Source organism: Rattus norvegicus, chromosome 8, assembly GCF_021556685.1.
Source record: "Rattus norvegicus strain SHRSP/BbbUtx chromosome 8, alternate assembly SHRSP_T2T, whole genome shotgun sequence".
NCBI classification, from domain to species: domain Eukaryota; kingdom Metazoa; phylum Chordata; class Mammalia; order Rodentia; family Muridae; genus Rattus; species Rattus norvegicus.
Window position 1 is genome coordinate 51,774,280 of NC_141541.1, and position 142,642 is coordinate 51,916,921.

Below are 142,642 nucleotides of genomic sequence, written 5' to 3' on the forward strand. Positions count from 1 at the left end.
CATGTTGGTGACAGTGATGGCGTCTGGGGTCCTTGCCAGGCAGGGGGGAAAGGCCTCATGAGGAGGGTGGGTGCAGCTATCAGACGACAGTAAAGGTTATTTGCTCCTCATGCCTCTGCTCCTATTGCTGACCTCTCAAGAGCATGACACCACCACCACCACCAATAGCTTTTATCCTTGTGTGTGGCTCTGTGTGTCTGTGTATCCCACCTAACACTGCGTAGGAGGTAGGGTGATACAGACTGGCTGCAGGTGAATGAGGCAGAGGGAGTCATAAGGGACACAGGCAGTTTCCTCTTTAGCCCGGAGAGCCTAAAGCTTTCAGCCATTCCTCAACCACCCTTCCAGTGGACAGCATCTGTGAGATGAATCCGTCGGGAGAAGGATCAAGTCCCTAAGCCCTGAGCTCTCCACCAACCACAAAGTGATAGCCTGCTCCCTAAGAAGCCGGATAAGGCTGTCGAGGGATCAAGATGTCCCCAAGTTGGGCACTCAGCTGCTATTAAGTGGCCTTAACTGTCTCCCCAGGGTCAAGAGTGCCACTGAGCACTCTTGAACGGGATTGAATGGGACAAGGGAAGGGCTGACCAGCTGATCTCCTGGCTGGAGGGAGAAGGCCCTAAGTGCCATTTAATGCAGTGTGACACCAGGGCCCTGTGGCAGCACAATATTCCATGTCATGGAAATCAAGTCTGACATCTCCCTGCTGCCCCAGCATGTATCTTCCCAACCCTGTCTACCCCAGAACCCCAGGGGTCAGGGTCAAACAAGGGAGGTCCCCAAAGCCCCACCCTTGTCACCACGGGCTATGTAGTAGGAACTAGCCGCACTATGGTGGCTTTGGTGGGCAGAAGGGCAGCCCTGGAGGGGCAAGAAGGAGACAGATTCATGGGGAAACCAGAAACAGATAAAGAAAGACAGTTGGGTGTCTACAGAAAACCCTACAAGTAAGGAGATCAGAGTTTAGCTGGGCATGATAGCTCATGCTTATTGTACCAGCACTTCTGGAAGGCTAAGGCAGGAGGATTGCCATGAGTTTGAAGCCAGCCTGGTCTACAGATCGAGACCTTTTGAGAGGAGGGTAGGTATGCTGGGTCAGTCCCTTGGAGTAAGTCACTTTATCTCTCTAAAAGTCAATTTCTACATCTATAAAAATCAGGAGAGGGTGTTACTATTGCTGTCAATACAGGGTTTGTTTAGTTTTTCGTGGCTGGTTTTTGTTTTGTGTTTTTCAGGAAAGAGGGTATTTGTTGGGAAGAAAACCCAAACAAAGGCCAGGTTCTGGGAGGATGCAGCCAGATCTTACATTAACGATCTCTTTAGTTCTGCCCAGGACCCTGTGCTGGAGGTACGGAACCATCTTCTATGTGTCAGGTGCAGAAACAAAGACTCCTAGTTCAGCTACTTTTATAACTCATGCAGCCCTGTGGGAGCCGAGCTCTGAATACTCGCTAGTCCTGAACACCCTTGAGGGTCCTCACAGAGCCCTGCATCTGCCTCACACATTACAGGCCAAAATACTGTGAGGATTGTAAAGCAGGAAGAGGAGGGGTCTTCAGGAATGGATATCAGCTAGGTGTTTGCAGGACTCGATGATGACCACATCCTGACATTGACAGTCAGTACCCCCTGAGCACCTGCTGTATACACTTCCTGAACACTTGCTGTATACATGGCCAGGGGTGCTGACACTGGAAGAAGGGCACATCAGGACACTCAAGGTGAAGACAGAATTGCACCTTTGCACCATTGTGGTGCACCAAACTCAGGGACCATTTTAGAGGTGAGGAAGTTGAGCTACCAAAAGGATTCTAGAGCAGAGGAGGCAAAGTTTTTCTGTGATGCCTTAAGCCTCACAGTCCATGTCTGTGTCTGTGGTATGTTACTAGTCTGTAGTACTTTTTCAAGGATTTTATTTTAAACATTTTTGTTTATTCCAAGGGTAGGAGGCATATGCCATGGAGTTCATGTGTAGAGAGAGGATGACTTGCAAGAGCTGGTTCTCTCCTTCTGCCATGTGGGTCCTGGGGATCAACCTAAGTCAAAGGGGGGCAGGGGCAGCACGTACCTTCATGCTGGTCCTCTTTCTTTCTTTTCTTTTTCCACTACAGCTCTTTAAAAGTATAGACACTCACAATGAATGCATGTATCAAAACATCACGTTGTACCCCTGTATATGTGCAATTATTACCTGTCAATTAAGAGCTCCTTTTAAATGAAGCTGGGTAGATAACTCAATAAAGAGCTCAATTTGAGTACTTTAAATGTAAAAAAGCCACACAAGAAAGGCAGGTGTAGCTATGTGTTTATAATCCCAGTACTAGGAGAGTCATGGACAGACAGACCCCTGAGCCTTGCTGGACAGACACTCTGGTCTACTTGGTGAGTCCCTTAATAAGATGTGACAGCTAGGGTTGTCCTCTGGCCTCCACATGGATGTACATGCATGTACACATGTGCCAACACAGAGAGAGAGACAGAGACAGAGACAGAGACAGAGAGACAGAGAGAGAGAATTTAAGTATTCTCAGTTTGAGGGCTATCTAAGGTAGGCTGGCAACAGGTGGAATTTGGTCCACAGCTAGTTTGTCGGCCTCTGTTCTGGTGAGTCAAGCAGTCGATTGCTTTCTGAGCTGAGGTTCAGCCAGCTAGCCGATCAAGACTCCATACCTGCTCTGTTTTGAGCCTGTGTTGAGACCTGAATGTACTTATTATATAGATCATGTCCTAGGGATGGGGTTGCCTACAGCACTGGGAAAGACTGACAGGTAAGAACACACTGCCAGCTCAGTGCATGCTGGGAAGTGATTCAGGACAGGGCAATAAGAGGCAGAAAGGGTTTTTGTTTGTTTGTTTGTTTGTTTGTTTGTTTTGGTTGGTTGGTTGGTTGGTTGTTTTTGTGATATATATTACTATATAAGCTATATCACAAGAATACCCAGGATGTACAACTTACCACTGTTGAGTGCACATCTCTACAAGACTCGATGTCTGAGGTTGTGCCGTCATCACCATCCATTTCCAAAATCATGTTCATGTTGCAAACCGAAAACCTGTACCTGGTGAATACTGACTCCCATTTCCCTTCCCCCTAGCCGCATCTCTACGATTTTTACCTCCTGAAGTATTTCACATGAGTGGAATCGTACAGAGTCTATCCTTCCGTGCTTGGCTTGTTAGCAAAGCCTCCTGAGGCATCTCCCATTGTAGCCAATGCCGTATTCCCAATCCTTGACGGGTATGGCAGCTCATATCTTAGGAGGTTGAGACTGGAGGATTGCCATAACTACCAGGCCAGCTTGGGCTTCAGAGTATCCTGTCTCAGATAGATGATAGATAGATAGATAGATAGATAGATAGATAGATAGATAGATAGATAGATAGATAGATAGATAAGCAGGCAGATGGGTGAGTGGACAGGCAGACAGATAGATGAGAGATGATGAGTAGATGAATAGATAGATAGACAGACGGACGGATGGATAGATGGGGAGAGATCAATGGATGAATGGATAAAGAGAGAGAGATGGAGAGATAGATACTTTTTAAAGCATGAGTAGTATTCTTTTGGTTGTACCCACATTTCACATTTCACATTTCACATGTCTATTGATTTCATAGTTGTCAAGTGAAATATGGATTACTTCCATGCTTCAGCTACTGTTTCCACTAAGGACATGAGTGTACAGTAGATTTTGATGACTCCGTTTTCTGTTTTTAAAAATATATACCCAGAAGTGGAATTACAAGATCATGAGATGGTTCTATGTTTAACTTTTTGAGGCACCCTCATAGTGCTTTCCAGCTGCACCACTTCCCATCCCCACTACCAGCTGCGTGAGGGCTTCATTAACACTTACTGTGGCCTGACTTTTTGCTAGGAAGTTATCCTCGGGGATGTGAGATGGGCCAGCTTGCAGTTTTTCAGCAGGGAGCAGGGCCAGGTTCACAGGGAATGAATGAGCTGTCCCAAGATGGGAAGGCAGGGTCCTCTGGACTGTAGCATCATCTCTTGCCAGAGGCCTGTGAGGGTTCCCACCAGGGCAGGCTGCCACATCAGAGGGGCTCCAGGTCCCCAGCAGATCCAACCCACTCAAAGCTGAAAGTTCACGACAGTCTGTTTCTGAAGGGGGTCACACTGTGTGTGTACACTTACTCACTCCACCCCCCGAGTCCACTGAGAAATCAGAAACCACTCCAGGCTTCTCAAACAGATGCATTTAATTGATAGGCTCAGTTCTGTCTTATGACAGAAGAGGTAGGGGGCCACATTAGCCCCATAGGAAGTTGTTCGCTTCATGGGACTGGAGCTGGGGAATGTTCTAAGAGCTCAACACAGAGACCACCAGACAGGACATGGAGCCACTGCAGTCAATCAGAGGGAACTGAGCTATGAGAGGAGGGGCTTGCTCACAAACGCCAAGGAGGCTGTTGCTGTAGAAATACAGCTCCACAGAGACACAGAGAGATCTTGGCTTCTCCCTCCACCCACCTTCTTCCAGTGGCTTTAATTGGCTGAACTCATCCAGAAGCCAGAAGGTAAGAGGGTCTGGGGAATGTAGCTTCCTTGGGGCATACAAACCAGAGCTGGGGAGAGCAGAATATGATCAGGAAGTAAATGATGGGCACGTTCATCCATCCTCGAATTTACTGAGCATCGACAAGCAGAGGGATTTAAACGCAGAAGAATGCTGGGTCCTGCCCTCGAAGCTCTTAGGATCCAGCAGACTAGGACTACATCTTGCTTCATTCACTCACAGCTGGCCAGAGGCTTCTATTCACCCACCCTGAAGCAGGAACCCAGTAGAGCTATGGAGTAGGGGTGGGACAGGGGCTGGAAGTTTGCAGGGTACCAAGAGGCTGGGTCTGAGTTCCCCCTAGGCTGGGGATTGGGGAAGGGCAAGTGGCTCAGCTACTGAGCCTTCTCCTCAGGTAAAAGCTCAGCTCCAAATGAAATGACTCTAAAAGGGAAAGAAACCCCTTAAATCCCACTGTTTGTCTTTGGAACCTGGGAAGTGCTGGTGCAATGAACATGAAACGCGCAGGCTGCTCAGAAGTTGCCTTTGAAACCTTGCAGGCCGGCTTTGTCAGGGAGCAGCCCTCCTTTTCAAAGCCTCCTGGCTCCGAGCTCCCCTCTCCTCCCTCATCCCTAACAGGCACTAGCTAATTAGCTGGAGATGTTAAATGTTTCCTGGCTCTATAAGAGAGAAGTTCATGGTTTTCTAGGGACCTGATAGCAGGGCCACTACTACCAGTGTACCCCAAGAATGCCTCCCCTCTTCACTGTGCTCAGAGTAAGTCCCTCTCTGTGCCTAGCTGTATCCCAGCGTACCTTCTCACTGGCTGTAATGAAACGCACTTCTGTTTCCTCAGATTTTGTCTTCTCCTGAACGAGCCTCTTCCCAGAAGCCCCCCCAGATCTATGAGTGATGATGAGCCACACTCCAGGTCTTCGCTCCATCTGGGCTCTCGCATGCATCTGTCCTTGAATGACCAGGCCTGGCAGTATCCCTCATCTTAACTGAAGCAAAATGTCTCCAAACACAACACCGCCAAATACTCTTACCGACTCGGGGGAGCAGAGAGGTGTATGACACCCCCCCCCCAGCCTCACCTCTCGGTATCACAGGTGGCCAACCTCACATTGCAGCTTGTCTATGATGCCGCAGACAGCCTTGAGCAGGCATGCCTTGCTCTGTAGGCTTCAGGTGTCGTCTGTAAAGAGAAGCGGGAGAACTTCACCAACCAAGATCATTGTCTCTCAAACGGGCCTACCCTCACCACTCTGATTCAATAGGTCTGAAGGGGCCTGAAATCTGCATTCCGGCCCCACCTCACTATGTAGTCCTGGCTGGCCTTGAACTTGTGGCAACCCTTCTGCCTGTCTCCCAGGTGCTGGGATCACAGCTTTACATCTTTATGCTATCATGGTGAGAGTTGGTAGATGGGTTTGAGCTGTTTTATCGGAAGAAAGCTGTGTTTACAGGAAGTTCAAGCAGGAGCACGTAGCTAAGCAGCTTGGAGAGACTGGGCAGGGCCCACCTTGCCATAAACGGCATAGTTTTTGTGTGTTTGCTTACCTTCATGTCTAAGCAAGACTTAATCGCCATCGAGTGTCCATGCTGGGAAAATGTTGGAAGCCTATCAACTAAGAGAGGTCAGGGCAGTCCCTTATTGGTGACATTCCAGAATCCTGTGGCCCCTGCACACCCTTCCCAGGCTCCTTCGGCTTGCCTGCACTCACAACCAACGGGTGCGAGAGGCAAGGACAGGTGTTAAATTGTAGGGGAGAGGACACAGGGAAGACAGAAGAAACTGGGGACCTCCAGATCATTGTCACCTTGGGACATATTTCAACAAGGATGCACCATGAAATAGTGTAGATTGTAAACACACACACACACACACAGAGAGAGAGAGAGAGAGAGAGAAAGAGAGAGAGAGAGAGAGAAAGAACACGAGCCTGGACTAGGCAGTTCCTGCAAAACATGACAAGGTTAAGTGCCCTGTCAACATGCAAGCGAGTAAAGATGTAAACACGTGTGATGACTGTGTGTGTGCAAGAAAGTCACTGAGAGAGTTTTGGTTAGAATGACCAAGGCACAGACAAATTTAAATGAAAGAAGGCTCCTCAAAGCTGAGTCCATGGAGCACACCTTTAATCCCAGCACTCAGGAGGCAGAAGCAGGCAGATTTCTGTGAGTTAGAGACCAGTTGGTTTATATGGTAAATTACATGACAGCCAGGGCTACATAGTGAGACCCTGAGAAGTGAGCTAAGAGAAGAAGAGGGGGAAGAGAAGGCGTTGGAGGAGGAGGAATTACAATGGAAGGTAGAAGAGGAGGAGGGAGAGGAAAAGAGGAGAAAGAGGAGAAGGAAAAAGAGGAAGAGGAGGAAGAGGAAAGGAGGAGAAAGACAAAAAGAGGAGAAGGAAGAGGAAAGAGAAGGAAAAGGAAGATGGGAAAGGAGGAGGAGGAAGAGGAGGAAGAAGATAAGGAAGAGGAAGAGGAAGAGAAAATGAAGGAGGAAAAGGGGAAGGAGAAGAAGAAGAAGAAGGAGAAGGAGGAGGAGAAGGAGAAGGAGAAGGAGAAGGAGAAGGAGAAGAAGAAGAAATTGTCCTCCCATCTGTCAAAGTTTCATAGCTCAGGACCCTCAGTTCTAAGCCCCAAACTCAAGGGCCCAGAGGATCTCATAAGAAGGCAGAGATTCCTCCACTACTAGAACTAGGATTTCCTGCTGCTTGGGTCAGGATCTGCCTCAGCTCTACACAGATGTCAAAGGCGCTCCCACACACCACAGTGACATCAGCTGAAATGAATGGAGCATCATGGCAAAGAGACAAAAATTTCACAGAAAAGAATCCAAAGCAGACAAATCCTTTCCAGCCGTGCCGTCCCCACCCACGTCGCCATACCCTGTCCAGCTGCTCCTAGGGATGCCACTTCCAGGAAGGAACCTGTCCTACTTGCAGCCAGGCTTGAGAGTGACCCAAGAGTTATAGGGATTTCAAGGTCAACACCAGGCCTGACAAGCCTCCTCAGCAGTTTGAGCCCACTGGGAACTCTGGAGACAGTAGGAGTTGATAGAGAGAGAAACAACAGAAAACACGCCCAGGTCCTTAAGATGAATAAGGTTCTCCAGAACCAAGAGTTCTATGTGGACTGAACAAAAAGACCAGCACACAGCAGCTGAGGAGTGTGTGTGTGTGTGTGTGTGTGTGTGTGTGTGTGTGTGTGTGCGCGCGCGCGCGCATGCACTTATCAAATTGTATGAAAGTATTTGTGCAAACCCAAGAAAGGCTAGTGGAGAATTCCACAAGCCAAGGAAAACACACACAAACTAGGCATGCACATACACGTATATGTGTTCATGCATGTGTACATACACACACATGGCCACACAGATACACACATATGCACTCATGCACGCATGCACATAAACATACACAGGCTGCGTGTAGTGGTACCAGGAACAGGAAAGGCAAGGTGAAAGCCAAGAGTTGAACCGCCGTCAGAGTGAGCCAAGAACAGACTTGTTTGTGTCTGTGACAGCAGGCTGTGACAGAAGAGGACAGAGCATGCCTGTGCATGTGGACCTCTCGAATGTGTGCCTGAGGAACCTGTGGCTGCTCCTGCAGTCAACAGCCTACAGTGTACTTTCACACTTTTGAGGGGTCAGGCATTTCCAGCCAGAGTCCCCTTCCCTGGGGTCTTAGCTCATAGCCCCTGCCAGTTACTACTCAGGACTTATCCTACCTTCAAACCCAGGATGCTCCTTGCCGCTCTACTTCTGCCTTCCTAGGAGGCTAATATGACATTCCCCCAATTCTGGGACAAGCCTCTCTGTTCTGGGGACAACTATGGCATCCCAGCCACTACAACACCAAATGACTGTTCTGCTCCCACCCACTTCATAAGACTGAATTCAAATAATGGCCCTAATAAACAAGGACACTGAGTCACAGCCTTGACATCAGAGTTTGCCTCTAAAACTTTGTGACCTGGTGCAAGCTTTGTCCCAAGCTCCTCCCTCCTCTTCTTCTCCCTCCTCTTCCTCTTCCCCCTCCTCCTCTCCCTTCCTGCTCTTTTTCCTCCCCCTCCTTCTTTTTAAAAGAAGAATAGAACTCTTGTAGGGGATTAAATTATACAATGAGATAAAGAATGTGAAGCCCCTGGCGTTGCACCAGCTACAAAGCAAACACTTCCTTTTCGGCCTCTAACTCACTCTCCCAGGAGTAAATTGGTTAAAACTCCCAGGGGCTTCCCAAGTCACACCACCTGCCTGAAATTGGAGGTGCCCTTAGAAGTCATGCGTTCTAGGCCCCACCTCGCCAAGTTGTAAGTGAAGACTCTCTTGTTCCTGGAGAGGCCTGTGTATTGACACTGGAGCAGAGATCAGCATAGAGATTGCTGCCTCACATTGGCGAGCAGTCTGAGCATTCGGCCTTCAGCCAGAGAAGGGTCAGAGCGGGGAGCTTCCAAGGCTGGCTCCCTTTAGCTTGGAGATGACACTGAACTCTGGAGGTGGGAGTGAGGGGACAAAGATCAGGGGAAAAAAGAACTCTGGCATAGAGCCCTGGCCCTCTCAGGAGCCAGTCAGCTCTGCTCTGGCCCAAGTCACATCCCCTCCATTTCCTGTCCCTACCTCGCTCCCCACCTCAGCTGTGACCCACAGGACCCACACCACAGGACCCACACAGTGCTAAGGATAGCAGGTCTGTGCTGGGACTTGTCCTTCCCTTGAGCAAGAGTCCCTTGAGAAAGAGAAAAGGAATGCAGGGAGGGCAGCAGAGGTCATGTTTCTTCTTGTGTCTGTCACACCCCAAATGGGAGGTTTCTGAGAGAGGAATAGGTCCATGAGCCAGGAGTGATAAGGCTGGCCCTCACTCCACACTGGCCTAGAACTCACCATGTAGCCCAGGCTGGTATCAAACATGCAGCAATCCTCCTGCCTCAGCCTCCCAAGTCCAGGGATTACCGGCATAAACTGTCACACACCGTAGTGTATTATGAAGTTTAATTGGACAGAGACCTATGAAGTGCACAGAATAACAGATGGTGCGTAACAAAAGTGAGGTAAGTACTAACCATGTTCATTATTTATTCAGCTATCAAATGAAAACAGCGTTGGGTTCATCTGCCAGGTGCACAGCCTTAGGAAGAATGTTGGAGAAGAAACCCAGGGCCTCCAGCACACCAAGGAAACACTCTACCACTGACCTCCATCCCAACTCAGTCTTTCAATGATCATGTGAAAACTGCGTATTTAACACATCACCATGCGGAAAAAGAACAGAGCTCGCCGAGGGCCTTTAACAGGAAACCAAATGAGCCTGCAAGGTCAGACCAGGCTCTCTGGAAGGGACGGGCCTCACATGGCTCCACTGAGCATGCACATCTCTGTGCTCATCAGCATCCGCAGGCACACAAGGTGGTCAAAAGCCAGCTATGCCCTGCTGGTCTAGCCAAGGCACATGCAATCGATGGACTGTGACCTTCTCCCCTCAGCTGCTACTACTTCACTTTGGAGTCGCAGGGCAGCAGAGTTGGTGGGTTTCAGGGAGAGGGGGGAGATGTGAGGCAGAACCAAGCTTCCTGCTCCCAGCCTTCCCATTGCCCAGTTGTACGCAGGTCCTCATCCCGTGGACTTCCTGCACCAGCTGACCTCCTTGGGGGTCATAGCTGTTTACTGCCCACTGTCCCAGGCCAATGCCCCCACCAGGAGGGGGAAAAAAGCTCAGTGTGTTCTGCAAGGTGTTACTCTTTCTCCTTCCAGTTACTGTCTCCGCTTAGTCAATGAAAGAAATGGGCTCACAGCAGTGAGATCACTTCACCAAGGTCACAGCTGAGACAAGAAACCTCTAGGTATGCATCAACCCTGCAATCTTCTTCCTTTTCAAAAAATGCTTAAAATCTATTCTTTGACAATTTTGTACATGTCCATAATGTACTTTGATCATAGACTTTCTCGTATCTCCTCCTCTCGACTTTACCACCTTAAGCCAATATAATATGATTTTTTTCTTTTCTTTCTCAATTATAATTTGTGTGCTCGCGCATGTATCACAGCTGGTGTGTGACTATCAGAAGACAACTTTGGGGAGTCCGTTCTCTGCCTCCACTGTGGGTCCCAAGGGTTGAACTCAGGCTGTCAGGCTTGCAGGGCAAACAACCTTTACCCACTGAGCCATCTCCCCGGCCTGGTACCGTGGCCTTTTAAATAGTATGAGTAATGATTATTATTACAGCTAATACTTACATAGCACTTCCCTCTCTACATGTTGTACATTCTTAAATTATTTCATCTCCATCATAACCCGTGCCACCTACCCAAGGTCAACAGTCTTCCTGCTCAAAATCAGACTGGAAGGACTGGGAGGGAGCTTTAGCAACCCTAGACCTCAGGAGGAGGAGAGAGAAGTCTAGGAGTGGGTGGGGCAATGATACCCAAGGCCCATCCTACCCTGCCATAATCTGCCTCCACCAGGTATCTCCAAGAGTCCAGGGTTCTTGCTTTCTCTTGGACTTGGCCCCTTCACTTCCCCTCCAGTTCCCTCAGGTTCATGATGGCTGAGGTACTGCCTTTCTCAGCTCTGTCATCCACCAGATGATAGCTTGGTCAGAATGTCGGGCCTCTTTTCTGGTTGAGCTGACGATCTGCTCAGAGGCCTCTGAAAGATGGTGGCAAACACTGAAGCTCCCTCTTACCAGTCTACTTGGGTTTATCTCCTCAGAAGGTAACCTCAACCCTGAACCCAGAACCCAGCACAGAGATAGCATGGCGCCCTCTGCACAGAAAAGGTAGCCAATACCCAGTTCAATTTTATCCCCCTGGCTCTGCCCAATTTCCATCAATCCTGGCCCTTCAAGGGACGTTTTCAGAGCCAGCCCTCTTCCCCTCATTACATAGACCCAGCTCTGTTCCCCTCAACAGGGAACAGAGAGGGCCTAATGAAAGGCTAGAGCTTAAGAGGACATGGGTGAGTTCTGTAGAGGACTTGGGAACCTGCAGGATTAACTTGGGTTTTGTTTTTTAGCCTCTGGCACTATCTTGCCATAGGTGCACAAAGGCAAAGGGTCTGCACCCCTCCTTTTTTCCTGGGAAAATAAAACTAGACAACTGGTCTGTCTCGGAGTCGTCCCCACAGGGAAGCAAAAAGAGCTCTCTAGCTGGCGTGGGGATAAGCACACAGGGAGGCAGAAGCAGAGATAAGCGGACTGAGCCACAGCCTCGAGGTGATTGACATAGGCTCCCACCTTCCTCCAGGTCCCCAGGCTCAACCTTCAGAGGTCTGTGTGAAGGACAGAGCCAGTGTGGAGAGAAAGAAGCCTGTAGCAAGAGGCTAAGAAGAAGCTCTGTGGAATGAACGCTGACATTAGAGATTCCTCAAGAGAGGCAGTAAGTGGGAACTCTGGCTCCTGCTGAGAGGATATGCACCCCCCCGTCTCACACAGAGCATCTGAACGTGGCCTTGTGCTGAGCTGGCATGTTTCTGCCTCCCAGTTGGACCACAAAATGGGACGGAGCATCCGTAAAGCTCCAGAGTTGCCTCTGTGGCCCTAAGCTCCTCCATGGACTGCCGCTTCCCCCCTTTAATTGGCCATAATTTCTATGATTTGCAGGTCCCAAGCTTGCCCAAGACCCGCTCTCTGTCATGATGGATGGCCAGAAACAGTAAACCATCCTAAACTATCCCCATTAGCCCAGAGCTGACCCAGCCTAGCCACTTGGAGCTGATAGAGCAGGGTCCCCTGGGAAACGAGACACCCAGATCTTGCCTCTCTTGATCAGAGCCTAACCTAGACCCTGGAGCCAGAAACAGGTGCCACACTTTGGCTTTTACCCAAGAGAATCTTGTATCAGACTTCTAACCCCGGGCAGGAGTGTGAGATAGGAACCGGGGGTTGCTGTAAGCTCCTGCGTTTGCGCCATGTATTACAGCATCGGTAGGAAACACAGGCTGAGCGCTTTGGGGTTGCCTGGCGCACAGCAAGAGCTCAACAGACATCATCTGGTTGTCACTTCCATTGTCTTGATGGTCGGACCGGATGGAAGCTGCTCGGTGGCTTCCTGGGTGAACTGCGCAGAACCCACATCGCAATCTTCTGGGGACCGGAGACGGAACGTAACACTGCCAGTGGGAGTTACAGTAGGGAGAGCCTCGAAGGGAAATGTCACTTGGCACATGGCACTTGGTGAATATAAGAGAGATGAGCGGCATCCCTGCCGTCCCTTTCATTAAAAGAAGAGGAGTAGTGGGCACCCGGGAGAGAGGGGTGGGCCCAACTAGTGCAGACATAAAGACGTTCCTATCCTTGCCTCTGCAGAGGTGACAGCTGGGAGCTTAATTGTACCCCATCCCGCTCCTTACAATGACACTGCCAGGGAGACAGGGTGGCTGAGGAAGGCTTGGCCCTTGGCATCAAACCTCACACCCACTGTGCAGTGTGCAAAAGAACAAGACGTGCCTCAGGAAGGACTTGGAGTTAGGCAAAAGGAGGACTTCCCTGGTGTCCGGACAATGTAGGACTTACTCTGAAGACTTGAACTAAAGGGGAAGGAGATGAGATGGCCTCCTGAACCTCGATCTGGCCAATCCATTATGGGTTACTCCTCCCACAGAATACATCTCCTCAGTTACTTCTCTCACCAGTGAGAGGGAGGCTTTCCCAGTACCTCAGGCCTGTCCTGCCTTCCCTGCAGAAGCATTCGATCCCAGCTTTCTTTCCCCTCAGTGACCTCACAACCTCCCAGGAAAGGGAAGAGGTGCAGACATCTGCCCGCTGTGGATCTTCTAGTTGGTAGCCTTTCATAGACTGAGCCCAGTGTAGATACCAGAATGTAGCGCTCGCTAGATGTCCCTGGGACAGGGACATGTCTCATCAGATCATAGCACACTGTGATAAGAGCTAGCTGCTGGTAAGGTCCATGGCTGTTTATTTACCACAGGATCCCCAGAGGGACTGAATTTTTTGTTTTGTTTTATTTTGTTTTGTTTGGGATAGAGTCTCACTGTGTGGCTCTGACTGTCCTGGAACTCACTATGTAGACCGAACTAGCCTTGAACTCACAGAGATCCACCTGCCTCTGCCTCCCAGGTACTGGATTTGAAGGCATTCGTCACTGTGCCCAGCTGGGACTGAATTTGAAATAGTCTAGAAGATATATTTCTGGGCATGTCTGTGAGAGTGTTTCCAGAGAGGTTAACTGAGGAGACAAGACTTACCCAGAAAGGATGTGGACAGCACCATCCCATAAGCTGGGTCCTGTACTGAATTTAAAAAGAAAATGGGAAAAGCTAAGCATTCATCTCTCTCTGCTTCCTGACTGGGGATGCAACATGACCAAGCTCCTGAGCTCCTGCTGTCACAGCTGCAATGACAGGGAATCAGAATATACCTCAAGCTCACAGTAGAATACAGCAGCAGCATCCACACAGTGCTGGGTTTGCAGGTGTGCAAAATACAAGGGTTACAAGATGGTGACTGATTTGTGCCAAGGTTCCAGAAAGCTGCTAAGACCATGCACTGTATAGCAGGGTTGATTTCCAGGCAAGGAAGGCCCAACGGGCAACGGCATGAGGCTACAGAGGTGGACCTAAGGTTGCAGTGAGAATCCCAGGTCTGGAGGAATTCCAAGGGTAGGCCATCTGCTGAAGGAAGGTATAGGAACTGAGTGGAACCAAGCTGAGAAAGTAGCTATGTGCAATACACAAAACAGAATTAGAGAGTCGGGGCTCTACATGGGGAGGCCAGACAATGTCACCATAACCCGGGAAGCTGTGTATCTGTAGGCTTTGGTGTTTGCACTGCTGGGTTGCAGCTTTACTTTGGTCCAGTCTCTCCTTGGTATACTTCTGAGTCTCTTTTTTTTTTTTTTTTTTTTTTTGAAACGGGAATGTTGATTCTGTGTCACTGTGTATTGGAAGTATATTAACTTTTTTATTTTATTTTATTTTACAGGAGCTCACAGTTAAGAGATTGCCTTGAATCTCAGAGGATGCTTTGAACAATTTATTATGAGATTCCCATGAAGCTTTGAGGACCAGGGGTGGAATGTTATGATTTTTAAAATGATATATTTGAGCATCAAGTTGACAAGGGGTGGGTTTGCAATGGTTAATCTTCATTGTCAACTTGACTAGGCTTGAAATCACCTAGGAAACATCTGGGAGTATCTGTACTCCCGGGGCACTTCCAGAGAGGTTTTACTGAGAGTAGAGGACCCACCCTGAATGTAGACAGCAGCATCCAATCAATGTACTGGGTCCCAGACTGAATAAAGAAAGGTAAAGAGAGGAAGTCAGGTGAGCACCAACATTCAATCTCTCTGTCTGCTGACTGTGGACTCAATACGACCAAGTCCTGCCAACACGCCCCTTCCACCATGGTGGGCTGCACCCTTAAAGCGTGAGCCCAAACAAACATGTTCTTCCTTAAATTGCTTTTGTATGGTATGTTTCTATAGGAAGGAGAACAGGAATTAATACAGGCCCCAAATCCAGGGGCTAGAGGAGATGCCCATTGAAGAGGAACCCCAGGAACCCCAGAACTCCTCTAGCAGAGAGCTGGGGGTGGGGGGGGCACTCTTGCTAGAGCAGATCCCTGTGAGAACAGAACAGGAGTGAGCTAGGTTGTGGACTGGGAAACCCCTGCTCCATGAGGCACAGGGCTCCATCAAAAGGCCCCTGCACGAGTCACTGGCAGCCTGAGTGGCTTGGCTGTCCCAAGTTTCCTTACCTCTGAAGCGAAGCTTCAAGCTAACATAGTCCCACTGCCCTTGCTCTGACTCTTGCCCACCCCATTCCCCACATCTCACTTGATAAGCCCTCCCTAGGGGGCTCCAGTTCCACCAGCAGGAGGCCAAGCTGAGAGAGGATTCTGCAAGGTCACTGCTTGCCCATAGAGCCCATCTCCATGAATTAGAAAAGGGATTCCTTCTGCCAAGTGTTTGCAGGCCCACTTAGGCACATGGATTGATGAGCTCCCAGACTAGATTCCGCTCCTGTCTACTCCTTGTCCAGGTGTCTTTGCACACTATACAGCCTGCCTATCTGTACACAGTGATCCCGTCAGATAGACTTCAGGGAGTACACCCACTGAAAGAACCTGTTTAGCCCTTTAGGTTGCAAATGAGGAAGTGAAGATCCAAAGAGAGATCCAGGGTCATGTGGCTGTCTGGTGACAAAACCAAGGCTGAGAAAAAAAATGTATACATCTTGACTATAATTTCATTGTGGGTTCTCTTGCCCCAAGTCTTATTCTAGGGGACAGCTGGGAAAGCCAGGACAGCAGGAGACATCCCGCACCTGGGGAAGCCTTCGTGCTCCAATTAGAGGAGAGGTGATAACCTCATCCCAAACTCTGTCTAGACATAAAATTGGACATAAAGCTCCCTGAACCGTGCACAGCCGAACTTGTGGCTGGCACGGAACATAAATACAGAACCCCTATTTATTTCCTACCTACCAACCACAGTTGTTCCACACCACCTCAGAGGGTAGGCGCATAATGTCTGGGTAGGCCAGTGACTCTTGCTTGACCTGGCAGCTCCCAGGTAGAGTTAGTTACTGGAATTGGGAAAGCCTAGTGCTGAAAAGGTTTTCAATTTGGCTAAGCATGGTGGTACATGCCTACAATCCCGGCAGAGGCAGAAAGATTGCTGTGAGTTTGAAGTCAACGGGCTACATTTTGAGTTCTAGGCTAGCTTATGCTACAGAGACCCCTCTCCCCCCTTTTTTAAGTGGTTTGGTTTGGGTTTTGTTTTTCAAAGGTGAAGCTGACAATGATGGAGGGAGGTGGGGAGGGGTACAGAAAGGGACAAAAAGGAGAGAGGTCTGACTGGGGCATTCAGAGGTAGAACATTGGCCTCCCATGTATGAAGTCCTGGGTTCATCCCTGGACAAGGGTGAAGGAAACAAGAGAAGAAGGAGAAAGGGATGGGGAGGAGGAGAAAACAATTTCTGGTGCCTTAGTTTCTTATCTAGGATTCCCGGGAAGCCACTAAGCTAGGCTTCTTACAAACAGTGTTGAATATAAGCATACATGTGTGGGTGCCTGCCTCCTCTTTCTCTGTACATCCACTCATTCTCTGAACAGGAGAATTCTGTCTGCCCCTCAGTCCATATCACTGATACATATATCCGTACATACATACATACATACATACATACTATACATAATACATATACATATATATACATGTGTGTGTGTGTGTGTGTGTTGTGTGTATACACTACTGATTAAACACAGACAGAGACACACTTCCTTCAGGCTTTGACTTTAAGCATAGCTACTTCCTGGCTATTAAACTTCAGGTAAGCATCTTCATTCAGGTAAGCTTCTCTGGGCCCATCAACACTAACTGTGGCTAACAGGCAGACACATTATAAACTATGCCAGCCAGCACACCCCACCCACGCCCCAGTCAACTCCTGTGTACACACCAGTGGCAGGTGGCCAGTAGGAGCTGAGGGAGGGACCAAGGAGCAGGTCCAAGAGCCTGTTTCCTACCACTCCCACAGCTCTTCTTTACCCTTACCAGCTGCCTGTCCCCGCCCCACCCCCACCCCAGAGATGCCCAGCTGGAGGCTGTGGGGGCAGGGACCAAGAGCCAGGCCTGCTCTTTGGGTATGTAGATGGAACTATAGGGAACCAGATAGTCCTCGGGGGCCCAGAGTGTCCATGATTTGCCATTCCAGCGGGAGTCACCAAATCCTTTGTAGATGGGTCAGAAAGCACCCATACCGGCACAAATCCAGTGCCATCCTTAGACCCTGGCAGTTTTCCAATTAAAGAGACAGACAAGACATCAAGGACGCCTGCCCCAGCTCTCCTCCTTCCTTCCCCTCCCCTCCCCCACCTCCTGTACGCAGCCTTCTGGGCTTCCCAGGGGAGGGCTAGGTGAGCCACAGCCGCCGACGTGCTTTGCAGCAAGTATTTGCCTTTGCAGCAGCGGCATAGCAGTTCCTCTTTCCTAACGGTATGGGCTTTGCCTGTATTAAAAAGGGCCCCTAAGTGCCACTGAAAAGCTTTGCAAGGAGTGGAGAGCCCGCGCGGGAGGGGCGGGATGGGGGTGGCTAGCTGGACAGAATGGAGGTTTAGCGCTGAGGATGCATCCAAAGATGCTTGCAAAAATGGGTCGTGGAGCACCCTCCACGGAACGGGAAACCTGCAATCACGAGGCAGATCTCGTCCTCCACACCAGGTCCCCACTCTGTCCTGTCCTACCGCAGAGTGATGGGGCTGCAAAGAGGCTGTGTGCCTGTGTGTGCGTGTGTGTGCGTGTGTGTGCGTGTGTGTGTGTGTGTGTGTGTGTGTGCGCACGCGTGTATGGCACGTAAATTTGAGTGCGTGTGTACGCGCACGCGGGCACGTGTGCCTGTTCCCTCGGCCTTCCTACCACAGTCCGGCTACTCTTGCCAATCAATGGCCTCTTTGTGGCACAGAGAGGAGGGGAGCTAGGACATGCAGTGTTGGGGGAGGGGTACAGGCTGCCTCTGGGACAACCGGGCGCGAGACCCGGGCCTACTGCCCTCGAGGTGTCCCTCAACGCAGAAAGAGTTCTCTTCAGTAACGTCTATACACTCTTTGAACGCAAAGAGCAGGAGGCCAATACAAGCAATAGTCAAAGTACCCCCACCCCCCACCCCCGCCATCCCCGCACTGAGCAGTCACTATAGTGGTAGGCAGTCCCGGATCCCACACACCGGAAAAGACCCGGACATACAGTCCCCGTGCCCCCCGTATCCGCTAGATGGCGCTGGCCCCACTGTGCTCAGTCCACTTGGGGCAAGCCCTGCAGCTTGAGGCGTTTGAGGGTCTGGAAATGGTGGCCACAGAAGAATGAGAGGGACATTGGAAACCAGAGTCACCAAGTCATTCGTTCTAGTTCACACAAGTCTACGTTGGATAGAGAGTCAGTTACACTTCTTGAAGATCTAAAGGCCTTTGTCCTCAAGAAGGTCACAACTTCAGAGACTAGAGAGCTACACATAGGAAACAATCACCCAAGGGTGTGTGGGAAAGCTAGAATTCAGTCCCAGAGAGGAATGAGACATTCCTAAACTCCAAAGAGTTAGCCTGTCCTGTCTGCCCTGAGCTTAGCCTTAAGCTCTGTGACCTCCACAGTCTGTGCTCTGGAACTCAAGTGTTCATCTCCAGGGACAATACCCACCATGCTCAACCTAGGTTGCAATGGTTGGAAGGAGGGGAGTCTGTATCAGGAAGAATACCAGCCATGTGCGTCTTAGGTCAAGCCTGGGATGAGAAAGGTTGCCTGGCACCCAGAACACCATCTAGACTGAGATATCTGTCTTCCTCCGTAAGCTGGACAAGAAGTGCAGCTCCTGACTCCATGTGCAAGGCATGTGCAAAGCTACAGTGGGTAGCTTCTCCTTTAGCCTTTCTTCCACTCTGGTGTGGATGTTAAGACCACAACAAAGAAGTCTGAGGCTCAGAAAGGCTTAAGGCATTGGCCCAGAATACCACTAGACAAACCATTGCAGGAGGAGGACCGGGATCTGTGACAGACTGATTCCCAACCCACTTCTGCTGTAGGTGCTGTCTAATTCTGAGGCAAGACTAGATGGCTTGCTCCTGAGGACCGGAACATCAGAGGAGGGGAGAAATCAGGAGATCAGGGCCAGATAGGCTAAGAAGGCTCCAGATGGGGTACTTAGCATCTCCTATAGCTCTTCCAAGTCAGCCCTTTCTCCTCATCTCCTGACCATGCCACCATCCGCTTAACATTCTGCTCAGTTCCCTCTGCTCTGACTCCAAATGTTTATCAACACATGCTGTAATGTAATCAGCTCCTGGGAAAATACACACCAGGTAACGGATGCTGACAAGAGTGTCAAACAGATGTCTCCTCCCTGCCCCTCCTTCCTCCCTCCTTTCCACCCCCACCAGGCCAGGCACACCCAGCAGGCTGGTGATATGCTTCTCACCAGGCCGCCTCCCAGGCCTGTCAGTGGAAGCTGGCAACATGGAGGGCAGGGCCTGACTCGGTGTGGTTCAGCAGTCTTCCAGGTGCTTTTCTGGGCTCTCAATGCTTCATCTCACCTGGCCCTCAAGGCCCCATTTTGCAGAAACTAAGGTCCATGGTGATGACCAAGCATGGTGAAGAGCAGTGGCAGTCACTCTCCACACCCCATCACTAGGCCACCTCCCTACTGCACACCAGTTTTGAAAGGAGCTGACCTTGTGGCCTCTTAATGGGTCTGAGAGACAGACCTCAGAGAACATGGCTAGCAGGTGTTTGAAGGCTTGAGATCTCTTCCTCATTTTAGCCAAAGCAAGTGTAGCATACAAGAGGGCTCTGAGGGAAAGAATGTCCCTTCTTTATCCATTCTTTTCTTTATCCTCTTCCCCTGAGCCAGAGCCTCCAGACTCACAGGAGAGCCTGGAGAGAAGTTGAAAAAGTATGCAGAGCAGGAGAGAGCCAAGAGAGGACGGACACACACACACACACACACACACACACACACACACGCCCTTCCACACACACACGCCCTTCCGGGGCCTCTGGGATCAGCTGTGTGAGGCTGGGCATCCTAAAGGAAATCGGTATTTGCTTTTTCCCTCCAACACATTCAATTGCTCCTTTCATCTGACAGGGATTGTAAATGAGACTTTATGGGATTTCTAATGATGGCGGCTTCCCTTTATCAGCCTCCAATTCCCACTTCTCCCGCTGGCCCGGCTGACTCGGGGAAATGTTTTGACCAGGAATCAAGACTCCAGCAGGCGCTGCCCATGGCCACTGCTTTCCATAATGAGGAATGGAAGTCATCAAACCAGCATCCAAGGACCATGGGAAGCTCACTCCCAAGAAGTTCACCATCTGACTGCTGCTGGCTGCCTCCCCAGATGAGGAACTTCCCCTCCCTTGTTCTGGTTCATCAGCTATAACTGTAGAGCAATGGTGCCTGTTGCTCCCACCTACCCCAAGCACCGCTGTGAGGCCACAGTGAGGATCTGGGCCTGGAGGCCTTGGGAATATAGAAAGCAGTCACCTAACCTGAGTTTGCAATGTCTATCGTTGCTGACAAGATTCTGTGTAGATGCAACAGGGAGAGGAATGATGGCTGCCAGGGCTGAGGGCGAGCTTGTTGGTGTAAATAGAATGTACCTGCCCACCTGTTCTGGGGAAGGGTGGAGTTCTCATCTTGCACCTGCCTCGAAAGGCAATAGGTGAGGCAATCCACATGTGTCTACGAGTATGTGTGCACACACTAACGTGTCTCCACATAATTGTAGATAATGTTATTGTATTAAAACACAATACAAAACACCTACGTGCCAGGCATTGATGTGGATGTTCCTTTTAAACTCTGTGATGTATCTTTAAGGGCATGAGAAGACCCACAGGCCAACATATTACACAAGCATCTACTGAGGCTATATAATGGTGTTTTCCACATAGGTAAGTCTGTGTTGGAAGAGGAATGTCAAAGACGAATCTAATGTAATTTAGAGTCTATTCATCCCGCCCAAAGTCCCAGGGAGGGCCTCTGTGTGCTTGCCTGAGTGTCAGTGCACATGTGAGCATAAACGCCATGCAGACTAAATGTACATGCCCATGTGTGTGTGCACTAATGCACACGTATGTGGGCGAACAGCCGCTTGCCCCACTCCTGGGCTGATTAGTATAATTGTTCCTTGTCTATCAGCTGCCTGGTCTGAGTGAGTGCCGGGCAGACTCTGAGCACGATTGCTGTGAGCCACCCAGCCCACACAGACACAATGAGGTGACAGCGGTGTGTGGGAGGAGGGGTAGAACTCAGCATTTTGGAGTCATCAGCTGTGAAGGTGGCAGGACCCCTGCCCGGAGAAGGCATGGATTGACGTACCACATTAGGAGCTACAGCAGTTTGCAGCAGGTGGGTAAGGCTCAGAAGCCTTCAGAACAAGACAGGCAGAGCCAGCACTGCCATGTTCAAAGGACCTGGAGATGACAGGACAAAGCAATGTCTGAGCAGTCGTGGGGTGAGGGGCTGCTGAGTGGACAGGCCTTACCGCAGCTCCTGGCTGCCCTGAGAAACTCACTCTAGACTTTAGGAGGCAGCATGCAAAGTCCCCCCACCCCTTTCCAGTGAGGCATGCATCTCCTCAGCCCCTCCCTCATGCACCCCTCTTGCTCAGCTCCAGGAACCCTGAACTCTCAAGCCCTAACCCCACATACACACCCCACCCCTGCCAGGCACCCAGACTGCAGGTTTCTGCCTTTCCTCAGCCCTCTTTGGCTCCCAGATTCACATGCCTGACTGGACCATCCTCAACCTCAGAGGGTTTGGCACACTTTGTAAGATGCTTCCGAGCCTTTCCTAATCTCCTGGACTAGCAACACATCCCTACACCTATGACACTCCCACGGATTCCAAATTTCCCTAGATTCCCACTTCCTTACCGATCCCCATCTACCCTATTAGACTTTGCTCCAGGAAGGAAAGGAGCGTAGCACTGGGCTGTAACCCTTTCTTTTCTGGATTCTAGGAATTAAACTTCACGCACTAGGCAGGTCTCTACTGCTGAGCTGCCTCCTTGGTTGCCATGAATATAAACTTTCCACACATAGACTGGTGTGGGGTGAATCCAGACAAGCTTTTCAGCTGTGGGGTCTTAAAGCCATGGGGAACTACCCCTCCCCCGCCCCCTTTCCCTTCTCCCGAATCCACCGCCACCCAAGCAGTGACCACCATCCCCCCACAAGTAGGAAGAAACCGAGTTTGCAGCACACTTAACAGAGATCCTCAGAGTCATCCTCACCATCCCAGAGTAAGGATACTGAGTAGCCATTAAGAGTTTGTCCATGGCCTTCCTAGTTTTAATAAAGGGAAGACTCGCATCCTGGGATCCCTTCAATCCTACAGGAACCAGGACAGTCTTCTTGCTGTCCCAGGCTTCACAGTTAATAAATGGCTGATCCAGGACCCTATCCCAGGACTCCATAGCTCACCCTGATCCCTTGGTTAGGCCACCTCCCAGGCAACAGAGCGACACATAATCTCTGTTTCTTTAAAACTCAAGTACCTGCACGGCACTGTCTACCCTTTGGCAATCCCCCAAGCCACTTGCCACCTTTCTAAAGCACCTCTTCTCAGAGGCTCAAGGAGTACAGGGCATTGATATTAACCTAGATCAAATATAATTCCATGTTCATTTCTGCAGGAGAAAGCACTTTTCACAATACAGGAAAAAATTAAATTATTATTAAAGTAACGTCATAATGATATTAAAGTAAAAATTTAAATAAAATTTAAATAAAAAAATCTTCACCCACAAATTATTTTCATTTCTCCCCATTGCCTTCCTAATAGCTGCCTAGTTTTGAGGACTCTAAAATGGTGCATGAACCCTGCTTGGCTGTTCCTTTTTCACACCATAAAAATGTGATATGAATTTTCTTCTTGCCAGAGTCTCTAGGTGACTAACATTAGGTCAGATGACAGGGAGCCTGGACACAGGACAGCCACTCCACAAAGGGCTCCTTCTTTAACAGGACTGTCTTGCCACACAGACACCGTCCTTGCACAGATGTGTGGGCTCCCAGGCAGAGGGGCATAACTTTCTTCCCTCCTTCCTGGGAAAGGTTGTGGCCAACAAGTTTGAAAGGCCTAACTCTCGGGCTAGCATTAGCTCAGTATGTCCAGGACCAGTGTCCACAATGTGCCCTTCTCTGCTGGACAGGCACTGAGCTGAACACTCCTGTACACTTAAGACTTCTGTTGCTTAACTCCATAGGGCTCTCGAAAAGCCTGCCTTCCCCTAACTGAGAAAGGTCCATGCAGCTCCTCACGCAACCCTCATCTCAGCACCACTGCAGAGTTTAAGAACCCCCACCCTAGGCAGGCACGCCACTTCCAGTCACATGCAGAACCCCCTGGGATTTAGAGTGGTGAGTGGCAGGAATATTCAGAGGAGCTCTTGACCAGAAGCAAGGACAGGATTCGGTTTATTCCAGGCTTCTTTCTGGAGAACTGGATGATTCAAGATGGGGCAAGATGCAGCTCAGTTGTCCCAACGCTTGCCTAGCATGCATGAAGCCCTGGGTTCAATCCCCAGCAACAAAGAAGCCAGGCATGGTGGTTCACACCTATAGTCTCAGCATTTGTGGGGTAGAGGCAGGAGGAACAGAAGCTTAAAGTAACCCTTGGCTACAAAGTAAATTTGAGGCCAGTGTTGATGAGCTTGTCTCAAAAACAACAACAAAACAGAACCCTTGGACTTCAGTTCCGCCAGCCATTAAGGTCCCTGGAACATCTCTTGAGGCTTTGCTTCAGTTAAACCATCTTGGTTCGCTTTGGAACATACTTGATCACCAGCGCTGGGGTGGGGTGCCGTTGCGTTCATCTGGTTGGTCCCAAGAGCATCGGCAGTCTTGGCAATGGGGAAGCTCTGCAGTGATCTCTCTAGGAATAACAATAATTAAATGCTGCTAAGCACTGTGGGATACAGAAGTACCATAATAATCACCACAGCTACCATGGTGATGATAACAGTAATTAGAGACTGTGGTTTCCAGTTCCCCCCAGGAGCACAGCCTAGGGTGACGCTGGCCAGGTGAGGGAAGGGTGTACCTATAAGCAGGTGGGGCATCTCTGGGATTGGCCAGAGACTTGGACATGCTTTCTCCATAGGATCCCATCGTCTGGCCCTGATTGTGTATCTCATCTTCTTCCTCCACCATTTTCTTTTTTCTCTCCTCACATCTCAGCCTCAACTGACCTAACACTGAGGTCTGGGAACCCTGGAAGGGGTAACCTTTTATTCAGGGTAGCGCTTCCAATGTATCTTCTCCTGCCAACAGGTTTCAGGGTTTGGGGGATTTCATAAGGTTCTTCTCACATCAAAGTAAGCTTTATTAGCTAATTACTGAATGACACAGAGGGGCCTGGGAGATGGCCGGGAGGGGAAGTCATTATTGTGTTGACTTTGGGCCTTTTCCAAGCCCAACAGCTGCCTCTCTGAAAGGGCCTGTGGAAGCTGAGAGTGCCCCGGGGAGGATTTCCTAGGAGGGCTCTTTTCTTCTGGCTACTCTCAGGCATATCCGTAGCCACCTTTTCTACCGTAAGACAGGGCTAGATAAAGACTGGGCTAGATAAGAAAGTAAAGATCAGCTGACGGCTTTTGGAGTGGCCTGACACACTAAGGCACATCAGGTCCCAGAGTCAGAGAGGTGGGTAGGACCCACAAGTTCCCAGGCTAAAAAAGAAACTCCATGAGGAACATTTCTTATGAGCTGACTGCCGCCTCAGTGGGAAGAAGACCTGGAGTTATTTCCCGCACCCCTCAGCTAGAATCTCTTAATGGTCCTCGCCAGATTAAATTGGATCCGACTCTGCTTAAACAGAAGCCCCGGGTCCTGACTCCCCCCGAAAGACACACCCATCACGTGTACTCTTTCCCGTAGTGGTGCTGGGAGACTGCTAATCACACCTCCCTTCCACTCACCACAGCCTTCCGACTTGTGAAATCTGAAGCCGCCTTCCAACCTCCCTCTGCAGGTAACTCCAGCCCTCACCTCCCTGCAGTGACCCTATTACTCATCCTTCCTGTGCTCTGTCCCCAAAAAAAATCTCTTCACCTCTGCCCTCTTCACCTCCTTGGCCTGGCTCAGAATCCTGCGCCTCACCTCTTTCCCACCCTTGGCGTCACCTTGCCCCGCCCCCTTCCAGGGGCCTTTGATTTCCCACCCAAAAGAAGACACTAAACCCCTTGACCTGTCTGGCTAACTCTAAGCTTCTGATTATCTTGCTTACTCCTCGCACCTACTACTTACTACTCTCCCATCGCTCTTCCTTTGACCTCCACCTCCCGCTCCTACCCCACCCTTCGCTTGGATCTGGGTTTTGCTCCTACTTGGAGGTCAACACCATTCTCCCAAAGACACTATCCCCAAGAGCAGTCTGATCCCTGCCGGCACCTGCAGAATAACTCACTATTTAGATGATGGCCTTCCTCCACCCCGGCCCTCTCTCCCCTTCCTCTTCTTCAGCTAAATCCCCTCCTCTTCTTACTGGCTTCCATGACAACCCACCCTCTCTGCTCCCCTCCTCCTTCACTGACCAATCATCATCTTTCTGTCCTACCCACACGGTTGCCAGATTCATCTCCTGAAAGCCCAGCCCCCAATAAGCCCTTCTCTGTTCAGAAATTTTCAATGGCTCACTATTGCCAAGAAAAAAAATTTTTTTTAAACCAACCATCATGCAATTGTGAAACCATGTAGCACCTTTATGCAATCATAACATATAACTCGATAATCAGCCAGGGGTCTCAAACTTTCCCCAACAGCCACCTCTTCAAACTCCATTAAGAAAAATACTTTTCAGAAAGGCCAGTGTTTGCAGTGTATGAAAACAACATGCTCTCTAAACACAGCCCTTGTTAAATCGGGGATCTAGGACCCGAAGATGTTGTAGGGCTCTCCAAATATAATCTGCAAGCCAGTGGGCACGCTGGCCTCCTCCGTCTGTGGATGAGGAAAAATGAGACCCAGGAGGAGGAGCATGTGATGGGCAGAAGGGGACACAGGACGCCAGTGAGAAGACAGCACACTTCCATTAAGTGTTTAGTGGGTATGCGGTGGGCTTTAGGTACCAGGGATAAGAAAGAGAACCAAATAGTACTGCCCCGTCCTAGAGTAGATCAGGCATCGTAACTAGTCGGTGAGGCTGCGGGCATGGAAAGAGAGCTGTGGGGAGACAAGCTGGTCTACCAGGAGGAATTGACACAGTAAACTGAGGCCAAAAGAGAAGGTGGCTGACCAAAATGAATGGGAAAGAGTTGCACAGGAAATAAATTCTATGACCAGCAGCCCCAGGAACGTGCAGTGTCTCACACTCAGAATCCTGGGGCGGAGGGGTGTAAGGCTTCCGAACCCAGCTAGATCCAATAGGCATTGCAGAGGCCTTGACGATGGCCTCAGCCTGGCAGGCCAGGGAAGGGTTCTCATGCATAGGACCTATCCTTTGTACTAAAAGGCTACTTGCCTTAAATGCCATGCGGTGTCCTGATTTGGATCCTAGAAGAGAAAAACAAACACTAGTGAGAAACATAGGAAAATCCAAATAAATTCTGTAGTTCATGAAGTAGTGATGTAGTGATGCTAACTTCTTAGTTTTGCTACGTGGATCACATATACTTTCCCATTAACATCTGGGAAAGTAAATGAAGGGCAAATGAAATCTGCACTATCATTTTTTTTTTATTTTAAGGGTTTTTTTTTTTAAATCACACTTATGTGTGTGCACATGTGTCTGTGCATGCAGAAAAGCAGAAAAGTATATCAGATCTCTTAGAGTTGGAGTTAGAGGTGGTTGGGAACCACCTGATCCAAGCTCTGGGAATCGAACTCAGGTCCTCTGGAAAAGCAACAAATACTCTTAACCACAGAGCCATTTCTTTAGCCTTCTTTATACCTCTTTTGTAAATCCAAGCCTATCTCAAAATAAAATATACTTTGAACACACAAAATGGGAATGCTATCATGCTTTGTATGTAGTGTATTCCCCTCTGGCAGGGAAGAACGAAAGTGTGTGTAGAAACACAGGCGACGTGATCTATGGTGACCAATGTGAACACAGCTTTCTCTGTGTACCAGGCATTGTTCCAAGTGTGTCCCAAGTCTAATCCTCACAATCCTAGGACAGGCAAGCTGTCTACTCCCGTTTTACAGATAAAGAAGCGGAGGACAGGGAATTAAAGTTAAGCTGACAGTTTATTGCAGCCCTGAAGGATGAATTAGATTTGAACCAAGGGAAAGAGAATTATGGGTGAATGGGACCGGCGTGTGCAAGTGTGCAGACTGAGCTTGTCTAAAGACACATAGTGACGAGGATGTTCTTGTGTAAAGACAATTTCTGAAAAGAGCAGGCATTTAAGACTTTGAGTCCAAGCTGTATAGATGGTTCAGCGGTTATTGTTCTCCCAGAAGACCTGAGTGCGGTTCCCAGCACCCACTCGTGTCTAAGAGCTCTGATGTCTCTGGCCACTTTGAGCACTGCTCTCCCATGCACATACACACAGTTAAAAATGACAAAATAAGTATTTTTTTAAAAATAATTTTTTTAGATTTATTTATTTATTTTGTATATGAGTACACTGTAGCTGTCTTCAGACACACCAGAAGAGGGCATTGGATTTCATTACAGATGGTTGTGAACCACCATGTGGTTGCTGGGATTTGAACTCAGGACCTCTGGAAGAGCAGTCGGTGCTCTTAACCACTGAGCCACCTCTCCAGCCCCCAAAATAAGTATTTTTAAAAGAAATTAGAATCCAGAGCTGGCCACGATGATACACAGCTATAAGGGGTATACACTCAGGAGGTGGAGGCAGGAGAGTAACTGTCAACGTTAGTTCAGGGCTAGCCAAGGCCACAAGGAGACCCTGTCTCAAAAAACAAAACAAAACAAAACAAAACAAAACAAAACAAAACAAAACCCACAATGTGGTGGGCCAGACCTTTAATCCCAGTACTCAGGAAGCAGAGGCAGGAGGATCTCTGTGAGTTAAAGGCTTCCTGGTCTACATAGCGGGTTCAAGGACAGGACTACATAAAGACACTTTATCTCCAACACAAAGCAAACAAACTAACAAGAATGGAATCTTTCCGGATTGGAGAGTAAAAGAAATCAAACAAAAACCAACCAACAAAAACCAACACCTCTTAAGTGCGGCATAGTGGCCCAGACCTTTATACTGTGAGTTTAAGGTGAGCTTGGTCTACATAGTGAGTCCCAGGAGAGTCAAGGCATCAGGGGTACATAGAGAGACCCTGTTGAGAGAGGGGAGGAGGGGGAAGGAAGAAGGAGGGAGGGAAGGAGGGGGGAGGGAGGGAAGGAGGGGGGAGGGAGGGGAGGAGGGGGGAGGGAGGGGAGGAGGGGGGAGGGAGGGGAGGAGGGAGGGAAGGGGAGGAAGGGGAGGGAGGGAAGGAGGGAGGGAGAGAGAGAGAGAGAGAGAGAGAGAGAGAGAGAGAGAGAGAGCTAGAGAGAGAGAGATTGATTTGAATCCAGGCATCCAAACATCAAAGTCCCATGTGTCTGAACCATACATTTTCCTCTTTGTCCTCTGTGTGAGGACCACATGGAAATCCTGAGCACAGGGTCAAGGCAGACAAAAGCACAAGTGAGGTAGTGTCATCATGCACAGGGCATAGACGCAGCAGAGCCATCAGGGTTTCTTTTTGTGTTTGTTTGGTTGGTTTGGGTTTTTCTGTTTGGTTGGTTGGTTGGTTGGTTGGTTGGTTGGTCATTCTTTTTGAGACAGGGCTTTACTCTGTAGCCCTGAATGTCCTAGAACTCTTTCAGTAGACCAGGCTGGCTCAAATTCAGAGATCAGCTCCTGAGTGCTGGGACTAAGGGTCTGCACAACTGCCCAGCAGTACCATCAGGTTTGCTCTCAAGCTGGAACGTGACAGTTGAGCTAGGAAAAAGCAAAAAATGACACTGGGGTCCCTAGTTTAAGAACTGGGACCACAGGATGTTGTCCATGGTGGTACACACCTGTAATCCCAGCACTCAGGAGGCGCAGGCAGGTGTTTTTGAGGCCAGTCTGCCCTATAGAGTGACTTCCAGGACAGCCAGGGCTACACAGAGAGATCATGGGGTGGGAGTGGGGGGGAGGGGAACCACAGCCTGTGCTGTCCTGATGCCTGGTCCTATTTTCCTCCCCATCAGCAAAGGAAATCTTTGTGATCTTTTGCAATCCTGTCCTTCTCTCACATTCCCTCTCACTGGGAAACCAAACCCAAGCACTTGCCTTTCCCAGAACAGCAGAACCCTTCCTTCCCTACATTCTGGTCTAAATAATATCATCTCCCTGGAATTCTCTCTTCTGCCTCTCTGGGTTTAAATCTGGTCGGTCCTCAAGGACAGCGGCCAACTGTTTGTTGCCTCTTCAAGCTGCCTTCCTGCATGTTTATAGTCGACAGCAGTATAGCCTCAGCCACTTGCCTGCATATTCTGCACCCTCAGGCAGCCATGTCCCTCCTGAAGAGACATGCCTTTTTCGGATGCCTTGTTTTTCAGTTTGTTTCCATACACTGTTTTTCTGTGTAACCCTGGTTGTCCCAGAACTCACTTAGTAGTACAGGGTGGCCTGGAACTTGGAGATCTTCCTGCCTCTGCCTCAAAGGTATAAGCTACCATCCCTGGCTTTTCAGGAATACTCAGCAAGTATCGGAGAAGGTAAGAGAGCACAATGTTAGGTCCTAAGACATGTTGGCCACAAGCACAAACAAAAACAAAAACTCATTTTGGCTCGGGCAAGCATAAAAGCACTTGGGAGGTTCCTGGCTGCCAGCCACCAACTTGCTGAATTTGACAGGGCATCCCCTGGATTAAGACCCTCCTGTGGTTACCTGGCATGAGTCTGATTTCAGGCTTGACCCTACCTCAAGCTCAGGCTGGGTTAGGACCAATTATTTATGAGCCTGTTCCCTAATATCTTAGCTGTTGTTCACTTTCATGGTTTTCCCTGCACTGACCCTTACCTTTAATCCAGTTTCTTGAGGCTCTGTCTGTGTCTGATAGACACCTCCAGTGAGCCCCTGCAGCTCTCTTACTACAGCAGAAGCCTTTCAGGTCCCTCCTGGCCCAGGCTAACCTAGATAGATGCATTTGTCGTGAATACGAAAACCCACACCACGGGTGCTGTGGTAGAGGATTCTTCAGAACTTCCGTTTCCCCTCCTCCCCTAGACCCAGCTCATGTGGGGGCAAGGGCCAACTCTGAGACCACACAACGCATTCCCAAGTCAGGCAGTAGTGTGGTAAAAAGTTTGTTCCGAGTTACATGTGTGAAAGGGATTCAGAGAGTGAGCGTTCCTGTGAGTGGAGTGACTTCTTTAGGAGGCTGAGCATGAGCCCAATAGTGGGAAACTGTCACTCTCCTCTATTGTCCTGCCCCTCCCACTCTCCGAAAAAGAAAATTTACGTTTTATCAGAATTTGGCCGCTCCCCTATGCCTCGGTGCCCTTGAGGCTGGGCAAAGGGCAAAGGGCAAAGTGGGTGTAGTCTGCTAAGCCTCTGGGAAGAGAGAGTTCAGTTCTCTTGACTAGGAAACCCTGTCTGTCTGCCTCTCATAGGCCAAGGATGGGGACAGAAGGTCCAGACTTTAGGCTGCTAAGGGCCCCTCGGGCTCAGTCACCTTGGCAAGAAGCCACCCGGATGTGGTGGGTGGCGAACAGGATGGGGCGGAGAGTCCTGGCCGTTCTAGGACACCGACTGGATGGGCCACTTTCGCGGGAATCCCGCAAACCACTCAGAGACTAGGTGTAAGCAATGGGAACCGACTTGGTTTGTCGCTCTTCGGGGAAAGCAGAAGGCTTCAGTTTCGGGACAAGGACCTCCTGAAGGCAATGAAGATTATAAAAGAAGTCCCACTAGAAACCTGACTGCCCTGATCTCACCCACTAATGTCATGCCTCCGCTCTTCACAGCTTTCGCGGTTGGTCCTCGGCAAAGCTGCTTCCGTCTGGTGTCCAGATCTTGGGGAGCAGAAGCTTTGGCAGCTGAGTTCTAGTCTGTGCTCTGCTTCTTTCTGCCTAGGCCCACTCTCCACGCCCTCCTCTGGGCCTTTGTTTCCTCATCTGCGAAATGGTCCCAGGGTTGGACCAGAGAGTTGGAAAAGCCCTCGGAGCTCGGACAATGCCACTTTCAGCGTTCACACGGATCCCCAAGGCAGGCCCCCTCCTCATCATAACTCCACCCCTACCGAGCAGTTTCTCCCCCTTGCCGGCCGCTAGGGGTCACTGCCTCCCTTTGTCAGCGACCGCGGAGGGCAACCCGCCCTCCGGCCCTTTCCACGACCGAAAGACGTCCCAAGGGGCATCTCGCTAGCGAGGGTCCCTGAGCGGAACCCCACGGCCACGCTCGCAGCCACAGCTGCTTAGGACTGGGAGGTGCGGCCGGGCGGGCGGAGGCCGGGCCAGGGTTGGGCCGGGCGCGTGGGAGCCAGGAGGGGGTTAATGCTAACCCCTCCCCCCGGGCTGACATCACGGGAGAGCGGGTGAGAGGCTGGATCGGCGAGTGAGAGAAAGAGAGGGAGAGGAGCGAGCGCGGCTCGCCTCGTCGCCGGGGCAGCTCCACATTGTTGCGGATCGCCCGCACCCAGCGCGGTGGCGGCGGTGGGGACCCGTGGCGCACCCAGCTCGCTCCCCTCGCTCCTCGGAGACCGTGCAGCCCAGAGCCCCGCGGGCAGCTGGCCGCTGTAGCCGCACACCACCGCCTGGGCCCCGAGCCCTCCTCACCGCCCGGCCACCCTCGGAGAACAACCGGCCATGGACGCCTGCAAGTTGGAGCCGAGCGGGAGGGTGTGAGCGCGCCCCAGGGCCGGGAGCCTGCGCCGCGTTAGCCCGGTAGCCGGGCGAGCCGGGGGTGGGTCCCTCTCCCCAGCCCCGCTTTGCGTGGAAGAAGAGGGCGGGGACCGGGGCGAGGAGGAGAGCGGAGGAGGCGAAGGGGGCATGACTCGTGCAACTTACTGCGGGCATCTGCCGAGGCTCTGAGCCGGCGGCAGCCGGGGCCCGGATTGCGGCCGCGCGGATCCCACCCAGCCCACCCCGCCCCGACCGACGGCTGCGGCTGACCTGGATCCTCCGAGTGCCCGCGGACCGCCAGCGATCCGCCCTCGTCTTCCAGGCTGGTTTCTGGAGCGCGAGGAGCGCCCTCCTGGCAGCCCCTTTTGCTGGACCCCCGCCCCCCGATGGCTCGGATGGGGCTTGCGGGCGCCGCTGGACGCTGGTGGGGACTCGCTCTCGGCTTGACCGCCTTCTTCCTCCCAGGTAAGGCGATTGCTTTTGCCTCCCTCCATAACCCCCTACCCAACCAGAACCTCCCTGGGACTTGGAGCTGGATGATGGGCAAGACTACGGGTTGTAAGGAGCGAACGGAGCCAGAAAAGTTGGGTCACGCTTGGATAAGGGGGGGTAGGAGGTGGCACCGTGGAGAAAGGGGTTGAGAAGCCCAACAGCCTGCCCTGCAGGGAAGCAATCGGATGCACGTCTCTATGTAGCAAGAAAGCACTTTCTCCGCTCAGTTCTTCACAAAAATAATAATATGTAATAGGGTTCTATTTATTTAATAACCAGTTCTCAGCTCGAGAAGCAGTTTGGAAACACTGCGTGTTACATAAATGCAAAATAATCACCGTAATCACGGGCTTGGGGTATGAGACAACAGCCCCAGGGGGAGGGCGTCAGTCTCCTAGCTGGTGGGCTTGGAGAGTGGCGGGGGTTTTGGGGGGAGGACTTCATTTCTTTTGGCGGCCTCTTGTCAGATGGTTTCGGGCTCATGGGGGCCCCCTCCTGCCCCACATCGCCCCACAGCGGGCGAACGGAGCCTGCTCCTGCGGCTCCGGCAGCTTCTTACTCACCTGCGGTTCCTTTTCTGGAGGGTGAGGTCGGGGCCGCATGGGGTTCGCAAACTCCCGGCCTTGCGCGGGGCTGGGCTCCGTACTGGAACTCCACTTCTAAAGCGGAGGGCTCTCCCAGGAGGAAGCTCCACTGGCTTCATGCCAACCAGGTGGCCGCATGACCCACTTTCCCGAGAGGCCCCGACGGTGTCCCGCGTGTCTTTCCTCGAGGTATGAGCTGCCGGCAGAAGAGGGGTTAACTCCGCTCCGGACCCTGAGGTGGCCCATATTGGCCTATTCTGACGGATGGGGTGGGGGCGGGCGGAGGCTAGGACGGCCCGGGCACATTGTGCTGGGGAATGAACTGGAAAAATGCGTTTAGGAGGCAAATCCTACCGAGTCCCCTCGCCTGGATTTAACCCCTTGTGTCCCTGGGGAAGCAACGAGGCTGCCAGCAGGACACACTGATTTGGGTCAAAGTGAGGAAAGTATCTCTCTAACCAACTGCCCCCTCCCCTGTAAAGCAACCTGAGACGAGCTCTGAGATAAGCTCCAAGGTAATTCGTTTGTTCGTCAACTCGGGGTGGCAAACTAGGGGGCTGGAATACAGACAGAGCCTCTGGGTTAAGAATATTGGGTTCCCAGCCACTGCGACTCTGTAGGCTTGCCGGGCTGCTTGTTAGGGAAGGGCAGGCCTGGCTGTCCAGGTGTAGCTTGGACTGACTTCTGGAAGACAAGAGCCTGGCCTCTCTCCTTCCCTTACTGCTTCCTCCTGCCAGCCATCTCGGCGCTGGGGCACTGCACCTCTCTATCAGTGGTGGATGTCCAGAAAGCAATTTGGGAAAGCTGGTACCTAGGCCAGTGTGGAGTGCTCCCCTCTTGGATGTCCCAAGAAGGGACATCACTTTCCACTTCACAGGGGCATGTTGAACCCGGCACTGGTGTGGTCTGGCTGAGAGTGAGAGCCACTGTTCATCTACTTTCTTGCTGATAGTGTTAAGTGCAGTGCACGCCGAAACTCAGCCTTTGAATTAATTTACGTGGTCAGCATAGGCTGAACTTCAGAAAGCCTTTTAAATCCCTAACTCTTCCTGGAGCCCAGAGTAAGCCACTTGCCCATAGCCCTAAAGAGTCCTAGCACACTAGGGGTTAACCTAATCCGGGGATGGACAAAAGGCCAGAGGGTTTGAAGAAGGATAAGCTCACATTCTATCTGGTGCTCAGTCCCCCAGTTTTGGGTTGGAGCAAGTTAATTCCATTGGGGTGGGGGTGGGGGTAGAGGCCCATTGTGCTCCACCCACACAAGAGGTGACACTCACCTGGCTCAAAGCAGATACTCCCCACCAAAAATCCAACCAAGAGAGGTTAGGATGCCCAGAATGGAATCATAGCTAAGAGATATTTAACAAGTGCTCTGTGCTGACCATGACCCATGGATGGGTGCAGCTGAGGCAGCCAAAGTTCCTGGACTTGCGGAGATCTTAGACAGAACCTGCTTCTGCATACCTGCTGCCTCCTCTGCTTGCTTTCTGAGGTCCACAGTGACCAGAAGCAGGGGGCTATGGCTACACTCAGTCTGGTCCTCGGACTGAGAAAGCTAGGAGGTCCCCATTGGCAATCCATCCCCTCTGTGTTCCCTCCTGCCCCCTTCCTCAGCTTCTTCCTGCTCCTGCCTTTCTCTGGGGTTTTGCCCGTCTGTCTGCTGCTCTCTCTTGTGTTCCCAGGGCTGTGACAGGGGAGCCTTGGGGAAGTGGGGAGACAAGAGTCCCCAGTATGTGTGATGGCTCCTGACTTTATAACACTGCCAACCTGGCTCTCGAAGTACATTTCTATATGACAGACAGTACAGGCAGGGTAGGAAGGGCCAGGGGCTTCGTCTTTGTTTCCTGGGATGACAGAGGCTCCTTCCGGGGTGCTCACTTAGAGGAGAGGGTCAGTGTTACCCACAGAGGGATGGAAGCCAGAAGAGGAAAGGGAGGAGAGGCTGTCTGGGAAGTAAGTGTCCCACCTTTGCCACACCTTGCTAATTGGCTTCCCCACACCTTTGGTCTAGAAAGAAACCCCACACCCTAGGTGTCGAGCTCACCATGCAAAGACCTGTCAGGCCACAGCATTCATTCCTTTTAAGCTGCCTGTGCACAGCACTGATTTCTGGTGCTTTCCTTTGAAGGCCCCAGAGCCAAGCTACATGGGTCTTTTCCTCTTCCCATTGGGCTTACTGGACCAGGCATTGTAGCAGAACCCATTCTTCTGGCCTGGGGCTTGCACTGTAAAAACAGAACCATCTCTAGGCCTAGTAGTCAGGAAGCCTTGCAGAGAGCATCTTCTGAGTCAGATCCAAGGGCTAACTGTCAAGGCCAGAAAGAAAGCCAGACACTACAGAGCTCGGGCTCAGCAGGCCTGGCTGAGCAGCCCAGAGGGTGGCTTCTGGACCTAGACTAGTATGCCTGTGGGATGTATAGTCAGTCGTTCCCTAATGCAAGCTGGGACCATTTGTAGGTTGCCAGTTCCTTCCTCGGCCACTTGGCTCTGCACAATGATTCCTCCTGGGAGATCGCCTGGGCCGCCTGGCCTGTGGATCCAGTTGTAGGCTGGCCAGCATGGCTGTGACCACAGCTGAGCCAGGGGGCCAGGATGGAGGGCCAGAGGGTCGGCTCCCATCGCTGCATCTATGATGCTGCCATTGTTTAGCAGCTGACTAATGTTCATTGTTCAACACAAATAGAAAACACCCAAGGGAGGTGTGACTATAGCTTTCAACTCCTCCGATTGTATCTTTCCTGGTTAACTTGGCAAATCGAACTCCTCCTAACTGAAGAAGGTGTATACGAAGTCACCTGTTGGGCTTTTTTTTTCCCTTTTCTTTCCTTTTTTTTTTTTTTTTTTTTTTCTTCAGCTTTGAACATTAGCCAGCACACCAGGTGAGAATGGGCAGTAGGCAGTTGTGGAACTTAGCCTCTAATACTTCTGACAGGCTCGCCTTTGGTCTGGCGTGGGTGGATTGCGCATGTGCACGGGGCTTTGTGTGATGCTGTTGGTCATCTCCGATTCACTGTTACAAGTACAGATCTGCAGGAACTAGAATTAGGGAGTGTATGTGCTCATATTTGCAGATTACCACGGACCTGGAACCGTGAGTACCAAATGCTTGCTCACACATAACTGATTCTTTACGGCATTCGGAGGGGTTGCACGGGCGGTTTTGAACCATGAGGACCCCTGTGATGATGTCAGTGACTTGAAGGTGATCTGGGGAGGAGACCCAGGATTTGCTTAAGAGCTAGCAAAACCAGCCCACTCCAGCAAAAGCTATCGGGTCCTAGTCCTTTGGGGCATAGGAAACCTTGATTCTGCTTCCTTCTTCTCTGTCCTTGGCTTTCCACTAAATCCTTGCTGGAAAGAACACAGACCTTGACAACACCTGGAAAGGGCTGTCTGTCTGTCTGTCTGTCGTCTCCTTGGCCAACACAGCAATGCTGGAGCCTGCTCCCTAGGCTCTCAAGATCCTGCATACCTGCTGCCTCCTTGGTAGGGGCCAAGGGACATAGGTTTTCAGTTCCTCCTCAGGCACCTTTCCTGCGTGGGCACTTAGGAAAAAGGAATTTTGGAAGTCAAGTTAGGCAGCACACTGTCCTTTTTAAAGAGCAGGAGCAAGAGCCCACAAGAAGCCTGCAGAGCCAAGTGTGTGGCCAGGTCAGCAGTATGAATGTACCTGACAGAATCCTAGGCGTGGGCAGCAGGAGGGTGCCACTTGTTAGAAAAGGAGGAGGCAGCGAGGGACCAGGAGTAGGGAAGCTGCAGTCTCAAGAGCTCAGACTCCTCGCCTAAACCCAGCAGGCACATATCCCCCCTGTGCTGCCAACAGCTCCATAGAGAGCAGGCCTGCAGAGCCAACAGCAGATGTGCTGCCTGGAGCAGGAGGTAACTTAAGATCCGAGTGGATCACCTTGCAAGAGGGAATGCCCTGAGCTGGAGATAACACCCCTGCATCCAGTTAACCCTCTAAACCCCGCGTACCTGGTGGAGCTGGACGAAGAGGAAAAGGAAAAAGCACGAAGCTGTCAGACATGTGAGAACGTCGAAGCTTCCCCAAGCAGAGGGGAACCCAGCAGAGCAGAAGAGACCCAAGGCAGACTTAATGATTTGTGATAGCAGAGAACAGGATCTTGAGGGCAGTGAATAGGTAATCTTCATCCTGGGAAGTGCAGAAAAGGAGGTTAGAGATTCTTATTCTTGGGGTAGATAGGGCATGGGAGCTGTGCCTTTCTCAGTCTCTAAATAGGTGGCAGAGAAGCAGGTCACTTAGGTGTCCTTCTCCTGTAACCAGCTGCTCACCTCATCTTGATGGCCCAGCCTAGTAAAACTGGCTAAGCTAGGTTAGAATCCCAGCTCTGCCGATGACTTGTTGAGAAACCTTAGCAGAGTTGTGGCACGAGCCTCAGCTTTCCTGTCTGTGAAATGGAACTCCGTTGACTGCGCTATCCCAGATTTCAAGAGGAGATGGAGAAAGATGACTGAACGGTTCTTAACTCAAGGCTAGCACGTGATAACATGAAGAGAATGAAGGGCCTGGGCTATTACCACATGTCTTTCCTCTGAATGGCCCTTCCCCTGTGTGTCTGCCCATTGGGTAGTACCCCTTATGTTCTTTTGAGAAAGCCACTTAGCTGCTCAGTGCCAGCTTCACTTCCTTTTTCTCCAACCTGGTACTGGGAGAGTAAGTCCCTGCCCCTATTTGGACATGATGCTACAGCCACCTGGGAGCTGCGGGCATGGTGGGAGGACTCGGGTGGCCTGACTAGCTAAAGATACCTGCCCAGGCCAGTCCTATGGAGGCCTGTGGAGTGCCGCACAGGCAGCAGGTGCTGGGCAGTCTTTGTTCTGCAGCTTGTTACTCAGGGCTCTCCAGGCACCCGCTTTGCTGCCTGGATGCAGCCCAGCTGGGGCGCCCGCCATTGCCCATCTGGAGTGCTTGCAGAGGCAGCAACCAGGGGCTGGCAGGGAGAGCCTGGGACTCTCTGCTCCTGCTTTTCTCAAATTTCTACCTACCTCTGAGAGGGGGTTGGGGGTGGCAGCAGCTTCTGTTGAGGTGGTAGAAGCCAGGTAAAGAGTCTTTCCTGGGGTGGCCCACTTCTCTTCCTGGTCTCCTGTTGCCAATTGAACACTTCCACTAAATTGTCATGAAAATAAAGGCAGATGGAACCCAAGGCCAGCACCACTCTCCACTCAGAATTTCAGCCAGATTCACATGAATTGTGTTAGGATTAATATCGTTCCCCTAAAGGGATTTTAGTTTGGTGACTTGTTGCCTATCCCATATGCCCAAAGTAGACCGGGACTTCTGAGAGTAAATCCTTTAGATCAGAAAGAACAAGCCAGGATGGGCACACACACAGAAGGGTTGAGCCAGGCCGTCATTGTGAACGTGATACAGACGTTGACTTTGTCAGCCCCCCACCAGATCCACCCTCCCTGTCTTGCAGCTCCTGGGGGAAGTAAGGGGTGAGTGAAAAATACAGAGTGCTACTGGAGGTGCCCACAGAGCCCAGGCTGGCACAGGAGCAGAAACAGTGGGGCAGTGACGGAGCAGGGGGGAGAATGCTCCCCTGGGAATGTGGGCTGAGACAAGGGCAGGGCCCTGAGGTGTGAGCGTGGAGCCCCAGGGCATGGGCAGGCCAGGACAGGGTGTGGGCTTGGCTCAGGCAGAGAGTGGGAGCCCAGAAAGCATCATGGGGGTGGATGGAGCACCCAAGAGGGGTTCGGAGATACAATTTGGCACCTTGAGTCAGTTCCCTCACCCAGGCAACCTCTGCCACCTTGAGTCTTCACAGACCCCAAATCATTCCCAGTTCATGAGGAGTCTCATTACCCAGCCACACACAATAAAACCCGCCTGACCACTCTGGCCCGAATCTCATTAGAGGACATTAGTTCCGCTGGCTCGTGGCTCCTTTGGGACCCAGCTGCAGGCGTGGTCCAAGAAGCAAAATGGGCCGTTGGCCATGGGCACCAGCCTGTCCCATTGAGACACTGAGGTCAGTCAATGGATTTAAATGGAGGCCATCCCTCCAGAGTTCTGGAATGCATGTACCTTAGTGCTGGAAACCAGTGGGACTCCCAGTTCTGTCCCCCGCCTCCAGGGGAGTAGACCCAGCTCTTTTCCAGGTTGTCCTCTGAAAGGAACTGACTGTAGGCTCCAGCCATCATTGCATGGAGGAAAACCCTTAGGGACAGGGATATATAAGGGGAGTTAGAACCAGGAATCCTCAGTGGCCTCGGCCTAAATCTTGGCCTGTCTTCCATCCAAAAAGCAGAGCATAGAGATTTAGAGACCCTGTGGCTGGAGCATTTTCCCCATCTCTTACTGGAGTTTCATCGTGGACTGAAAGAAAGAGCTAGCTGCTACCAAGAACCATCTAGTAGCCTTGGCAGGGCTTCATGTGGCATCTCCTCCCTAGAGTTGGGCACCATGACCATAGTAACTGGTAGGGACCCAGAGTCTGCCTTGGAGTTCTTACCCCCAAAGATGGGGTTGTCTCACAGCAGGCTTTAGCGCCTGTTCCAGCCTTTGTTCTGCCTGTAGCCTCTGCCGCTGTGCTGGACATCTTGCCCGAAACCCAGCATACCAGAACAGCAGCATGGCTCCATGGATGTCACAATGGAAAACAAACAACATGTTTCTTGGTGCCTCAGGCTTATGGGGAAAATGCAGGCCAGACTTAAATAACTAGGGCAAGGACACTCAGGCTCCCTGATCTGCCCTGCACCAGTAAGGGGGTCATGCAGGGGAGCCCACGCTTTGTCAGGTGAGCTTGTATGTCCGCCCAGTGTGAGTCAGTGGAGATAGGAGTTTAAACTGTTTGGGCAAACACAGCCAACTCTGTCCTGAGGACAGTGGGCTTCTGGGGCGTTCCTTGTGAGTCCCTTCAAGTCACTTCTGGTGTATAAATGACACTGGGATAGGGAGGTGGTTCCCTTCTCTGTCTCTGAGCTACACCTCAGGTGTTGCCCCCTCACAATCACCTTCTAAGATAAGAGTGTTAGAGAAGGTGCCTCAGAGCCAAGCCGGCCCTACAGACACTGCTGTGGACTCTGATGACAGTATCTCCTTGGTGAGGCTGCTTCTGTAGTTCCTGGGTTGCATCTGGCCCTGACTCCTGGCTCCAGTGTGCCCACACTCCCAGGATACACCTGAGAAGGACACTCACAAGCCCAGGAGCATACGATTAGCTGCTCACTCCCTACCACCTCTCACTGCCCTCGCCTGCACACTGCACACTCCTCAGTTTGCACCAAGTGTCTTTTCCACTCCAGTGCCTTCGCACATGCTGTTCCTGCACACTGTCCGCTATTTCCTTTGAATACTGATTCTAAACCCTAAATCTGAGCCAACAGCATCATGAAGCCTTCGTAGTCTGCCCTCTGGCTGAAGATAACTTCTCTCATCTGGAAGCCTTCCTGCACCTCATCGGTAGTTCTTTGAGCCTGGGATTTATCTTTTTTTTTTTCCCCAAGCCTGAGAGTGCCACTCCTGATAGGGCTTGGTTTTCCCATGGCCTAGCTCGGAGCCAGTCCCATACATGCTACATGGATGCATAGGTGCATGAAGAGTAACCATGGTGAAAGCAAACTTGCATTCAGAGATCTTGGGTGCCAGACTGTTGGCAGCGCCATTTAATAACTTAATGACCATCGCAGATCACGTGGAACGTTCGTGATAGATGTGGTTTGCCTGTTTTTACATATGGAAAGACGAGGCCCAGACAGGTTAGGTGACTTGCCTGTGGACACTTGGGCTGATGTTTAGCAGAGCCAGCAGTGTTCAGGTCTAGGAAGTCAGACCCAATGTTTCCACTTGGCTTCTCTTCAAGGGTGTTGTGGGCAAAGGATGGAGAAGCCTGTTTGCTAAGCCTGGAGTACCCACAAGGCAGTACATTAAGAGTGGTTCAACCCCAATGGATAGCACTGTACTGCTTACATCTGTGTCCATATGAGGGACCCCCACATAGCCTGGTTCTGTGGTTCTATGGCCTGGGAGCATCACATCTTCAAGAGTCTTGGCGCTATTCCTATAACGTCCTTTCACTACATTAGAAGTTTTAGAAGCACAGTTAATGCATTCCTGGACCATCCTGCCTCTGCTTGTGTCCCTACCCCTCCTGGGCCTCAGGAGTGTTCATTGGCTGTGCTGGAATGGAATAGATATGATGTTATCATTCTTCTACACATTACCCACGCCATTGTGGGGGCCTCCTGCCGTGCTCCATGCAGACACAAGAAGCAGGGCAGTGGCTTCTCTGAGAGAACTTGCCAAGAGCTACTCCCAGCAGGTATCAAGGTTCCTGGGTTGGGTACTGATCATGGGGTGGGGCCAGAGCTTATCCCAGACTTCTGGAAGGTTATGATCTCCTAGAGATCCCAAAAGATGGAAAGGGAGGGGCCTCTGCTGGGGAGGATTTAGGGTGTTCACCTGTGTAGGAAGCTTTGATCCCTTGGGATGAAAGGACCAGTGCTTCCTCTGCCCTGGGGAGCTGGAGTGCAGGCAGGGTGCTCCTGGGGCCTGGGATCCTCAGCCACAGCGGGGTGCATGCAGTAGAATGGAGAATGAGCCCAGGAGAGAGAATCTGAGGCACAGAAAAATCAGACCTTCCCCTGTATTATGGCTAGGGACTAACATGACCTCTGCACAGCATATGAACATATTCCCCTCTCAGGGTCACTCACCCATGACTCTACCGGTCACCCAGTGGACTCTGACCTCCCAGCTCCACTGGCTTAATTAGGAAGTTAGCTGGTCTGAAACAGAGTCATCTGATCAGCTTCGAAGCCAAAGAGAAATTCCTCCCAGACCCTCTGATTGTCCATGCTCCATTAGGTTGAATCACGATGTGGCCCGTGTGGCCCAGACACCAGCCGGAGCCATGCTCTGGATTCCCTAGACTGGGATCTGCTTGAAAGCCCCTAGAAGAAGCAAGCTTGGATCCTCCCCAAACCCAGGGACTGCCCAGTGATCACAAAGGGACCCCTCCTCCCCAGAGCTAGCTAGAGGTTTGCATCTATGGTGGCTGAATTCTGCAGCATCTCTGGGATCTCAGTTGGAGCACAGGCAGGGGCAGGCATTTCCCAAGTGTAAATAAGATACTGACAGAGGAGCCACACCATGCACGAGATGGTTTTATTATTACTGCCCGCCACCCCCACCCTGAAGCATCGCCGTCTCATTGGCCTAGATTGCTGCATCTCTCAGAATGATGGATGGGCCTTCTCTCCCTTCCCAGGCAGGGCAGCAGCCCTGCTACCCAGATACCTCCTACACAGCCCCTTCCTAAAATTTATTCTTTGTGTCTGTGGTGCCCAGAGAGTCATCAGTGTCCTGAACCAGCTGAGCACTGATTATCTCCGATGGCTTGATGGATGGGCCTTTAGGGGAACTTAGGTGACAGGCCCTACCCCCTGCTCCCTCCTCAGTCCCTGCTACAGCACCCTTCCCAGCCCTCCCAGGAGGCAGATAATGGGCCTGAGTCTGTGCTGAAGAGAAGCAGGGGTGATAAAGGAGGGGAAGCAGTGACAATCCTTGGCGCCCACCTCACGGTGCTACTGCCGCAAGGATAGCTGGGAAGTCTCCATACCCACCCCGCCCCAAGCACTGCATGGCCACATCCTTGCAGCAGTGTCTCCTATTACCCTGTTCTCCCCCTATCACTCCATTATCCTGCCCCCCGCCCCCAGCACTGCAGACGCAGTTTGCACAGTGGCAATAATCTGTGTGGTTTATGTGTGTTCTTCACAAGTGTTTTTATGTCCTTCGAGTGTGTACTAGGGAGGTTTATGGCTGTGTTTGTGCACGTGTGCCTGTGTGTCAGTGTCTGTGTGTATGCTTGTGCTTGTGTCTGCGTGCGTGCATACGGTGCTCCTGACTAGATGCTCACCTTCCTCAGGGAGCAAGGGCCTCTCACCCAGCTCCTGCTGCTGGTGCAGAGAGAGCCCCGCTCCTGGAGGCGAGGTGGCCAGAGATGCTGACTCCCAGCCAGGATCTGCTCTACCACCCCCCCACCCCCACCCCCCGTGTCACAGACACAGAGGTCACTTACATAATTGTTTTGTCTATAGGATCACAAACAACTTGTTCCACGGTTTTTCCTCTCGACACTGAACCCGAGGGTTATTTTGGTCTCAAGATTTTATGAGTGACCTGCGTCGACCTGTGGATCGATGCCAGATGATCTCTAGACATGGACTCCCTTAACTGTTAAGGTGGGGATGAGAGTTTGAAAGGGGAAGCAACTGATAGCTGATACCATATCGTGGCCATTCATTATTAGCTCTTTACCTAAGGACCCTCAGTCTGGAGAGGAAGGTTTAGTCTCTGAAGGAAGATCCCCCTCTTAGCAGCAGTAACACACAGTCCTGTCAAGAGGCTCCTCCTCCAAGCTGGGCACAGATGTGTGTCCTTAGAGGTTTGTTCACACCTCAAATGGTCACCTTTAGGTCACTCTTTAGGGGCCATTTGGTCTCCTTAAGAGGTAGTTGGAAGCAAGGGTTAAATGATTCTGACTCCCCCCCCCCACCTACTTCTGACCACCCTTGGACCTTAGTGGTGGGCAGGTTAATCCCTACATTCTGTTGGAAGTGGCAGCCAGGGACACAGCAGCACACGTAATGTCCTGGCCAGTAGTGGATGTCATCAGCTCTCTCCCCTCTCACACAGCATGTGACACCTCGGGGTGCTGGCTCCTTTAAGCAAGAATGTCCACAGCACAGATGCCTGGAAGGCGGTGTAGACAGAGGGTTGCAGCCTGGTGGGTCATGTCCATGCTGACCTCCCTGAATCTTCCCTGTATAGAAAGTTAAGGAGAGCTGGGTTGGGCAAGGTACTGTGTTTTCCTTCACCTTCAAGGAGAGTCCCTGCTACCCCACCAGACCCAGGTCTAGAGAGAACCTCCCAGTAGAACCACAACCTCAGGAGTTTCCCTGCCTTGCAGCACAGGGCCGAGCAAAGTGGTCAAAATCCTGGAGTCTCAGCACTGGAGGCAAAAATTAAACAAAATACTACCACATTCCCATCCTGAACCCTCCTCACCCAAACTCCTGCCAGCTGGTATAGCTTCCAGGCTCAGTGTGAACCCCTCTAGTGATAGGGAGTTAGTTCACCTTCCTTCTTGGAAGCCCCACATTCCCATGCGACTATGCCAAGCTCTGTGTCCCCCACCCCCCACCCCCAAGTCTGTTTCTGCCCCTTGGAATTGCCTGGGGCACATCTGATGCCCTTGTGATAATCTGCTCAGAGAGCTCTTCCTGGTGTGGTCCAGGGCCACACACCTCACCATTGTTGCTTCTGTCTTGGGGAGTGAACCATCCAGATATCTAGTAGCAGAAGTAACTGCCCCAAACTGAACCCAGTGCACCTGAAGTGGACTGAGCAGCCTGGGGTTTTGGCCACAAAATTCCCGGCCCGACCGACTGTGAGAGATCTAAGAGGAGGCCGAATGGAGCAGGCTTGCTTCACACATCCCGCCACCCTCACCCCTTCTTCTCCCAGCCCTCACCCCTTCCCACCCCTGTTTTCTTTTGGATTAACTATAAATTGCAGTGAAAGATCGGCTTATCTCCAGTAGGAATTAAGGAATTAAGTTAGTGGTGGGAGAAGGTTGGGAGAGGGAGCATATTGCAGAGGAACAGGGGGTTGGGGCAGCCAGAGTGACGGGCAGGACCCTGTCTGCCTGCATCTGTTACTTTGCGGCAGGGTGGGGGTTGGGTGGGGGTGTGTAACTTGGGCTCTGAGCTGCCTGTGTCCTCCTAGGGACCAGACTCCTGACGGCCTTGGAGAGTGTTGTGGCTCCATGGGAAGGGGGTGGCAGGCATATGGGGTACCACAGATGGAATGATCTCCTAGTAGCCCCTTCTGTCCTTTTCTGATGTTTCATGATCCAGTACAGCAGCTCTGGGACTTGTCACAGCACAGGAAGGACCAGCCCCAGCATGTGGCAGGGTGGGGCACTCCACTCTTTGGCACTAGGATGCTGAAGCAAATTCTGTAGTCGGAAGTTGAGGGGCAGGGATTGGGTTAGACAGAACCAGCCTGCCTTGAAGTGAGTCCAGGTGAGCCTCACTGCCTGTCTCGGGGGTCTTTACCAGACAGTGCCTGGGAGTTACATTGAAACCCACACACCCACCAGCCTCTCAGCTCCCCAGAGTGAAGGTTGAGGTTGAGAATCAGCTTCCCTCTCCTGGCAGAGCCACTCAGAAGTCTTTTTGAATGCCAAGTGAGGGGCGAGGGGTCACACGGGATCTGCTCTACCTGCCTTCACCTTACCCAGCCCCTGCTCCTCAGAGACAGCCCTGTATAGAGGCCATACATTCCCCAGGCTACTCACTGTAGCTTGCCACCCTGCCTGGCATCAGTATGTCTATAGCAGAGATGGTGTTTTATAGTGTGTCCCTCCTCTCCTTCAGACTCCTAGCCTGGGCCAAGCCAGTCACAGGAGAGGCTGGAAATGAAGAAGAAGAAAAGACAAGGCTGAGGACCTCCCTGTTTGCTCAGACAAGCTGGGGGACCTGTCCCAAACAACTGTCAATCCTGGGTGTAGGGGTCACTGAAGAGTAGCAGCCATCAGGGCACCAGAAGACAAGATCCAGACCAGAAGTGGCTGGGAGAGAGAGGGGGTGGCATTTAACTCTGATGACAAGGAAGCCAACCCAACCAGCCTAAAGGTCTGGGCATTTGGTGGGTTAATCATTGGTGACTCTGGTTAATAACTCATTGGCAGTTTTGTTCCTAAATTCCAGCCCCTTGCCCCAACCCTAGAGGTCTTTCTGACTGTCCAGGTCCCCAGAGTCCTACCTGCCCTGTCCTGGGACCCCCACCTCCCAGGTGAGAGCCTCCCACCATGTCCCCCACACCCCAGCTGGTCTCTGGCATCCAGAATCAGGCTGCTGTGTAATCTCCAAGAGAGATTAGTGACCTCCTTCTCTGCCCTTCCCCTACAGGCTGTGAAGGCCTTTACATACTTTTTGCTGGGAGGGTAGGCCACCCACAGAGGGTCTCCAGGTGCCCTAGTGAGCAGGGCCTGTTATATGTGGACCCTTTCTGAAGCTCCATGGTGGCTGTGAGAAGAGTGAGCCAATAGATTCTCTTTAGGTAGCTCCGTGTGTGTGCATGTATGTGTGTGTGCATGTGTGCGTGTGTGCGTGCGTGCGTGCGTGCGTGTGTGTGTGTGTGTGTGTGTGTGTGTGTGTGTGTGTGTACCCCCCTCTCCCCAGCACAATTGCTTTCAGCAATCTGAAACAAGCTTCGAAACTTATCCAGCTGGTATATGTTGGGGGCACCTGAGACCAGTATCACCAGGCCCTGCATTTAGGATAAAATGAGGCAGGAGTCACATGCTCTGAGGTTTGAGCATTTTCAGCCTGCTGGGGCACTTGCTGGTTGGAGGTTGGCCAAGTTTCCCCACCTCTGACTTATGATCTTGGGCAAATAATCCTGTCCTGGTGGCCATTAAAACAGTTTTCCTAGCTGGTTTTACTAGCCTGTTATTAAGGGACAGAGTGGCAGAAAAAGAAGCAAGAGAAAGGTCAGAGGTGAAACTGGAGCACCAGGGTGGGCTTTTCTAGTCTCCTGCCTCCTTCACATCCCTGGAGCCCAGTACTCAGTGCTGGGTGTCCTCACCAGGTGGCTGCTGGGAATGGTGTCGCAGCTGCTTGGGTGGTTGAAGAATGCAGAGGTGGGGGTTTTCAGGAGCTGGCCTTTGTGAGGATGGGTCCCAGAGGCTGGAGACATCAGGACCACCCCAAGTGGAAGACCCATGTCTTCAAGGGGTCTGTGAATGGAGGTGGACATGGAGCCTTGGAGAGCCCTAGGGTGGTGGGGAGGAGGCGAAAGAGAAACAAACCTACCACCTACTTCAGTCTGACCTGTGTGCAGTCTGCACCTCAGGATCCTCACTCACACCCCCCTCCTCAAGCCACAGCTCACGCAGAACTCTTCCCATTTGTACTGTTGGAACCCCCTGGTTCTGTTCCGTGCCCTTCATTCTTTCCCTCCTTGCTGCTCTAAAGACCTGCCACTGTCCTTGGAACACCTCTGAGCTTGGAACTGCTCTTCTTCCTCAGGGTCTCTCCCATTCCTGAGCAGCCACTCGTCACTGTAGAGTGAAGAGAAGTTTGAGCTTACCATTGTCCTACTCTGAAGCCCCATGAGCTCCCCACCACTGCCGATCTCAGCTCCATGACCTAGGCCACACCCTTCAGCCTTAGATCTGCTCTCTCGGAGCCAGACAAGCTTCAGACTATGCCATCCTGCACACCGTAGCATGTTTAGCAATGTTCCTAGCCTCTAATCACTGGAGGCTAGTAGCACCTACTTTTACCCACGTGTCCTAATGAGACACGGTGGTAATGCCTGCCTGTAATCCCAGAACTCAGGACGTAGAGGCAGGCAGATCACTGTGGGTTAGAGGTCAGGCTGGGCTACAAGGTGAGAAGACATTGTCTCACACAAACAAAAATAAACCAAAGTAACAAACCACAAAAAACATTGTTGCAGCTCCCTCCCCAGCTACCCCCAACCAAGGCTGCACATTGAGCATCACTGGTCTAGCCTGCTACAGCCAGACCTCTTTTGCCAAATCTACCTCCCATGCTGTTCCCGGAGCATAAAGTCAAACGTTCCAACTTCTGCCCCTGAGCCTTGCCTCCTGCTGATGCTGAGCCCTAGAACATCTGCCTGTGAAACACCCACTTTGCTCTATAGGACTTTCTTCCTCCAGATCCTTGGCTTCTTAGGGAGGGCGGTTCACGGCCCAACTCTGCCTTGTAAGCAGCAGGTGCCTCATGAATGTATGATGACATGCTGGAAGCCAGCTGGCTCTGGAGCACCCCCTCTCTTCGCCGTTCTTGGCACCCTCTCTCACCCCGTAGCCAAGAGAGAACTTCGGATGCTCCGTTTTTCCTGACACCTCTATATCCACCTCGTTTTTTTCACACACAGCAAACAAAAGTCATCTTTTTCCATTTGCTAAGTACAGGGGCGCCGTGGTTGCCCGTGTGAAGCTGTGTGTGGCTGGGTGGCTTTGCAGGCGGGAACCGAGTGGTGGCATGTTTTTCGTGTGTCGGGTACTGGTGCTGGCGTCAGAAATGACGCCATCTGTGCCAGGCCTTGTCTAGGGGTCTTCTTGCCCACTAATTGCGCCATATTCCAATTCCACCCAAATGAGTTTAGTCCCCTGCAAGCTATGCTCTTTCCCAACTTTGTTCTGACCGTCTTCTGTTTGGAGAACCCTGCCCGGGAAGCTCCTACTCACCCTTCAAAGCCCCGTGCAAAGGGTCCGCCCTTTCATCTCCAGTCGCCTTCTCCACATGATCCACCTCTTTCCTCTGTGGCCGCACTATGCAAACAGTCTGACCCAAGCAGTGCTCATATTATTAGGTCATTTGAGAGCAGGGACTATGTCCAATCACAGGTATCTGTTTATATCCCTGTGTTTATATCTCTATTCGAAGCTCTCAATAAGAGTCTTCCGAGATGTTAAATAAATGGGAATAAATTGCTTATTTTGTTTCCAAAGCAAAAATCTTTTTTGTTACGTGTTAAAAGTGTGTCTCTGTAATGACTTTGTTTAACCTTTCCCTGCGTGCCTCTGTCCATGTAGATGTGTTTCAGTACACAAGCGTGCGTGTGCGTGTGCGTGTGCGTGTGCGTGTGCGTGTGCGTGTGCGTGTGTGTGCGCGTGCGCGCACTTCCATTTTGATGCTCTGAATTTAGAGGTGAATCCCCTGGTGCTGCTCCCCAGGGCTGACATTACCTCCACCTCTTCGCCCCACATCTTTAAGAACTAAAGGCATGAGGACAGGGGTGTCTGGCAGTGAGATTCTCCTCCCAAGCCTTCTGTCTGTTGTAGGGGAGCCCTGGATACGTGTGGGTGGGTTGTGGGGCAGAGCCCTTCATGGCCCCATCAGATCACACCCCCTTCCCTATCTATCTCTGCCCTGTTTAATTGGAATTTGGCTAGTGGAGACCATCTGTTCTATTCCATCCTGTTTCCATGACAACCAAGTGGCTTGAGACTGAGGTTTGTGGTGAGAGAAGTGGCCTGGGGGATGCTGGGAAAAAATAGCTAGGTCCTCCCCCTCAACCTGCTCTGTCTCCTCCTCTTGTCTTTGCCATGCCTTCCCTTCTGAACCGGGAGCGACATAAAAGCCATCCCTGCCCCAGAGCTGGAGTTCCCTGCCACACTCTGTCATCTCCCCAGCCCTTTCCCAGGCGCCTTTTTGGCCTCCCACACACACCATTCCCCTCCCTCCACTTCCATTCATAAGTACTTTCCATGTGTGCACACTGGGGCATGCAGGATCACCCTCGTCCTATGCCCCAGAAGATTGAGAGACTGAATCTTCTGCCACTTTCTTTCTGGTGCCTTTCTGTCTCCCTGCCCCACCACTTCAAAGCATGCAAAGCTTCCCCACAGAGTCCCCCACTCTATCGCTAATGTGAGGGGAACCCCAACTCCCACAGATGAACCAGCTAAGGAGTAGGGCCTTCTATATCCCCTACTGGGAAGTGTCTTCAGAACCTGGAGCCTATGTATGACTCAGTGTGCTATATAGCAAGGGCCACCTTTACAAGATGTCCTGGCTTCTTCTGAATCCTTTTCCCTCCTGCCTCAACATTAGATCCCTGCAGGTACAGTAACAGAGAACACTTTGATTCCAGGGAGACTGTGGCAGTCTGAAGTCAGGTGACCCTTGGTCTCCTAGGAGCTCCGGCAGGTCTGATACACTGGGATGTGAGAGGGTGTGGGGTCCGTCTCATATCCAACAGCTAGTTCTGCTCTCATGATGTTATTTTCTGCCCTAATTTCCTCATCTCTAGCAAAGTCTTTCTGTGCCTGCTCTATTACCAGGGGACCTGCCTGTCTTCAAAAATAAGTGGGGTGGGCTGTCAGGTGACCTGTTTGTTATGCTGGTCCCGGACATCATGTGTGGGGTATGCATGAAACATTTTACTATATAGCAGGGAGCTGTTGATATGCCTGGTGAGGTCCTAGAGCCCTCAAAGTACCCACCCACCCCCAGCAGAATCAGCCCTGGGCTGGGAAGGGAAGAAGGTATTTCAGACCTTTGCAGAGACACCCCCCACAGCTGGCTTTCTTTGCATAGAGTGCCCCACCGTCTAACCTCCATGTACTTTTTATTACAATATAATTGACATACCATAAAATTCCCCCTTCTAAAGTATGCAACCCAGTGGCTTTTTTATGATATTCATCGAGCTAAAAAGCCATCGCCACCCTACCATTCAAAATATCTGTGCCACCCTAGAGAAAACCCCTAGACCTGCCCCCCTCCCCCTCTCCTGCCCGAGTGTCCACTCATCCACTCTGCTTCCTACTTAAACACATCCCATAGGCGAGCCCATAAGTGAGACTCTTCAGTGTTGTCCTCTTTCACCTAGCACTCCACAGCCTCCTCCTCAAGTGACCCTGTCACAGCTCTGCCCAGATGGCACCTGAATGGCTCATAGATAAATAAGGTTTGCAACCTTGTCTAATACAAGGGCTATTTATTTATTTACTTATTTACTTATTTGCTTTCGTTTTGAGACACAGTCTCATGTAGACCAGGCTGGCCTCGAGTACACTATGTAGCAGAGGCTGTCCGTGGACTCCTCGTCTCTGTCTCCACCTCCCAACGTGACAGTTGAGTGAGCAGTGCCATTTGGTGCTGGGTATTGAACCCAGGGATTCAAGTGTACTGGCTACCCAAGACCCTTAAATTCAGCTCTTACCTCCCCTGCCTCCTGGCCACCACTTTCCACTCTGCCACAGATCCTGACACACACACACACACACACACACACACACACACACACACACGAATGCTTTCGAAGACACGATTTCTCTCCTGTCCCCTCTCCTCTTCCTCTCTGAGGGACTCCCACGAGACCTAACTAAAAGCCTCTTCTTGCACCTCCATCACTCTCTGGTAACAATCTCCCTCCTTGGAAACTCCCTGTTTTGGTTCCCACTTCACAAAACAAATAAAAAACAGCGCTCGGCATGCCGTAAATTCTTCGTTTTCGTGTCCAGGGCTCTTGTTAGCCAGAGTGTCTCTACCTTCCTTGGTCTTCCACCTCCACCTATGACAAGCAGGCATAGTGTTTGGCACACAGTGTGTAGTCAGTAGTGTCCCATGAGAAACAGCAGGGGTCAAAAGATGGGTCAGAAGTGTGGTGGCTTCCGTGATGGCCAGATGGTCGGTAGGAGCATGGGAGATAGGTTTGGAAAATTTGGCAGAGGTGGGAGCAGGAGTGGTGGGTGTCGGGGAAGGCACTTTCTTCAGACAGGGAAGCAGAGGCCCAGAGGGAGGAGAGAGCCAAGCCCTACAATATGCTGGCATAGAGCCCAGCACAGGAGAGGAAGAGAACATGTTGAGTTTAGACAGGTAGAGTGATGGGGGTAGCTGCCCTTCACAGGTGCATCTGATGGGAACCACCCTGTGTGACTTCTGTTACCCAGAATTCTGGGCAGATGAGACTCTAGAGAAGAAAGGCTTATTCTGACTCACAGTTTGAGGGGACACAGTACATCATAGATGGGAAGGCAGGCATAACTGCAGAAGTAGAAGGGGGCTGAGAACATTATAGCCACAGCCGCCTTCAGGAAGGAGACAGACAGACGGACAGAGACTGTCTAGAACTCTGCTTGCTTCCCTTTTCTTATTCAATCTTGGGCCCCTGTCCGTAGTTTAAGTGGGTTTTCTCACATCAATTAACCTCATTTAGAAATTCCGCCACAGATGTGCCTAGAGGTTTATCTCCTAGGTGATTTTAAACCCTGTCAGATTGACAATCGATATTACCCATCACACCCTTTATCCTTCAAGGTCATTTAAAGGTGGACCGTTTGATGGAAACTACTAGAATGCAGACGGAGGGTACTCTCCATCCTCACCCTCATAGCCCTGTGTGGAAGCGTTAAGGGTTCGGGCTGGAGAGATGGCCCAGCAGTTAAGCGCACCTGGTGACTTACTGTTCTTGCAAAAGCCCCAAGTTCAGTTCCCAGCACCCACATCAAGTGATTCATGATTCATAACTGCCTGTAATTCCAGCTCCAGAGGATCCAACGATCTCTTCTGACCTCCTCAGGCGCACATAACCATACACATAATTAAAATAAATCTTAAAAAAAGAATCGAGAGACGGGTAGATCTGGGGGATCCCTGGCATCTGCTAGTCTATGCCCTTGGACTCTATGGCAAACCCCTGGCCTTCGGTTTCTCCTTCTGAAGAACTGATTAGCTGCCCATAGCGATGTATACCTGTCACCCCAGCACTGGGGCAGACATATCAGGAGTTCAAGGTTACCCTGAGCTACATCATGAGATCCTCTCTCTCTCAGCTCCCCCACAAATAAATAAAAACAAGTAACAGTGCCACCAACTAACTCCACGAGTTTTCATGAGGGCTGAAAGAGATGGCAGATACCAGTGAACTGGAAGGGTGTGCCAGTGTTTGCCGCGCTCACGTGTACCGTGGACACTGTTAACCAAATGGATAAAATCCACACCAAAGCCTCTGACGTCCTCTGCGCCATCTCCAAGAGTTTAAAAGAGTGGCAACACTGCTAGACTGTGTATTTGAAAGCAGCCCACACTGTGATTTCTGGGTGTAGAAGGGAATGGGTTTTTTCCACTATCTCTGCTCTGAGGGTATAGACGAACAGAGAGAGGTGCAGCACCCTGGTTTGCAGAATCTTCCTGAGCTGTGCAGAAGCCTAGAGGCAGGAGCCTCAAAGCATAGAGAGACCTGCTTTTCCCAGTTCCTTGAAGCTGAAGTAGGTAGGGGTTTGGCCCAAGGCCCAGGTCACTGCCTTACAGGGGAACTCAGTTCCCAAGAAAGGGATCAAACAGACCTCCTGCCCTTAACAGAAGCCAAGCCACTGAATTGCCTTTTAATCGGGGGATGGTGGCCTGCTAACTTGATGCTGAGTGGAAAGGAGAGCTTCCCTCTGAGTAAAAGTTATTTGATCAGTGAGTGTCTGGGGAAAAGTGTGAGGAGAAAGGAGGAGTGGGGCCAGGCTCCAGACCCTGGGGAGGCCACCCCAGAAGGCCCTATTCTCTGTGTGACAGCTGACCCAAGGCCATTGTTAATGCAGTGTGCCCCCACCCTTACCCTGTTCCTCCTCCCTCAGGCCTGGGTGAGTATAAGACAGCTTGTCTGCAGGGAGAGGGAGTAGGCTGCCAGCTGTCACCTACACAGGTGGGAGAGGTGGGCTATGGAGAGCTGGAGACCTCTCCATGCCTCACTCCGGCATCAGGCTGGGGTGCTACCATGAAGCTCTGTAAGCTGCAGGCGTGTCCCAGTTATTACGGTAGTCTAGCGTGTAGTCTAGCGTAGCTCTCTGCTTCTATTCCCTATAGGTTTAGTCCCAGCAGTTATCAGTGATCTTGTGAAAACAAGCCAGATGGGGCGCATCCTCTCTTGCCTCCCATCTCACTCAGAGGAGCTGTCTAGGCCCTGTGTCATGTGACCGCTGGTCACATGACTGCTGTATTTCTCACATCAGCAACCCAGGCCAGAAATTCCAGACCTCTCGCTCCAGGGCCCTTGCACCTTCTGCTCTCTCTACTGGAATGTTGCTCTTTCCCATCTACTGGGGTTTCCGTCAGTGTTTTGCTTAGAGGTCTTTTCTCAGTCAGCACAGCTCCCGGCCCCTCTGCTCAGATAGCCTCTACACACTTCCTCTCATTTCTTTTCTTTTCTTATTTCTTTTCTTTTCTGTCATTAGTATCCAGACTCTCCGGGAACAGGAGATTTTTGTGTTTTATCTAGTGCTAGATACCTGGACCTGATAGGAACCCTGAGATACCAGTAATATTTCTGAGTGAACGTTCCAGAGGGAAGCCACCACCGGAGCCCTTACACATGCTGACTTTCCTGTGGAGGCTCATGTTGCATGCACAGGCACACATCCCTTGATCACCTGAGCTCGCTCCAGAACACTGCCCCTGGTATCCGTGTGGCCACAGTGAGCTTCTTTGCCTTTTCTGAATCTTCCTTCTGTCCCAGAGTCTCTCGAGGTACTTTGTGGGAGAGGAGTCTCTACTCCAAGACCTCAGTCCTTCACCAAGGAGGAGAGAACTCACTCTGAGCCCTCCTGACACTTAGCCAACCAAGTTACAGATACACACAGGACCTGGAAGGGTCTAAGGATCTCTCTCTATGCACCAAGGATTGCATTCATCCTCCCTCCTGAAGTTCTCTCTGGCTGTTGCTTCTACATCTCAGAGAACACTGGGGATGTCCCAGAAGGCCAGAGGAACAGGAAGATAGCCCCAAATCTCAGGTGAATGTTCAGGAAAATAGCACAGCGTGGTCTTAGTGAGCTATCTACCAGAGGTGGCTCCTTCCAACCTAGAGAACCATATCCCCTGGATGCTTGGGCAGGAGCCTTAAGACAAGTTCCCTGCAAGGAGAACTAACTGGCAGAGAGGGAAGCACAGTACGTGTATGATTTGAGCCTATTTGAAAAGACAGGTCTGATGAAGGTGGGTTGCTTCTTCACAACGTGATGAACCCATTCCACTCAGCCAGCAGAAAGCTGCCTTGCAGGTTCCATGACCAGTTGTCCTTTCCGGGTCTTAGTGTTTGAGGACAAGGGTGCTAAGGACAACCAGGTGATGGGCTTCAGGGTGGGACTCATACAGGAATTAGCTCATTAACTTAGGCTAAGCATGCTTACGTCGGAAGAGCATTGCTTTGGAGCTGAGAAGCCCACTTCAGTCACCAAGCACCACGTGACCCTGGCCGTTCTCTGACCTTGAGGCTTCTAAGAAACCCTTCTTCTGTCCTGTGCTTTGTGCTCAGCAGGTCCATGTTAGCCTATCACACTTGTCAAGTTCAAAGCATTGGAACACTAGGGAGAATGTTACACGAGAGTGTGCCGCTGGGACTTGTGCAGCCTCTGGAGATGCCTTCCACTTCTGTGGAAGACCTTTACTTGGCTGTCCCTCTGGTGTGCTCAGGAGACCTTCTTGACAGCTGGGGCCTTCAGAATGTGGGCTCTAGAGGGTGAGACAAGAGAAACCAGAAGTCAAAGCTCTTCTCCACTGGGACTGGAAAAGCATTAGGATACCCTGGCCTCCTGGTCACGCTGTGGATGTCAGCCCATCACTATTGGCCTCGCATGTGAACATCCTGGCGGGCTCCCAGCACCCACTCTTTGCAAGGCAGGACCATGTATGTTCATGAAACCCATGACTATTATTTACCACTTGCTTTGAGCAAGGGTCGGTTTCTTGGTCTCAGCCTATAGAAAGCTCATTGATTTGGAGCCAGTAAGTTGGCCAATTGTTCTCTGATCTCTGTTTGTGCCACGGCACATACCTATCCAAACAGAAAAATAGACTTAAAATGTTTCTGGATTTTTGTCAGTTGACCTTTCCAACAGCTAATCAATGAATAAGGAAATGACAATCTTCTCTCCTCATCCCCACCTTCCTCCTCCTCTTCCTCTTCTTTTCCTCCTCTTCTTTCCTTTTTCTTCTTCCTCTTCTTTCTCTTTCTCCTCCTCCTCTTCCTCTTCCTTTTCCTTCTCTTCTCCCTACTTCCCCTCCCTTCTCCTTTCTCCTCCGACCTTTTCTCCCTCTTGTGATGCAGAATTTTGCTAGGTAGTACAGGCTAGCTTAAAGGGATGGTCCGACGTCAGCATCTTCAGTAGTGGGATTTTAGGCATGTGCTATCATACTGAAGTTTCTTTTCACTGTCATTAATGGGGACACAGGTGTCAAAAGCGTCAAGTCACACAAGCTAGCAATTTATAGAGGTGGGCTTTGGATTCTGTAACTGGAAAATAGAGGGCTCTCTGCTACACAGTGAGACAGCAGAGTCCCTGGTTTGGTGGAACCAGAAGGCCACATGGGGCAGGGATCTGACTCTACCCAGAACAAAAGGGAATCCCCCACTATGTTAGCACCAGGCATGGCTGGATGGAGTACGGACAGTATCCATCTCCAGCCTTAGCCTGGGTGGTATCTGGCAGTAATAGCTCCATCTACTCCTGGGCTCGGTATCAAAAAGCATAGGGAAACGGACCTTCCCTTCAGCAAAAAGGATGGAGATTAAACAGCAGGTAGAACTTCCCAGCTGTCAGGACCATACGCTTTTAAAACAGGCATCCCGGGAAGGTGGAGGCCCTCGCAGAGAAGGTTAATGCCTTCATTGCTCAGAGCTGCTGGAGGGTGCTGTGAGGGAGGGTCTTCAGCTGACCTCTCCAGGGTCAGACCGAAGATGCTGTCCCACAGGAAAAGGAGACTATTGGCTACCCCTACACTGCTACCACCCTCTCCCTTGGACCCCATCTGCCCCAGCCCTGCCATTGGACTTCATTAAATTGCATTTTCCCAGAGCAGGGCAGGCTGGTGACAGAATGAGTCAACACCAGCTTGCTACAACTGTCGCCCCTGGAGCCTGCGGGCATAGAGGGAGATAATTGGGAGCAGTTTGACAGCTTAATGTCTGAGGTTGGCTTCCTGGAGCAGTGAGGGGTGGGGTGGGGATGGGGCAGGAGCCAGAAGTGGGGTGAGGGTGGGGGGTAGATTGGGTTGTCTTCAGACCACCGTCACCACCACCACTGCTGCCACCTTTCCCCTCCATTTCCCCAGCACCAGCTTGTTGGGCAGGAAAATAAAACACAGAAAAGGAAATTAGATACGGAAAATAAATTAGGGTTTCTTTATTAATTTGTCAGAACTAATTAACATCTCCCTGAGATTTGTCTCCTCTCCAGATACCCTCAGAGCAGGAAGGAGGAAAGTCTGCCAGAGGTCAGGCTTGGGCTTCAGGGTCCAACCACTCCTAACAACGCCTACCCCTAAAGGAGAGGGCAGAAAAGGGGTCACCCAAAGGGGAGCCCCCAGGGTCCAGCTGAAAGAGACCCTAGATCCTCGTCCACTGCTGAGCCCCAGAACACTCCTGTCACCATGCTGATGTTGCTCTCCTGTCTTCATTTACCTCACATTCTTCGATGAAGCAAAGTTGTTGCCTGACTGGTTCAAGAATGTGGGGACAGTGTCTAGTGTCAAGTGCCATACTGGGCACAGTCAGGACTTAGTGTCACTTGTGAGACAGAGATTAGCAGAAATACGGAAACTTCTTCAGAATTCTTTCATCTCAAGCATCATGGTAGTGTTCACCTATAACCCCAGCACTCAGGAGACTGAGACAGGAGGATTGTTGCTAGTTTGATGTTACCTGGGCTATATAAAGAGATCCTGTCTTTAAAAAAAAAAGGGTATATACCCTCAAAGTCTTTAGAGTTTCACATTTGCAGAAGTCTCCAGAATACAGATTAAGTGTCTAAATGTGCCTTAGTGGCTGGACAGAGACAGAGCTCCCAGGAACTCTGGCTGGGCCATCTGAGGCCTATCTGCCCATCTCACCCACCACAGGGCCTGACTTACTTCCAGGAGTCTCCCTAACAGTTGTCTCACTTCCTGGTTGTGAATGCAAGTTCTCCCAGCCAGGAAGCCACACCAGCTGCCACCCCAGCTGGCCCTGGATTTGGGTGAGAGCCTGGTTTTGTTTCCCAGAATTAGGCCCAGCCCTGCTGTGTCAGAGTGATTCTCTGAGAAACCTCTCCACAGCCACACCTTGTAGTAGACACTGCCTTGGAGGGTTGCAAAATCCAGTCTGTGGGTCCCACTGTACTGACAGCATCTGGAGGTGTTCCACTGACACCAGCCAAAAAGACTCCAGTAGAGATGAAACCCTCCCTCCTCCCCAAGCCTGTCACCTCCAGAGTTGGCTGAAGGTCACACAGAAATGAGACCCCTCCCCTCCTCCCCCAGCTGTTCAGCTAGAAGAGGCTAAAGGGAGTGAGGGCTAAGTAGCCAGCCTCCTGTCCTCAAATGAGGACCCTGAAGCCTGGAAAAAGAGCCACAGCATGCTGGGTCAAGGTAGCACTTGAGTCTGCTGACTTCCTAGCCTTGCTCTCAAGAAGGTGTCAGGGCTTTTAAAAAAAAAAAAAAAAAAAGACATCAGAAGTACATTAGTTTGTCGCATTAGACACTCTCAGAACCAAGAAAACCCCTGGGGGATGTGGGCATATGCTCATTGGGGTCAGACTACAAAGTTAGTGTCCAGAGGTTAGGTCACGGTTCCACCCTCTCTGGACATATGCTCTTGATGTATGCCCTTTGACATCGGGGACATTTAGGGTCCTGCCGCATCTCTGCATTAGCAGTAAGCAGTTTCTAAATCGACAGACTTGGGTCTGCATCCTGGCTCTCTGCTATGACTGTGACCTTGGCTGTCCTTGGGTGCAGCTGAGCCTCAGTTTTCCAGCTGTCTCAGAATATCTGCTTTGAAATGTAAGGACTCCACGATCCATGGGTGTGATGCCGTTGGGGTAGATCCAGTGCCCAGTGATCTCCCGAGTGCCTTGCAAAGGCTCCTCCCTGCCTCCTGCCACTTTCCCTCCACACTGGGAAGAGATGGAGTAGAGCCCTTTCGGCCATCCTGTGATTCTAACCCTTGGCTGCCCAGCCGCCTTGCTGCACACCTGCCCGGGATAGAGGCTAGAGAGAGGAGCAGAACAGGCAGCTGGGATGGAGGCCTCTGTTCTCCAGGTCTCAGTTAGGCAAGAGAACTTTTCGAGGCCACTGGGGAGGGGCCTGGGGATGGAGCGGGCCTGATAAGGTTGGTGTCTCTGTCTGGGGGCTGAACATGGAAGGGAGTCTCAGAGGCCACTTGGAACTGTCTTGGACTTGGGGAACTTGGAGAAGGAACTGAGAGGCCCTTTAGCCCCGTGAAGCCACACCAAACTTCTTACCACACCCTTGCGCCTTGGCCAGGAAAAACACAGGGTCGCTTGCACTTAATCTCTGCAGGAAGAACACCCTTGAGGGGTTCTCCTGAGTTCCTGTCCCACTGGCCATGGGACCTCAACACCTGGCCCAGCTTCTGTAGTCAAAATGGGGGGTGCTGATTTGATGGAGAGCAGTTGAGCTGCCCAACCGTGGGGTTTCTGAAAGACAGCTTAGCAAATGCATACAGACAAACCTTGACGCCACCTTAGGGAGCTAGAAGAGGCCAAGGCTAGTGTCAGGCTATGGCTCTAGCCTTGATCCACAGTAGCTCTATCAAGCTCCCTGTCCTGAACAATGGCCAGGCAACTGCATATTGCTTTATTTCGGCCATTTTAACCTATGATGTCAAATCCACTTGCCAAGTAAGGAAACTGAGGCTCCTGGGTTTGAGGCAACTTGCCAATGAGTGGAAGACCCCAGCCTGAACTCTGCCTCCCAAGCTCTCTCCTTACACCCGGAGTCTTCTCCTTAGGAGGAAGAGCTTACCAAACCCCAGCCTTGCTGGCAGGTCAAACAAGTCTAACCACAGGGTATGCTTCCACCAAAGCAGGAAGAGTTGAGGATAGACATCTTCAGGAGGGAAAGGATATAGACTAGCTTGCCAGTCTCTCCATGGCAATGGTAAGGTACCAGACTTCGATGGAGACATCGAAAGGAGAAGAAACGTATTTACTGATTGGGTGAGAGGCTGGGAGGTCAGGCTTGTCAGACATGGTGGGTAGCAAATGACAGCCTCCCTCTGAACCTTTACCTTGGGAAGTATCTGAGACCAAGAAAGGCTGGACTTCTGTCTGCTGCCACCTGGCCAAGAGAGTCAGATCTGAATGTCATTTTCCCAAAGACTTTTGTTTCAATCTACTTGGGGACCCTTGCTAACCAAGGCTGGGCATGCGGGGCTCAACTGCCTGTCTGGGTACTAGCTGACCTCCAGCCAAGAACACTGCCCCTCAAGCCCTGCTTGCTTCCCTCCTTCCCTGTCCCTGAAAGGGACCAAAGGAACCCTAAGCTGGGTCTGTCACTGAGGGCTTCAGCCAATGGTGCTCTTGTTCTCTTAGGAAAAAAGACTTTCAGACTTCAGCAAAGACACTGCTAAGCAGGACAGGGTGTAGGGTTCCAGGCTCTGACTCAGGACACGGCTCAGACAGAAGTCTAGGGCTGAGTTCTGGTTCCACTGTCCCAGCTGTGCAGCTTGGTGGATTTCTCAGCCAACCCCAGGCCACAGTTTCCTCCTCTGTAAAACGGGTGTGTCTTGAGCCTTGTTCCAGAACATGGCAGTGAAAGTGGAAGATTCCAGAAGCACTTCTGAGTGCACAGTACGTTAAAAACAAAACAAAACAAAAAAAAAAAAAATTCAGAGCAGGGCAGTCAGTTCTCCAATACCGAGGTCCAGAAACACAAACTCTGCCCACCAGCATTCATTTATCTTTAGGGTTCAGAGAGCCCCCAGTGATGCGGGGAGGGTTGGGAGGAAGGGTAAGCTCAATCTGTGTTTCAGAAAGAGAAAGTTGCTGAGAATGGTTGGCTGTTGGGATGGGACCAGAGTTGGAGCAATGATGAGGGTCTTAAGTCAGATGTGTGTCTTTAATTGCTTGAGTTCACATCTCATAAAAGAGAAGGAAATAATAACAACAATAATAATAATAAGGCAGGAGCCAGCCCTGCCACTCCCCACCCCCTTTCTCTGCCTTGAGTCAAGAACCAGTTCCCACCAGTCTTTCTGGGGTTCAAAGCGTCTCCCCGCCCTAATCCTCACTTGGACCTCCCCGCCCCCACCACTACTGTGGGCAAGAGGCTTTTCTCTGAGGGGGGGGTGTGGGTTCTGACACTCCTGCACCACCACGATGGGCAGTGCCTAAGTGCTGGCGAAGAGGGGACACTACGCCAGACTTCCTGTTGATTGAAGCACACCATGAGAGCACCAGCTCAACTCTAGCTTTTATTTAGCCCAGGCCTGATTTCTCCCTGCTCAATGGAGGCACAAAGGTACTGCCTCCTAGCCCTTATCTACCAGAGGCAGCCTTACTAGGGAGGCAGAGGTCTGGGATGTGCTGCCTTCCCACCTGGGGAAGCCACCTTGGCCTGCTGCCTGCCAGCACCTTGATTCTCTAAGGTGGACAGACCTCCAGCCCCCTCTGGTCCCCCCCAATCCCTCTCTACCCCACCTCCAAGCCCTGACTCACTCCCTCTCTTCCCTCTCAAGCTGTGTCTCCAGGACATGTCAGGACAACGTGCTGGGTTCTGGTCCTACAGGCTTGGCTGTGCTGCTGCTCTCACTGGGGGTGGGGCAGTGGGGAGAGTTAGCTCTGACCTGCTTCTTCAGGCCTCCTTCTCCCCTCTTACCCTGGGTGGGGGTGGGGGTGCAGGCAGGACTGAACTCTAGAGCACCTCCCGTTTGCACCCACAAGAGGCTCTGCCTGGTGCAGCTGCAACCTAAGGGTGGTGGCAGGGGGTGGGGGTGGGGGAATGGGACACCACACTTCTTCACCCCAATCCTGCTCTTCTGGGTCCTACGTGCATGTGATGTGCGTGCGATGCCACCCAGTCTCCCAGAGACCCTTACCCAAAAGCCTTCACTCTCAGAAGGCTGTTCGTCAGCCACTGGCTAACGCTGCTTCCCCAGTATTGTGCAGTCAAAGTGGAAAGGGTCTCGGGTTCTCCATGCTTTTTTCTGTTTATTTTATAACTGTAAGTCACTTCCCTCTGCTGAGTAGTCTCAACCCACTTCGAAACGGGCAACACTATCCCCTTGATTGCTTCAGGATTCTGGATGCCCAAAGTCAAAGAGGCTGGAGGAAGGTGTGTTAGGACTGTACCCCACCCCCACCCGTCCCTACACCTTGCTGGTCAGCCTAGCAAGCAGAGGGTGAGAGAGGTGCATCCTTGTGTGTCCCTGAGACCTTTGAGAGTGACTGGTTCCACGCCCCTGTGGCTCTCAGCCCTCCTCTCATAGAGAATCTTCTCTTTGGGGAAGTAGGCATGGCCTTTGCCGGGGACCCAAGTCTTCCTTTGATCTGGTAGCTTCCTAAGAAGTCTTGATTAAAAGCTCTCAGTGACCTGGGAAGTCAGTGGGGACCCCTGTCTGTTTCCTGGGGTTCATTATGGAGATTAGATAGAGTGTGTTCCCAGTACAGGCTTCAGGTGCCAAGCCAGCTGGGGATTCGGATTCTGGCCCAACCAATCATGGAGGGCCCAGGGATTGCTATTTGAGCAAGCCGGAGGTAGAGGCTGTGGGATATGAGAACAGAGCAAGTGGTACTGTGGGACCTGTATGTTGAAGTAGGAGTTTTCCACCCCAAGGAGGTGTGGTGGGTGGGGACCTGGGAGGAGGAGAGGAAGCTGGGAGTTTAAGCAGGGGTAGATTGAAGGTCTGATACTGTTTCAGATCTGCCCCTAGGCAGTGGAGAGGGCAGGAGGCTGTGTATTCAGATCCACCTGTTAGCAGTGTCCATTGAATAAATCCCTGTACCTGCCTGAGCCTCAGTTTCCCAGCACGACAGTGGCATCTGCCTTAACAGAGTGAGACTCGTGGGTGCCTCTCAGGCAAGGTTCGCTGTTGTCAGTGTTATCCAAGATTTTGTAAAGACAGGAAGCTCGAGACCATGTCTAGAAATTCCCAAAGAGGGTTAAACTGCTATACTACCGTGACTAAGGAGCGAGTTTTGCAGATATCGAGGAAGTGGTTGGCAGGCAAAGGTGCTTAGCGGTATTCATTTTTATCTTACGTACATTAGAGTTGGCCAGAAAGAAAGAGAGAGAGAGAGAGAGAGAGAGAGAGAGAGAGAGAGAGAGAGAGAGATGTGCATGCATCATGGGCGTGATGGTGCCCATGAAGGCCAAATGAGGGCACATTAGATCCTCTGAAACTGGAGTTGCAGACCATTGAGAGCCACCATGAGGGTGCAGGGAGGTGAACTTAGACCCTCTAAGGGCAGCCTGTGCTCACTCTTAACTCTTGAACCATCTCTTCTCCAGCTCCTGTTTGGATTTGCTTGTTTTGTTGCTCTAGCTCTTGAGACAAGGTCTTGCTAAATTGCCCGGGCTGTGCTGGTCTTCAACTCACAGTCCTACTCAGCCTCTCTGGCAGACCCCAGCTACTGCCTGGCTACCCAGCCCTCTGTTAGCTCTCATTCCTTCCCCTCTGCTCCCTTCCAACGTGGTAGAAAGTCCTCACACCATTATAAGGTCCAAGAGCAGATGCTTTGGCCCCCACCCCCATGCCCTCACACCCCCGTTTCTCTTGAGCTCCTGTAACTTCATGCTGCAGCCAGGCAGAGTCAGCCAAGCATGAAAGAAATGAGCAGTCAGGATCCTTCAGAAACACTTGAACCTGGAGAAAGAGGCCAAAAGGGGAGAGATGTATGGCTGGAGGTTGCAGCCTTCTAGCCAAAGCACCCGCTGCTCCTTGGATGCACCTGGCTTCTTAGGTGAGCTGTTTGCTTATCTTATGACCCAGAGGCAAGGCCTCTGTAGCCACAACAAGAGAAACAAGCATACTACCTTTCTAAGGTGGCTGGCTGATAAGTCTTCCCCAGGTGCTCTCATGGCCACTGTCACCCTATTGAGCCATCTCAGGCCAAGTCATAACCCCGCCCCTCCTCTTCAGCCAGATCCTCAGTTCTAAGCCCTACCAACTCCCTTACAACTGTTGAACCAGTTCACTCCCCTGTGATTTTTTTTTCTTTCCTTATGGGCAAAATGGGGAGCCAGTAGCAGCTGGTCCCCAACTAAGGAGACCTCTGAAGGATCCGCAGTCTGCTTCTTCTCCACCTTAGATGGTCCTTGGATCCCAGTCTGAGTCCACTGTCCCTTTGACTTTTCTATTTATGTACCAGAACTCACCCACCACATTTCAGTTTCCCAATCAAATCATTAATTACCCCAGTAATTAAATCCAATTAGCAGTTGTAGGGGCCTTTCTGAGTGAGGAACCATTAGCCAGGGTGAAAATGCCTGGGAGAGGGAGAGAGCGAACACCCATCCCTTCCCAGCTTTCTGAGTGACAGCAGGAGCCAGCAGTGCAAGGCCCTGGCCCCCAATTAAAGTTGGGGCCTCACTCATTAAGCTAATTTGGCATGCTATCCCAGCAGCCTCTGGTGGGAAGGCCAGCAATGGAGCCAGTCAACATTTGGTAGTGGTGGAGGTGGGACAAGCCCTGCTCACCTTGAGGACTGCGTGGGAGCTCCAGGCTCACTCAGGGAAAGGTTGGGGTCTCATGAGTCCCACTTGCTTCAGGCTTCCTTGGCTTTGTGGCTGATGAGGGTAGGATGGGCTTGGGGGGAGATGAGATAGGAAATACCAACCTTCTGTTTCCTGTCTTGGGGAGAGACAGCTTGGTAGTCATTTTATCTTTCTAGGTCTAAGGCTGAGGGGAACTCCCATCCTGGGATGGTTGTGAAGAATACATACATACATACATACATACATACATACATACATACATACATACATACTCACTCTCAACTCTAGCTCCTTGGTGCCTGATAGCCACGCTTACCCTCCACTCCATGATTCCTGCAAATACTCGGTGTTTTATCTCCATTCCACTACAGCTCGCACCCCACACTTCCCAGGTTGAGAAGCTGAGAGCCACAAAGATAAAGATCTAAGCCAGAGTCAGGCTTGGAAGAATGAAGATGAGGTATGTTCAGAGTCCTCGGTCAGGTCTCTCTGTGGCTCAGCTGGCCTCAGCCCTGACTGGAGCAGAGGCAGAGGCCAGGGTGACAGGCTCAGTCCTTTCCCAGAGCCAGGGGTGACAGGCAGAGGGGATGATGCCCTCACTCCTTATGTAAATAGGGACTCCTCACCCATCCTGCATCAGAGAGGTTCCTTGTGTCTGTCATGAATGCATAGACCGCTGCTTAAACTCCAAAAGGGGGCAGGAGCAAGACTTACCACCAGGCTCAGTGACGGAAGGCACAGCCTCTGGAAACAGGCTGTTCTGTCCAACTGGCCTTAGAATTCCTCATTTCTAAGACGAGGATGATAATGACACCTAGCACCCAGGAGTTTTGAGAACTAAATACCCATGAGCCTTCACAGGTACAGGTAACTGACACGCACATGCTAACTGTTCTTGCCATCTTCTGGAGGGACCCAGCAGGAAACATGTCCCTCTTGTGTCCTCTCAGGGACCCACAGGCTTCTGTTGTTCAGGGTGTTGCTCAACCTTTTGGTGGTCAGAGGGGACATGCGATAACTCCTCCAACACTTGAAAGACATGGGATGCTTGGCACACATAGCATACCACTGCCATAGGCTGCCCCTGGGCTCTCAGGCCACTCTGGGCAGGGTCAGAAGGACAGGGGGATGGAAAGGATGAGAAGTCAGGGAAGCAGGTGGCCACGGAGGCTAGCTACATCTTCGCAGCTGGGCGCCATGCCCTGTGCCTACGTGCTGGCTCCCTCTGTGAGGCAGGATGAAGAACAGGCCCTGGCATGCCAGCCCCTACCAGTGACTCCTGAAACCTTGACAAGTCTGAGCTAGAAGCGGGCCTGGGTGAGGCTCCTGATAGACTCATGTTGGGCAGAGGGATGGTCGGTGTGGGAAAGACCCCACACTTGAAACTGACGCAGCAGCAGGAACCAGAAGGAGACTCGAGAGGATGCGGGGTTGTAGCTGGGCTCAGAGCCTTTTCTGACTCTCCGGTCTCCTCATGTCTCCCTGCCAAGCAGGACAGGAAGAGGGCAGGCTACAGAGGCAGCAGGGAGGGGTTCCCTCAGCATTTTGCCAAGTGTAAGGTGATGGTTTTGAGTGTTGTGAAGAGAGAGAGAAGGAGGGAACGGTGACAACAGTGTGCCAGGAACAGAGGAAGCTGCCCAGTCCTGGGGAGGTGACCTCACCCCAGCTGAGTGAGCTGGATATGCCGGGACTCATTGTATAGGCGGAAAGGCTGGGTTTGGGGATGGGCATGAGACTTGGCCATGGACACTGACATTGATAGTCACTGAAGCTGTCCAGGTCAGCTAGGAAGACCTATACCAACTACCACTTTCGGCCTCTTGGGTGCTAGCAGGGAGGGCCACCCAGGGACAGTTGTGCAGAACCTGGACGTGACCACAGGCCTCCTGAAAGTGGAGGCAGGGTGTACCAGTGAGCACCCTCCCTCTCCCTGATCCACCATATCAGGACCCTCTGAAGAGTTCTCCTTCTCCACACCACATGGGGGCAACTAGGCGAAAACAACAAACAAACAAACAAACAAACAAACAAAACCAAAATGAGTCATTAAGTGTCCTGCTTCCCTGTGACAGTAAGCTTGGCTGAATTTAGACCTGAACTTCCACAAACGTTGAAAGGCAGCCAGCAAGGGGGCACCCACCTGTAGTCCCAGCTCCACTTTTCAGAAGGCTGAGGTAAGAAAATCCCCAAAGTGCTCCATTCCGGGCCCAGCCTGGGAAACCTATATCTAGAAGGGAGAGAGATTGGGGCCGTCACCGCAGGACTGGAATGCTCACCCACCTCACTCCCAACCCCACGCCTTGCGCTGTTCTGTGGCTACAACCCAGAAGAGGTTAGCGCTCAGGTTGGAGTCATGACCCTGGTTTGTTGTGTGAGTCTAGGCTCAAACTGCTGCTGGGAGGGTTTAGTTGGGGGAGGGTGGTTTGGCGGTTACAGTGGGAGTGTATAGGGAGTTGGGCTACGGCCCCTAAAGCTAATATTGAAAGAGTATCCGTGCCGTAGGCAACAGGTTCGGGTCACTGCAGTTCTAGGCTACAAAGCATCACTCAAGTCAATGCACTTTAGCCTTTGGAATGGATAAGACAGTCTGCTGGAGCAGGAGCAAAGCCTGCCCCATCCCAGCATCCCTCGGTGGCCTTGGCCCTGGTCTGCTCTCAATCCCACCGCCCACTTGGTTCCTAAGAACTCGGCCTCCTGTGCATTTGTGTTTTCCACGTTGTACAGTCCCTGTCCCTCGGCTTGAGGGGCAGGCCCATACACAGAAGTCTGGAACGTTCCTCTGACCCTTAGCATTGCCTATAAGATAGATCCAAAGGTGGGGCAAGGTCAACAGAGAGCTGGCAGCCACGTGCCTGGGGATATAGACAAAGGACCAGGAGGGACAAATGCCAGTCCTGGATGGGACAGCCATCAGGGATGGAGCAATGGAGTCTTGCGTGTCGCAGAGTGTGTGCATGCATGCTTGCATGCATGTATGCACGGCTATGTATGTTTGAACGACTCTCTCCTTAGCCCACCAGACTGGGTATCACTAGTCAGGCCTTCCCACATTAAAGCAAAGGCAGGAGAGCCAGGCCCAGGGTGAGGAGAGCAAACAGCAAAACTTAATGACTTTAATATGAAAGAATTTGCCACTAATTAAGCACAAACACTCCACTAATGCAGAGAACACATGTTGTGGATTTCACTTAAGCAGGAACCAAATGAAGTGAAAATCCTTCCAAAATGATAGCAGTTCACCCTCGGAGGAAGATGCTGTTTCTCCTCGGTTCTGTCGAGCATCACCACCCTGAGTATATACTGGCCTTCTACCATCACAGCCTCCTAGCCTCCCTGGCTAGAGGTTCTGGCAATGCTCTCTCGGCCTGTCCACCTGCTGGTATCCCTTTCCCTGACTGTCCTTCCCAGAGTTCTTCCATTCTCTGGAGACACAAACGTCTCTCGGTGGCCTGTGTCTATCAAAGAGCAGCTCCTGAGCCCAGCGTTCTGACCACATGGCTCAGCTCTGTCCTTCAGACACCAAGGCCCACCTCTCTCTTCTTTCCCAGGACATACAAGGAAGGTTTCCCCATCGGAGTGTCCCACGCTGGCACTTCTCACTCCCAATACTAGCTTGCCATGGCTGGCCCTACACACCCATCATGCATTTCGTCTCCCCTGCCTGAGTTCTTCGGTTCCTCCGCTAGTCCCTTGGTCTTCATTAAGGCAATTTTATTCCTTTGGGGGCATGTAACGGTGTCTGAATATGATTTAATTGTTGTAAGTGATGGTGGTGTTCCTAATATCTAATGTATAGACACCAGGGGTGTTGCTAAATGTCTCACAGGGTACAATACAGACCCCACTAGGCAGGATTGTCTGGCCTAAAATGTCAGCAGTTATCTAGGTGCCCTTGCTTGGGAAACTGGCTCACCTGTATCACGGCAGGTCTTTCCCCATGTGTTACCAATACCTGCACCTAGGTAGCTTCTCCATCATGCTAGGAACACATAGGAACAGGCAGGTTTCACTCTTATATCAGCCCTATTAAACAGCACTATCATGATCCCTGCTTTATATGTGAGGAAAATGATGCCCAGAGAGATCCATGCGACTTCAGGTTAACGGACTAATTACTTCATTTACCCCAATGGTCTCTATAGACCTCACTCTCTATTTTCCTCTCAACCCCTTGGGCATCATACCTCCCACCCAAAAACCCTTTCTCTTAGAATGTGCCTCCCTACAACCTTTCTGCAAGGCAGAGCCTTTTCAGAGCTTGGTGCCGGAGTAGCCCACCTTGCCCTTCCTGATACAAGGTAGACCCGAGAGCCCTGCACTGCCCAAGCAAGTTTTGAGCTTCTCCATAGTTTGGAACCGTGATCACTGAGGAAGGCACATGCGGATCCTGAGCCTTGTAAAGGTTTCCCTGGGGAAGCCTAGGGAATCCTTCCCCTGCCTTCTAGCAGCCCCCAGTCTCTCCCTCTTCAACTGCAGTCTTCCAAAAAGGCTGCTGCCTACACTTCCCCAAACGTGTCAGTGGCAGTGCACGCACGCTCACAAGGAAGCCCCGGCTGTGTCTGCCGTGAGACAGTAGTGTTCACTGCGGCGGCAGCTACCCTCATGTCACCGCACCTTTCTGAATCTTGGCCTTAGAGCCAGAGGCTTCTGTGGCTGCAAGTCAAAAAGGCCAGGTCAGGCAGGAGCAGCCCAGGGCTGTGGAGGGGGGCAGGGGGTGGAGCTGGAGAACACACAGACATAAACAGGCTTAGGTGGAGGGCAGGGAGCAAGGCCTCTCTTGCAGCAGCTCAGTTAGGTGAGAAAACTATTTTTCACCTTATGCTCTGGTGTGAGAAAGGAAGGGAGATGGGCTACTAGGAACTGGGACAGAAGAGAGAATCAAGCCTATCAGCTTGGAAGCAAAGCAGAAGATATGGGATTGAAAAGGTGAGCAAACTGACCCACACCGTGTGGGGATTCCCATTTTCAGGCAAGGAAGAGTCAGTCTTTAAGCTGTGTCCCCTCCGTATGGGTGAGGTCTCAGCTTCCATTTCTGCCCCTTGGCTAATGCCCTTCCCAGGAGCTGCCACTGGACCTGGAACAATGGTTAGTTAGCCTTGGCTCAGGACCACAGCTGGCTCAGAGACTTCTCCACCAACCAGTAGGGGTGCCCTGTGAGGTCTGAGTGCCAGGCTTTGGCTGACATGCTATAACAAGTGCATGCCTACGTGTGCACCCTGAATGCACAGTCCCACCTAACCCATGACAAGGGCAAGAAGAGAGGGCTCCAGGAAGCTGCCTCCCCAAGAAGGGACTTGGGAAGGACAGAAGTCAAAGGATATGTTTAACAGAAGGGATAGCAAGACAAACCTCTAGCAGTCTTCCCTACTCTCATTTCCTCGCTGTTGTTCTTAGTCTGGGACTCTCTGTTCAACACCTTCCCTTGGGGCGTGGTGGCTCACACTTTTAGTCTCAGCATATAGGAGGCTGAAGCAGGAAGATCGCCATGAGTTCAAAGCCCACTTAGGTGACCTTGGGCTTGATCTTGAGGAGTTCAGGAAGTTTACTCTATAACACTGGAGCCCCAGCCAGGGCACTCAGCATCATCCTGCAGTGGGCCAATGGCAGGTGGTCTAGGCTACTCAGGGTCAAGGTCTGAGCAGGAAGGAAGAAGGGTTGAGGCATGGGTGTTGGAGTTACAAAGGAAGGGGTTGTGCATGGGGGCCCAGGCCAGGAGTGTTGAGAATATGAAGTGAGAGATCACTGGTGATGAGGGTAGGGGTAGGAGGAGCTTGGGGGGGGGGTAGATTTGAACCAGTGCCGCTCGGTAACAAAGCTGTTTTGAAGCTACTGTGGGCTGGACTGGGCGACTGCTTGGCTATGGAAGAACCTCCTATATACCCCAGCTTTGCTGTGGTACACCGTGGATTTGATCTGGGAGGACTTCCAGGAGAAGTTGGCCAGCATACAAAGTCAGAGAACCGAGTGGTCAGTTCACAGTGACTCCCAAGAGAGGCAAAGTTGTGGCAGAGTGAACTGAACAGGTTAGGGCCACAGAACCCTTCCGGGATCCTCAAGACCACCACTCCCTACTCAAGCCTGGAGACAAGGACCGAGTGGTAGGGACCAGGGCCTACCTGTCCCAGTTTCCTGCGTGTAGCCTTCCCCTCACCACTGCCCAGAGGAAAGGTGGTAAGACTACTAGAGGAAGTAGAGTAGGCTGAGACCTAACACCTTGAAGACTAGAGATGGAGACAAGTAGAGCCAGGAGTGAGGCACTGTGTTCATGGTGCCAAAGTAGAGTCCCTGCTTACCAGAGCCTCGGGGGATGGAGTGACAACAGGAAGTGGGCCTGCAAGAGAGTGGTCCAGAATTCCCAACCTCTTCTGCGTTCCTTGATGAGAGAACCAAAGCCCAGCTCCCTGACTCATCTTGGTCCCCTAACCCACCCTGCCAAGTTTCAGGGAGAGATAGAGCTTGTCAGGGCACCCCCATGGCTGCTGCCACCCTCGGGGCTTCTGTACCGGCAGGGGAGTGGGGCTGGCCCAGTCTGTCTGGAAGATCCTGCGCCCTGGCTCCTTCCAGGTCCTTTCCCAGGCTGCCGCGCCCCCTCTTCTCCCACGCACTGTGTTCCCCCACCCAAGGCAACCGGGCGCCAGCCCCACAGCCCATCATTAACCAACTCCATGTGGGGAGTGGGGGGGAGCATTCAGCCAAGAGGAAAACATGGGCAGTTTCTGTGACCCCAGAACTGGGGGTGGAGGCGCCTGGGCTCAGACAGTAGCAATTAGCCCCTGACTGTGGGATCATAGGACATTATCACTACTTCGAGTGGCTGGTAGTGAGTGGAAGGGATACAGAGCCCCTGGAGCCATTCCAGAAACTCTGTCCCCAAGAGAATTCCCCAAGGCCTTCTCACCAGCAGAGGTCCCTGAGCTGCAAGAGATAGGAAATGAAGCCGCCACTAACCACTGTGCCTGGCCAGGACATGTTCTATGCCTCCTTGCTGTGTCTCCCTAGAGAGGGCTGGCTGGACACTGGGGCAAGGAGTGGGACAGCCACTGCCTCAGTCTGCTCCTGGTGCCCTCTAAATCGGGGTCACCGTGGCCCCATCCCAGGTGTGAAGGGGAGTTTGGAAGCAGGTGTTGCAGCCTGGGAGCCAAGGAGCTCCTGAATTAATGGGGAATCGTGCCTGGGGCGTAGATACGAGAAAGGACAAGTTCAAAGGGCTTCAGCAAGTGCCTGCCCTTATGGGTTCTTCCTGGCAGAATGATCAGGTCCAGATGACAGGTTGGCACAGTCTTCCAAGAGAGAGGAGTGTGACCCCAGAAAGGGAGTTCCCTCCTGATCCCATTTCTTCCTTGCCAGCCTGAATGCTTCCCGCCTGAACTTCCAGAGAGTTGACATTTGAGAAAGAAGCTGGGCTGAGGGGAGGGTCCGAAAGCCTTAGGTCACCTTGCTGACTCAGCAGGTTTCAGGGACCCTTCCCCCTCCCCACAGTGAGTCATTCTAACTTGCATTTACCTGTTTCTCATCAGCCACCGGAAGGAAGTCCTGTCCTGTCTGCCAGTTCCTGGAGGGGAGGGAGGGAACATGCCTAGAAAGCCCTAGAAGCCAAGGGTATTGGTTTCAACTGGGGTTGTACTTTGTTGGTAGGGCACTTACTTAGCGAGCATGTGCAAAGCCCTGGGTTGGATTTCCAGTGCAGCCCCTGACCTACACACATGGACACACGGACACACGGACATATGGACAAGTTGGGGGGAAACAGGGTTGATTTTCTTCTAGCCAGATGTCACATGTAACTCATGTAGCTCTCACATTGTAATGAATCCCATTAGTCAGGAAGCTTAGTCGAGAGATTAAGGCAGGAGACCTGCTATGAGTTTGACACCAGTCTAGGCTGCAGCAGTCTTGTTCTAGGGCAGCTTAGGCGACGGTGTGCAATGCTTGTCTCACAACAGAGTACAACAAAAGAAAGAAAGGGACGTTGCTTGGACACAGGTTCTCGTCAGAGAGCCCAGCACCCTACACCTTTACACACAGACTTCTCATGCACGCGCTAACCCTCTGCTCAAGCGACTGCTGGAGATGCCGAGGCAAAGTTTCAGTAAGTGAAGGCCTGGAGATCACCACAGCCAGGCCAGGGCAGAGTGAGCCTCACCAAAGTGCCCCTTTACACACCCACCTTCCGAGCCCAGACCCAGCCAGGACAGGAGTTCTAAAGTCAAAGGGACAGGAGGAGAACCTGCTGGTGTGGCCACACCCGATGCGTGGGAACTCTTGCCATCTCGCTGTAGATTAGCTCTACGGCAAGCAGGGTAGGGCCTTGGGGAGCAGGTTCGTCTGCCACAACTGAAGAGCCTTTGTGTTTTCTTGCTGAGCTTGGGCTTTTGCGGGCCTGTGACGTTGGGGGGAGGGGGCTGGTCTGATGCTTGCCTTGCTGGGTCAGCACTTCTGAGAAGCCAGGTCGCCCCAACTGCCTAGCCTGTGCTCTGTTAAGGAGACCAAGGCACCAGAGCACAAGTCCCAGGGACCAGTGTCTTCGACCTTGACTATACAGGGCGGGCAGGGAAAGACTCATTGCTTGGACCCCCTCCTGCAGACACAGGTCTCATGATCTCTGCACCCTGCCCCCTATCCTGATCCATCCAGTTCTGCACATAGCACACAGTAGGTGCCCAAGCCTGAATTCCCCAGAAAACATGTCTGACCCTCAGTAACTGGACTCCAGCATAAGGTACCCATGAGTACTATGACCGAGTATTATGATTGACATTTGTATCATTTTCAAAGTACTTTGGGGTTTCTGAAGGACACCACCCAGAAAAAAGCCCTAGAGAGAGAGAGAGATTGAGCAAGACACAGGTTTAGGGTGGGAACTGCAATAGACCAGGGGGCTACTCTTCCGTGTCCCTGGGCAGATGACTCAATCCTTCTTGACCTGGCTAGTGGGAGGTTGCCTGGACCATTGAACGCTCATGTGTCACCATGTCACAAAACTCCAGGCCATGATCTGCAGAGGAAGAGGACTTTGCTATTGCTTAGGTAACCAGAGAGTCAGCAGATTCCCACACTTGGGCCTACAATGTCAGGCAAAATGTGGTTGACACAGCTCAAGGACAAGCGTGTCCCTGCTTTTCCCACGGTAGCTAGACAGCTGTTGAGTGACAGGATACAGACTCCACACAAGGGTGGGAAATAGTAATGGGTACAGTTGCCTGTTGTGTGCCAATTGGGGTCCTAGTAGAAGTGCCCACAGAGAGTCAGGAACAAGAACCTCATGGTGTCCCAGAAGAGGGGGGTCTGTACAGTGCCTACTGCCGGGTAGATGATCAGTAAGCATTAGTTGAATGAAGTCCCAGAGAGGGAGACCTACTGTTTCACAGATGATGGGGATAGTGAGGAAGATGATGCTGATGCTGGTGGCGATGGTGACAATGCCAATGGTGACAGCAGCAGCCAACACCGACTGGGCATTTACTTTGTGCTAATGCTGCCTTCTGGGTTCACCATGTACTCCTTCATTTCACCCTCACAAGTCTCACGGGGCGAGCATTAACTGTTGGAATCTCCGCTTTGCACATGTGCACCCTCGGTGTAAACTGAGTCACAGAAAGGCTTGAGTCATCGGCCACTGGATGGCACCGACCAAGGCAGAGTGCAGACTCTTCCCAGCCTCGTTGTGTGCACCTCAGTGGATGCCAGAAAGGTCCCACCGAGCTCAGGGGCCACCCTGGCCGTGTCCCACATTAGGAAGCCAGGGCAGAAATAAAGAGAGATGAGCGTATACTGAGGTCCCGACTCCTGCCGTCTGCCCCAGCAGGCACCCATTCATCCTGTTCCTTTTCCCAGGCCTGCTCCTCTTCTACCTGTTCAAGACTGATTCCCACTTCCTTAAAAAAAATTTTTTTTAAGCCATCCAGGCTAAGAGCTGGGTACTTAGACTTGACTTGACACTCTTGGTCCAAGCTGCCCCCTCAGGGTGGCATATTGAAGAGGGACCTACTTTTACTAGTCTTTTGTCCCCTCTTTCTGGCACCGTCAATGCTCCAGGAGCCCCACATGCCACCCATGGGCTACCTCCCAGCCCGGTTAACAGAGGCCAAGAGTAAAAGTGAACACACCCGCTACTGAGAAGTCCTCTGTGTCCTGACCCAGCCCATCACAGGGACAGAAAGTGCCAGGAATGCTTTTGTATACAATGAGGGGATGCCAAGAATGTTCCTCTCTGCATCATCATGAAGCTGCTTCTGGAGAAGCCAGTGGAGAGACAAACAGCCTCTACCCAGTATATACTTAGAGAGGACATAGACATGAGTGTGTAACCACACATGAGCGCACGCACACACACACACACACACACACCTGCTTTGGCACAGGAACCTCCTCAACCTCCACGGGCATCATCAGCAACCTCCCCTCTTGGCACTGCCTTATCCTTGAAGGGTGAAGTCACTGCTTGGGAAGTAGCATAGGAATGTCAGCCTGTGTAACAAGCACCCACCCCCCCACCCCACCCCCGCCAGCCACACACCTGCAGAGGGATGCAAGGAGAAGGGATACTGGGGTCAGTGGGCCATGTGCCCCTTCCAGGCCAACCACACCTAGCACCAAGATAGTTCCTGATGCCCATGCACCTTCCCCCAACTCTCACCTGTGTCCCAAGCCCTCCCAACTGGCTTTTCCAGTTCTCAGCTTTATGTGGCGTAAGTTCCCCAATTATGCTCACATTATCACGGCTGCTGGGCAGCCTCTGGCAGGCCTGGGGATCGGAGGCTGGAGGAGCATTTAGGGAGCACCCATTTATCCTGCCAGGGAAGATGGAAGAATTAGTCGCTTGCCAGCTGACCAGTCAGCAAGAGTGCTAGACCATCTGACCCACTGGCCTCCTCTCAGGACTGCTTCTGGGTGGGACAAGGGCTGGGCTGCTGACAGACAGAGCCAGAAGGAAACAGGAGACCCAGGGCACCGAGCCTGCTCCTTTGAAGAGGCAAGGGAATGGCTGCCTGGGTCCCACGGGTAGGCGGAAATTCAAACCCCAACTTGTAATACTTTCCTCCTCCCACCTCCTCCAGCTCCTTACCCCTCTGCTTGGGGTGCCTGATGCTTCCAAGGGCCAGCTGGAGGGATGGGAACACAGCTTGATGTGCTTGGTAAGGCTGTGCCAATGGTGAAAAGGATGGGGATGTGTATGAAATTCTCAGTGTTGAGGGTATGGTTTGGGAGAGCCAAATCGAGACATTAGAAGGAATTCAGTAATCCAGCGCCACCGCCCCTGCTGCCGCCCCTCTCTTTCTCTTTCTCCTTCTCTTCTCCCTCCCTTATCCCCCTCTCTCCCCACACCTCTTCTCCTTTTCTCTCTTCTTCCTTACATCCCCTACATCTCAAGTCTTACTGTGTAGTCCAGGCTGGCCTTGAACTTACAATCCATCTGACTCTGACTCTTGAATGCTAATATTACAAGCATGCTCCACCATGCCTGGCTTAGCGTGTGTCTCTTGAGAGCCTACTGTGTACTAAGCTGAGGTCACTGTGGTCTCTAGAGGAGTGGAATAGGGAGCAGTGTGCTAAAGTGACCGTGTGCTAAAGTGATCTTCCCAGGAGTCCCCACCTCTCCACCACACAGAGGAGGCAAGGATCCCAGGCCTCTTGGAGCTATCCTCCTGCCTCTGGGTCGGTGGAGGGCCTGCTATTATTGATGATCAGTAAACTGGAGATGCAGGATAAGAAGTTCACAAATGTGGTCACTTATCAATAACAGGAACAATACAGTCACATGACAAAGATGCTGCCTTAGGGACTTGTCACAGATGGAAAGAAGTGATAGATGGGCAGACCCTGGTCTGGGGTGGTTGCCCCAGACTAGCGCCAAGCTCAGGCTATGGAAAAGACTCTTAGATGAGGAAGCTGGGTAAACTTTTGTCACCCACCTGCCCGCTTCTTCCAAGGAATCTCCATTCTCTTGGCTGCCACTGCAGTTTGCCCAGCGATAAATATTTGCTCCACTAGAGAAAAGGAAACACGGAAGCCTGCTATGTAAGCCAGATGCTGAGCTGGGCTGGGCTTTGGGAATTCAGGAAGGAAAAGAGTTCCCTGTAGGAGTTCATAGTCCAGGGTAGAAGTCTTGGGTATAAACAGCCATAGTCTGAAACAGAGGGCTGCTCTGGGAGGAACCTGGAGGACCAGACTGGGCAGCTTCCTAACGGAAGGGCTTAAGTAAGCCTTACGGGAGCTGAAGGGGAAGGGCCCTCCTTGCTGGGCATCCCCAGTCCCTTCTCCAGATTCCTGCCCCCTTCCCCCATGTCCTCCCTTACTATATGCCATCTGGTTCCCCAGCAATGGGTAAGGAAAAGGACACTGGATTATCTGGCTCAGATGAGGACTCTAAGACCCAGGAAAACTAGTTAGGGCTTTTCTTGGAAAGTAGAGCTTTCGACCCTCATACAAAAATGGCGGCATGCTAGGTAGGATGACTGCGCCACCCGCAATCCCAGCATTCTGGAGGCTGAGGCAGGAAGAGGCTTAGTTCAAGATCAGACTTGACTGTGTAGATTACAAGGCATCGTGGGAGGGCATGAGGAGGTAGAGCTGGAGGGTAGCTCAGTGGTGGAAAACTTGACAGGCGTGAGCGAGGTCCTGGACTCCGTCCACAGAACCAGACAAAAGGGAGAAAGTGGGGTGTGTGTGTATGTTCCCTAACAGGGACACTGACCTGTACCACTCACTGAAAAGCAGCATTTGGAACAGTCTCTACACTATGGTTCTGATTAGTTTGGAGGGTTCTCTTTTCTTTCTTTCTCTCTTTCTGTCTCTCTTTCTTTCTCTCTTTCTTTCTTTGTTTTTTGTTGGTTTGGTTTGGTTTTTGTTTCTTTGGGGATTCTGGGTTTTGTTTTTTTGTTTTGTTTGTTTTTTAATTAATGTAGAGAGGTAGGGGGATGGCTCATTGGGCAAAGTGCTTGCCACAAAAGCATGAGAATCACATTTAGGGTCCCCAGCACCCACACAAATGCCAGATGTTCATAGTGGCCTGCCCAGAAGACAAAGCTGGGATCCCTGGAGCGGGCTGGCTAGACAGACTAAGCCTATCTAGGTCCAACAGAGAGACCTTGCCTAAAAATAGAAGACTGAGAAACTCATGCCTTTACCACCAGCACTGAGGAGGCAGAGCTAAGCAGACGTCTGCAGATGTGAAGACAGTCTGCTTCATACAGCAAATTCTAAGCCATCCAGGACTACATAGGAAGACCCCGTGATAAATACATAGGTAAATAAACGAATAAGAAAAAGAAAGAAAATATGTTGGAACCCAATTGAGGAAGAGCTTTAACAACAACCTCAGAGCCCCATGTGGATGCGTAGCACATTCTCATGCAAATGTATAGGGAGAGATCGTAACCAGGCATGGTTGTGGTATGCATGAAGGAGGCCAGCACTCAGGAAGCTGAGACGGATGAGGAAAATGAGCTCAAGGCCATTCTGAGCTACAAGTGAATGATGTCATTGTCTTCTCAGTACTTTTCAGAATTATCCGGAGTGGGATTTTTATTATTAAATTCATTTATTTATTTAGTGTGTGTGTGTGTGTGTGTGTGTGTGTGTGTGTGTGTGTGTGCGCGTGCATAAGCCATTGTGGGTGTGCGGAGGACAGAGAACAATTACAGGGTTTTGAGTATCAAATTTAGGTCACCATGCTTGGGAGCCAATGCTTTACCCACTGAGCCATCTTAACAGTCTATAAGTGGTCTTTATATCAAGTAATTTATCTATTTGGGAAGGGGGAGTGGAGTGGATGAAATGAGTTTCACTTGTGTCGCAGGCCGTTGTTCTAGAACTTCCCGTGTAACCCAGGCTCGCCCTAAAGCCCCATAGCAAACTTCCTGTTTGGCCTCCCAAGTGCGTGCGGGGGTTTGAGCCACAAGCCACCAGACCCAGTGATTATTTCCATAAGAAGAATTATACACGTAATGACTGCTGTAAACGCCAAAAAGCAGGGGGCAGAGAGTGAGGAGTGGGGGAGTCGTGCCCGGTGCTGACCACTTTCCCATCATCCCGTCTTCCAGGCACTCACACGCAGGTGGTGCAGGTGAACGACTCCATGTATGGCTTCATCGGCACAGATGTGATTCTGCACTGCAGCTTTGCCAACCCACTGCCCACTGTGAAGATCACCCAGGTCACATGGCAGAAGGCCTCCAATGGCTCCAAGCAGAACATGGCCATCTACAACCCAACGATGGGTGTTTCCGTGCTGCCTCCCTACGAGAAACGAGTGGAGTTCCTGCGGCCCTCCTTCATTGACGGCACCATCCGCCTCTCCCACCTGGAGCTGGAGGACGAGGGCATGTACATCTGTGAATTTGCCACCTTCCCCACGGGCAACCGGGAAAGCCAGCTCAATCTCACTGTGATGGGTAAGCTGCCCTGGGCCTCTTTTTTCTTTTTCTCGATGGCTTGGCCATCTTTAACACGTGCTTCCGTGGCCACAGACACCCCTGTTGGCTTGGCACACACATATAAGTCCAGGCATAGTGCCTCCCACTTGACTAGCCAGACTATCCACAATTCCTCAAGGATTGGGGTGAGGGCTTTGGACAGGGACAGACACTGTGTTTAGGTTGGGACTCCCACCAAGGGAATTACTTGTGTTGGAGCCTAGGAAGCAGCCAGGCGCTTTAGACACCATGATAAGGTGAACATTCCTTCCTAGCTGAACATGCCAAGGCTCTTAGAAGCCTAAAACCAGGGCTGTTTGTGCAGCAAGGAGGGCTTGCTGGCATGAGGGACTTCCCAGGAGAAATTCTGGGAAGGGTTTTTTGCAAAGCACATCTGAGAGTCAAGAGATGACCAGGGTGGGTCCCTAGCAGATACCCAGGCAATTTCAACTAATGCCATGGTGTTGCCCCCACAGCCAAACCCACCAACTGGATCGAGGGCACTCAGGCTGTGCTTCGAGCCAGGAAGGGACAGGATGACAAGGTCCTGGTGGCCACCTGCACCTCAGCCAACGGGAAGCCTCCCAGCGTGGTGTCCTGGGAAACGAGGCTGAAGGGCGAGGCAGAGTACCAGGAAATTCGGAACCCCAACGGCACAGTGACAGTCATCAGCCGTTACCGCTTGGTGCCCAGCAGGGAAGCCCACCGGCAGTCCCTGGCCTGCATCGTCAACTATCACCTGGACCGCTTCAGGGAGAGCCTGACACTCAACGTGCAGTGTGAGCCACGGCCAGGGGCCCTTCCTCTTCTGTCCCCTAATCTCTTCCCACTACCTTCTCTTCCAAGATGCTGCAGTCTCCCTGTCCCCTTTGTCACTTCTCCCCGTCCTAACCTTTCCCCTTGCAACTTCCGCTGAGGTCCTGTGATACCCACTAGTTCTCCAAGCTACTCCCATGTTCTCACCATCCTCCTTCCTTAACTGTCATTCTATCCCTTCCCTGTCTGTCCCACTGACCTCGCCCTCTTCCAACATCCACCCCCCACCTTGCCTCACAGATGAACCTGAGGTGACCATTGAAGGCTTCGATGGCAACTGGTACCTACAGCGGACAGATGTAAAGCTTACGTGCAAAGCAGACGCTAATCCGCCGGCCACTGAGTACCACTGGACCACGTGAGTGCTGCAGGCTGGCTTGTCCCCTGAAAACATCCCACAGAGGCCCAACCACCCACCTCTGGGGAGTAAGGAGGATTAGAATCTAAGCTCAGATTTTTCCACAGGGGTTGGTTTAAGAGACCCCTCCCCACAACATGCACACACATACTTTGTACTCACACCTCAGCACTGGAGTGCTTGGGTTTGGAACTAATAATCCTGCCAGCAGGGGCTTCTCTCATAACCGACTTCCCTTCTCTCCCTAATAAAGAGTTTTGTCATTTTCGTTTGGTGATTCAGCCTGAGTCATCCCACCCCGGTTCCCACTATTTATTTTTATCAAGGTGTCCCCTGGGAAGCGGGTGTTCTGGAACACCCCAGTCTCTCTTTGTCCCTAGTCCTTCAGCAAACCCAGGTTCTCTGGGTGGAGGTGGCAGCGGACCCCCATGTCCCACTGTCCCGTGCCTGGCTTTTACAGTCTGGTTCTTGACCCTCAGAGAGAAACAAACCCAGCCGCTCTGGCCGACTTGAACATCTCAAGCGAGCGTTCCTTCCGCAGAGAGCTAGGGACGCAGACAGGGTGTGGTGGAAGCTAAGAAAGTTGACATGTGTGACCAGAAGGCAGCAGCTTAGAGTGAGTCTAGAGGTTTTTTTTTTTTTCTAGGCAGGAGAGAGAGCCCTGACAGGCCCTCCCTGTTAGCTTCCATTTCTTGGCACAAAACTGCTTCTGAAGATGAGGTGGGTGGGACCTGCTGGCCAGTCAGCCCTGTAGCAGGGTGGCTGCTGGCTTACCTGGAGAACAGCGAACAAGAATGAAGGTCTTCTGTACTCGGCAAACCCCAGAGTGGTGCCCACATGGAAATGTCTTAAGACATACCCAGCAATGGCTAGGTTGAGAAGGAGCTCAACCAGGCCTGTTTGTCCATCTGACTAGCTTCTTCAAAGGCACTTGGCCCCAATGGCCCCACTAGAGGAGGGCTATCTAGGGTCAGGACCCCAGTATCTCTGTTGTCAGCCCACTACCCAGGAGGCAAAGGGCCAGCAAGAGGACCCAGGCAGGAGCAGTAGAACTCTCCTGTAGCCTGTAGGCCCAGCTGGCTCTCGCTCTGCTGCTTCCTAGCTGTGTGTCCTTGGCCTTGGATCTCCGGTTTCGTCTGTGATGTGGGAGTGGGACCCACCTGCCTTGAATACATTTCAGCCGTTTGATGATCAACCGTGAACCGCCAGGCATGGTAGCCCAAGTCCTGTAATCACAGCACCACAGGAACCCAGTCAGGGTTACTGCAAGTTCAGAACCACCCTGGGCTACATAACAAAGCCCTGTCTCAAAACAAAAAGAAACAAAAACAAAACAAAAAAAGACATAAATTACTGAATACTACAAGACTGTGAGGTGTGAGGGGGGACTGTTGTCACTCTCTTCCTCTATCCCAAACAGACCCTAATACATACACACAGCTAAAAGAGCTGGCAGATAGCACTTGAGCCAAGTGGATGCCCTAGGAACTTCTTGGGTCTGAAGAGTCATAATCCTTCACTGTGTCTCCCAATATCTATAGGTTGAATGGCTCTCTCCCCAAGGGTGTAGAGGCCCAGAACAGAACCCTCTTCTTCCGGGGACCTATCAACTACAGCCTAGCAGGAACCTACATCTGTGAGGCCACCAACCCTATTGGCACCCGCTCTGGCCAGGTGGAGGTCAATATCACAGGTAGGAATCTTCAGCCTCCCTGCCGCTCCCATCCTCAGGTTCCTCCATGGCTGCACCCGCTCCGCTCATTGCATCGGGATGGGAAGTGTGTGTCTTTTCCTCTCTTGCTTCTCTGGGGTTCAGGCCACGATTCTTTCTTTGCAGTTTTCTCTTTGCTTTACATGGGGCTAAAGAGTGCAGTCAGAATGACCCTCAGCCAGAGAGGACAGGAAATGCTGTTTTCAGCTGTGGAGTTTGGGGGCTACAGCTGAACACTTGCACCAGGGAATCAGGCTGGCTTGGTGGGGCAGGTCTGCTGACAGAGCCCATGACCTCCAAGTTCTACAGGCTGGAGGTGAGAAAACCTGTAGGGCTGCAGGATGAAGCTAGCCTCAAGCAGAACACAAGACAGCGTCATGTGTGGAGGCTGGGGCATGCCCGCTCCCTGAAGGCATTGGATACATATATCTCCAGACTGAATTGCTCTTTTCCCAGATCTTTCTGTCACTATATGAGGGATGCGTGTGTCAGTCTGTCCAGGGAAATGAGCGCTTTGATGTTCTGCAGGGAGACCTCACCTGGGACATGACCTGAGCAGGCCTCATCTGTATAATGGGGGCAGGGTGACCTGCCTTGAAGGAAGGGTTGCTGTCCAGTGACACAGAATGTAGGTCACATAACCTAGCAGGACTCAGTAAGTGGCCAGGGCTCTGTGATTATTGTCCTGACCTCCAGAATTATCCTTGTCATTAGTGGGAGGGAGCATCAAAAGAAATGCACCAAGGAGTAAATTGCCCCAAACTTCACAACAGAGAGTGTCTGTAATATCGAACCTAAGATCCTTTGTAGGCTGAGAAAGTGTCACAAAGAACCTCTGAAAATAGGAAGGGACATCCCGCTGCCACCAAAGGAGACAGGATGTAACATGTGCAGAGTGACCTTGGGCTTCAGGAAGCTAGGTGATGGTCAGAGTTGTAGCTAGACACAGGTCTGGGGGAGCCTGAAGACTTTGCTGGCTCTGGGTCTCTATCTTAAAAGTGAGATCTCAGCTGTGGGTAGGCTCCAAACACATCTGCACAGAGAGCAGCTGGAGCTCTCCTAGGACTGCACTGACCTGTCCTTGGGGCCGTCTTGTTACCTAGGAACAAGAAGGTGTGGTCACTCACTATTTTCTTAACTCCCCACCCCTGACTCTGAGACTGTTTATAGGAGCAGAGGTGCCAGGGCTGGAGACCGGTGTCAGCCGAGGTGACAGGCCAGGATAGGGTTTGGGAATTCCTATAGAGTGGCAGACATGCAGAAGAGGACTGCCACACACTTCTCCCTTCTGGAACAGTTTGGAGCCTCGGGGGCCTGAGCTCTGACCCCCCTAGACTATAGGGTTGGATGAGGAAAAATACAGCCACCTCCTATGAGGGGTCACCTGGGACATGACCTATATGTGTGTGACCAGTATGTCATTTGAAGGCCAGAAATGTGTTCCTATAAGGACTCTTCTTGGCTGTGTGGCCTTAAATAAGTTCTTTGCCTCTCCGAGCCTGAGCTTCCCAATCTGGGAAGATAGTCAAACTTATATTCCGTTCTCCGCCATTCATATCCCCGTATGGCTATAAGGGAGTGCTGGAGTGGTCCCTCCAACAGGATCACCAACATCACCACAGCATCCCACTCTGCCACCCAGACACTCTGGGAAAACGGTTGACTGGAAATTTGGAGGAAGTAAGGAGTCCCAAAGCATCTTCAAATCAATGCTACTTATCAGCATGAGTAGACTGACCAGAAACCCTGCCAGGGCAAGTGTGCCCAGCCTCAGAGCCACAGATGGCAGGAAAGGGGCATCCTCCCTTTCTGAACGCCCAGGAACAAAGGCAGTGGACACAAGGAAGGGCTGCTCCCAGGGCTCAGGTCCAGGAGCAGAAAGGAGGAAGAGGAAACTAGCCATGAGGAAGAAGTTGCCATGGGTACCCAGTACCGGTCGTGGGACCCGTAGTCGGGGGCATAAGTGGTAGTGTGTGGTCTTCTGCATACAATTCCTGAAGTGTGATCAAGACCAACTGATCTAAAACCGCCCAGAGCTCCAGTTGGAAAAGGGTCGTCCCAGGGCTCTGTTGTTGGCGAATCTAATGCCAGGAGCCAAGAGCCAAAAAAGCAAGGCAGTCCTTGAGCTGCTAGGCTCAGGAGCTGAGCGTCAGCCCTGCAGGGAGCAGCTTCCAGCCTCTCTGAGGGATTCAGCCCCCATGCCCTAAGCTTCTCCAGTGCTGTTCGTTCTCTAAGTGGCAGACAACCACATCGCCCTTCTCCCCACACCAGCAAGTGCCCTCTGAAATCTCTGGGGACCACCCCAAGGGGCACAGCTGGACCCTGCGCTGCCAGCCCCACTGGTCTAAGGGCAATGCATGAGTGAGAAGGGTAAGTGGAAATTTAATATTTCATCCTGACCATCCTTTCGGGTAATAGCTTTGCCCTGGGCACATCTGGAGAGAGGCACAGTGAGCGGCTATGATGGGGTAGGGAGGGAGAACATGTAAGGTAAGGAGCTGGAACAGCGATGGTGGGTATGGAAGAAGGGCCTTGAGAGACTCTGGAAGACTCTTAGTGAAACAGCATAGCAATCCCAGGGGGCGGGGGGGGGGGGTTGACTGTCAGATGGCTGCATGGTGGCACCAGGACACCAGTTAAGTAAGGGCTGTCACAGTGAATGACCCCTAGTGTGAAATAGGCCCATACTGTGGCCATAGGGAGGAGAAAGCTGAGTGGACAACCCAGGGGGACTTGTGGGTGCAGTTAACAGCATCTGGCCACTCAGAGAAGCCCATTTGCAAGACCCTTGTGCTGAGAAGCAGTTTCAGAGTCCTGGGTCAGTGGTACCACAACATAGTAGTCAGAGAGCCCTTCTTCCACAAGGGCTAACAGTCAGGGTGGGGAGGGTTCCAGGATACAGCCTTGACCAAATAGGAGTAGCTTCTGCCCTTAAGGGTGTTAGGAGGAAAGTAGCAGATTGGCCTCTTGCCACTCCCAAGAGCCAGGAGGGAAGCCACTCAAGTTCACTGTGTCTGTCTCAACTCTTACTTCTGGTGATGTCTGGGCTCATCCCTTGGGCATGCCAGTCAGGCCAGTTCTTTGGACCGAGGTTGGTAGGCCTTCACAGGGAGTGTCTCTTCGCGTGTGCGTGCCCAGACATGACTGTGGGTGTGTTCTTCTGTAAGCATGTGTGAGCCAGTGTGAGCAGGCAAGCCACTGTCTGCCTGCTGAGTGTGCAAATGGAAGCCTGGGGCTATGCTGAGGGCAAATGTGCTGTCTCCGAGCCTGCAAATGGCGGTATGTTTGGGAGTCTGAGGATGCAGCTACATCAGTACCTCTGGGAGTTCCTCCTCCAGCTTGCAGGAGCCCTGTCAGACAATGTAGGAACCACACTGCTGCTTCAGCTATTAGAAGAGGACAGCAGGCGCTTCTCAGGGTATGACCCTAAGCCTTCCCACTCTCAGTGGCTGGCCTCACTGCATGCTGGGAAATGTAGTTCTCACAACCTCCTGGCTTGATCTGATGTAGGTCACTTCCTGCCTGTGAAAACATCCGGCATTGGTTGTGGAAGCAAGCCCGGACATTCCCTTTGACCCTAGATCCTAGTTCCAGACTATAAACCCTAACTCTAGTTCACCTCAGGTCCATCCAAAGCCCCTCACACTGGGCCACCCATCTTTGTCTCAGAACTGGGGGCCCAGACTGAGATGTTCCATTGCCCTGTGGTCCTGTCCATTCCAGCCCCCCATAGAGAAGTCTGCAACCCTTCAGAAGCAGGGCCAAGTGAGCCACTTTGTAAAAGGACGTGAGAGGAACCAGCTGGGTCCCCAACAGCAAGAGCAAATGACCCCAGTGTGGCTTTTCCTTCTCCACCCAACTGTGGCACTTGTGACTCTGCTTCTGGTAAAAAAAAAAAAAAAAAAAAAAAAAAAAAAAAAAAAAAAAAAGAAGCTGCTGGCTGACCATGACAATTGGAGGAGAGCAGGGGAGGGGCATGAGCATGAATTAAGTTCCCACAACTATCCCTTCCTCTGTCTCCCTCATCTGGCATTTTTATTTTGACATCTTAGCCCTCCCTCTGCTCCACACAGACCCGACTTTAAAGTAGTTGAAATATCCTGGGCTCCCCCTTGGTCCCAAAAGATCGCCCCAGGAGCAGTAAACCTCATTAGAGCTTAGGAAAAACGTTAAGTAGAGGACATGGGCAGGGAAGGTCAGAGGTAGAGAACCAAGCATAATCTGCCCCTAAGCCGCTGCCCCTACTACCACAATTCCTATAAATGAGGTCCCCAGTGTGTCCCGGGTTCACTTCATTTGTGGCCCGAATGCTGGCTCTGCTAAGGCAGAGCCATGGTATGAGAGAATGTGTCCTTTTATTCATCAAGGATTAAGAAATCCTCGCCATGTAATCTAGGCATTTGGGATAAATCAGTGAGCAAAGCAGACCGAACTCCATCCTTAGGAAGCTTATGGGGTCCTGAAAGGGACACAGGAAAGGGAACAGTGGGATGGAGGCCACTGTGCTGCCGATGAGGGACTTGTACATTGCAATTTTAAATATGGTAGATGAGGAAAGCGTCCATGAGGAAGTGCTTTTCAACCCAAGTCCTGAGGTGCATGATGACGTGAGGCTCCAGTCATGACAACGAGCCCTCAGCCTTCAGAAAAGCAGGACAAGATGGCGTCAGAGTTTGGGGCAGAGGTCAGGTCGTGGAGACCATTCTAGGCTCTGTGGCTTTGGCTTTCCAGACAGAGTAAAACAGAGTCAATTAGGGGCTCTGGGCAGGGTAGCGATGGGATGTGACTTATACTTGAATTGGATTTTTGCTGGCTGCTTTATCAAATGTAGCCTATCAAAGCAAACTGGAGAACGCGGTTAGGTGTCGATAACCATAAATAATCCAGGTGAGAGATGGCGGTGTCTTGGGTGAGGGTCTAGTGAGAAGCGCCTAGATTCCAGATTTATTTCGAAATATAATTTACAGAGTAGTTTGGGACACCGACCATTCTCATCAGACAGATGATACAGCAAACCCTGTCATCCTCTGATTAGTGGGGTCAGAAAATCCAATCTAGCTGAGTTTAAATGTAAGACCACGGTATTTTTCATGGGCTCTTTGCTCGGAAAGCAGGAAGGTGACGACGGTGGAACTTATGTTCTGCACAGCCACCATGCTGCAGTGAGTCAGCGCCAGAGGACGAGCGGCCGCTTCGCCCAGCTCTTTCCTTATTCTGACTGAAAGGAGAACCAGAACCAACTGTGTGGTTAATCGTAACAGGCGCTTATTAGCAAAGAACTTGTAATTAATAGACTTGGGTCTGACCTTGTTTAAAATACAGCCTAGGATGCAAGCCATCGGTCCATGTGAAGTCTACAGGGAAAAGTTAAACGTGAGCTACAGAAACGAAGCACGAGGGAGGCATTGCAGCAGGGCATGGGGTGTAAGCAAAGGCTTGTTTGTAGTTAGGGACTCACTTGAGGCTGGTTCTCTATTCCCAGCTACTTGGGAAGCTGGTTCGCAGGTTCAAGGACAACCTGAGAAACTTACCAAGACCATATCTCAAAATATGAAGTAAAAAATGGTTAAGAGTACAGCCTGGTGGAAGAGTACTAGCGTGTCCCAGGCTCTTTGTTAAAACCTTAGTTCCACATACACACCCGCAAACCAGAGCCCACTAGATAGCAAGCATAATGTATTAATCAACTTTCTGGTACCTGTCATAAAATACCTGAGATAATCAATTTAAAAAGAGGAAAGGTTTGCATGCCTTTAATCCCGGCACTCGGGAGCCAGAGGCAGGTAGGCAGATCTCTATGGGTTCAAGGCCAGTGAGTTCCAGGACAGCTAGGGATACATAGTGAAATACTTGTCAGGGGGTGCGGAGAGGCAGGTGGGGGAGGGGAGTTCATTCTAGCTCACAGTTCCAAAAGTTGCAGTCCATGACTGATTGGCCTGTTGCTTTAGGGCCTAGGATGAGACAGTATATCACAGAAAGAATGTGACTGTAGAATGAGTCATTCACCCTGTGGAAGCCAGCAAGCAGACAAGAGACAGGGTCACCATAGCCCTTTCATGGATACACCCCCAGTGACTGAACTTCCTCCCGCTAGACTCCAGCTCTAAAGGTTCCACACCTCCCAGTAGGGCCATAGGCTAGCAACCAACCCTTCAGCACTGGGGCCTTTGGTGGGGACAGCTATCCACATCACAGCAGTCAGCGACGAAGGTGCATGGTAGAGTGTGGCAGGCCAGGTTCTAAGTCCCAGCAGGCAATGGGGACTTACTGCTGGTCTTTGAGATAGAGTGGTCATGTGGGGATTAATCTGCCGACTGAGTAGGGCATCCAAGAGGGTAGAGACACAGTAAAGGTGAGAGGCCCAAGAATGTTGTACCACAGCAAAACCAAGAGAGGAACGATGAGATATTAGAAGAGTCAGAATGGACAAATGGTGGTGGCAGTGGAAGGCCAGGAGAAGCCTGGTGAATGAAGAGAATGAGAAGGGACAGACAGCCATGTTGGAACAGGTGGGAATTTGAGTTGGTGATCCCAGAGGTTTCTTGACTCTATAACCCAACTGTTAGTTCCTCGGGATGGCCCTGTGGGTAGGAAGATGGGGTCAGTCTTCTGGAAACTGGGAAAGTTTCCATCCTGTGTATGTCTGTCATATTCTAGGGTATGGGGGAAGGTGAAGGGCTCTAGTCTGTCATCTAAGCCAATGTTTCCCAAAGTGTTTGTCCAGCTGTTTTCGCTGAGCTCTGAGTAATGCCCCAAGGTTCCAGGAGGTGCAGTTTGGAACACTTTCCCAGAGACCTTCAGAGATACAGTTCTGCAGCTGAGTGGGAGCTTTGTACTTGAAGTGACTTGAGAAGCTAGAGGGTCACAGTGAAGTCACGGAATGGAGATGAGCTTTGTCCTTAGCAGAGACAGGGAGGCCCGTAGGTCCAAAGATAAAGCCTCCACAGGGACAACTGGTGCAACAGCGCAGGTGGTTACAGAGCATTGAAAGGAAAAGCCAAGGACCCGGGGCTCCTCATCCCAGAAGGCGAGGGGAGCAGTTCAGAAAGGCAGGCTAGTCCTCCCAACGAGACGCCTCCATTACTACCTTGGCCTCTCTGAGCCCACACCATCATCCTTCAAGGCTGGGCAAAGTCTAGCCTCCAAGAAACCTTTGTGAAGTTCATGCCTCAGTGTTCTCATTCTCCTATACCCCTGAGCACTTCACTGTCCTCTCTCTCCATGTCTGCTTGCTGCAGTGACCCCAGGTATGTCATCTGGCTCCGTAGCAATGCTATGACTAGAGAGAAAAATAGTTGGGGTATACATGCTAACTGAATAAGGAAGTAGACAGGTGAAGATGGGCCAGGAGTGGTGGCTCGGAACCTCAGCGGTCGGGAGGCTAAGATAGGAAGATCTCAAGTTTGAAGCTAAGCTGGGCTAATGAGACCTTGTTTGAAACCAACCAAGCAAAGAAAGACACAGAGGCAGATGTAGAGGACTGTATCTGATACTGGAGTTGGAGAGGCAGGCTGAGAATACAGATAAGCAAGGTACTTCCTTTCTAAGGACAATGAACAGATGGGACCCAGTAAACCATGCTGAGCTCTCAGAGAGGGTTGCAAAATAGGCATTCAAAACAGTTATCAGTAAACACTTATGGACCTGCACTCTGTGACCTGCACAGAGGACACAGTGGTGGCAAGGAGGGACCCAAATCCTCCTTCGGGCTTGTGCTTCTTTCTGCCAGCTCCAGGCTTTTAAGAACTTCTGGGCAGCCACAGCTCAACCATGTGACCTCAGGCAAGTGTCCCCCACCCCATCCCCTTTTGGGGCCCCTGTGTTTTCAGTAGGCCCTTCCAGCAACGAGAAAGCCTCTTCCCCCATCCAGAACCTCCGCCCTGCTCCTGCCTGCTTGCCAATAGCACCCCACACACTCACATGGGGCCCATGGGAGGCATGTGATTCCGATGGAGTGATAATGAATCAGGGAATGAGCTGGCTGCAGCAGGCTCCCAGGAACAGACACATGGACCCAGACAGACCCGGTACCTTGGTCTTGGCCGTCCTGGGCCAAACTGGGAAGAGGACTGGACAGCAGCCTTCCTGACTTGCCCCTATGTCTACACCCCAGCTCTTTACCGAATCCAGTCATGGTCTGCGGTGCCACCCTGTGGTGGTGCTGGAAACCGTCTCCCTGTGTCCTGCCCTGGGACCTCTTGGCCTCTCTCTGGCCTGGTCTGGCCTCACATTCACTCATCCACCTTCCAGGCCTAGAAGGGGAAGGAAAGAAAGAGACAACAGGGTTAAAAAAAGGTCACCCACTCCTTCCTTCCATCTTCTGGTCTTTTTGTCTTTTTCTGCTTTTATTGCCTTTTAATTTCCACTCTGCCTTTTCCATTTCTGACTTTTTTTTCCCCTTTTTTTCTTTTCGTCTTTTTTTTTTCTTTTGAGACAGTCTTGATCTATAGCCCAAACCACTCTTGAATTTATAGCAACACCCCCACCCCCTGCCTTAGTCTCTCAAATCCTGAAGTTACAAGTAGGAGCCATTAGGCCTGGCTCAGACTGTCCCTGTTCTGGGCATGTCCTTCCTCACACATTTGTTGTGCCCGGTAAAGCCTGCGGGCCATCAGGTGTGCTCTCGCATACGTATGCTCCTGATCTGTGATACACATGTAGTCCCCTGTTATCCCCTTTCTGCCCGTCCCTGCTCCGTGCCTACAACCTGTCACTTTGGGTGTTTCAACCCTGTAGCCCAAGCTGGCAATCCAAACGTGTCTCCACCTTGTCCTGCAGAGCCAGATCACAGCCAAAAAGTCACAGCATTCATTTGCAGCACATTGGCACTCACAGGGCCTCAACTGAGCCAAAACTTGGGAACCCGTTTTCCATTTGTCTTGAAGGCAAAATAAATTAGTCTGGAATACCTACTAGGCTCCTGGTGTTGGGACAGTCAGTTACTTCTACATGTGTTTATATGAAAAAAAAAAAAAAACATGATTTCTAATTGGTTGAGTGGCCTTGGGTAAGTTAACCTCCCTAGTCTAGTCTTCCCCTGCACTGAATAGAAATGAACAGCAAAACAACCTTGGAGGATGGTGACAGTGAGGGACTCACAGTTGGGTACATGCAGATGTGCCTCTGTGCCATGATGGGATAGAACAGGACTGATGCCACCTCCAGGGAGGTCAGGATGGAAGCTGGGTACTCTGGGTACATTAGCTGCCTCTCATCCTCTTGCCTGCCTTGCTTCCAATGCTGCAGCTGACCTCAGGAAGATGGGGTGCTAAGGGGTCTTTGGAATCAGAACTGCTCAAACTTGGGGTGTGGAATCCTGTCCTGGGCTTTTCCCTCCCCTGCCTCCCTACATTCCTGCTGACTTCTGAAGAACAGACACTGACACTATCCCCTCCATCTCTTTTCCTCACCCAGAATTCCCCTACACCCCGACTCCTGAACATGGGCGGCGCGCGGGGCAGATGCCCACAGCCATCATTGGGGGCGTGGCAGGGAGTGTCCTGCTGGTGCTGATTGTGGTTGGAGGGATCATAGTGGCCCTGCGCCGGCGCCGGCACACCTTCAAGGGTGACTACAGCACCAAGAAACACGTATACGGCAACGGCTACAGCAAGGCAGGAATCCCCCAGCATCACCCGCCCATGGCACAGAACCTGCAGTACCCGGATGACTCGGATGATGAAAAGAAGGCCGGCCCATTGGGCGGGAGCAGCTATGAGGAGGAAGAAGAGGAGGAGGGCGGTGGAGGAGGCGAACGCAAAGTGGGCGGCCCCCACCCCAAATATGACGAGGACGCCAAACGGCCCTACTTCACTGTGGATGAGGCTGAGGCCCGTCAGGACGGCTATGGGGACCGGACTCTGGGCTACCAATACGACCCTGAACAGCTGGACTTGGCTGAGAACATGGTTTCTCAGAACGACGGGTCTTTCATTTCCAAGAAAGAGTGGTATGTGTAGCCCCGCCTTCTGGAGCCTCTGTCTGTGCCCACTTCTTCCTGGCCCCTACCCGCACGCCCCCTGACCACCCCCACAGCCCACTGCCCCAGGAGCTCCACAGAGACTTGACCAGCTGCCCTAAACCAGCCCCAAACTCCTGGGGAGCCAGGGGAGCTCAGGGCAGACCCCACTTGGCTTCCTTTTTTTTTTTATTTCCTCCCTCACCCACCCTTTCCCCATGGTGTTGTGTTCGACCGTGGCTTTGGTGTTGCTGTATCTTTCCTTTAAGGACCCCTTCCACTGCCCTATGTGTAGGGAGCCCTGTTCTTGTCTTGTGTGCTTGGGCATCCCTCCAGGGTTTGGGGAGCCAGTCCTCTCCCACCCCCCAACACTGGAATTTGTTTGTGTTCTCTTCGTTGGGAATGGAGGGCAAAGGGAGCTTCAAGATGAAGCGCACCCTCACCCCCATCCCATATGCTGCTCCTCTTCCCAGAGAGAAGTAACCCAATGTCCCCCACTAAGCTGATGCAGCCAGTGCACCTAAGAGGTTTTAGAGGAGTTCTCGGTGGTACCCAGGGGAGTCTTGTATGTGAAATAATGGAGCCAAGGGAGGGTCCTGGGCAGTGTGTTTTCCTGGTGAGGGTGGTTTTATGTTTTCTTTTTTTTTTCCCTTCTGGCCCCCAAAATGGAGTTGGCCTAGGTCTCATATACCCCTCTCCGTTAACCCCAGTCTGTTCTCTACACAGTGGGTGACCCCAGGTGGACTCTACCCACAGTTCCTACATGCCTCTGCCAACACGTGCACACATATCCATGCACACATCCCTGGGCCTATGCCAATCTCTCATGCCCTGCCCAGGCTGAACACTGCCCGAGGCTCACCCCTCTGCCCCAGCTCTTACTCGTTCCCAGCTCAGGAAGGGATCAGCTCACAGAAGCATCCAGAGACAGCTAGGGTGAACACCCCCCCCCCCCACACACACACACACACACTTCTGCCACTCTAAGAGTTCAGTGTCGCTCCAACCTTTCCTTACAGTATACAGGTTTCTCAGATGTCTCCTTATCTGTCAAGTGCTAGCAACACTTGACTCTTCTGGAAAGTCAGGGCTGGGGTCCCGGGAAGGAACTTGAGGCACAGAAGTATTGATATGGAGAAGGCTGCTTTGCGGGAGCTCTGCAAACAGTCCGAAGGGACTGCTGGTATCTCATAGGGGAAGGCTGGCCTAGATGCCACAGCCCTCAAAGAAAGTGCAGGGGCCCCCAAGAACTTGCTGCTTATCCATAGTCTGATTCCTGCTCGGTCTCTCCTGGTGCCATGCTGACCAGAGGGGAGTGTGGAAGGGCCTTCCTTTGCATGCAGACTCCCTCTCTGAATGGGATTCTGGCTTCATCAGCCATTTGGGGCTGGGGCCTTCTCTTGAGTGCATGGAGAAAGGTCCCTCCTAGCCCTCTGTCCCCAAGCTCAAAGTGCCTCAGTTTCTCCATCTGTGCCCCCCCCCAGATTACCCTCATTCTAAATGGGCATGCCTAGGGCCTGCCTGTCAGAATCTCAGCTAACTCAGCCCAAGGTGACACTCACTGAGGGATAGCAAATGTTGGGGAGAGGGAGGTAGGCCATTCTGTGCCCCACGGGCACTGACCCACCCTGCCATAGGCTTCCTGAGGGAGCCCCAGCCCCTCACCCCACTCTTCCCTGGTGCTGCTATTAAATTCCCAGTCCAAGCGCCATCTCTGACGTCCCACAGCCCACCAGTTGGGGCCCTTCTGCCAGGCCCTCACTGCCCTAGTCCCAGCCCAGGCCGCCCAGTAGCCACGTAGCAGAAGTCTGAAGCCATGCCAGCCCTGGGGCGGCTCTCCCCTCTTGGTATTGGGGACACTGGATGGGGCGAAGTTTGGAGACGATTCTGGGGCCTTTCTAGCCACAGGGCGGAGGAAGATGGAGGAGCTGGGCTGCTTCTCCCAGAAGTATTAATGTCCTTCCCATGTCACAGCTCGTCCTGATCCTCATGCTACTCCATCCCTCTCCTTGGTCCCCTTCTTCCCAAGGCAGGTGGCAGAACCTTGACTACCCCCACAGGGGCATTTCTGTCCCTCTGGGGCCATAAGACTAAAAGACTCACCCTCCGCGTCTCTCACCTTTCACGGTCATCCCCTATCCCTTGTCTTGTGATGAACTGAGGAGGCCCTGGGCCCGGACAAAGCACCTGAGCTCCCTTTACAGACCTGCACGCCTTTCCCCCAAGCAAAGCACAATTTATAGGATCCATGCAGCAGGATCTAGGGTCCCCAGCTGTGGCACCAAGCGCTTCCAGGCAGCTGCCACCTGGGCTAAGAGAGGGCATAAAGCAGGGGTCAGTAGCTGGGCCCAAAGAGGGGGCCTTTCTTTGCCCTGTGTTTGTGGGACAGTGGACACAGCTGGCTGACAGTGTAGCAGAGAGGAGGGCATTCTGCTTCACCTTCCTGCCTCCAACACAGCTGAGCTTCTGCCAGACTGCAGAGAGTGAACCTGGTGTGTTACCTGCCCAGACCCCTCCAGTTGTCATCCCTAGCTGCCCTCCCCCTCCTGTCTCTCCACTGCCCCTGGACCCTGCTTCCCGACAGATTTTGGTATTGTTCTGGTGTGCAACAACCCTCAGAGTCTCTTTTACCAGACGGACCTGAAAAACAGCAACACACGATTAGTGAACACATGCCCAGCACGCCGACACACGCCTTCCACAGGCCAAGCACAGGTGTGTGTGTGCACAAATACACACGAGGAACGAACGGGAAACCCATACTAATGCTCGGGCCCCAAGCCCTGGGAAGGCACACCCTCTGCCGGCCACCCCAGTGTGCCCCAGTCACTGGTGCAATAAACTTCCTGCCGTCCTCGAGATGGGAGAATCAGGACTCATGTCAGGTGGGTGAGGCCACCCCTCTGAGCCCAGTAGACACTGCATTCCCTTTCCTGGGAGGAGGGGGGTGCTCCCAGGCCTCTGGGGGGTCCAGGTAGAGACTTCCCCAAGCCTAACTGCCAACTGAAACCCTCTCCTGGTGAGGGCAGGTGGCTCAAGCTGACCTGGGCCAGAGATAACCAGAGGTGAGGAACCCGCCTCACTGATGCTGCTTTCTGACCCTGGCTGTGAGGAATGGGCTGGGAGTGAGGGGGTGGCTTTTTCTTTCTTTCTTTTCTTTTTTTTTTAATAAATGGAAACAAAATCCAGGAGGAGCTGTCACCCTCACCTGAGTGTGACTAAGCTTCCTTTGCTTCAGTTTCTATGTCACTCTTTTCCTCTTTGGTCCCGGGGACAGCCCAGCAGATTCTCCTGGTCCTGACCTGGAGGGGGAAGGAGTTGCCCTGCCCCCTTTTACTTGTATTAAAAAAAAAAAAAGATGGGTTGAAAATGTACTGAGAAAAAATGTACTTTTTTATAAATAAAGTGTTTAAAACAAGCCCAATTGCCTCTTGTCACTGCGGGGGGGGGGGGGGGGGAGCAAGAGAAGGACATAGCCAGACAGCGGGGAAGACAAAGGAGGCACCACAGCAGAGTACCCGATTCTGTAATAGGGACTCATTGAGGGGCCACAGTGGCCGCCTTGCAGGCATTGTTGAGTCCTTGCAGGCTGCAATGGAGGCATCCTTCTATGAGAAGGATGAGCTGTGTGGGGCACAGGGAAGGGATGGCTGGCATCTGCTGGCTAGAGCCGAGGCATGGGGGTGCAGGGTAAGATATAGATGACAGAAGTACACAGCTGAGGAAAGCCTGATCTGGCTAGTGTCACAGGCAGCCCCTGCTCCAGAGCTCTTGTGTCAATCACCACCCCTCCCCAGGTCCCTCTCCTATTGCCCATTTCCTAAGAGTCACCACCCCTCCGCCAGGTCCCCTGTGGCTCTGAGGAGCTCCACAGTGGAGTGCCTGCTGTGTTAGATCCCTGGAGACGGACCCTGGAAGAGGGGGGTTCCAGCCTTGCCTCTTCTATTCTGAGGACACAGCCCCATCATCCCAGCAGCTCTCCCTGGTCCTCGCCCTTCTCTCCCAGGGGGCTGGTTGGGGGTAGCTCAACTCTCTGGATTCTCCAGTCCCCCCTCCTCCTCCTCCTCCTCCTCCTCCTCCTCCTCCTCCTCCTCCTCCTCCTCCTCCTCCTCCTCCTCCTCCTCTTCCTCCTCCTCCTCCTCCTCTTCCTCCTCCTCCTTCTCCTTCTCTTCCTCTTCCTCTTCTTCTTCCTCCTCCTCCTCCTCCTCCTCCCCATGCCAGCACCATCTGCTTCCCATCTCCTGGACTGGAATGCAAGACAAATCGACCCAGAGGGTGGGAGGGCAGGGGCTTCAGGGACTGCTCCTTCCTACCCACCATGATCCACACCGTAGATCCTCGGGCTCCTGGGGGAGGGAATGGGGTTAGGGACAAGGACCACAGAAGCCAAGTGGATTGCTTAGCAGAAAGATCTCAGGTCCACGTGGGAACAAGGCCACCTCCTCCACACCTAAGACTTGAGCAGTACAGAAAGGCAGAATCCAGCATAGAAGAGGCGGAGCCCACAGCTGTTGGCAGCTGGCTGAGTCCCTCACCAGGGCTGAGCTGTGTTTAGGGTGTTGATATTCGAATGGGATGCAAATTGGTTGTCTGAGCGTTTATTTCTTCAGTTTTTCAGGCTGTCTGTTTAAGTTAATTTTTAATTTGTGGGAGCAATAAATGCTTAATTACATTATTAATATATTGGAAGAGAGCAGTGGACAGAACACCCTAATTGGCATTTAACTAGAGCGTTCCGGCAAATTAGCCAAGACTTTCTCCAGCTTCGAAGGAGGGCAAGCCAATTAGTCTCAGACACAGCCTCTGTGGGTGGAGCTTGGCTCTGGAGAAGCCAGACCACACCTTCCCCAGGCCTGAGGCCTGATGCCTAACTGAGGAGGACAGCATCTACACTCAGCTTCCTAGTTGTATTCTGGCTTAGGAGAAACTTCATACTAGTTAGTTAGACCATAGGACCTCCTGTCTAAACTTAAATCTTTGACCAATGCCCCAGACAGATAGAGCAGGGACCCCAAGGTTAGGACCTGAGGCAGCCCCTGCCTGCATAAGGCAAAGTGTGCTTCCTGCAGGCCACTATCGCCCATGTCCAGCTGGCAGACCATTCTCTGAGCAAATCTTCTGAGTCTGTTGTAGATGACTAAGGAAATAAACTTGACCTTTAGGATTCCCATATTTGATCATGTAGTCTTTCACATTTTGGGTCACTAGAAGCCAAGTCACTATGCTAGTCTGATTATCCCCATTCCAAGAATTCAGAGCACCAAGGAACCTAGGTTCCAAATTAGTCATTGGCCTTCGGGCTGAGAGCTATGGCAGCGCAAGGCTGTGGCTGCAGAGGATGAGAATTACCCATTTTGTTTGAGTGGACACAGCATGACCTTTTACCTTGACCTTGAATACATAGGGGTTATGCAGATATTGGTGGGTCTCAAGTACTCTGGGCAGACGTCAGACCTTAGCATCTTACATTATTTGTTCCAATGTGACCATGCTAGTCCAGCCCCCTCACTCTGTATGTGGAGAGCTGAAGTCTAGAGAGGAAACTAGGGATAAACCCAGACATAGCCTGTAAGTGTTTATGAGCTCACTCATGGGGAGGGCCACCTCTGAGAGTGGGGAATGGGAAGTGAGGTGTCAAGAAACTAGAGGAGGGAAAGCAAGTTTCTGTTGACCAAGAAGCAATACAAGCCCTCAGTGGAGCATGAAGTAGGCATGCGAGAGCTACACTGAGCACTGAGTAGAGGTGACAGTCGCAGACTCATCGAGGAAGACTTCCTGGGAAAAATGTCAATGGATGATCTAAAATAATAAGGGGGCCAGACAATGGTGGCACACACCTTTAATCCCAGCACTTGGGCATGCTGATTTCGGAGTTCAAGGCCAGCCTGGTCTACAAATCGAGCTCCAGGATAGCCAGGGACACACAGAGAGAGCCACGCCATAAATAGCATACACACACACACACACACACACACACACACACACACACACACACACACACACACACAGTGAGAGAGAGAGAGAGAGAGAGAGAGAGAGGCAGAGACAGAGACAGAGAAACAGAGACAGAGACATGCACAAACACTCCACATCGCCTACTCCACTCCACCTCTGGCCTCATCATATCCAGTTCACCCTGAACTCCAGGCTAAGACCAGGACAGGAGTTGGTATGTCTGCCTTGAGAACGAACACAATAGCACCTTTTATGTACACCATGAGCTCCAGTGAACACAGATTACTTAATCCAGAATCACCCAATGCATTAATTACTTGCCTTGTTGCTTTGACAGAATAGCTAACCAAAGCAATTTAAGGAAGAGTTTTTTCTGATTCCCTGTCTGACTGTGAGGTTCTTCTCAGTGAAGGAGTCATAGGGTCAGGAGCTCAAGGGCTGATGACATTGTATCCACAGTCAGGAAGCAGAGGGAATAAGTGTTCATGTTCAGTTTTTTTTTTCACTCGGTCTGCGGCCTGAGCCTAGGGAATAGTGCTGCCCACATTTAGGATGGATCCTCCCAACTCAATTAGCCAAATCTAGATAATCTCTCAGAGGTACACCAAGAGATGTGTTCCATAATGATTCTAAATCTTATCATGTTGACAATCAAGATTAGCCCTCACAGTTGAGGTTTTAAAATTCCAAACTTTGCCCCAGGCAGATAGAGGCAGAACCTTGGCGCTTGGGAACTTTTAACATGCAATCCCCAAACAGTTTAGGACAGTTTAAAAGACAGCCAGATCCAAAGCCTCCAACATGACGTTGTGAGCATCCTCAGGTGTCAATCATGAAGAAGGGGAGGGTCCTGAGATAGGAGCCTGACTAAGCATGATGATACTTGACTGTAAGTCTGTACTCCTAGAACTCAGGAAGCTAAGTTGGATTGTGAGGTCAGGGCAAGCCTTGGATATAAAGCAATACCCTAGTGTGTGAGTGTGAGTGTGTGTATGTGTGTGAGAGAGAGAGGGGGGGTGCCATTGGCTAATAACATGCGTAGTATCTTGAACAGCAGAGTAGTTGGGTAGTTAGGTAACATGGTAAAATAGGGCTTAGGTACCAAATATGCCATTATTATCATTATTAACCCCCTTCATCATCCTCCTCCAAGACATAATGTCCTGGAGGATGATGTCTGTCACAGAGATCATCACCTGGAGGCAAATAGAGGACCAGGGAATAGCTATAGCTGTAAGCAGGTATTCTGATGTTACCCCACTCCTGGATGTGGGGGCTCTGGGAACTTTCCAGAAGGAGCTTCCATAGGTCCCCTGTGAATGAAGATTCCAGGACTGTGGGGTTGGAAGAAGTGAATGTGCTTCAAGAAGGAAATTGACAGTTCCCTTAGGGCCCAGTTAGGGACACAAGAAAGGACCCTCATGATAGAAAAGGGGAAGGTAGCAATGCTTATACCCTTTCTGCCCTTCTCCCTGCCCAAAGGGCCTGAGAAGGCGTGTATTCCACCATGAATGAAAACATTTGAGAGGATGGCTGATTCCGACATCCGCAGGTCCCCTGACCTCACAGCCAGTTTCCTCTCAACTGAAGGATCTAGCCTCTCTTGGTTAACTTCCTTTCTATTGTTGGGGTAAAATGCCATACCCAAATGCAACTTGGAGAGGAAAGGGTTTATTCATTCATATGTCCACACCACAGTCCTTTAGCTAAGGAAGTCAGGGGAAGAACGCAGGCAGGAACCTGGAGGCAGGAACTGAAGCAGAAGCCGAGGAGTGCTACTTTCTGACTGGTTCCCTAAGTCTTGCTGGGCCTGCTTTCTTAACATCTCAGGACCACCTGCCCATGGGTAAACCACTCACAATAGGCCAGTCCTCCCACGTCAATCACTAATTAAGAAAATGCACCCCAGCATTGCCCACAGGCCAATGTGACCGCATTTTCTTAATTGAGGTTTCTTCTTCCCAAATGACTCTAGCTTGTGTCAAGTGGACATAAAACTAGCCAGCACATGACCTCTTTTGCATTTTACAACATCCTTAGGTCCGTCAGCCTCAGGAGAATCCCACAACCTACAAACCGAGGAGCAACAAGTAATGGAGCCACACAAGTTGCCCTCCTCACTGGACTGTAGACGCAGGAGAGGGAGAGGTCGTCTACCTCATCTCTAGCGCTAAGCAAAGAGGGCCCCACAGTAGGTGCTCAGTAGAATTGAAGGCACATGAATTCGTAAAAGTGACAGTCAAAAGAGACCTTTGGGTCACACAGCCCAACCTCTCCAAAGGCAAGGCAGGGCTATATCCCCAAGCATCCAATGGACACCTCTGTTGATAAATCAGCATAGCTCATGTTATCCTGGGTAACCCTGCCTTACCCAAGGCTGTTCGACTTACAGCAAGATATTCCCTCCCCAAGTCTCACCCACTGATTTGGACACACAGAATAATAACTCAGCCTGTCTCCTAGGATAGCCCTTTGGATATTACGAAACTGTTTACACAACTGCTTATCCCTGACCTGAACAGTAATCATCAGGCCACTGAACCCCACAGCAGTGAGGCACCTGCCCTTGGGAGCCACGCGAGGCTGGGCTTACGTCTTGGTGCAATTGGTCAGCAACTCTGGGAAGGCATGGTCTCCAGGCCAGTACAGAGCCAGCACTCAAGCTGGCATCACCCGGCACCTGTCCCCTCCAGACTGCAGTGACAATGAGGTGTCAGTGTGGGATCATCCACTGTAACACATATACCACTCCACCATGGGACCGCTGAGGGTGGGAGGCTGTTTGTATGTAAGGGCAGGAGTCTCTGAAATCTCTATGTCTTCCACTCGGTCTCACTGTGAACCTGAAATTACTCCAAGAAATGAAGTCAATTCTTGACAATCCCAGTGTTCCTGGGGGAACAAAACACCATCTCCCTCTCATCCTCATGGGCACAGACAAAATATTGTTTGCCTACAACTGTGTGACCAGGACAAGATGACAGTGCAGGGGTGGGAAATTGTGTGCCCTCTCTGATGCTGACCTACCCACTCTTGTTCCATAGGCACAGCCAAAGCAGCTGACTTCATAGCAACGGCATAGGACACAGAAAGGCTCGATCCTGGTGGTTGAGTTTCTGAGTAGATGGAGAGGGGAAAAGGAGGAAGATTGGGAGGAAGGGAAGATTAGGAGGGCAGATGGATGGATATGTGGATGGATAGGTGAGGGTGGATGGGACAGATGGGACAGACAAAGGGATGGACAGAATGGGTGAGTAAATATATGGGTAGGTGTAAAAGTCTAGGCTTTTCTATGCTGAAATAATGACACCGAGACCTGGTATATTTATTAGTGAGCCTCTTGCACTGTGGCTAGGCAGGGTTCTCACCTACCTTAACCTGACCATGCTGCCTGCTACCCACCCACGTGCCCCATTACCTGCCTCTTAGTCTTACCCTGGCAGCCTCTGCTCCATCTGTCCTCTTACAGTGACTCTCCCTGGGGGCCTCATGGGGAATTGTCTCTTTCCCTGGCACCCACCGAGAGACCCTCTCAGTGGAATTGAAAGTCCTCCCTCCTCTCCTGCCCAGTTGTTGGCTGATCAGCTCTTGGTTAACCAATCACAAGTGATGGGAAACTAATTTTACATAACACCGAGACAGGAGATGCTTGACAGTGCCAATGTTGGACCAAAACAAGATCTCTGGGCACAATAATCAGCATTTGAATACATAGCGTGTGAACCCCTCCCCCAACAGGTAGGGAGGAAAGAAGAACAATGGATGGGTAAATGGATGGATTACATAAGTAGACAGGGAGAAAAACGATGATGGATGGATGGGTGGATAAATGGTTGGACAGATGGATGAATTTTCATGTGTGCTTGCTCCAACATGGTCTCCCCTTGCCCTATACTAGGACCGTCTATCCCCATCACCTGTGGTGGTTTTCATGTGGCTCTGCTACATTTTATCTCAATGATCAGGGTCAGCACTTCAGCCTGCTGCCATTTTTTGGAAGGTGATTGGATCATCGGTTCTGATGGCAACACATGCTTCACTGTGAGCGTGTGCGAAAAGCAGGGAAAAGAAGCAGACAGAATTCAATCCCTTGGTGCACCAAGTGTCAGCGGCATGGACCTGTGCACATCGCTACCTGTCCTTGAGCTTTGTCTCAATCTGTGTCAACAAGCTGCTGCGGGGACTAAAGATGGTTCATAGAGCTACTGTTTGGAGAGACGATAAGAGTGGTACCCAGCACAGGCAGTGGCTGTGCAGATCAAATGAAAACAATCTCCGTTTCAGGCATTCAACATATATCCCTGGACAGAGAGGGTGTTCAGTCAGGCTTAGCCAAGGTAATATCATTTCTTACCATAACTTTTAGCTCTATTTGTCTCCCTAATTAGGACGTCAACTATTAGGACACTCATCAAATCATGGGTGATGATTTGTCCTGCACTCTGCACAGTACAAGCTCTGGTGGCCACCACCCTCTTGGTATTTTCATCCGAGCTTCCAGTTTGGGGTGGTAGCTGGCATAAGTAGCCTTGGTTAGGACCTCCACACTGTTCCACCTTCCTTAGCAGGGGACTGGGACTACTTACAGAAACAAAAGACTATATCTACTTCCGCGAAAAGACTTCTGGGTCTTTCCAGAAGTTCCATCTGTAGAAATGGGGGCTTGGGGCTGTAGCTCGTGATGGAGCCCTTGTCTAGCATGCAGAAGGCCTTGGGTTTGATCCCCAGCACTGCAAAATAATTAATTAAAAAAGAAAAAGGAATTCAGAATACTCCAGGAGAGCAAGAGGATAGGCCTCCACCTCCTTATCAGAACTCTTTTATGAGAGTTAGTTGTAATTTTTTTAAAGATTTTATTTATTTATTATATATATATAAGTACATTGTAGCTGTCTTCGGACACACCAGAAGAGGGCATCGGATCCCACTACAGATGGTTGTGAGCCACCATGTGGTTGCTGGGAATTGAACTCAGGACCTCTGGAAGAGCAGTCAATGCCCTTAACCGCTGAGCCATCTCTCCAGCCCTAGTTGTAATTTTTTTAACTTCCGCATTTGCCAAGGGTAAAGTGCTCAGACTGTCGGGTCCAGCTCTATGTGCGCACACGTACATCAAGACAAAGGCTCATACACCACTCCTCCAGAGAAGACCCTCCTCTGGAGCCATGAGCCTACCTTTTCTTAATGTTTTCAAAGATTTATTTTATTATGTGTGTGTGTGTGTGTGTGTGTGTGTGTGTGTGTGTGTGTGTGTGTGTGTATGTGTAGACGCACATATGTACATGTACTGTGGCATGTGTGAAGGGGCCAGAGGACAGTTTGCAGGAGTCTTCTGATGTTTGTTTCCTAGTTATGTATTATGACATTGTATGTGTGTGCAGGCTACAGTGTATTTATTCTGTGGACAGGGCACCTGTCTGAGATGACCACACACCCAGTTGCTATATACATTGTATCTACTGTGGAGCCTGTCACAATGATGTCTGCTGGAACCGACCTGAGAGTGAGCTGGAGACAGATGCAGCTGGATTTGTCTAAGGGGAAGTCCTGGCAGCATGATGTGTGTACGTTCCAGTGGCTCTACTACTCTGCACATTTGCTGTCGTCTCTTCACTTTTAGTCATCTCAACAAGGACCTAATGCTATCTTATTATGGCTTTAATTTGCATTTTTTCTGATGACTAGTGACGTTTTGAGTGGTTTTTTTTTTCTGACTATTAATGATCTGGGCTTTCAAAGGGGTTCTATAACAAGAAAAAAAAAAAAAAAAAAAAAAAGGTCTGGCGCCCACCTGTAATTCCAGTGCTGTGGAAAGAGACAGCATCCTTGGGGATTGTTGCCCAGGCTAGCCAAATCACTGAGAGACCCTGTCTCCCAACATAAGGTAGAGAGTAAGAGGAAGGTACCCAGCATCCACATCCAGCCTCCAAACACATGTGTACACACGCTTGCACACATACATGAGCACACATGCACAAAGAGTTTGGAGGCGGTTGGCACATGCTCCCCAGAGCTCAGAACAAGAGGTTGGTACCTGTATACTGGAGTCTTCTTAGGGACCTAGGAAGTACTGGGAGCCAGAGGAGGATGGAGAGAGCAAGAAAGGGGGGGATGAGGGAATGACTAGTACCCTGGGGGGTGGGGCTGTCCCAAAGAGGTGAGGAAGCACCAACATTAAAGAACCTGAGAGCTGGAGTCACTGGCTAGCTTACGGTGTCAATGGTGCCACCTTAACCACAAAATGTGAAATTTACTCAGAAACCATCTTTTGTCCCTCTCCCCCATGGTGGGCTCCTAAATAGTTCAGTTCCTGGGTGGGGGTGGTAGCAAAAGGCAGGCAGGGGACAGGGCATACCTCATGTTTATTCTCCAAATGACTATCGTGACTTACAGGGGAAGAGCATTGGTTAGAACTGGACCCCAGAGAGCAGGAAAGGAAAGCACTGGAGAGGGCTGAGTCCCAGGGCTGGGCTCTCCTACCTTACTCTGCCAGATCTCATCAAGTGAGCTCTGATTCCGTGACAGAAATGAACAGGGAGGGCACGGTCCCTCTCCGCATGTGGAACAAAGAGCTGCAGACATGGGAGCATGGTGGCTTCCCCTGAGGTGCTTCTGGAAACAAAATTGCAGGGGCAGGACAGCCAAGTTCCCTACTCCTCAAAACTTCACAGTGATGAATCACCACACCCCACTCCAGGCCCTCTGCATCCACTGCAGTGGATGCTGGGACCAGGTGCCTGGGGTGATAGTGACAGAGGCTTGCAGAGGATTCTGCTGGTCAGCAGCTGCAGAGGGGGAAGGGACAGCCCAGTCATAGGGCTTGACCCACCTCACTAGTGACAGACCAACCTCCCCATCCTTCCCTGCAGAGAAGTGAAGCATCTTCTCTGGTAACAAAAATTATCCATGCCCCCTCCATGACAAGATGAACAGAGAAGCCCTTCCTACAGGGAAAACTACAGCAGGAGCGGCTTCGTATGCCATAGTGGAGGCAGAGACAAACCCCCATGAAGATTGTGACTTTACTCTATCCCCAGAGGTTTCCTCTCTGTTTACTTGAGGAAAAGGCCAGGTTTAAGTAATGAAAAGTGGGTGCCCTTACATGAAATTCTTCTGGGAGACATCCTCAAACCTTTTGGTATTAAAAGCACTCAGCTGATTGGTAGTGGCTGTTCTTGGAGGCTCTGGAAGAAGGACGGCACCAGGGCCCAACTAACTAGTAAGGCTCTCCCCAGCCCTTCTTGGAGATCAGAAGCTAGTCTCAAAGCCTAAGCTGCCAGTGTTCTGCCATGTGCCCTATTCCTTTGTCCTCGAAGCCCAACACATGAAAATCCCCAGCAAAATATCTCTCCTCTAGTTTTAGAAGACAGCCATCCTTTGATCCCATTAGAGGGTTAAATCCAGGGCTTCCATATACCAAAGTCCACAGATGTCCCAGTCCCTTATATAAAACAGTGCAGCGTTCGTTCACACAGAACCCACACAATCCTCCTGTGTGCCTCCAGCCATCTTTAGATTACTTGCAACACTGGTTATGGTTAGGTGACAGTTTAAGAGTTGTCATGGTGCATTGTCTCAGGAATAATGACAAGGAACAGTCCGCATGTGTTCAGCACAGAGGCGGTCTTAGTTTTCCACCTCTGCGTCGAAAGCCCTGAGAGAAACGTGATGCAAGGAAGGTTCTGTGGCCCTCGCTTTCAGATTTTTCACCTGCTCGGTCTCTAGGCCCCTGTGAGAGACTAAATTCCACATGCCATAGTGGAGGAAGGCTGCTGCTGCTGCTTCCTTACAGTCAGGAAGCGGGACGGTCACAGTGTACCTTTCCCATGGCATAGCCCAGTGGCCCACTTCCCTTAGCCAAGCCACAGCTCCTGACAGCCCACCAGCCGTGAACTTCTCAAAAGATCAATCCTTTGTGAGGTTAGTGTACACTGGTCTCTCGGTAGCTCCATGGACCAGATCTCTGACCCAAGTCCACGGAGGGCACATCAGAGCCAAACCATAGCCAATCCTTGTTTTCTGTTTTGAGGCAGAGTCTCACCACAAAGCCCAGACTTCTTGACCCTGCCCTTTACCCACCAGGGAATCCCCCCGACTTAGAGTCTCGAGTGTTGAATTTACAGCCGCAAACAATTGCACTCTGCTACAATTATTTCTGAACATCTTCATTTATTTACATCACATCTCTATCGGTGAGGTAGGCAAGCATCTGTGTGAAGGTCAGAGGACAGCGTGCAAGACTCAGCTGTCTCCTTCCACCATGTGAGGTCCACACAGCAGACTCAGGTCACTGGGTTATGTGCACCATTGAGCCATCTTGCCAGCCTCCTGAATATCCCCAGAGATTGGCCATCACAGATACAGTATCTGGTACAGATACAGGTACAGTATCTGCTCGTGATAGAATGCATTAAAGCAGGTGGGAACTCAGCAATCATTTCCCCCCAAGCCCAGATGAGGAAACTGAGGTGCAGTAAGGACGCCTTACATGCGTATACTGTCTGGAATCACAAAGTGACCAGATACTTCAATGACGGCTTGCCTTACTGCATCACCAAGGACCCGACCCTGCTCAGACCACTTTACCGGATCAGCCCTGCACCCTAGCCCTGGGAGACATTAGTGTTACAACCATCACCCAGAGAGACTGGAAAATGAAGAACAGACAGAGACGTCCAAAGTCACAACACCAGCTGGTTAGACACTGGTCTTCTAACGCCAGCCAGGCTGCCTCGAAGGCCATGCACTCCTCTAACCGCTTGGCAGTCCTACCCTTTGCTAGCCACTACCACCATAAAGACCAAAGGCTTTTAAAGGGGTTCTCGTGCACAAAACAGTTAGCAGAGTGCTTGCCTAGCCACGAAGTTGGGGGTTCAATCCCCACCACAGCATAAATCAGCCATGATGGTGCACAACTAAACCCAAAATTCTATGCTCAGGAAGTGGAGGCAGAAAAATCAGAAGTTCAAGGCCATCCTCAGCTCAGCTTCACCATATATTTGAGGAAAGCCTTGGCTACATGAGACATAAATGTGGAAAGGGGCTTGCAGAGAGGAGGAGAGGCTAACAGGATGAAAGGTGAGTAGTTACCATAGTCAGAATGTAGTTTCTATGGAGGTGAAATTGTCAAAGAACAAAGTCAATGTAAGTGGGGAGAAAGGCAGAGAATAAAGGAAAGGTATATGAGTGACATGTCTATAAGCTGAGGCAGGAGGATTGCCATGAGTTCAAGGCCAGCCTGGGCTATATAATATGTTCAAAGCCAGACTGCTACCTAGGGAGACTCTGGTGTGTGTGTGTGTGTGTGTGTGTGTGTGTGTGTGTGTGCGCGCGCGCGCGGGCATGCATGTCTGTGTGTGTATACACTAAGGATAGACATGGGGAATTATGTACTGTACTCTTGGAATGGCAATGTGGGTCTCATACATGTTTCACTGACAGAATGATAAGTGCCCCAGGGCAGGCAGGTACAGTCTGAGCTTGTGGGAAACCATGTTGAATATCAACTTGAGCTATGAGAAGCAGACAGGAATGAAGAAGAAAGATTTCTTGGAAAAGACGGTGATGTCGTAAAACAGAAGTGACCTGGGAAAATGGCAGAGCTCACAGAGCTAGGGCAGAGCAAAGCCTACAAGAACGTGTCAGCAGCAGGCAGGGACTCAAATGACAAGGTGCTCTGGACTTCTGAAGTGGGACCTTATGTCCCATAATCTTCATTGTCCCCTGGACAGGTAAGCAAGAGGCAGATTTGCCCAGCATGATTAACTGAGGATTGTCCCCAGGGTGGGGATGTCTGACATCCTCCCCAAAGTTACACAGTGATGAGCAGCAGACAGAACTGGGACCCAGGCCTGCTGAGTCCAAGCCAAGTGCTCCCTGAGCTGCACCCACTGAGCACACAAGAAAGAACTGGCGTTCTAAAGAGCTAGGGGATTTCATGGATAAACACACGAGGCAGGGTCTTGATCCAACTCTGTTCATTTGTTCATTCACTCATTCTGTCCATAAATTATCACACTCCCTCCTTCCTTCTTCCTTAGAAACACTCAATAAATATTTGAGATAATCCAAGTATAATGGCTTATGCCTGTCACCCAACACTCAGGCTGAAACAGGGGGATTGTTCTAAGTGCAAGGCCAAGCTGAGTTTCAAAAAAAAAGAAGGAGGAGGAGGAGGAGGAGAGGAAGAGGAGGGGAGGAGGAGAAGGAGAGGAGGAGGAGGAGGAAGAGGAAGAAGAAAGACAAGAAGAGAAAGAAAGAAAGAAAAAAAGGAAAAGAAACTATGTGGGCTAAAACTATGGCCCACAGGTTTCCATCGACTCACAATTAGAGAGCCCCTGTCTGAGGTGGCAGCCAAGAATCTCAACGCACAGCCTAGACACATAGGCACAGAGGTGGGGCCAGGTCTAGACTCACTCAGAGTCATCAAGACTGCCCGGAGACTTGGAGCCAAGAGAGTAAAGAAAAGACACTGATGTCCACTTCCAGGGTTCCTGTGAGGTCACCTGAGACATGGAATAAGTGTCCTGGTGCCCAGAATGTCATCTTCACATGGTATTCCATCCCCAGATCCCACATGGTGGAAGGACGTATCAACTCCCCCAAATTTGTCCTCTGACCTCCGCTGACCATACACTGTAATGGGCCAACACTCAATGACCTTTTGAAATCCTTCCCCACCAAGGATACCTCAACATCTAATTAAGGTACCTCACTGGCAGGAAGCCCACAGAACTGGCTGAGAGAAACCCAGGGCTTCTTACATGCTAAGCAAGCACTCTAAGTGAGCAGCATCACAGCCAATCAGCGCTGACAATTTTAGTGATGTCATCACTCAACATTCTTAGTGTCCCGTGTGCCCCCCCCCCCATCAGTCTCAGGAAAGTAAGCCAGGGGAATGTGGGCCCTTATCAGGGTAGATAAAAGAGGAGCTCCCCTGGGGTTTCTACCCTGTATACAGCAAGGGTTTCCTGAGGCATGTGGAGTGCCTGCTCAGGACCACAGCTGAGGTGGGAAGATGGTTGGGGATCCCAGGCAAAGATCCCTGACTCAAGCCCAAAGCTCCTGGACCTGACTCCAGTGGTCTTAGCCAGGCCTGGGATGGGCCTTGAACCTGCTGTTTACATTGCTCCCAGGCGACCCCCAACCGCAAGCTGGTGAGGTTTAGTTTCTATGGGCTCAGCCCAGCCCTGGGACCTTTGCTCCACCCAGCTTTCCTGCCAGGCTCGGGATGGTGACTCCAGAAGCCAGGATCCCCTCCCTGCCGTTAGTTCTTTGTGAGTTTCACATCATGCACCCCAGCCCCACTCATCTTCATCTCCCCTCATATCTGCTGATCACCCTTGCAACCTCCCCCCTCCCAAAAAATATATATACCAAAGCATAGAAAACATCTCATCGTGGAATCTGTAGTGTGTCCCAGTGTACATCCCTCTGTCCACACATCTTCACTTGCAAATGGTCATTACTTTGAGTCATTGATCGAGTTCAATATCTCTGGCTTCTGTGACACCATCAATACATGATCCTCATCGGGACTCCTCCCAGTTACCCTGTTGGTGCCCTGTGTCATGGAGGTCTGCAGCTTTGATCAGCAGGTCTGGCCCTTTCACTCTCCCAGCCATTAACAGATGATACAGGTTTTGGGTTGGGCCAACTCAGAGCCCTGGATCTGGGCCTCAGTGGTAGCAGAGCTGGTCAGCCCCCTGGCTCTCCCTTATCCACACCACCAGGGTGTGCTCTCCAGCAGTGCTCTGGCTAGGCCACCCAATGACTCCATCAGCAGGAGGCAGGGGCAGCTCTCCTACTCTCATGCCCTTGGGGCTGGCTCACCTGCACCCACGCCTCCTGACCCAGCACCACTGAGCTGCCCAGTCAAGAGGCCTGCACACATCTCCCAAGTGCTGCAATTTATGAGGAGCTAGGCCAGCCCAACCTCCCTCAAACCCTCAGGGCTTGCTCATCTCCCTCCCACCTCCCACCCCCACTTCCACTCCCGCCCCCCTACCTTTGCCATCAGGGCCAACTCCACTGTGTTACCCAGGTGAGGGGCAGGGCTACAGCCAGTGAGGCCCTGCCCACCACTCTTACCCAGCAAATGTGAGAACTAGGATTTGGCCGTATTAATCAGTCCCTGTTCCCTTTCCAGATTACAGCAGCCTTCATGCCACACATCTGTTCTTCCAGAGAGGCACAAACAGGCCGTCTCAAACCAGTGAAGGCCATACTGCTAAAGATGGAGGAGACTTGGGCCCCTCCAATTCCTCTCACTGTTCTGCTTTTCCAGCCTGAGTCCTTGTTCCTAGGTCAAGCTGCTCTCTGAGAACAGCAGGGGAGAAACAGGAGTTGACAAAGGAGGGGGGACCAGGGTCCCCAGTAGGATAAGGGATGGCCACATGACACAAATGGCTTCCCTTGGTCTCCTCACTTGGCTAGGGCATACCCTGCCCTCCAAGAGGCTGAGGGTCAGGTTCCTGCAGAGCAAGGTCCCCACCAGGAAGACAGCTCCTCCTCTCCCAAGAATGTGCATGAAATCCCAGTAACTCTCTCCAGCTGGGCCCGACAGAAGGGGCTCAGCTTAAGTTGCTTCTTCTCTCCTAATGACAACTCAAAGTGCAAAGGTGGGTAGGAGGGGCTAGAAGCTTGAGGAGACCCTTCTAGATTGCTGGAACATCATAGGCACCGTGACTGTCCTCAACACACACACACACACACACACACACACACACACACACACACACACAGAGAGAGAGAGAGAGAGAGAGAGAGAGAGAGAGAGAGAGAGAGAGAGAGAGAGAGGCATGCCAGCCCTTTGTCCTGGGCTGACCAAGGCACTCATAATAGTGTCTTTATGAGTGGACCCTAATGGTACAAAGACTAAGAAAAGCCAAGGGCAGGAGAAAGAGTAGCAGGAATATTTCCTAAGGAGCCCTACAGGGAAAAAGAAATGCTTGTTAACTAGTGTGCCCCGGCACTTGTGCGAATGCTTCAAACACATATTATGTGACTAACACCTGAAATGTATGTGCCACTGTTCCCATCTTCCAGAGGAGATGCTGGCACTCGGAGGTTTTCAGTGACTTGCTAAGAAAGTGGGTAACTTATGGCTGAGCTGCCAGTCTCCCTTGCAGAGAAACCGGGAGGCAGAGGCATTTCCAAAGGGGAACTCAGGCAGGATCCTCCTTCATGCTACCCGGAGCACGGTACTGAGAATCAGAACGAACTCTGAGGCTCCTCTTTCATCGCCAGCAGCAGTGTGACCTTGGCCATGTCACGAATTTTCTCTGAGCCTCGGTTACTGATCTCTCTGCAGAGGTTAACCGGTAGACATGCCAAATAAGATCACTTAAGTAAAAAGTCGTGTAAGATACAACAGTTGTGATGCTCTCGGTGGCAAGTACGATTTAGCCGAGGGTGTCACTTCTATCAAACTGTGTTTCCAAGCCAGGCATTGTGGTACAACCCGAGAAATCAGCGTTTTAGAGCTAGAGAGAGGATGAGCAGGGCCTCAAGGATATTGTGAGTTCAAGACCAGCTTGGGTTTCATAATACCCTGTCTCAGGACATCAGACAAGGAGGAGAAAGAAGGAGGAGGGAGGGAGAAAGGAGAGGAGGAGCTATCTCACCTAGCTTCCAAGGAGGAGAAAATGGTACCAATATGTCCATTATCATCACCGGCATCACAGCTAGTAACAGCCCGAGCCTCATCCCAACCATCAGCAACTTCAGCACCACCAGCACCATCAATTTCTACTTATTGAATGGCTAATAGCAAAAATAGTAACCATTTATTACATATCGACTATGTGCCAAGCACTGGGCTAAGCACTTTACATCATTTATGCCTGCCCCAGGCAAGCAAGACAGAAACCAAGGGCAAGAGGGCAGAGCGGTGGGAACTGCAGAAGGTGACTTCAAAGTGACCTCCAGCCAAGTCCCAAGCCAAAGCAACATCTACGGCCAGAGACAAAAGCTCTTTTCACTGGAGGGTTCCCAGGAGTGGGGCTCTAGAATAAGATGGTCAGAGGCCCTTAGCTGCCCCGGCCTAGGACCACATTAGTGATAGAACAGAGGGCAAACCAAAGAGAAGGAACAGGTAGAGCTTGGCTGCGTCTTAGAGTCATCTAGCCATCCGCTGCTTAGAACAAGGAAAGAAGGCCATGGCTGCTCCTCCACACGCCTCTAGGAAGATTGTACATCAGCCTGGGTCAAAAGGAAGTCCCTGAGTTGGCTCCTATAGGCAGAGGTGAAATGCATTCCCCTGGGCAGAAGAGGGGAGCTTCCTACAACCTCCAAGTACACTGACATAGAAGCCAGCTACACTTGGGGGCCTGGGAAGACAGAATTGAAGTGGAACAGAGAGTTGGGGAGCTGGAACAAGCAGCAAACTGCAGGGCTGTGTGGGACATGACTGGGCTCGGACTAGGAAGTCAGCCCCATGGTCTTAGGTATCTGAGGCGCTCAGTCTAGATGCCAAGGCCACGGGCCTGAAGGGCAGGGGCTGACTGCTCATTCCTGCTGGGACGATGATCCCCACCCAACCTCCTGATGCCTTGGGGTGTTACCTTGCCCCAGCTTCACATCTGCTCTGACCTGTACCACAAGAAGCTTCCTGTCCCCATGGAACAGGTCACGCAGCCCAGGCTCCCATACAGCAACGACATTAAAATGAATCATGAGCCAGGTGTGCCTGATACAGTCGGGAGGCCAAGGCGGGAGACTGCAGGAGTTAGTTCAAATCCAGCCTGGGCTGCATAGCAGAACCCTGTCTCAAAAGACCAAGAGAAAATAAATAATCATGAAATGTCTGCTCCACCTAGACCTGGAGATAGCCAGGTAAACCAGAAGAATGCTGGATTTTGCCCTCAGATCTTCTGGAGTTGACCCCAAGCACCCTCCCTCTAACCAGCAAGCAGAGTCCACCTTTTACATCTGGGCTGGGGAGATGGCCATGTAAACCACTATACGGGGCCTGAGCCAAGAACTCAACCAGCCCTTCCTCCGTCCCACCCTCCCCCATGCCCAAAAGCCAGCCTACCAAAAATGAGAGTCCCATCTTCCTTTCCTGCCAGGACAGCCATTTGCCTGTAGAACCCATAGACTGCCCCCAGACATACCCGTTTGGCCTGACCAACAGGAGGTAACCCACCCAGGACAGCCCTGAGTCTTTACTTGAGGAGGCTACACTGGGAGAACCTGGTCAGTCCAGCTGCTCAGAAAGACAGGGTTTCTCTCCCCAGGCAGGGACAGCATGAGAGAGGCTGTAGCCATTTAAACCTCTAACCATGCTCTACCCTGTCCCCACTACCAGCCTCCTGCCCTCCATACCTAACTAGAGCCTGTTTCCTAGCCATATTCAACAATTAGGCTTCTTCTCATATAGCACAATCATCTGCTATCCCGCTATCCCTTTCTACTTCTGGGAACTCTAATAAGGCTCTCAAAACCCTACAGTGAGGCCTGTGCTCTGCAAAACCTGAGCACCCAAGGTTAACCTCTCTCTTCTCTATACTCATCCCAGGCTTTGTGAAGACACCCAAGGCAACCATCTTAAAGTGAGATACTTTCTGTGTCTGCGTCTGACCTCAGCTTACCCAGGGAACAGCCCCTGCCTCAGAGCCCAGCATCTAGAGCTGAAGGCATGCTTGTGAAAGAGAGGCAGCAGGAGCAGGCAAGCAAGCTGGGAAGCAGGTTATAGCCTCGAGTCACTGGGACAGGCACGCAGGGAGGACAATATCCTCAGCTCTCAGGGAGCCCCCCAGGCTGGTGCATGAAGAAGCTTAGAGCCCTGTCTGTCTCTGTCCACAGCCTCCGGGCCTGAGCCAGAGCCTCTTTTGTAACTCACGGGATTTCATGTGCTCAGTCTGCAGGAGAGATAAAGCAGCTTGTTGACAGGAGGATCGGGAGTTTAAGGCCAGCCTAGGCTACAAAGAAAGCCCAAGGACATCCCCTGTTAAATGAGACCAGAAAAGGGGCAAAAGAAATGAGAGGAAAGAAGAGAAAAAAAGAAAAGAAAAGAAAGAAAAGTCATGCTGGGTCAAAGTGGTGCTCCTGACTGTGGAACTCTGGAGTGTTGACTTAACCTTTCTGGGAATTCTCAGTAGAGCAAGGGACTCACAACCAACCTCACGAGACCAGCAAAGACTGGGCTTCGAACACCATAGGTTCTTTGCGGAAGCCCTTGCTTCTTTTCCATGGGCTTTTCCAGCTCCCTCTGGCCCCTTAGTGGTTCTTCTTTCCAGCCGTGTCCGGCTGCCTGCAGGTGACAGAGTCTGCTCTAAGCCCTGTGGAGCTGAGACTGGGGAACACATTTGTCACGGTGTAACCAGAGAGTGTCTGGGGGCTTGATGCCAGTGCTCCAGCTGGGGCCAGCGCCAGGCCCCCTCCTCACAGCTGTCAAGAGGAAGCTCAGAGACAAAGCAACCAGGGGCCCTCACTGGGGGTAAAGGGGGGAACGGACAGGGGCTAGGTGGGGCCCTGTCTGCAAAGGGACAAGAAAGCCACAGCAGGTCCATGCTGCATGAGAAAACCAGCATCTCTAAGAAACCCCTATAGCCTAGGCCAGGGAAACCCCCCCCCGCCCCGTGCTGCCCCCCCATACCAGGTCCCAGTCCACTCCTGACCACCTGGAGAACTTTGAACAAATTACTTCACCTCCCTAATCTGGACTTTGTTCATCAAGAATAACATTATCTAATTCTGCAAGCTTAGAGATCAAACAAACCAGAAATCAGCCAAGGCACTGGGCACAGTGCCTGGCAAGCCACAGACATAAGCCAGCCTCTTCTCTTGGCCTTCTTCCTTGATCTCCTTTCTCCCCTTCTACTTGTACCTATTCCACTAATTGGGGGCAAGGGGAGGATCCTCCAGGTCAATGGGATGGGGCCAAGGACAATGAAGGTAACACTGAAGGGACACTTTGAGAGGGTAAACCTAGAAGAAACCTAGTCAGAGGCCTTCACCCAGGCCCTGGCACATGTGAGGCCTTGTTCAGAGCCTGCCACCCTCTTTGAGCCTTGTTTCTCCCAATACTCCCAACCCTTGATGCATTTACAAACCCTTCCTGGGTATTTTTGTTTTGCTGTGTATTACACAGTTTGATATCAGGCCCCTTATTGAAACAGCTGCCACCTTCCTTGCTAAAGTGGTCCCAGAGGGTGATGGCTTAAGGCTCAGGAAACAGGGCCTTAACTGATAAACAAAGAGTACAAGTGGGGCTGAGACCCTAGTCCTTGGCCCTAATGCTTTCTCTCGTTCCTGCTGTCGGGGTAGTCGGTGCCCCACAGCTAGACTGGTAGAAGGGAAACCTGAACTCTAAGCCAAATAGGGGATGTGTTCATTCTCCTGCCGCTCCACCCACTTAGCACCTCCTAATTTGCCAGCCTTCTTCAGCTGGGCCCAGGGTACCAGATATAGTTTGGGTCCTAGCCAGGAAAAATGAAACAAAGGCGGCTCAGGGCAAGAGCGCCCCCTGGTGGGAGGTGAGATTCTAGTGTTTGGACTCTCCCAGAACCGCCCTCGGGGACTGGCCAATCAAGACCCACTAAGCTAGTGGAGCCTGAGCTAGGAAGCTATGTCAAACTAGTCATTCACAGTGCACAGACAAGACCTCGAAAGAGAGCCAGAAGGATAGTCACTGGGGTGGAGGAAGTAGGAGGGCAGCAGACGCCAGGCTGACCTGACTGAGAGAGGGCTGCACTGGAGAGGCCCCAGCAAAAAGTAGCTCCCACAACATGTGAGCTAGAGAGGAGGCAGGGATTCTGTAATGAGGAGACAGCATGGTCAGGACACAGAGACATCAGCATCACTCCTTGAAGAGCATCCAACTCTTTATCCTGAGACCCTGAGCTGATTGTAATTGGGGAGGGGCCTGATCAGATTTGCAATTTAGGAAGATCATTCGGGATGGAGATGTAGCTTAGGTGCTAGAGCACTCGCCTAGCATACACTAAGCCCTGGATTTGGCCTCCAGCATCGCATAAAGTGACTGTGGCAGTACTCACCTGAAATCCTAGAACCCTGGAGGTAGAGACAGAAGAATCAGGAGTCCCTAGTCATCCTTGGGGGTATATAGTAAGTTAGGGCTAGCCTGAGCTACATGAGATGGTGTCTCAGAAAGGAAGGAAGGCAATATGGAAGGGAAGAAGGAAACATTATAACTTAGGATGGAGAGCGGCGGGCGAACAGCTTCAAGGGGACAAGTCTGGCTAGGCTGTGATAACAGTGGTACCCTACGACATGACGGCAGTGCTAGAGGTCGATAAGACTGGTGGAGCCCAGAGGCTGGACCTCATCCTCTCACAGCCCTCTTGCTAGGACTAAAACAACTGTGGAACAGTCCAGATGCTCCTACCTATAGGTAAGCATCTGCTAACTGCAAGGAGGAAAGAGAGTAGAGAGGTGGGAGAAGTTGGGGGTGAACAGGAAGGCTGAAGATCCAGAAGAGAAGTACTCATGCAAATTTCCTGGGGCTAGAGGAATGGAGATCAACAAGGTTTGCTTATCTGGTTGTAGTATCCCAATCCAAGATGTCTGTGAACAAAGGATACGGTGCTGCAACAGAGGGTCTGAGGAGAAGCCGGAGGCACGTGAGCCCCTGTGGATAGATGCACACACCATGCACACACACACATGCAACTCAGCCCCAAGAGCCCATAAGTGCAACGCGGGATGCCCCTTCAGCAGACACCACCCTCCCGATGGAGCTATAAGCCAGCAACTGTGTATGGATGGAGGGGCTGCGTGGGGCTGCGTGGGGCTGCATGGGGCTGCGTGGGGCTTCGTGGGGCTGCATGGGGCTGCGTGGGGCTGCGTGGGGCTGCTGTGGAGACACTGTCCTCTGAATACCAGAAGCTAAAACCAAAGAAGGGCCACAGATTCTATGACAGCCAGGCCGTGCTGGGGTACCTGCCAGACAGCCTCACTCCTTCACAGGATTGGGACCGGGGGCGGGGCGGAACGCTCGTCAAATCCACTTTAGGAAAATTGGCTACACGATGTTTATTGCAAACTGCAATTTAGCATCTCTATTCAGGTCCTCTCCATGTTTAATTACATATAATATGGTGGAGGGAAGGAAGCAGAGAAAGGACTCCATGTGACTCCTTCCTCAGTCTCTTCCTTCCAGAGTGTTAAGATCAGAGGTGAGACATGGAGCAGAGGGAGGAACAAGGACGACTTGGCACCTTGGGTGTCTTCCCATGCCAAATCTGCAGAGCCAGAGAGCTGCCTGTACTGATGCAGGATGGGCTGGTGGCTCAGCTCAGACTGGGGCCCAGCTCCCCACGCCCCAGTAAATCCCAGGTCCTTGTCTTTCCAAGGCCCAGAGATACTGCATACCCAACACAAAGCAAGTTAAGGCTCTCCCCATGCCCCAGCTCAGACAGGAGGCATATCCAGCCCCCTCACCTTAGACTACAGGCCCTTGTGATTTTCAGTCCCTCCTGACTGAAGAGACTAGGATTCCTGCAGGAGCCTCCCGGCACCCCTTTCCTATCTACTCTCTTAGCCTTCTTCCCCTCAGGATCCCAGTCCTCTCCTGAGCTGTGAGGGCAGGGCTCCAATTAGCTCATTTGCTTGGCTAATTGGGTGGGGAGGGGTAGGAATTAAACTCCTCATCAGGGATCTCCCCTGCAGGGCCAGAAATGGAACGAGGGGGTGGGGACCCCATCTCTCAGCACCCTCAGTCAACCCTGGATCCCCCAACCCACTTCTATGTCCTAGATATGGATGGAAGCATGGACTGGAGTGACAGTTCTGGGAGAGATTCTGGCCTCCTCATCCATCCAGGCAACTACCCTCCTAGACCAGAGGGCAGTGGAAACAGGGGGCTCCTGCCTCGGGGTCTGACATCTGAGTCTCTCAATTTCTGGATTTTGCTAGCCTTGCTGACTCTTCCAGACTCATGAGGCTCTCTCTCTCTCTCTCTCTCTCTCTCTCTCTCTCTCTCCCTCCCTCCCCTCTCCTCCCCTCCCTTCCTCCCCTATCCCCTCTCTCTTTCCCTCCTCCCTCCCTCCCTCCCTCCCTCTCTCTCATCTCTTGCTTCCAGAAAAACCCTTCCCCCAGGGGGGCCCAGGAAGTGCAACCAGGCTCCTTGGCGGTGCATTGGCCATGGTCCTCATCCTCGGCATGACGCTGGCAGTCTTCTTTCTGTACCGCTGGCAGCAGAAAAGCCAGTTAGGAATTGACATCAGTGGGTGAGTGTGGACAAGCCTACCTCACCCTATGACTCTTAAACTCCCAGCGAGTACTTGCTCTTGCAGGGGTTTCAGGCCGTCAGGTCCTCCTCAGCAGCCCAATTTGTAGGTGCACAATTTGCAGTGAGGAAAACTGTGGCCCGATGGTGATGGTAATGATCCCCTAGTCCAGTGGGTCCCAACCTTCCTAAATCTGCGACTCTTGAATACAGCTCCTCCCCAACCATAAAATTATTTCATTGCTACTTCATAGCTGTAATGTTGCTACTGTTACTAATTGCAATGCAAATATCTGATATGCAGGATATCTGATAGGCAACCCCCCTCCCCCGGAAAGGGGTCATGACCCACAGGTTGAGAACCACAGGACTTAGCTGCTGACTAACTGGGGGCCAGAGACCATAGAGACATAAAGTTTATGAAAGAGCCCAAAACTCTAGCCATCACCATCAACAGCATTTTAACTCATCTCTCTCATTCATTATTATTAGCAGCATTATTATTTTTATATAATAATAACATTGTGTTTCACAGTGTCGCTCAGGCTACTCTTTAAGTTCTAGCCCAAATCATTCCCCTGCCTCAATCCTTATGTCAAGCTTGAATTATATATATATATATATATGTATGCATAATTAAAATCAGTGTAAAAAATCTAGGATGAACAAAGTATCCACATTTTAAATAGAGACAGAATTAGAATGACTGATTTCCCCCTTTGCCTCAGGCTCCAATATGGCTCAGCAGGCTATTACTGGTCCTCTCTTTATTTAAAATGTTATTTTGTTCACCATGGATTTCTGGATTAACTTTCATTTGAAAAATATTGCATTAAATATGATTTATTGTGATGGTTGAGATGGCTGGTGCCCCACACTTTGTCCTGTGTTCTCCCTCCCCGTGGCCCTGGGTGTAGCCTCTGGAGTTCTCACTGGGACTCACAGGATTCCTACACTGTCCAAGGTAGGCTGGGATGGACTATAGCAAGGATTCTTGCGAAAGATGGACAGGTCACCCTTAGTCTCTACTCACCGTGCTGAGTAGTCATATCTCAGACTCTGGCCTGGGAGCAGAGCTCAGGGTTCTTGGAACAGTAGTGTTCAGATGTCCTGCCAGGACACAGGTCCCCATTTGAGCCTGTACTAAACTCACCTTCATTCGGTTCCTTCAGGATGGATCTGTCCCCCTCCCAGAAGCTGGAGCCAACTCCGGACAGGGAGAGCCAACTTGCTCCTGAGGACATTCAGGTGGGCCTAAGGCAGCACAGGACAAGATCCCTCATCTAGGGGAAAAACAGAGTTTTTTCAAATACAGGATCTCACTAAGTAGACCTAGCCTTAGTGAGAGCTAACCTTCCCTGGAGTGTGTGGTAATTTCATGAACCAGTCAGTCTTTCCAGGTTAGGTCAAAGCCCTCTCCTGCCCCACTCTGAGAAATGACAAACTTAGGCAGTCCTAGCCAGAGCCCTCAGAGGATCCTCTCTCCCTGCCTCCCAACCATACATGGGGATGTGGCTCAATTGGTAGAGAGTTCCATAGCATGCAGGAAACCCTGGGCTCAATGCCCAGGACCAAATAGACTGAGTAAGGTAGTGTGATCTGGACATGGAGACAGAAGGATCAAGAGTTCAAGACCAAGCAGGGCACGGTGACATACACCTTTAGTCCCAGCATTCAGGAGGCAGAGGCAGCCAGATCTCTGTGAGTCCCAGGTCAACCAGGGCAACTTAGTGAGACCCTGCTTTTGAAAAAAGAAAGAGAATGGGGAAGGGACAAAAAATTAGAGATAGGTAGGGGGAGGGAGGGAGGGAGAGAGAGAGAGAGAGAGAGAGAGAGAGAGAGAGAGAGATAACATTCAAGACTAGCCTTGGCTGCATAGCAGTGTAGAGGCTACTCTGCCACATGAGACTGTCTCCATTTCTTGAGCACTTGTGGGATGCCTGATCTGGACTGGCTCTTACCAGGGTACCATTATTACCTCTAAATCAATCACCGTTGGGGTGAATATGGGGATCAATGAACTGGGAGGGGCATCCCCACTAAGACCCAGCACAGAGTCATATGGAGCAGGGTGTGGAAGGGTCTGTACAGCTCCCACTTTCTTTTCCAGGGTCTCCACCTAGAGCTGGGGAGACAGCAGGAAGAAGATCTTCCTCTACAACCCCCCTACTATGACCTGGGGGTCTCCCCCACCTACCAACCCTTGGTAAGTATGGCTAAGCCCTAGGACAGTAGGAGCCAGAGCCTAGCTCCTCCAATGCCTTAAAGGGAAAAGACAGACAAAAGAATGAGCTGAGGGCTGGGGATAGAGCTGAGCTTATAGCTCAGTTCTTACAGTGCCTGCACTGAGTGCTTAGCATTCGAAAGGCCCTAGGCTGGAGGCCCAGCATGGTATTGCACCCCTGTCATTCTAACACTTGGGAGGTGAAGTGGGGCAGGGTCAGAAACTCAAGGTCATTCCTGGCTATCTAGGGAATTTGAAGCAAGCTTGGGATACATGAGACCCTGTCTCAATAAAAATAATAAATAAATAAATAAATAAATAAATAAATAGCCAATAAAATACCTCGGTAGATAAAGGTACTTAAGGTGGCAAACCTGGTGACCCACATAAGGTGGTAGGAGAGAACAGACTTCAGACTCCGCATCATCCTCTGACCTCTGTGTATGCCATAGCTCATGTGTTTCATGTCATACACACGCATGCACACACATAAACAGAGAGAGAGACTGAGCCTGAGACCCTTAGCCAGGAGGGATGGGAAGAAGGAAGCCCCCATTTCAGTGACCCTGGGCAAGTGACCCTGAATCCTACATGTACTAGAGGGGAGATAGGACTTCCAAGAACACTGAGCCCAGCCTGATGCCCAGTTCTCAGCCCTCCAAGTGCCAGCCCCCAGCTCTGTACTCTGCACCCAAGTCTCCAGACTCTAATGACTACCAGAAAGCTCCTTCATGGCCCCCTCGTCTGGCCCCACTCCCAGCCGCTCACAGGGCCAGCATCACTTGAATAGCTGCTACCTCTGCTCACGGTCAGCTCCTTTCAGAAGGCTTGGGAACTGGAGGTGGTACCCATACGGTGCCAGCCCGGAGACCCAGGCCAGAGCGGCTGGGCCCAAAGATAACACCCTCTCTCCTGGCATGGGTAGCCAAGTCAGGCCTTTGTCTCCTCAGCACAGTTATCCTCCCTCATAGCTGGAAGTGCCAATGAAGGCCCAACTTAGATGCCAAATCCTGGTCCCAGGGCAGGCACAGCCCCTTCTTGGGGAACTGCTCCCAGAAGAACAGCCCAGCCTCCACCTTCTGATACAACGCAAGATGCAAAAGACCACCAGCCAAGAAGCGACATGGAGCTGACTCTTCAGAGAGTAACCCCCATACCACTCTTATCCCCGCTGGAGATTGCACAGCATGGCCCCGCCAACTCCCACAGAAGGAATCATAGTGGCAGTGCACAGTGCTGGCTGGGCCCCAGGCCTCTTGCCAGTTGTTTTACAAACACTATTTCATTTAATCTCACACCAATCTAAACCACAGCGCTGTTGGTATTTACTTGATAGATTAGAAAACTGAGGCCTAGTGAACTCGAGAGCCTTGGCCAAGACCACCCAGTAAGCAATGGAGGACGGTACGGCTCACCCTCCAGGTCACTGGGATCCTGCTTTCGGTGTGTGTACAGCGGCCAGCAGGGCCAGACAGGTAGGGAATGGAAGAAAGACACAGGAACCCAAAGTAGGTCCCACACAGCTTCCGGCTTCCTACAGAAGGACCCAGGTCTATTGTCTATCCCAGCAAGGGAAAGAAAGAGTGGGCAAGGTGGCTGAGAGTGGGTGAGGTAAAACAGTGAAGAGGCCCAGCATCTCCAGAGGAGAAAGCCACACCCCATCCAAGATCTGCAACACTACCCTTCTCCCTCAACCTCCAGACTGAAGTGTGGGGGATAAAGGGGGGAGGGGCCGAGGCTGTGGCGCTGGGAGAAAGGATGATGAAGGTTCGTGATTTGGAAAGTCGTGGATAGACTCCAGCGGGATCCCCTGTAGAGCGGGCCAAGGCACACCATAATAATCGCTGTAATGTAATGAGACAGCTGCGCCTGGCCCTGATCCCCACCACGACTTTCTCCATCCTGTTCTCTGCCAGCTGCCCCTTCCGCCTAGCAGGCATAGGCCTCCCTGGGGACTTCGGAGGAACCAGACTCACCTCACCGCTGCAGCTCCCACTCAACGACAGCGCCCATCCCTCAGGTCCTACTGCGCACTCCTCTCCCCTTCTCCCCGCTAAGCGTGGTGTTGCACACTCGTGGCCATGGCAAGCCTCCTTCCTCCTGAGCACTCTACCCTTCCCCAGCTCTGCTTCGCTTGCACTGACAGACTCCTCTCACACAGTGGTTCTCAACCTTCCTGATGCGGTGACCCTTTAATACAGTTCCTCATGACCTCCAACCGCAAGATTGTCTCATGGCTACTTCACAGCTGTAATTTTGCTACTGTTATGAATCGTAATATAAATATCTGATATGTGACCCTGAAGGGGTCATGACCCATAGGCTGAGAACCACTGCTCTCCATAAGCTTCTCCATTGAAGAGTCTCTGAGGACTGAGCGCAGAGGGAGCCACCTCTGCCCACTAGTCACAGGCAGTAGATGGGACCAGAAGATGCCTCCGTCCTGTGTCCTGAACGAGCCAGAGACAGTGTAACAAGGAAGGACATCTGGGTGACTAGAGGCTGGAGAGAATGGCCCATGCGATGGTGTTTGTGCAGGTCTCCAGGGAAAGGCGAGAGGCACTGCAGGGAGCTCCATTGTTGTTCCCAAGAAAAGTATAATTCCTTTTGCCTTACAGAGCAATTACTGGCCAAGAAAGGATTTATCCCCGGTACTCGGGTTTGTTGTCCGTGCAGCTTGTATACAAGTCACATTATTGATATTGTCATCAATTCTGCTTTCAACAAGTGGTGAGAGGGAGGTGTGGGAACAGTCACTGTTGACAGAGGCAGAGCTCCAGAGAGGCCGGCAAGACTTCAGGGAGCTTGGGGACTAGCAACTTAAGACCCAACCAAGCTCGGTAGCCGTAACCCGAGTGGACCCAAGTTCTCTCTGCACACTCACTCGAGTGCTAGCCCAGCCTGTGACAGCCCCCTGCAGGTCTGCAGAAATGTCTTGGCTGGTGGTAATTTATCCAGAAACCACCGGACAACTGCACAGCTCTGGGTTAGATCTTAGGCAGGACCTCAAGAGATTCATAATGTCCAAGAGAGAAAGGGGAGAGGAGGTAGGGCCCTACCTTTAAGGAGAGAGTCCCATCTCCTCATCCTTGTGAGCAGAGAGTCCTGGCTAGAACATGAAGATGGTACTCAGCAGCCTTGGGGATTCTGAAGCCACCATGTCAACTCTGGTCCTCCAAGAGGCAGATGTCATAGTGAAATCAGACATGCAGGGGTCACTGGGAGGACAACTCTGAAAGATACAGGAACATAGAGAGAGATCTTTTGATCAGAAGACTGCCTTGTTGCCTATGAAAGGAGAGAAGGCCAGAGGAGAACTGCCTGGGAAACCTCCGGATACCAACAGAGTTTGGCCAGGCAATGGAGAACACTCAGCCATGAGTAGATGGGCCAACCTGGACCATGAGTGGCCACAGCACAAACACTGTTGGAGGATCCAGGGGGTGGCAGGTAGGGCTACAGCCAACCACTACAACAGCCCGTGACCACAGAGATGTCCAGGTCACCCAAGTTCAAATTATCTGTGGGCCTCTTCATGAGAGATAGAACCCTGTTGCTGTGGGGACCTTAGGATCATGACTGGTGTCACCTTCTTTTTCTTTATTCTTGTCTGTTTGGTTTCATTTTTGTCTGCTTTTGAGAAGTCTCACATTGCCCCAGGTTAGTCTCATACTTGACATGTTGCTAATGAAAACCTTAAACTCCTGATCCTCCTGCCTCTACCTTCCAAGGACTGGGCTAACAGGCATGTGTCACCACCCTTAGTTTCCTTTCTACTTCCTGTGTCCATTAGCTCCCTTCATTCAGCTGACTCCTTGGCAGGTCTTGATGGCTGGCAAATGATCAGAGCTCCTCCATTCCTGAGGGCCCAGGGTCTTCTTACCCAGAAGATGTGCCAAGGAGTTGAAGCTGAGGTTCTAAACATCCCTTGTCCTCGTCAGAGAACTGCAGCTGGCCTCCTCCCGCTGATCAATCACCCCTACCAACACAAGGCTCCTCACCTTGCTTGCTCGGATTCTAGTAGCCAGGCAGCGGCCCTAGGTTCTGGACTGTGGTACCCTCTGCCTTGCAGAGCCGCAAGTACAGGGACAGAAACACAAAATTCCCCACTGGGTACTAGAGGCCACAGATTTCGCTCCTGCCGGCTTTTGTACTTTGCTCCACAGACTCAAGCATTCTTTCTGTAAAGGGCACAGCACCATTTAGAGGCCTTTCAAAGTACTGCCAAAGGGCTGGAAGGATGGCTCTGCAGATAAAGGCACTTGCCTCCAAGCCTGAAGACTAGAGTCTCATCCCTGGGACCCACATGACGAGAGGAAAAAAAAACTCTGACCTCCACACAAGTGCTGTGGCCTGCTGCATGCACCAGTGTGCGCGCGCACACACACACACACACACACACACACACACACACACACACACACACACACACACAAATAAATCTAATTCAAAGGCTATTTTTAAGTGTATTACTCCCAAGCTGGCTGGTTGGCTGGTCCTTTGGCTGGCATTTGAGAGACTTCAACTACAGCTGAACCGAGACTGAGTTGATTGAACTCAAAGTAAGTAGTTGACTGTCCCAGGCAGTTCAGGCTGCTCAAAACACACCTCATGTGTCTCACGGTTCTGAATCCGGGATGCCACCAATGAAATCAAACAGAATTCGGGGTTCATTAGGCATCGCACGTTTCTAAGATGGTGCATTCTCTTGCTGCCCTTGCATAGTGGAAGGGTGGGTGAGTTCCCACTCATCTCCCAGAGGACCCCCTCCCTCAGCTCCTGCTATCTCACCTCAGGATTCCAACATGAGAACTAGAGGACACCAACATTCAGGTCACATCAGTCACCACCTTATAGAGTCTACTGGTGTCTACAGAAGCTAGACTGATACATTAAGTAGACTTTAGATAGGGAGCACCTGCCTGTACCCTTCAGGTCTTTCAGGCTGACATGACACAACTTGCAATATACCCTCCTGCCTCACAGGTGGAAGTTGCCCTGATTTCCACTTCTCTTTTTTTTCCCCACAGACCAAGAAACCAATGTGGTGTTAGAGTGTCAATCCCAAAACTACACTCCTGTGTGAAAAACAGGTCACAGCCCTGGGAGCGAATTTGCTTATCCTCTGAGGTTCTGTTAGTCACTTTTCATGGCTCGTTACAAAATACCCAACAGAAGCAACTTAAAGGAGGAAGGTTCATCTTGGCTCACAGTTTGGGAGGGTACAGTCCATTATGGTGGGATAAACATGGCAACAGAGGAGCTTCTCTTTATAGACCAACCAGGAAGCAGAAAGAAGAACCCAAACGCAGATATAACCTTCAAAGCCCACCCTCAGTGACACACTCAGAATACAACTTAAAAGAAAAAATCCTAGACAGGTGGTGGTGGCGCATATGTTTAATCCCAGCCCCCAGGAGGCAGAAGCAGGAAGATCTCTACGAGTTCAAAGCCAGCCTGGTCTACAGAGTAAGTTCCAGGACAGCCAGGGGAACAGTGAAACCCTGTCTCAAAACAACAACAACAGCAACACAAATCCTTCAGCTAAAGACCAACTGCTTAAATATATAAGTCTGCAAAGAACACTTCACACTCAAATCATAGTGAAGATCCACAGTGTCAAATCCCAGGTTCTGAGAAAATGTCTCCAAAGCCTGTCTTGCTTATCTGGTTCTTGCTCCGGTCCCCTGGGTCAGAATCCTCAATATCTATCCTAAAGTCAAATGTGGTAGCATACACCAGTAATCCCAGTTACTCACGTGGCTGAGACAGGACAGAAAGTTGGAAGTCAACCTGAGTTACAAAAGAGACTCTGTAAAAAATAAAATCTAAGAGTATTCATCTGGCTTCTAATGTGTCTGCTAGCTAATTCCTCACTTCAGGATGTAATTTCTCTTCCTCAGTTGGGTCCAGCGTGTTCCCAGCTGGGTCATGTGAGGCTCTAACACTAATCTTTACCAGCCTGTCGCCAGAGTTGTTGCTTTGAGAAGCCACTGAGGTAGCCTCCAGCGTGGAGCAATAGTAGCTCTTCAGCTCTGCTTTTTGTTTCTGGGAGATCCAGCTTCTGGAACCTCGTCCAATTCACTCTCAGCTAGGATAGGGTTTTCTGGAGTAAGGGCCTTACCTCCTTACAGCAAGCCCCATTCTCAGCAGAGCCCTTTGAGTCTCTGAATTCTGCTTCCTGGTCCTGCCTCTCAGTTGGTCCTCTGCTATAGAAGAGCCTCTTGGGAATCTACCAAAAGACTGGCTCTCCACTGAGCTCTCCTGGTGCTGGCTTGCAACTTGTATATTAGTGTCTACATGACTTCATAGTAAGCCACCGCCTCTGCTGTTCTCGAAGTCATGTTTCCTTGAATGTTTCAGATACCTCTCTGTGTCTCAGAGGATCCCTCCACCAACACATTCTCCCAGGTCAGCGTTGGTGAAATAGTAACTTGGCTGCTACGTTGTGTTGGGGATTCTGTGTCCTGCTTTGGTTTGACCTTGTTTTTGGAGTTGGTTGATTGTTGAGACAGGGTCCACTTTAGCCTAGGCTGGCCTCAAACTCGAAGCATAGCAAAGACTGGCCTACAGCTTCCACTACTTGACAAGCTACAGGGGAGGAGGGAGTGTCTACTGGCTTGTTTTAAATTTCTTTGTAATGTGATGGTGTATATGTGTGAAGGTAGGAGGACTACATTCAAGGATCAGTTCTCTCCTCTACCATGGTCCCAGGGATCGAAGTCTGGCCACCGGTTTGCAGGACAAAAGCTTTTATCTACTTGGCCATCTTACTGTTCCCTTTGTTTGTGTGGGGAGACTTAATTTGTTTGTTTTGTTTTTGGAAACGTTTCCTTTTGTAGCCCAGACTGGCCGGAAACTCCCTATGTAGACTAGGTTGACCACCTGCCCCTGCTCCCCAAATTCTAGGACTACAGATCGACATTACCACACTTATGCCCTACTTTCTGCTGGGGCTGGAGTCCATCCATACTATCCAGCAGTGAGGAAACCAGACCCAAATCTCTATTCCACCCTCAGTGCCAATTTTCGTGAGTTGCCCCTGGCATTACTCAGCAGGAACCACCAGTCCCAGCTTTCTGTCCGTCTCTGGGAGCATTTTTCTTTTTCTTTTTTTTTTTTTTCGGAGCTGGGGACCGAACCCAGGGCCTTTCGCTTGCTAGGCAAGCGCTCTACCACTGAGCTAAATCCCCAACGCCTGGGAGCATTTTTCTTAAAGCTTTTTTAGATAATGTGTTCAGGAGCTCAGGGCTCACAGGGCAGCCCCCGGTCTTTCACTATAAAACGAACACCCCTTCTCCCTTCCACTTACCTAGACAGGGTGTTCCCAAACTACCTTTACCAGCACCCCGTCCTCCATCTCCTGCATCCCTGGAGTGAGAGCCACAGTGGCTCTGTATGATGGCAGTCATGGGGAAGGACCTACAGAGAGGTTACACAAACTCTTGTGGGCTCTCAACAAAAATCTTGGTGGACTCTATGGAGCCTGGGTAGCCCCCCCACACACACCCACATCCTTGGCCTGCCATTCACTGGAACCCCAGGCCCAGCCCCCTTGTGGTAAGGGGATGGGAAATGAGGGTGCACTCTATGTGGCTGGTCCTCGCCTCAGCAGGGTAGCTCCACACCATGTCAGTATGCAGTCATCCTCTGCTCAGCAGTGCTCCCTGCACCCTACAATCACTACGTGCACAGTGCCCTGTTTGCCCTGATTTGTCTTCCCTGCACTCAGCTACCCTCCGGGCCCTTGAGCTCATGAGTAGGACCCAGACTGCCTGTCAATTGTCGATTCAGCCCCTTCCCCTGTTCCTGGCCAATTTCCTCCAAGAGTGTCTTCTGGAAAAGATCCCACCTCCACCCCACTCACCCCCAAACTCCAGCCAGGCTCTGGAAGGACAGAAGGCTGCGGAAGAAGGTGCCAGGGTGTGACTTTCACTTGTGACAAATCGGAAGCTAATTGCACTAATTTTAGCTCTGTCATGTCCCTGACCTCAGGCACTGATGGGCTCCACCTGGGCATTTCTAAAGGCCAACCAAAATAAGGACACTGGGCCTCACCTGCTGCTCAGATGACCCAACCAAGAATAGGCACAACCTAGGGCCAATCTAGGAGGGGGTACCCTCCATTGCATGGAAGCCTAATCCTATACCCTGGGCCCTGCCCTCCTTTTGAGATCCGTGGACAGGCCATCTGTCTATCTGCCCAAAGACTGACACTGAGTCTTGGAGGAGTTGGCAGCTGGCAAGAAAGAGACAGAGGTGAGAGCCGGGGAGACCGCAGATGGTCAGGCGGCCCTCACCTGGAAAGGAAACTGAGGCCTGGGAAGAAGGGTTTGGCAGGGCTCCAGTGTTGAATTACCAGCCAAGATGGGGAGGGTGTCTGCCTTTCAGGCGCCTCTGGTGATTTCCACATCAAGCCGAGAGCCCCAGTAAAGCGGTGCTGCAAATAGCCCAAGATAGGAGGGGAGAGAGCCTTGGGCTCTAACTAAAGTGATAATGCCCATAAATTTCCTGTCTCCATGTCACAAATGAAAAACCGAGTTCGGGTGCATTGAACAATCCGCCTGGCAAGTCGCAGCAAGTGGCTTAGCTGAAAGCCGAAGGCAGGTGCTCTACTCTGCTTCTGCACCGTCTTGTTGAGAACTTCCACGACCCCAGGCACATCAGAGCCCCTCTCTTCCCTCTGAGATCTAAATCCCCCAATAGCTCTTCCCACCCACACCCAGGGTCTAAATCAGTGGTTCCCAGCCTTCCTAATGCTGTGCCAGCCTTTGATACAGTTCCTCGTGCTGCGGTGACATCCCCAACCATGAAATTATTTTTATTGCTTCATAACTGTAACTTTGCTACTGTTATGAATCGTGATGTAAATATCTGATACGCAGGATATCTGACACGTGACCCCTGTGAAAGGGTCATTCGACCTCCAGAGGGGTCGTGACCCACAGGTTGAGAACCAGAGGTCTGAGGGGACACAAATTTAGCAGAGCACATAAATGCCTTCTGGTCTGTTCTCATAAAACATCTCTCCACGTCTTAGCTTTCTGTCGTCACTAATGAATTGCTTTTCTGACTCCCCCTACCCCCCCAACTCTTATCTTCAATCCTCCACCCCTCCCTTCACTCCCACCACATACACATACCCTCCCGTCTCACCCTGCAACCTGGGTCTGCCCTCTTCCACCCTCTGCCCGATACCCAGAGTTCTTGCTTAATAGACAGTGATGTCCACTATGCAGAACTGGACACCTCAGCCCTGGAACACATGCCAGGGCCACAGACGACAGTGCTGGGGCCTGGAGAAGCCGTGGAATATGCCACCATTCAGCTGAGCCCATCTTAGCACTGATCCCTTGCCTCTGACACAGCTCGAGACAACAGGTACAACCTCCCAGCGCACTCTTCTCCTTTCCTGATAGCACAGTGCCCTGCAGCATGGCGGACTGGAGGGGACAGAGCCAGGTCCCCCACAGCTGGGAAGGAGCAGAAGCTGAGTGAAGTAGCAGGCTAAGACTATAGAGGTCTGGAACACAGCCCCATTCCTACTGCCAACCTCCAAGACTTACAGCATGTAGTTTGCCCTCTCCCCAAGCATGTGAAAAGAGGAATGAACCCAGTGATCCAGAGCTCCCTCCTGCCCCAGTGGCCCTCATATCCACAGAAGGTGGCTCGCTCCCAACATTACAGACACAGATGGCCCCTGGACCTTTACCAGACACCCAGATGTTCCAACTTCCTTTCTTACTAAGAGGTCCCCAGCATCAGGGCTGTGTACCCACCTTTCTTGCTGACTCCCATCAGCCCCACTGAACAGTTAAATTCAATGAACTGTCATTGAGCCCTTGTTTATACGAGACATGGTGTTGAGAGTGTCAAGGTTGGGTTGGTCCCCAGCCCAGGAGTAGTACCCATTAAAATAGACATGTCAGGACTTATGAGCCCATAGGCTGAAGGAAGCTGGTGGGCAGGGATAGATGGCCATCAGGGCCTCGATACAGCTGAGCCTTGGAAGATACTACAAGTCACAGGGACGTCAGAGAGCAGAGATACCTTGAAAACTGGCTGGGGGAGATAGAAAGGTCCAAGGAGACTCCCTGAGGGACAAAGGACACCTTCTGACTGCTGATGAATGGGCCTGGCACAGTATCCCTGGGCTTGAACTAGTTTGGACAGGATGAAGGAAGGAGAATGAGCCAGGAGTGACAGGTAGCAAAATGAGAGGTGCTGTAGGCTCGGCAGTGGGTAGGTCCAGTGAGGGCTAGCTGTGGAGATGCTCCCAAAAAGGACTTCAGGGGGTGGGGGGTGGGCCTGCAAGATGTCTTTCACTCCTACCAGCCAGCTGGGTTCAGTCACAAACTGTCCCCCAACCTCTGGGGGACATTACATTAAGTCTCAGCAAGCCAGCACCCCAATACAGGTAGATAGGACTGGGCCTCTAGCCTGATAGGGTAAACAACAAAGGCATGCTAGGCTTCATAAGGGCCCTGTGCAAACCGTTCTTCCATACCTGGGTCCTGCCTGTCACCTGTTCTAGCCCCTCAGCCACCCCACCAGAAAGGGGTGCTGTGGGAAGAGAAAGGTGCCCACCTGCCCTCCTTGACTCCCGGGGGCTGCTGCAGCTTCTTGTGAGGTCTGGCTCTAGGCATGAGGCTCAGGGTAGGGGAGACAGGTTTTGGGGGTGGGGGAAAGATGTGCAGAAAAAGCAGCTAATCCTATAAATCCTAATTTGGATGCCCTCCCAGGCTCTCTGAAGTCCTTGGGGCTAGGACCAAATTAATCCTGGGTGCTCCTGGCAGGAACCCAGGAAAGGGACAGATTTTGCTGCCTCCTCTAGGGGTTTCTCTTGCCAAACATTCCCACGTGTAGGGGGAGGTGACTGTCCCTGGCCCAGAGAGGCCCTTGCCCTGGAGGAGCTGAACTAGGGTCCTCTGGGCAAGGGCAGAGCTGCCCAGCTGATGAGAGCTCAGACAGAATCTAAGGAGTGGGGGTGGGGTGAACATGAAGAATGAGCTGTGGTGTGTCCTGGGAAGGAGGGAGCTGTGCAGCTGGGAATTAGCCCTCTCTGCCTGCGAGCCCCTTCCCGCCAGGTTCTCACATGCGTGCCTTGAGGCAGCCTCGCAGTAAAAACCGGAATGTCAGACAGGAACAGGTGCATGGGCTCATCCTTCCCTTCCCCCCTTGACTGGGCACAGTCCCGGGCCATAGACCCCTAATAGAAGTCTCCTGGTGAGACACTGCCTGCCTGCCTCCCCCTCTCTCCTTGGGACCATTTGGTACCTTCCAGGAGGCCTCAGGCCTGAACTAGTACCATAACCAGCCCAGCCTGAGCCAGCTTGAGAACCTCTGCCTGGGAGGAGAAAGGGACTTATGACTTGGTGGCTGGGGGAGCTCTGTGTTTTTCTCTGAGCTCAGAGGATATAGAAAATAAGGGCCCTACAGCCTCCGTCTTGGTCCCCTCTCTCTTGCCCCTCCCCACCCCTGCCCGCCATTCAGCCTTTTCCTTCTCCCCTTGGCCTTGCTCTGACAGTCCCTGCCAGCCTTCAGCTTGGTTCCTCCACCCAGCCCCTTTCCCACAGCCTCTCTTCTCTCCCAGCTGCCTGACTTCCCTCCTCTTGTTCACACATCTGTTTCATCCTCCTGGCCCTCCCCTAAACCCCTCCCTCTACGCCCTCCCCCCAGCCCACCCTTTCATCTCCCCCCTCCCCACACACTCTCCCCACTCAAGTCACTGGTCCTAGTGCCAGAACTTCAAAAGGAGATCAAAGCCAGGCTCCCCCCCCCCATCAAAGATCTGTCAGAGCAGCCCTCCCCATGACTGTAACTCTCCCTGACAGGCCAGAGTCCTACATGCTCCCACCCCGGGAAGCACGGGGTCAGCCAGATTCTTGCTACTACAGCCTGGGCTGAGCATAACTGGAAGATCCCTAGGCTGTGGGTTCAGAAAATGAGCTGTAAAGTTAACACAGCCAGTCCCCTAGTAGGCTCTGTGGTCTTGGAGAAGTCATTGAACCTTTCTGAACTAGGGTAATGACACATTTTAAACTGGGCTAGTGTTAACCTGGGGGTTGGGGTTGGGGGCTATTGCATGGGTTACAAGAGAGAATGCAGGCAGCAAGTGGACTGTGCCTGTCTTACAATAGATGCTCTTAACTTCACTATTTAGGACCTCTGGCATGGCTGTGTTAGAGATGTGTTAGAGTGCAGAGGGATAAGCCTGCCGCTGTCCTGAAAAGCCCCCAAATCCCCCTTCTGGCCCCCAAGCCTCTGTGAAGGTTTCACACATTCTCTGAACCTCAGAGAATGTAGTGGCCATGGCAAAGCCCTCCATCACCCCTGCTGGACACTTGGACATATCGCAACGCTGGATCCCCCAAGCCTTTTAGCTTGGCTCCCACATGTGAAACCAGCTCTTCCCTTCCCACAAGCCCATCCCTCATCCCCTAGGGGACGATGGTGCCTGGATGGGTGAAACTGGTGGGGCTGAGTGGCCATTTGTGAAACTGTTCTTGACTTGAAACATCAGGGATCTCCAGGGACGACATGACTTGGGTAAGTCCCTCAGCCTCAGGAAGCTTGTTCCCTCATTTGCAAAATAACAGGTTAGCTGCCTCAAACCCTCCTTAGGAAGGCGCACAGTATAATTTCACAGAACTGCAAGACCTCAGAGGTTGTGCAGCACAGCCAAATGTGGCGACTCGCTGTTTCCTGTGAGGTGCTATGGCCCTGTTTTACCAAGCAAGTGACCCAGCTTGGGAGGTGAAGGAATGTCCCAAAGTCATGTATGGAGGTATGGAGGGCTGTGAGGCTAGCTTGTGCCCCTCAGGCTGTCTTTGCTGTACCACATGACTCATCTCAGGTGGAAGATCGGATGTGACTTAGCACCAAGCCACACTCTTCTATGCTGCCAGCCTACGCTCTGTCTGGGATCCACCTTCCTCATCCCCGGTGCCCAGCACTGGCCCCAGATGGTCCCCTCCATCCTCTCTGGATTCTGCCTCTCCTCCTCTAATACTGTGCCCTGACGCCCTAGAGCAGAGGCTCCCCACAACAGGATCGCACGTGTATCTCTTCTTTTCTCAGCTTCCTGACTCTACCAATCCCAATTCCAACCCCAGCACCAGGTGTCCAGGGACTAGACCAGTGCTGCCCACAGAAGCACCTGTGAAGGCTGGTGCTCTAGATAGCTGCTTTCCTGTTAGTAGCCTCCAGTCACCTGAGGTGATACAAGGGCAGAAATGGGGCCCAAGCTGGTAACACCTGGGCCTTTGCTCTGCTAATGCCAGTGTCCGTTAATCTCAACAAAGAAGCAGGGCTGGAAGCTGTCATACCAGCCACACAAACATAGCATCCTAATACCACCACCACCACCACTACCACCACCTCACGCGGGCTCTGCCCAGCCCTCTGCCACTCTCACCCTACCTCCGACGTCCTCTTTCTCCCACCCCCTTCTTCCAACCCACAGTTGTGGACAGCTGCTTCCACAGGATCGTGGACTAGCATTGAGAGATCTACCTTGAGAGAGAAAATGAGCAGAAAAATCCCTGCCTCCCGACATCCCCAGCCGGCCCCAACCTCCACTGAGCTTCCAAAGGTGCTGGCCACAGGAGGGCCAGGCACAGGGCAAGTGCTGGCCACAGGAGGGCCAGGCACAGGGCAAGTGCTGGCCACAGGAGGGCCAGGCACAGGGCAAGTGCTGGCCACAGGAGGGCCAGGCACAGGGCAAGTGCTGGCCACAGGAGGGCCAGGCACAGGGCAAGTGAGCGGGAGGTGGAGGAGAAGCATCGCTGCCTCAAATAGCAGCTCTCCGGGTAGGGTTGTGCTGAAACGTTGATGATGGCTTCCTTCCCTTCCTGGAGGGGTCCTTTGCTCCCAGAACCCCTGGGCAGCTGTAAACGAACTAGTTTCTTTCCGGACCTGGAAGGTGAAAGGACCCAGGCTCTCCGATTGAGGACACTTGGAATGGCCTAACTCTTAATTCCTGTCCCCACGGAGGCCAGACGTTGTAAGCCTAGCAGAGGGGGCTGGGGGCCCTTCCCAGAGCCAGCAAGTATCCAATCATGGGTCCAAGGCCCTTTCCATTGTTTTTAAAGGCAACGCAGAGGTCTACTATTCCCACTGTGAGGTTTGTGGGACCTTGGAAACAGTAGCTGGAGTCCAGGTGCCAGAGCTCCCCCTACTGGGAAGGCCAGGAAGGGCACCCAGCCTCCACACCCTGAGATCTCAAGATAAGCACCTCAGGGAAGCCACGAAGAGACTTCAGATGAGACTGAGAGACATCCGGAGATGTCCTCTCCAGAACTCAGGGCAGTGAGGAGCCGAATGAAGATCCCTTCAAGGCCACTAAAGTTAACTGCCACTTATGTCTTTCCCTAGGGAAGGTGGCCCTTCTATCTGCTCCCCTGCCAAAGGTGCAGAGGAGAGGTCAGACCAAACCCTACCATTTGCCTATGTGACCTTCCTTGAGCCTGTGGAGAGGGAGAGTGGGGACCACTTCTGGGCTCCTTGAAAAAGCTCTGTGAGCTGAAATGAACTAAAGAATTGCCAGGTGTGGATGGCACCTGCTGTCCCTAACCTCTTCTCTCTCTCCTCTTTGCTCCTTTCTCTAGAGCACTAGCATGGAAACCCAGTACCCCAGAACCGACGCCCAGAAGACTTCTGTATTGGAATCAGCGGCTCACCCGTGCGTAGGGCCATGTCCTCCAGAACAACTGGCAGTCTCTCTCACCAGCCTCCCTGGGCTCTGCTCATCCCCTTAGTATCCACCAGACAGTGCTGTCAACACACACACATACACACACACACACACACACACACACACACACACACACACACACCCTTTACCTCCTGCCACAAGTGGGCCAACCCAGAAAGCAGCTTCTCCTATGGTGGAGGATCCCCACACAGACCTGGGGTCCTTTGAGACTTTCTTCCCTCCAGTGACCCACACAGGGTAAGCTTCAAAAAGGATGTAGGCTTGATACCTGCGGGAACTCATACAGTGGGAGAGGATGGGTAGGGAGGGAGAATTCATAGGAATTTACCACCTCCACCACCATATGTGGGCTTCACATTTTCTCACAGGCATTTCCTGGTTCCCCTTCTGACCTCCCAGGCTTAACATCAGCCATGCCGAACCATCACTCGGGAGAGGCGTCAGGGTACATCCTATGTGGCATCTACCTCTGCTTTCCAGAACCCCCAACTTGCCTCCAGATTCGAACCCGAGGCCTTTCTTCCCGCTCACCCCAGCCCCTACCTTAGGTATCATGAGAAGGTCCCCTATGGATTCCAACAACTTGGACCACACAGCCACTTCTGCTGACCCCTCAGAGCCTGGGTATCCTTGTCTAGCCAAGTTTCTATACCCATACGTTAGGACCCACTAACCCATTGTCCTACTAAGGGCCAGTCCAGTTCCCAGTGGCCGTCCCTACAGCACTGGTGGATAGGACACTGGGAGCACACGAGCAGTGCCCCCACCCCTGCCCCACTGCCTCTGCCCCTAATGTCTCACGCCTACCTGTAGCCTGCAGGGGCTGGCCATCACAGTGACTGAAAAATGGACTAGGAGACCTATCAGCCCCTGCCTCAGGGACCACTAAGGGACTTCAGCATGGCAGAAAGGGAGAGACGGGCTCAGGCGAACAGCACTAAGTAGAAAGCAGGAATGTTTCACCTCAGGGAAGCACTGTCAGCTAGAGAAGTAAATCTCTGCTCCCAAATTACTAGTACCTCAAGACCCCAATGAGCAAAGAGTTGCTCAACCCAACCCAAACCAAACAAAAAACAAAACACAAAAAGACACAGGCCCGGCTACAACAGTACACACAGCCCTGGGAACTGCCAGCTCTAGTAGTTTGCCTACTACAACGTCTACCTTCATGAGTGTGTCACAGTCACTGTGTCCTGACCTCAGCAAGGCCTTGCCCAGATGGGAACAGCACAGAGAAATGAGGGCTCCAAGACCTAGAGAGGTGACTCAGAACATCTGTCCCTTGGCACTGAGAACTACCGAGTGTGGTATGGCTGAGCATCAAGCTTTCTCTCTCACCTACGTTTTTCCCAGGCCTGGTGCATCCTGTGTAAATCCTCTCCTGAGCTCTATGCCCACACCTTTCCCCTACACACACACACACACACACACACATGCACACACACATGCACACACACATGCACACACATGCACACACACATGCACACACATGCACACACACATACATACACATGCACACACATACACATGCACACACATGCACACACACATGCACACACACACACACTCACACACACACACACGCACACACACACACTTATTCTTCATTTTGAAATGAGGTGTCTAAGTTTGCCAGACTGGCCTAAGGTTCGCTCTGCAGCCCACCCTGCCCCAGCAGTGGCTTTGACCAGAGTCCTGCATTGCCATGACTCTGTCCTTCCCTGAAAGAGGATGCTGAGCTGAAACTTTATGAATGAAAGAGGAGCAGTCACACTGGCAACCGGCATATGTGTAAAAGGGGGACAATTATGAAGACTAAGAGTACAATGGATAGAGATGAATGGAAAGGCTTTTATTTAAGAACACAGTTGCACACACTCAGGGTTAGAAGTTCCTGGCTTAGTAGCAATTACTGTAAAAAGTTTCCTTAATTACATGTTCAAAAAGAGTTTATTAGCTTTATTTCTGTTGATTAAAGACAGATGAATTACATTCTGTTGCCTTTCTCTCTCTCCCATTCTTTGTGAGTGAGCGTGTGTGTGTGTGTGTGTGTGTGTGTGTGTGTGTGTGAATTTTGTTTCTGTTTTGCACGTTTTTGCTCTCTCAGACTATCCCTGACCACACTGCCTCTCTGTTAGCTACCCTCATGTCCACATGGTAGCTGCCACAGTTCCAGGCATCACGTCTACACTCAAGTTTCTAATCCAAGAGGCAAGTCCTGCTGCTTTAAAAACATTTGTAGCCAGTCACAGTTTTGTGGCTAACCTGGGCTACATAGAGAGGCCTAGTCTGAAATGCACCATACAGCAGCAGCATCACACAAATTCAGTGTGGCTCACATGCACATGCATTTCCTGAACAAGGAACTGGAGTTCGGGACGACTAATCAGATATGGCACCTATGTTCTAGGTGCACCCCTCAACGTAATAGTGCCCAGCCTCCTCTCTATTACATGGGCCGCAAGACACCCCAAGATTCAGAAGTGAAGACATGAGCGAAGATGGACTAGAGACTTCTGGATGATTCCAGCCAGGTTTCTGCCCAACGATGGGCCACCAAGAGTGGAGCTAGGCATGATGGTGCCTGCCTTTAACCCCAGCTCTGGGAGGCAGAGGCAACACTGCCAACAGCTCACAGTTAGCCTGAACTATAGAACAAGTTCCAGGGCTAGAGCGACGGCTCAGTGGTTCAGAGCTCTGACTGCTCTTCCAGAGGTCCTGAGTTCAAATCCCAGCACCCACATGGTGGCTCACAGCTGTCGATTAACTCCAGTTCCAGAAGATGCCTTCTTCTTATCTCTACATGTGATACACACATACACTCAGGGAAAACACCATACACATAAGATAAATAAATATTTTTAAAAGTCTCAGGCCAACCTGGAGTTCATAGAGAGACTCCATCTGAATAATAAAGGGGAGGAAGAGGAATCAGAATCATGGGGTGTATATCTGAATTCCCAGCACTCGAGAGGTGGGGGCGGGAGGTTCAGGAACTCAGAACCCAATGCCAGCTTGGGCTACGTAGTGAGTTCAGTATCAACTTGAGCTACATGGGATAGTAAAAAAAAATGTTTTCCAAGATTAAAAGATGGTTTTGTAGAGGCCAAAGGAATGTAACTCTTGCTCTCTGGAAGCTCAAACCTTCGCTGAGAAAAGACTCAAGCCTATTCCATGAGGCATCACAGAATGGGGGAGATCAAGCAGGAAGACTTAAGAGTTTGTGCACTCACCCCAAGAAAAGGCAGGCTGGCAATTTAGAGAGAGAGAAGCATTTAGAGGAACTGGGAGAATAAAACTAGCTAGTGGCCTAGGCTAGCATCAAGGCTCTGGATCAAGGTCAACTCTGGTCCTGCCTGTAAGGTCATCCTCTACAGGACCCGGGCTTGGGTGGACAGTAGACTTTAGAGATAGCCCTTTTCTTGGGAGAAGAAGGAAGTGGGAAAGGCTTGGGGATGCTTGGTTGTAAGGTGGCTTTTTTTTCCCTCCCCCATTCAAAGTACTCAGTGTGTCTGAGCTCTGCACTTTGGAGTGCTGCTTTCTGAGCACAACAGAATTAACACTCACAGCGGAGGCCAGCAAACACCTCCTGGAGCCACTGGTGTGTGTAAGACACAAGAAACCAAAGAGAAGCATCCATTTGATTTCCCATTCAAAGCGCCGCGCTGCTAAAGAGGAAGGCAGAGCCCAGGACACAACCAAAGAACAATAATTCTATTTCTGTCACATGCATGTGAAAACCAGCCAGATTTCTTCCATCAAAATAGAAAAACACTAATCCAAGATTGGTACGCAGAGACAGATGAGTGGAGACAGACAGGAGGCATTCTGGGATGTGAGGAGGCAGAGCAAGCTACCAAAAAAAAAACAACAACAAGCCTGCAAGTGTCACATGCCTGGAAGCACAGCGCTTGGGGCTGAAGCAAGAACACACAGAGTTCAAAGACAGCCCCATCTACACACCAAGTTCCAGGCCAGTCTAAGCTACATAGCAGGGCCCTGTGTCAAAACAAAACACCCAACCCAGCAAACATACAATAAAAGAATAGTAATGACTAGGCATGGTGGTACATACCTGTCATCCAGAACTAAGGAGACGGAGGCAGGAGGATTGAGTTAAAAGACAGCTTGGGCTACTGAGCAAGAAATACTTCATCTCTCAAATGTGTATGAATGACTTTTTGTTTTGGTTCAGGCGGGTGTTTGCTTGCTTGATAACATCTTACTACATAGACCAGGCTAGCCTCCGCCGTTTTGAATCTTTTTAAGGCAATCTTTCATTGGGTATGGTGGCACACGCCTGTGATCCCAGGACTTCAGAAGTAGAGGATGAATTCTAGGCCAGCCTCTGCTATTTGGCGAGCACAAGGCCAGCTTGGGCTGTAATAAAGGGACTGTCTCAAAACAAACAAAAGAAAAAGACTGGGTCCGTGTTTCTGGTGGGTGAGTGTTAGGCGGTACTGGCTGGGATACTGGCCACCTCAGGAAGACAGGGAGGCTAACGTTTAGAGGATGTTCAAGTCTGCACATGCAGAGCGTAGACACCCAGGAGGCACCCACGCAGAGGTGCTCTGAGGCTGCTCAGCCTCCTGCACCCAGGCAAGCCTGCACTGGAGAGCTGTCACCACCTCTCCATGGTAATTAAAGCCACAAGGAGGATGAGTTCACATGGAGAATGGAGAGAGAGAGAGGCCTCTGCACGTCATAGTTGGGGAGCATAGGGGGTGGGGGTGGGGAGGTTCAGGGTGCAGAGAGAGCAACCAGCAAATGAAGACCATTAAAACAGTATATCCCTGCCTCGGGAAATCCAAGAGTATAGCAGCTCAGAGCAGAAGGCCTCATGGGCAAATGCTGCCTAAGTCAGTGTTAAAATAAAAATTATAGGAGGCATTGTTTTGGGCTAAGCTTCTGCATAGGGCCCAGCAGTCTAAAAATCAAAATGGAGTCACTCACGCTAAACCTCCACGTCACCAAGCTGAAACTAAGCTGTTTATCTCCACTTCTGAGAAATCAGGATTAGAGAGATAACAGCCAAATTTCTCAAACAGGCTGGTTTCGACTGGCATGATAATAAAATTCCCTCTGGCTTAATCCTTAGACATACACAGGGAAAGGTAACCTGAAGTAACCCAATGTTAGCCAATTGGTTACACTCCTATTGTTCTGTCTCCCATCTCCCACATACAAGGAGAGGAGCTGAAATTACTGATTTGCTTTCGAATTTTGGTTTGGCTCTCTTTAAGCCCTTCTCTATAAAACCTACTTGCTCTGTTGTCTTTACTTGCTCTGTTTTGTGGAACAAGCTTTGCCTGATTCTAGAGTTGAAAATAAAGCTAAGGTGTTGCCATTCTGCCTTTTGACAGTAGAAAGGCCTTGAGAAAGGATGGGTTTTAAAGGGATGGACTGGTAATGACCCTCAGAAGAAAGCCACTGAGACTCCAATTCTGAATGGCTTGAAAAGTAACCAAGATGAAGAGAAAGCAGGAGAGACAGAGTCTAGAGATTTGCACTGGGGAGAAAGATACGATGTTATCTGAAGAGACAGGTGGGGCCCTAGGAGAGAGGGTTTTGTTTGTTTTGTTTTGTGAGTTGAGCAATTTAAAAGATAGCAGAAAGAAGCCAGCAGGGTGGGATCGGGTAGCTGGCAAGGACTCTCAGGTGGGGAGGGACCAGAGGCTTGAATGGCTCGGGAGTGGGAGGACCCTCTGCTGCCCATAAACCTGAATTTCTTCCAAACCATCAGAATCAGGAGAAATCCACTATGAGGCTCCAGATGACGCGTAACTGCAACCCCAGCATTCAGGAGACAGAGGCAAGACAATCTTGAGTTCCTGGCCAGTCCAGGCTGCACTACCCAACATTACAACATTAAGCAAGACCCTGCTCTCTCTCTCTCTCTCTCTCTCTCTCTCTCTCTCTCTCTCTCTCTCTCTCTCTGTGTGTGTGTGTGTGTGTGTGTGTGTGTGTGAGAGAGAGAGAGAGAGAGAGAGAGAGAGGGAGAGAGAGAGAGAGAGAGAGAGAGAGAGAGAGAGAGAGAGAACGAACAAGGGGTAGAGATCAGCTCAATGATAGAGCATTTGGCCAGCATGCCCAAGTCTTCGGAGTCCATTATTGGCATGGGATAAGAAAGAAAAGAAGGGCAGGGAACTGGAGTAAGGTCCCGGGAAGACCACTGAAGGAATAGAGATAAGGAAGGAGCATCCAGCCCTTGCTATGGGAACTAGGAAGCAGTTTGTTTTCAAGAAATATGCTTGTAGCTACCCCACACCCAGTACAGGAATATAGCAGAACTCTCTCTGCCCACCCTTCTGGGGGCTGTCCATTAGCTTAGACCATGCAGGTGCTACCCTGTGGTTTGCAGTTATGACCCCATTGCCCTCTGGGGCTCACCTTTGTGCTTCTAGCTGTGGCTTAGGTGCTAAACATCCTGACGCCAGAGGAAACGTTGTCCCAAGTCTTCATATAGATTGTAAGGACTGGAGAGACGGCACACTGGGCAAAAGCATTTGCTACCCAGCCTGATGATTTGAGTTTGATCCCAAGACTCACAGGGAGGAAAGAGAGAACAGATTCCTGCAAGTCGTCCTCTGACACATACACATACATATACACACAAATAATGTAATAAAAATTTTTGTTTGTTTGTTTGTTTGTTTTGAGACAGGGTTTTCCTGTGTAGTCCTGGCTGTTCTGGACCTCACTCTGTATAGACCAGGCTAGCCTTAAACTCAGAGAGCTGCCTGCCTCTGTTTCCTGAATGCTGGAATTAAAGGCATGTGCTATTTTACTGTACCCCTAGCTGTAATAAAAAAATTTTTTTAAAGTGAATTATCTTATCAGGCCTTGTTATAGTTTGTATATGGTTGGCCCAGGGAGTGGCACTACTAGATGGTTGGAATAGTATGGCATTGTTGGAGTAGGTGTGTCACTGTGGGTGTGGGCTTCAAGACCCTCAATTTAGCTGCCCAGAAGCCAGTCTTCTGCAAGCAGCCTTCAGATGAAGATGTAGAACTCTCAGCCCCTCCTGCCGCATGCCTGCCTGGATGCTGCCATGTTCCTGCCTTAATGATAATGGACTGAACCTACAAACAAGTAAGCCAGCCCTAATTAAATGTTGTCCTTTCTGAGACTTGCCTTGGTCATGGTGTCTGTTCACAGCAGTAAAACCCTAACTAAGGCTTGTCCTTCCCACAGCCTCTGGAAGATGCCCCCAGACCTGCCAGTGAATCCCCACTTCACTAAGTCCCACAAGCAATTTTGTCCCAGCCCACAGCTCTAATGCATGAGGGCTAAACACAGGCTACGTGCCTGCCTGTGCCTGCCACTGTGTCCCGAGTTTATCTTATTTGATTGACAGGTGGATTGACTTCGAGGCGTGTCTCATGTATCCCACAGTGGCTCAGTAAATAGCTCTAACTTCTGATCATCCTGACTCCATCTCCCGAGTGCTGGGGTTGCAGGCATCCAGGAGCGTGCCCAGTCTATGCAATGCTAAGGACTAAAAGCCAGAACTTCTTGCCTGCTACATAAGTTCTTTACAAACTAAGCTGTCCAATTATCCCCAGTTTTATAAGGGGAAACCAAGGCTCACTGTGGATAAAAGTCACACAGCATGTTATTGGCAGAACTCTGGCCCGGCGACCCCATAAGCTCTGCTCCCATCAACTAGACTGATTCTACTTTTGGCCTCCCCAAGTTCCCTCCTAGAATCGCTGCCCCATTCCCTCCCTGCCTCTGCAGCAGGTGAGCGGTTGGGTCTCATTGGCTCTGCTAAAGAGATCAGGTTGCTGTTTTCTCTGTTGGAAGCTCGGGTCCCTCCTCCATGGAATGAGGCCAGCCCTGACTCCTGCCCTCTCAAATAGGCTCTGTGGGGATTAAACGAGGCCAGAGGCGCATGGGTGAGGGGGTATTCCTATTGAAGCCTCTCCAAGCAGAAACTCAACATCAGCAGTTACGCGCTGGGGCTGCTGGCTCTGGGTTTCCTGTCCCAGGCTGTTTACACAGGAACCCTTGGCTTGCTGGCTCTAAAATGAAAGGGTTTCCCTCTCTGGAAGGCATTTTAGGTTTCACTGAGCAGGCGTGGGGGCGGGGCGGGGGGGGGGAGGATGAGGAGCCGTTCTTGCACGTGTGAAACCCTTGCCAGGAAGCATGAGCAGACTAGCATTTACTAAGTGCCGAAGCCTAGCTCTGCACACAGTATCTTGTTTATTTCTCAAGCTTTTAAGGCACGGATTTAAACTTTTTTAAAATAAAAAACTACTAATTTATTTATGATTATAAAGCTGAAGCTGGCCTGGAACTCACTGTGTAGCCTAGGCTGTCCTGGAATTCACTGAGTAGCCTAGGCTGGCTTGGAATTCACTGTGTAGCCCAGGCTGGCTTGGAATTCACTGTATAG

General features: G+C 51.4%; 1 protein-coding gene and 4 long non-coding RNA genes across 5 annotated transcripts; 2 read left to right on the forward strand and 3 right to left on the reverse strand.

The window, feature by feature from the left end:
• Positions 1 to 23,429: 23,429 nt before the first annotated feature.
• LOC148004093 (uncharacterized) lies at positions 23,430 to 31,432 on the reverse strand. Its single transcript, XR_015627237.1, has 3 exons — positions 30,656 to 31,432; positions 26,498 to 26,529; positions 23,430 to 23,914 (listed from the first exon to the last, which is right to left on the reverse strand). It is a non-coding gene; the product is annotated as an uncharacterized LOC148004093 (long non-coding RNA).
• Positions 31,433 to 31,513: 81 nt separating this feature from the next.
• Nectin1 (nectin cell adhesion molecule 1) lies at positions 31,514 to 94,573 on the forward strand. Its single transcript, NM_001100476.1, is given in 6 exon segments — positions 31,514 to 32,288; positions 77,941 to 78,291; positions 78,789 to 79,091; positions 79,369 to 79,486; positions 81,028 to 81,179; positions 90,612 to 94,573. Coding segments are annotated over 6 exon segments (1,548 nt in total). The 5' UTR covers positions 31,514 to 32,209; the 3' UTR covers positions 91,157 to 94,573.
• LOC148004094 (uncharacterized) lies at positions 60,646 to 66,125 on the reverse strand. The gene is made up of 3 exons (XR_015627239.1): positions 66,039 to 66,125; positions 63,881 to 64,030; positions 60,646 to 63,047 (listed from the first exon to the last, which is right to left on the reverse strand). It is a non-coding gene; the product is annotated as an uncharacterized LOC148004094 (long non-coding RNA).
• A 22,590-nt stretch (positions 94,574 to 117,163) lies between the features above and the next one.
• LOC148004095 (uncharacterized) lies at positions 117,164 to 125,379 on the forward strand. Its single transcript, XR_015627236.1, has 4 exons — positions 117,164 to 117,305; positions 118,477 to 118,552; positions 119,415 to 119,510; positions 124,559 to 125,379. It is a non-coding gene; the product is annotated as an uncharacterized LOC148004095 (long non-coding RNA).
• LOC148004096 (uncharacterized) lies at positions 117,182 to 122,760 on the reverse strand. Its single transcript, XR_015627238.1, has 3 exons — positions 122,588 to 122,760; positions 118,458 to 118,587; positions 117,182 to 117,266 (listed from the first exon to the last, which is right to left on the reverse strand). It is a non-coding gene; the product is annotated as an uncharacterized LOC148004096 (long non-coding RNA).
• Positions 125,380 to 142,642: the final 17,263 nt, after the last annotated feature.